Source organism: Uloborus diversus, chromosome 10, assembly GCF_026930045.1.
Source record: "Uloborus diversus isolate 005 chromosome 10, Udiv.v.3.1, whole genome shotgun sequence".
NCBI lineage: Eukaryota > Metazoa > Arthropoda > Arachnida > Araneae > Uloboridae > Uloborus > Uloborus diversus.
Window position 1 is genome coordinate 120,104,248 of NC_072740.1, and position 144,179 is coordinate 120,248,426.

The 144,179-nt window shown below is 33.4% G+C and overlaps 1 protein-coding gene across 1 annotated transcript; it reads right to left on the reverse strand.

Moving 5' to 3' along the window:
* Nucleotides 1-4,306: 4,306 nt before the first annotated feature.
* LOC129231151 (tyrosine-protein phosphatase 10D-like) lies at nucleotides 4,307-89,391 on the reverse strand. Its single transcript, XM_054865398.1, has 26 exons — nucleotides 89,338-89,391; nucleotides 80,877-81,123; nucleotides 76,578-76,850; nucleotides 74,659-74,943; nucleotides 72,927-73,202; nucleotides 67,386-67,486; nucleotides 64,367-64,535; nucleotides 63,051-63,311; nucleotides 56,480-56,623; nucleotides 55,959-56,084; nucleotides 53,411-53,553; nucleotides 47,571-47,712; nucleotides 41,676-41,954; nucleotides 41,239-41,520; nucleotides 39,171-39,298; nucleotides 36,194-36,286; nucleotides 31,907-31,973; nucleotides 30,091-30,308; nucleotides 21,007-21,199; nucleotides 17,182-17,362; nucleotides 13,590-13,842; nucleotides 11,868-12,125; nucleotides 9,678-9,826; nucleotides 8,520-8,655; nucleotides 6,072-6,177; nucleotides 4,307-4,438 (listed from the first exon to the last, which is right to left on the reverse strand). Exons 1-26 carry the CDS (start codon nucleotides 89,389-89,391, stop codon nucleotides 4,407-4,409), a joined length of 4,596 nt encoding a protein of 1,531 aa, XP_054721373.1. The 3' UTR covers nucleotides 4,307-4,406.
* Between the last annotated feature and the right edge of the window lie 54,788 nt (nucleotides 89,392-144,179).

The following is a 144,179-nucleotide window of genomic DNA, read 5'->3' on the forward strand; positions in this document are numbered from 1 at the left end:
CTCTTTGATTTAAGGATATCAATCGAGTTAACGATAACTTTTTCAAGTCCCGTGACAATCCTTAAATCTGTGTTGTACTGTATATGATACCTAGGTAATCAAAGCATTTTCTGCTATTTTATGCAGACAGTTGCTCCATAATTAGTGTCAAAGAATTAGAATCATAACTACATTAATTACATCATTTTACCTAAATACATATCAAACTAATAAATTTGTGAAGGAATAAAAGTCTCAAAGTAAGAAAGATGTCTTTAATATGAAATAAAGTTTTGTATAAGCTTCAGTACAAAAACTATATTTTGGCAATACATTAAGTACAATGATATGTAAGTAAAAATTAAAATATAAAAAATAATCTTTGAAGCAAGAAAACTTTGTTTTTTTTTAACCGGATGCACAGAAAGACATGATTTTGTTTGTAATTCTGATTGTAAAATCAATAAAAACAATTATAAGTTTTTAAAAAAATAAATCGATTACCTTTTCCCTCGATGAGAGAATAGAAATAAATATAAGATCTAGATTTTACATTATGTATGCATAATATTTCATAGAAATTACTCAAAACACTTCAAGTGTAAAATAACAAACATGTTTAAATGCAATGTACCAGACAGCCCAGATATCACATTCAGACACTGTAGATTCGTTCTTGTTAGAACTGAGTCTGTCCTGATTATCACTTTCAGAGACAGTAGTTTCTTTCTTGTTCGAACTCATCAGTCTGGACAGACTGATGAGTCATTCCACATCAAATGGATCAAAAAAGTTAAATTTTCAAGCTGACCCCTTCCGATCTTTCTAAAATTTTATGCAGAGATAGTGTTTGGTAATAAAAGTAAGAACCTAAATTTTTAGATTTTTAATACAAATATTCTTTAATTGGGAGTCATTACAAAAAATAGAATTTTGGTAGATGGAGTAGCTTTTGAACACACATAACTTTTGTTCTAATTGCACTTTATGAAAAAACGTGATATCATTTTAAAGCTCTTAAAATGCGCTTTAAGATGATATATTACATGATACAAAAATGCAATCTTAAATTTTGAAGATAATTCACAATTACCTTTGACCTTGAATATTTCCGAAAGTTATAATTTTAAAAATCTTTAAAAAAATATATATTATACACAATATTATGTTCTTTATTTGTGTGAAGTTTCATGTTGGGCCAAATAGGGGATTGGCTATAATTAAAGGTTTCATGCTACGGATGTCAGGGTTCATACTCTATTTGGATGAAAAAATTCCATGACTTTTCCAAGACTTTTTCATGACTTCAATGAAAATTTTCATGACCTCGTTACATGAAGAGAATAGCACTATTTAATCTCAAACTTGGTAATATTTTGAAATGAGCATTAGCAAAACGTCTAGTATATGAATGCCACAGCCTCATTGAAGCACTTACTCGTAATGGAAAAAATAGAAGTGCACACTTAAAAAACTAAACTATTCTTATTTGTCTTCATCATATAAATTTTCGTAAAGTAAAAATGCAGTGAAACAAATATGATGATGCTTAAATGTCTGATACTTTTTTTTTTTAAACAGGCAGAATGATATTGAATGGGACAAAGGTCATCACTAAGTTTCAATAAATTTGCTTCAAAAGTTACCTTTTAGTGTCAACAGTGTCTTTAATCATCCACGTAACTTGACAGTATTTTGGTTCTTTAAAGTAAAGCCACATAGTTTAGTTCTTTTTATGTTTTTAAACCAGATCTTTTTTGAAAAAAACATTCAGTAATGAATCAATCTTCTGATTCAAAAGTATATTTGTTTTGTTTACAAATTTGCACATTTTCAAATGCATATAAATTAATAGGTTCAGAAATTCCAGAACATGTTTAATTGACATTGAACGTAGTAGTGGGTCGCAAGGATTAGTTTTGCGTGCCGTATGTTGGGATTGGGAACTACTATTTTAGAGCATTAGAATTCCTCTATTTCTGTATTCTATCGCCTGACTTAAGATCTTTATTTTCTAAAACATTCAACAAATTAAGATAAACTCCGATAAATTTAATAATAAAGTCCTTACGAGTGAAGGAAGCGAACTTGCATGCAATTGACTTGCTTTTTTTTTTTTTTTTTGAGTGGGCATGGCAAAACTAAGAACGTGAAATTTTTCTACTACAGAATATGAAACATAAGAAGTGCTGAAAATAACAGAAAATTCAAAATAAGTAATGTCCAGGCAATAAAATCACATCGCAAAAAATGGCAAGCGGCTGCGACAGAAGTGGATGCAATGAGATTTCAAAATTCAGATTTGATTTTTGGAACGTTCAATTTTCCACTTTCAATAATATTTATGTACTATACTGTTAAATCACTCAAGATTTCTAATGCTCTTTTAGCTACTGTTCCTTTCTCTTTGTCCAAGACATTTTTCCATGACTTGAAATAAATTTCCATGACTTTCAATGAAAATTTCAATTTTCCATGACTTTTCCAGGTCTGAAATTCTGTTATTTTTTTTCCATGACTTTCCAGGATTTCCATGACCCGTACGAACCCTGGGATGTTTGACGATAAATTGAAAAATAGTGATATAGCAATGTTTGGAAGATGGTAAATTAGAAATGTATAACGATTTAAAAATTATATTTGCTCTTTTTTAAATATTGTCAGCAGATTGAGGATGCAGGCAGGGAAAATAGCTTACAGATGCTATTTTCCTTGCCTGCAATGGGGTGATCCCGGGTTCGAATTCCGGTTCGAGCATGGATGCACTTTCTCCTGTCCTTGCCATTCCTTTGATTGAATGTGTTGTTGTGCTGTGAATGGTTGCCTACTCTATAAATGGGTCCCCCTATGGCATGTGTGTATTGTGGAAATTGGACTTCACACCAAATTATGGTACAGTTGGAAAAGTGAAGCAGCACACCCGGAATTGCCAGCCTTGCTGGCACAAGGCAACAACAACAAAGTTCTCATCCCGATGAGTTGAATCAACTTTTTAGTTAATTCATTTCTTCAGGACATTGCCAAGCATTCGCTCTACACACAAGTAAATTTGTAAAGTTAACTTGGTTCAGTTTGAACAATGTTGTGGGGTATTTTTAGAAGAAAAATTGAATCTATGAAGTTGCCTCGTGTGAAGACAGTGGAATACTCCAGTCAACGAGTTAACAAGCAACTGTTTTGAAAAGTTGATACAACTTTCCGCCTCATGTTTATAAAGTCCTAATAGAATGCTACAAGTAATCAAGTGCTTTTAGAACTTTCTTTACCTAATCATGTGATTGCATTGCAGTTTTAGTCTGTTGTAAGCAAAGGTGACCCAAACTTTTAATTTTTAGGAGGTCAGAAATTATTTATTTGCTGAATGGAACTTTAAATTTCGCCAAATAATCATAATTTTGCCAAAAAGAACTCCAAATTTTGCCAAATGATGATAATTTTGCTGAATCATCAGACAAAATTTGTTGAATAAGGACATTTTCCGAAGCTCATACTGGCCACTTGTGACCTTCCATCGAGGCGCACTTGGTTGCAATCCTTTTCATCTGCCATAACATTGTGTGCACATAGACTTGAGACCAGTCTATACTCAAGTGCAGAAACTGGAAGGAGATATAAAATTGCAGAAGCAGAAAGCAACCTAGCAAAGCATTATCAAGAAGTATTTAATTGTTAAGTCAAGTTTGACGGCATGGACATCTTGTATAATTATTTTATGTAATTTAATCATTGTACATGACATTGAATGAATATTTCATTTTTCTAATGTCGTATTATCAGCACGATTATGACACATTTAGGCACACATATTTGACTTTCAATTGATGGCAATTGATTTTTTGCCACTTGGAGTAACATTCAAGTTTAAATCATGCATGATCCCAGAGTTGTCCCAACATGAAACTTGGCACAAATAAAGAAAATAACAATTTATACAAAATATATTTTTTTTCAGATTTTTGAAATTATAACTTTAAGAAATACTCAAGGTCAAAGGTCAATTCAAATGACCCTCAAAATGAAAAATTGTATTTTTGTATCATGTAACATATCATTTTAAAGCTCTTAATGGAAACTTTCAAAAGATATAAAGTTCAAGTTTCTAATTTTATTTGTTCCAGAGTTATGGTCAGACAAGTATGAGCAGGTAGGAGCAAAACATTAAAATTTCGACCCCTTATATCTAAAAAACTACAACAGCTAGAGGGTCAAAATTAGTTTTTTTTTTTTTTTAAATACCACTTAGTAAATGGGTATGAACCAGAAAAATATTGTTATAATCTGTGAGTTCTAATAAGATTAAATCTGCAGTCTCTGAATGAGATAACTGGGCTGTCTGGTATATTGCATGTAGTTCTGCCTCAGCCTTGGCTTAGGGGCGGTAACTTGCTGCTAAACATGTTTACATTTAAAACTATGATACAAAATATTCACATCCCTGACTCAGCAATGCCTTCATCATCTGTAAAGAAAAAGCTTGCAGTTAGGACAATTTATCATCACATTAACTTTCACATTGAATTCTGAAATATACAACACATTTTCACCCTGATAGTAGAGGTAAGCAGTGTCGTTCCTTTTAATATTTCATTCATTTTATCCGTACATTGCACTAGTTCATTTGAACGACTTCATTCATTTAAAGAAATTGCAGCTGATCTCTCTACACAAATTACTCACTTCCATTGAAAGTGTTTCACTAGATCAGTACTATCTAATTAAAGAAAAGCAACTGAAATTACTTAAAAGTATGAAAATATGCGAATAAAATTATTTATAAGAATTCAATTTTGATTCAGATGTGTAAAGCAATCATAGTTCATTTTGTTAGATATTTCTAGGAAAATAAAATACAAAGCGAAAATTTCACAAATAGGATTTAATATTTCAATATCTGCTTAGTGGGGTTCCCCCTTTCCATGGTGGGGGGAGATTTGAAAAAAATAAATAAAAAAGCCAGAGTCACAGTTGGACGTTTCAAAATCCAGGAGTCGGAGTCGGACGTTTCAAAATCCAGGAGTCGGTGTGGGCCATCTTTCTTCCGACTCCGCAGCCCTGCTTCCAACCACTTGGTAGGCTACTGGGTTTTAGGCAAAACGCTCGTTGTCCTTATAATTTTGTCAAGTTTTGACAATGATGTTTTTTTTTAAATTAATCACAGCAAAACATTTATATTTTGTATTTTCAAATGTTCTGCATTCCACAATGATTTCTAACATAAAAAAGGCATTTTGTGCATAAATTTCAGAAATAAAGTTTTTTCTGTGCCATTTCCTGCTGTCCTTATAATGCTGACCACCATTGTATAGCTAGGCACCATCCTTATTTATCAGGAAAGCTTGTTGAGCAATTTAGCAAATATTACCACAGCTTATACAAAATTGGTAGCAATTATCTAACACCTTATTTGCTCCCAGTTCTGGCAAAACTACAGAATTGAGAGACTGCTTTACACCATTAGGAGCTCATTCAACTGTATTTTATTCAATTCATTTAAGTTCTGTCTGCCACTAGCTAAGCAACAAACTTCTTTCCAGGTGGGGCAAAGGAAATTTCTAGCGGTGCTATTGGTAGATACAATTGATCAAATTCTGTTAGCGTTGAATGAGTCTCTTACTAATGGTTCAGTCAATTTTATTTGCAGGCCATAATTGAACTGAAGGCAAAATGCTTGATAAAAATGTAAGGCATATTTTGAGATTGGTAGCTATAAATGTTTTTCACACAGAAAAGCCTGTATTCATGCAACTTGAATCCATTATTTCAGAAAGGGCACAAGTCCCATTTTTTTTTTTTTGCAAAATTGAGTCAGCTGTAGTTTAATCATATTGGTATGTAGAGAAACTGTTTCGTTTTTCCATTTTTTATGCTGATGAGGAACCATGAACTAATTTAAATGTTTGTTTTGTCACAAAATGATAAAATAGACATTTACATAAAATACATACCAATCAGAATAATATGTTCAAGATTTACAAAAAAATAAAACTGTAGAAAAAAACTATTTTGTAGGATGAATTTAAAGAAATCAAGTAAAAACTTTAAAAATCAGATCTCCTTTTAAGCAGTACAAAAAACCTTAGAAAAAATATTACCTTCATAACCCTGATTATCGTGAACTTCTTGACGAAGGGCATCCATAATATCTTCATTGCCTTCTAAAACACACATTAAGCATTGATGGATGCATATATATTGTTGCTGAAAGTATAAAAATCAAAAAGGTTTTGTAGATGACCACAAATAATACATGTAGATGCATAAACTTTTGGTACCACTAACACAATATGTACATAACTTTAAAACTGATGAATGATTTTACAATGAAATTCTCTGGAATCATAAGATCCTTTAGGCAAGGAAGGCAAGGAAAATATATCTTGCATGAAGATAAGTTTTCACTTACATAGCAGCAGGCTTGGAGTAATCGCCAATTACGAAATCGTAATCTGAGTAAGCAATTATGTTTTTGTGTAATCATAATTATTATAATTTGTTGATGGGATACTCCCATAATCATAATCGAAATCATAATCAGGCTTTTCATGCGTAATTGTAACTGTTATTTTAGTAAAATAAATTTTAATCCGGTCTTGTATTCGCATAATCTTCACTTCCTAAAAGTGAAAAAATTTAAGCAGCCCTTTTACTATTGATGGAAAGATAACATAGTTCAATAGTAACACAGAAAATGATTTCAAACAACTCAGTGCTCATCCCTGTTTGCGAATAAGAGTCATAAATCAAGACTTATCTTAAGTCTTAAGTACAATCGGTACCCTTTGGGCGCCTTTGACGGAAACGTCTCAAGGCCTCTTGGTAACATCTTCCAAATCCTTACAATTGGTCATTCATCAATTTCCCTTTTCATTTATCAATGTTAGGTAAACAAGCGAAGCACATTGCCGCCTCAAAATTGTATTTTAGCAGAAAAAGTACAATGATATAAAAAGTACAACTATGTTTTGCGCAACAAAAAGCTTTTGGTTTTTTTATATATACTTTCATGAGAAAGTGGTGAATGACTGAAAATATTTTGTCAAAAGAAAACCGAATTTTCATTTCTGCTTCAGTGATTCTTTAAACACCCTAATGTATGTATTGCCTTTATTTTTTGCTATGTGACATCTAATCTAAACCCTGGTAAATACGATTTTTTTTTGCATATTTTTCAAAATTATTTCTCGTTTTGTTTCATCAATATAGTTTCATCTTAAATGTATGTTTTATATGTTTAAAACTGACTTAATAAGTCTAGTTAATAAGTAAGTTTGCATTGATAGATTTTATAATTGTTTACATTTTTATGTAATTGCATTTCACTGCTGCATTAAAACTGTGATGTATAAATATCATTATAAAATACTCATTTATGCAAAAAAAAAAAAAAAAGCTTTATGACTAAAAAGTGGAAAGTAGCAAAACGTGTTATGCCAAATCTTATTTTTTATGAGTGTTAAGTTGAAAACTTTACCATACGCAAATAGCTTATCAAATGATCATAAAATTGATCCTGTAGAGTTGTAGGCACCTAACTAATGCTCATATGTAATGCTCGTATGTCATCTGCTCCAGTTCAACGATTGTTTAGCATTGCTGGAAATTTTTTCATTTCTCAAAGAATGAGAAAAAAGACAGCCATCTTTGAAGTATTAATTAAACTTAAATGCATTTAATTCCTTTTTTTTTTCAAATTTTCAACTGTTTAGTTACATACCTTTTATTTACTTTCTGCATATTTTATTACATTGTAGTTTTTTTGCATAAAGAGCCATACAAGGTTCTTTTTTTAAAAAAGCAGCGCATTAAATTAACTGAGAGTTATACTAAATAGTTGAGAATACAATGCTGAAATAGTGTACCACACAATTTTCAGAAATTATAAGCTCTAAAATATTGAGCAGTTTAGCAATAAGTTATCGCCCTTAAGCCAGGGCAAAAGCAGAACTACTGCAACGGCAAAAAATGAACAGCTGAGTCAAAAGCAATACAATATGCACTGTGTATATATTTGAATAAGAGTGTGCCTATACCTGTATACAATGTACAGTCATTGTAGCGTTGTGTAATGTATTATCACGTTGTTGATGCAAATGAGTGATATATAAACATTATATTATAAGTCTGAAATCGTAATCAAAATCATAATCAGCATATTATAATCGTAATCTATTACATTTTCTACATAATCAAATCTTTGCTGTAATCGTAATTGCCTTTTGTCAGAGGATTATAATTGTAATCCCCCTTTTTTCAGGCTCATAATCATAATCGATTACATTTCCTAGCAGTTGACTTCAAGCCTGCATAGTAGTACCGTGCCTTAAATTAAACAGAAGATACACCATAAGTATAAAATATAGAACAATGTATATGAGAAAAGAATTTGACATTATATAAAAGCAAGTCCAGAAATTAAAAAAAAGAAGAAAAAAAAAACGTGATGAGTATGTTAATGACTTTCTGAACTATAGAATAGTTTTCTTATTCACAATTTGATGCTGTAGAATAGAAATATGTAACTAATCAGATTTATCACTAACCTCATTTTGAACCATCCATACCCTTTCTTTTCTCATTTCATATACAATTGCAAATATATCTACATAATCATGTTTCTGAATTTTTTGGAGGATATGATCCAATGCAATGAATGTACCCGACCTTCCAACACCAGCACTAAAAAAGAAGCAATGAAAGAGTGTTGAACTGTATACAGAATTAAACACTAATGATACTTCAAACAAAATAATACACAGTAGAACACTGATTATCCAAACCTATCAGGACCAATTCCAGTTAGGAAAAGCAAAAATTTCGATCATTGGACAGGAAACTCCTGGGATCCTCTTATAACCCAAAATAGATAATATATGCACAACCTTTTTATGCATAACATTTTTTCAATGTAGGTAGAAAAATTGTGTTAGCAAGAATAGCACCCAGGACAGATACTGATGGAGTGGTCCCATAAAAAAGGTTAAATGTTAAAAAAAAAAAAAAAAAAAAAAAAAAAAAAAAAAAAGAAAAAAATAATTTCAGTGAGAAGTGTGGTTTTTACTGTAACATAATTTAAATTAACGATTTAAAACTATCCTATATTATAAATTAAGCATCATCAAACTACCTTACTACATATTAAACATTATTAACACAAGAAGAAACTATCTATCTGTTGACTAATAAAGAGAAGTCAGAGTATGTTAAAAAAAAATTTGCTTTTTCTTTAGAAGCTTTAAAGCTAAAGCTCACCAATTTTGGTTTAAATACAATGCATTAAATAAAAATCAAACAATACTTCTCAGAATAAAATTTTAGGGGGGGGGGTGAATTTATTTTGGGAGTTTAAACACTCCCAGAGCATCCCAACTTCTAACAAGTCTGCAACTGCACATGTAAGAACTCAAAATTAGCTAGTTTCATTTTAAGGTTCTTGGAGGTTCTCCCCCCCCCCCCCACATCCCCACCAGATATGCCACCGATTGTTAGTGCCAAATTTAATGTTCTTCCCTACGTTAACCAAGCTTAGGACAGGCAGCTGTCCTTATCCTCTTGATACTAATGACAATGACCAGTTAAATGTTTTGTATGCTTAGTTAAAAAAAAATAAAGATGGAGTAAGATGTTCAGACAATTGAACAATTAGGTTAACTGGAGTTTGGATAATCTGTCTGGTCCTGTTCTGAAATATTTATTAGTACCTGCAATGAACAACAATAGGCTTGTTATCTGGAAGTATACGGTCGCGAAAGGTCCGTACAAATTTTACAAGAGTTTGCGGTGGATCAGGTACTCCAAAGTCTGGCCATGTTGTGAAATGAAAATGTCTGATGATACGTGATTGATCTCCCTAGAAAGAAAAGGAAAACTTAAAGATTAGTTGAATAAAAAACAAAAGTACTATGCTAAGCAGCAACATACAATGCTGAAATGAAATAATTATCACTATAAAGAACAACCACAGCAATCATACCATTTCTTTACCAATCAAACTCCAGCACATTTTCATTTTGGAAGATAATATTCCATAAGCCATTACATCATTTTTTACAACAATTAACTTACTACAAAATCGATAAAGGTGAAAGCTTGATTAATTTTGGATACGTTTCCTTCTTCCAAAATAGAATATTAAATGAATGATAACATTTTACTAGATAAACATAAAATAGGAAAAAAGCGGGTAAAGGATGAAATTTCATTTGGATTTTTTGCAAATAATAATAAAATAGGCAATGGTGTTATCTCTTTAAAATTATTACAAAAAGAAAACATTAAGGTCTAGTTCTGCACAACAAGGCACAAGAATGCAGTAGGATAGAAAAATGAATTTTCGCAAAAATTGAGTTGCTTTTTCAAATACTATTTAATACAACAAATAAAAATTTAGATTTTTTTTTTGGCAATTCATACAGAAATGAATCTACATTATTTTATTTCATACAACAAATTAAGAAACTTTAAATTTCTTAATGCTGAAAAATTAAGCTGAATAAAATTAAATTTTCAAAATCTGAAAACACAATACTTCAATTTAAAAAAAAACCCTTAAATGTTGAAACATAAGTATTTTGTTGTTTTTAAAGTTAAATTAGAGAAGAATTGTATTTTAAAAATGGAAACACATTTCTCTTTTAGTGACTTCAAGAAAAAGTGACAAAAAGAAATATAAATTTTTAAGTTTAATATAATTGGGTTAAAATAATTTTGGAAATAATAAATTAAAATAATAATAAATAAAATAAATGAAAAAAGAATACAGCTAAGTATCTTTATATAGTGCCTAGAAAGAGTAGTGTGCCATCCACTGTTGTTTTCCCAGCGATTTTTCAATTTGACAGGGCTGGGGAAATCCGCTAGAAGGCAGTGCGCTACTTTTGAGAGTTTACATTACTAAATGCTGGATTTGGTTATAATTCAGTTACTTGTTAATGTTGTTTCACAGTATTTCATGAAAAAAAAAAAAAAAAAACTCTTTTTTTTTTGATCGATGATAAGTCACCCAAATTAGTGTTATGAAATATCTGACAAAATGAAGTAAAATGTGAAAGTATTATTTCTAACGAATTAGCTCCCGAGTTTCAATAAATTATATATAAGAGAAAATCACTTCAAAAAAGCATAAAGTATACTATTTTCATTAAAGAGAAGTTGTGTAATGTTTGTGTGGCTTTGAAGAATAAATGAACACCTGTGTAACAGATAGAACTTTTTTGAGAATTCATCTTTTTCGCTGAAAAAAGTTCAATCTGAAAAACTTGCAAAATTAGGATGTAATCGCTGATTTTAAGCTAGTCTGAATAAGAAAGCATGGCATGCTTCCTAGGCTCAGTGCAGTTTGGATTTTCCATAGACTTGACCTCACACTTCTTCCTTCAAAAGGCATACTGCTCTGTCTAGGCACTATAGTTTCTTAATAATCTGTCTTTCAATTGTAAGTACTCTCCCACCAGTTATTGTATAAAACTATCTTCTAGCTAATACATCATGAATTCATTAAAAAGCAAACTGATCTTTCTGGAACATTAGTGGTATAGTTCTTACAAAATGCAGTATAAATTTAAGACTGTGTGAACTCTGGATGTTCGAAACTAATTTGGTACTGGTTTAAGGAGGGAAGTAGAAAATGTTTGCTAAGTAAATGTTGTTAACTGATAGCATAGCACACTGAAATCTCTAAAAAATATTCTAATAAAATCATAAAACCATCAATATCAATAATCAGTACAAAGTATTCAAATGAAGGAACTAATTCGGGACAGAGAAAGTATTTTTTAACTAAGATGCGAAAGAGAAAGGTAAGTAGCTTCAGCTTATTAAAGTTCTGCAGTTCTACACAAATCTGCAAAAGAATTTAGAAATGCACAAATCAGAAATAGTTTAAAACTTACCCTGGATACTTTAAACTCTGATATTGTCCATTTAGAATACTGTGATTCATTAAGAATTATTACTTGTATTTCACCATAATATGCTGGTTGAGTGTCATAAGGCCAATAATGATCACACTTTTCACGTCCTTTTTCTACACATCTAGTCAACATTACAACAGCTCGAGAGTTCTGTTCCCAGATCATACGCCAAAAATCATCTCTTGTACTGTGTAAAGGACCTTGAGTTACTATGAATTCCCTTGGAGAATTATATCCCTAAAATGTACAAGCAACAAAAAGTGATTTTTTTGGTTTAAGATAAAAAAATATAACTAAACAGTTTAAAACAAGTTTTTATATTTAAACAAGCTTTTAATAAAATGAGCAGCATTTTAAGACACAAGTTCAATAGTATTTAAATATTTTATAACCTGGTATAAATAAAGACATTTGAACTCCACTTGATATTTTCAAGTATTCAACTTTGAATTCCCAAGATTACTTTAAAATATGAGGCAAAACTATGCAATAGTACTTCAAACATTCTAAAATTTATGTTTCAGAAGATAAAAATTAAAGACAAAATTTAATTGCCATGAATTAATTTTAAACATCACGTATGCATGCAGATATAAATATTTATAGCCGTTGCTTATTTTATGTATGAAGCGGAATTTCTCTATATAAACCGTTTTTTAAAAGCTTTTATTATACTTCCTCTGTCCTGGTGTCAGTTTGGGTGGGACACGCTTTTCAATCGCTGTGCAATACAAAAAGATTGCTTGTATTTTTAAAGTTACTTGTTGATGAGGTTAACAAATTAATTTCGAGGCTGAACCTCAGCATGCATCAAATATAAATTCATTTAAGTAGTCTAAAATATTGAGTGTGTGAGGGCTTGCTTTTGAGAGGGTTAAAGAGCATGCAATCAGAAACCAAACATGAAATCAATCCTTGGTTGGAAAACACTCCAAACCCTTATATTTGCTTTACTTGTTTGGAAGGAAAGGAATGTATAAATATTACTTGTTAAAGCTGGCAAAAAATATTTCAATAATGAGTGCTCAATACATTTTTTGTTTTACAAATAATATGTCCTTACATGATGCTATTTAATATTTAAAAGCAAATACTTCATACTTAGAAATTATGTATTAGTTTTATATGAGTCTAACCTCCCACTCCTTTGTTGTACAAACAAATCATTATGTAAAGGGGAGAAAACACCAGAAAAACACTTAAGACAGGAATCTTTTTGTACAGCTTCTCAATTATTTTTAGGTAATTTAAATATTATTCTGATAGCCCACCAATCGAGTTATGTGTAACTATGTAAAACCAGGTCCCATTATATTCATAACATGCATCAACAACTATCTTTTGAGCTCCAATGATTAACGACCTGCACTTTACATGCTAATTTTCATAACCTGAATTCTAATTTTTAGTTAATTTTAACCAAGTTTAAGCATTAACTGAAAGATAACAGCAAATGATGTATAGAACTTTCTTCAGAAAGTGAGCCTAGGTTTAGATTTCTGAGATATATTTTTTACTGAATTCATCAGCATTTTTAATTCTAATTTATCTTTAAGCATTTTCAATGTTTTACCAAACAACAAAACTAAATTAAAAATTAAAAAAACTTTGTATCAAAAGAGTGATGACATTTTGGAATGTAAATAGTTATACTTTGTAACCTGCACTTACTATCATAAAAATGAAAATTGAAATACTTACTGGAATGTAGTTTGCATTAATATAATCAGAACCTTCATCATCATCAGATGGCAAGAGTTTAACACGTGAATGATCATAAGGCAATATGTTAGTGAATCTGTTTTTTGGCCGATTGGCAGGTAAATCAGCAGCATTGCAAGGCTTGTCTCGACCAACATGTTTTAGCAACTCAAATTCTTCAGAGAATCTGAAGTCCGAGTCTGCAGATAGGAACCGGTAATGATCAATAAAGTCTTTCAACTTCACAGGACGGCTGAAAATATTCAAAAAGCTATTTTATGAAAAATTCTCACATGCATGCACTAACAAAAAAGTGGAAGCTTTAGGGAAATGCCACAGAAACTGACATATCAGTTGTAGGCCCAATCCATAGTTATAGTTCTGACGTTCACACAATTTCCGTTGATCATATTTTATTTGAAGCTGCTACTTAAGTTTTGATGAAAACAAGAAATGATAAAGTACACATCCAACATAATTATCACCTAATATTAGTTTGAGATTATTAGTAGAAATTGCAGAAAAATCTACAAAATGTGTGGTTACTGCTTATTTTAAAACCAAAATGTCAAACTTTTACAACAAATTTATATTATTTAACAAATAGCTGTTTTAGGTTATAGGTATGACAAAGATTTGAGGTAATTTATTTTACCTGTAATTAAAAAAAAAACTGCTATCGACAAATGAAATATTGACAACTAGAAAATGCCTAAGCTGGTGCTTACTATAACACTATAAAAGGGTATCTTACAAATTGGATTAGGTGTTGCCAGATCCTACGCTTGAAACTTGATAGTTTTTAACCAAAAAATAAGTTAATTAGATTATATTTGCTTGTTGAAACTGTATTTACTGTAAAAACTATGATATTTCCCACTTTGGGTTAGGAAACTATACTTTTTTGCGAATAAAATAATATATAACATGATAGTACAGAGTGTGTTTTATAACTTGATGCTGACATCCTATTTTGTGTGGATTGGCTCTGTAGCACAAAATCAATCTACAAAGACTTTGAATAAGTTAAATCCCAGTTTAACAGCATGAACTTTATGTTTAACACGGGCTCTACTTCTATATACCGTAGATAAGCCGTGGCTTATACGTGTTTTAAAGTTGAAACTAAACATCTGAGGCGTATCTGAAGAAATTTTCCCCCCACCCTTCTTTCTAAGCATTTCCCATGTTCGCCCAATCAAGCGGCAATGTTAAAATTCATTAAAAAACACTAGTAGAGCTCTTGAATTGCAACATGAAACAGGTTTCTCGTTAAATTTAATTTCTCACTCCCTTAAACCTACATTAGTTTTCGTTGATCTTACCACTGTTCGCTGTTGTTGCTCTTTCCAGTGTTGCCAGATTTGTGACAGTACCATACGTTTCACGAGGCTGAAAAATGGAGGAATCGCTAGCTGGTCAGTGTTAGAGTCCCTATAGAGTAATGTTTTAAAATGTCTCAATGATGATAAATAAAAAAAAAAAATCAAATTGATAAAAGTTAAACAATTTTTCGATGAACTGCTAAGTACAACACAATGATTTGAAAACTTACTCATCTAACCAAATGTAGATGTTATCTGGCAACACTAGTTTTTTGCGTAACCATAGCATTTTCTGTTTTTTTAAAACGAAGTATAATCAATTTCTATCTATGAGTGCAGTCGCTTGTTGCAGTTTCGTTCTAACTATAATAAATGATCGCATCCATACATATGTATATATACACACACACATATATATATATATATATATATATATATATATATATATATATATATATATATATATATATATATATAAAGGGGGTGAGGCACCATGTTTTGATATGCTCTTCTGCGGCATATAGGCAGGTAGGCAGGGGCGGCTTATCGGATGAACTTTTGTTTTTAGTTAGTAAATTATTGCACATGCGGCGTATATGATAGGGGGGCTTATTTACCCGAAATTACAGTAACACAATTAAATTCCAAAAGCAATATTTAATAGAGTAAAAAACCCCATTAATGGCTATATCTCATAAAATACTTCCATGATTGAATTAAAAAAAAAGTTTTTAAACATTGTTTCTGCAAACATTCAAAATTTAATTGCACTACATAGAAATAGAGTTTATGTTTTTCCTAAAGCTCATGGACATTTTTTTATGTGGACCTGGATTTGATTCGTCCACTCAGAAAATTAGGTAAGATACTGTTTATTTTTTGCATGTGCTGGTATTGGGCTCAGTGGAGTACAATTATTGTTGCCATCTGGCTTCTAATGGTATTAAAGAAAAACCCAGCTTAATTTTAGACATAAGCTACAGTTTATTTGTATTGTAATAGGTGGTGTGTGTAACCCAGTGCTGTGATGATCTATAAATATTTGGAACTGATAAATTCCTGCCTTAGTTTATTTTAAAATATTTGGTATTTTTGTTACTTTTTAGTGTTCTGTTTTAACCTGCAAAACCTTCATTTTTGCAACCGTTAGTCCTAGATGTATACTTCCAATTGCAAAAATTGTTCAAAATCAGATGTAGGGTTAAGATATTGAAAGTTTGAAGTGAAAATAAAAATAAGTCAAAAAATACAAAATTTAACTTTTTATACTGGCCCCAATTCCCCTAACTTATATTTAGGGAAATAATCTCCATTGAAAAATAATTCTACCAAAAAAAGTTTGAAATTAGTAAGACCATTCACCAAGATATGAAATGCAGCATTTTGTGACTTAGACCACTTTTCACTTGCCGTCAATAACATCTACTGGGGGAAAATATAGCGGTTTACAAGTGTTTAAAATGATATGTGTGCATAGAGAGTGGTTTTTCAAATTGTTCGAGGTTTTGTAGTGTGTTTTTGCATATCACGGTATAACATTTGCATTTATTTTTGAATAGCAATGAAAAATATAAATACCTTGTTTTTCTTACTTTGACGACCTGTCATTCTTCTGAAAGGGCGATAAGTTCCAAACTCATCTTCTGTATGGTCTCTTAAAACATTGAAATGGAATATCTCCTTGAGTTTTGATCATAGAAATGTGAAGTTTTTTGTGTCAGTAATAGTTTTCAATGGAGATTATTTCTCTAAATATTAGTTAGGGGACCTAGGGCCGGTATAAAAAGTTACATTTTTTTATTTTCCGACTCATTTTTATTTTTAGTTCAAACTTTCAGTATCTTAACTCAGCATCTGATTTTAAACATTTTTGCAATTGGAAGTATACATCTAGGACTGACAGTTGCGAAAATAAAGGTCTTGCAGGTTAAAACGAAACAACCTGTATATATACACAGTAAAACCTCTCAAATGCGGACACTAACAGGACAAAATTTTTTGTCCACAATAGAGGGGTGTCCGTAGGACAGGGGTAAAATAATGTTATTTGCCTTGGAATCAGGGAATTGAAAATTGTCCGCATGAGAGGGGTGTCCATTAAGAGGGGTTTTACTGTATATATATATGCATATATACATATATATATATATATATATATATATATATATACACTTCATTCTTCATATAGGGTATCATATACTCCTTACAGTGCATACCATATCTTAATGTGGGTCAAAAAAATAGGTCAGACAATGAGCAAAACATACCTTGTAATTATTTCACTTTCTGGAATTGACATAGAATCATCTTTCATGTTACCATCAGTCACTTTTTTAGCGAATGGGCCATGTCTTTTTTTACGTTTGAAAACAACAATTAAAATGATCAGCAATATTATCAGAACTAATGGGACAGTTATGCCAGCCAACAAAGCTGTATTGTCAGTATCTAAAAGGAAAATAATGTTTGTAAAATACAATAAAACAGATAAAAGATATTTTATTGCATAATTGATAACAACAACAATCTTCAGTTTTTGTTATTTTTCAAGAGCATCAGCAAATTTACATACATAAATAATTAAAAAATGTTGATTACTGCTTTTTCACAGCATATTTTTCTTTCCTATTATTAAAGCAGAAAACTCATCACAGAAACGAATAAAAGTTATGAAAAAAGTCAAATGCAACAAAAAAAAGGGGCGGGGGGAATGTTTTCTGGTCAAAGCAGACAACATTGGTTAAAAAAAAAGTTTAAGGTCAAAAATGCTAAAATCAGCAAAATTATGCAAATAACCAGTGGCGCAGCCAGAAAAATTTTCTGGGAGGGGTTTTCAAAATGGAAAATTGTTGCTTTCTTTCCCATTCATTTACAATGCGTAATTATTCAATCTCAAAGAATTTCTACAGATTAGAAATTATTCATTCAAAGTAACTGCTTAAAAACAATTAATAATTCGCATTGATATCAGTGTAAAACAAAGAAAGTGGGCAAAACTACAGAATATTTATTATTAGTTTTACTTTAATCTTATATTAATTTTTTGCGTGTTTTTCACGAGATCATTAAAAACCTCCTCCTCAAATATATTCATGTCTTTATGAATGTCAAATGTTAGCTAATAATGGTTTCGCTATTTCGATGAGAATTGGTTAAGAGCCTTAGAAAATCCGGTGCAGTAGGCTTCCTCTCTCTAGATGTCCCTGAGAAAGATTTGTGCAGTGATGGAAGTGCTGAGGGATCATGATACCCTGTAGAGCTCTATTGACACTATTTTAGCTATCTTATACCAGTGGGACGTGGGGTGCTCATCATGAAATACAAATTTTATATTTAAGAATTGAAAAATAATTTCTGACTGCTTCCCGATCATTAAAAGCAGTAAGATATTTTGTTGAAACCTATTCCGCTTGGAAAATCTCAAATACTTTGCCTTTTTTCCTTGATTTTAACAGAGGAAATGAATGTGCTTGTGTTCTGGGAGGGGTTTTAACCCCAAAACCCCTCCCGTGGCTGCGCCACTGCAAGTAACAGCATGCACTAAATTTATATGGACTTCAGGCTAGATTCTCGTTTACTATTGCATAGGATTACATCTGAAAATTTTGCGGAAAATCTTGCTCTGAATTTTAGCTCTGAAAGATTCAGAAACATGACAAAACTTTTTCTCGTCATTACTGGTGGAATAATGAAAAGTATCTACAGGATGGAGGGATGGGAATAGCTTAAAACATTATTTTCATGTACAATGTTCAAAACAATTAGGGAAGCAAGCAAAAAAGTGAAGAAAGCCGAGTGCGACAGTCATGTATTGGCATACAATGGATAGTACACGCGTATCAATGCACAATACAGAAAAAAAAAGGTCAAAAAATTGGAATTAAGCTTTAATTCTTTGAAAATATGGAAAAAACATGAAAAGATGAATTAGGGCAAAAATTTGGTTACATGTAAACAATAAAAAAAGGTACTGTTTAGACATGATACATGAGTTTTAATAGGGTGTGTGGTCTCCTAGAACAGCTAAGACTGCTGCACACCTGTTTGCTATGGATGCGATGAGGTTATCGATTTGCTTTGGGGAATACTGTTCCACTCCTCAAGAAGTGCAATCTCCAAGTTTCGAACAGTAACAGACGGCCTTGGTCGCGCAGCAATGCATCGTCCGAGCACATCCCAAACATGCTTGATTGGATTCAGGTCAGGAGAGCACGCTGGCCATTCCATATGCTGTATCGTTTCAGCTTCAAGCATGTTTTCCACCAGACGAGCTCTATAATGTCAGGCAATATTATCTTGGAAAACAAAGGAATCTCCAATGGCTCCAGCATAAAGGAAAACGTGAGGTTGCAGCCTCTCGTCTGCATTGGTCCCTCAAAGTGCCATTCCGAATGATATGCAGGTCCATGCGTCCGCCTATGCTGATTCCACCCCGTACCATCCAGCCAACTCATTTGTATTGTGACCTTTTACAAATGAATGCGGGGTTATTTCGAGTGCCCCTGTCCCTCCATACCAGAACACATTCAATGTCACACTCCAGACTGATTTGGGACTCGTTGGTAAACAGCACTTGGCTCTAATCATGTTGCTCCCAATCTCGATGTTCAGCAGCCAATCTTCTTCGGACCGCACGGTGGCATGGGGTCAACCGAAGGCAGACCATTGGCCTATGCATATAGAGCCCTCTCTTATGAACGTACGTACTGTTTGGCCGGACACCCTTCGTCCTGTTGCCAAGAGCAACTGTCTTTGCAGCTGCGTAGCAATCTCTGTTCTGTTTCGATGGGCTGTTAACAGTATATACCGGTCATCAGTTGCTGTAGTGGCATGTGGCTACTACAGCAATTGACCCTGGTAGCATGAGACCCTGGTCGATGTCTAACATTTCCTGTCTCTTGGAATTGATTCAACAGCCTTGCAACAACACTTTTGGCGACTCCAACAGCATCCGCGACACTACATTATGTTTGCTTGGATTTTCTGCCTATAGCACCCCATGTCATGGATTCCGGTAAATCATGTCGTTGAGATGTTCTCAAGTAACCTTGTCTCAAAAAAAAAAAAAAAAAATACCGTGCAATCGAATTTTACAGTTACGGCAATAAAACAGACGTTTCTGAAACATCCCAATTTCTGGCGTTATCTCCTTTTTATAGTTTTTGACGTCATGAACACCGATTTGTATATAAAGTTTTCTTCCTCCATTTCCTGATAGGCATTAAATTGTAGATGATTCATTTTATGTTACTTATTAGTATACATCTTTGCACAATTTCGTTAAAACCAAGTGCTCCCCTAATTGTTTTGAGCAGCGTATATATTGTGGTGTGAGTACTACAAATAAATAACTACAAATTTGAAAAAATAGCATTTTACACTATTGCTGAAAATTTGTTTCAAAGACATAAATACTTTTAATCAAATAAAAAATAAATTGTTGAATGTTCCTTGAAGAAACTTAATTGTAGTTATCCGATTGCAGTATTCATCCCTTGATGTATTTTAACATATTAGGACAAGCAATGTACCTCAAAAACGACAGTTGGAAAGAAGGGGCTCAGTTTTTTCCTTCCTTCTTTTCTTTTTTTTTTTTTTTTTTTTTTTTTACACACAGAGAACAATACCCAGGAATCATATCTCTTCTCAAGAAAATAGACATTATTTCTGTCATTATTTAGTTGGTTTAACATTTTTGTTGGTTAACATTGATTCTTTGAATATCTCTCATATAAAAGATAAATAGTTGAAAGTGACCAAACAAATAACTTTATAAGTTTTTTGTGCTTCTTCTGATAAGTAGGAATAATTGCTTCTTCTGGTGATTTTCATGTCCCAAAATACATTTCAAAAATAAGTACATAAAATGCATAAAACTGCTGAAAAATCTCAATGTTTTGAAAACAGTAGTAATATTTGAAGGAGAATATATTGCTTCATTAACCTGCCAGTCCTAAATTTAACATTTTATGTTGGTTTAAAGTTTAAAACTTTTGGATACATTTTAATTTTCAAGAATGTTCTACTCTTTGGATAATTTTAGATATCCAAAACTGAAAAGTTTATACCAGAATAAATGAAAATTTACAAACCTGTTTGAAAAGAGTAGGAGTACACAGTATCAGTGAATTTTTCTGGTGCAGTAAAAGCACGCACTTTTACCTTGTAAGTAGTACCAGGCTTTAATGGACCATTGCAGTATCCTTTTACATTAGTACAGTCTTCAGTACCAATAATGAATTCATGAGTTGATGTTCCATTAAAAGGATAGAAAGGTTCTGACACCTGAAATGTAGGACTTCCATGAAAAGTTTGAATTTGGAAGAGATTTTCCCTGTCAAGCTTGAAATATACAAAATCTTTATCAAATAAAGGATAGAAAAACATAACGAAATGTAAATAATGTAATAATGTAACTAGAGAATTTGTTCTTTGTGAAACATATACATGAGAGCAAGGAAACCTGCTTTAATGAATAAGAAGCTGTGCTTCAGTCACAATAGTGATTTTTTTTAATCTTCTTCAATTGATACAAAACTGAATGAAAATTCTTGAAAATCCACAGTGAAAACACAAATGACATTGAAGAGACATACAACAAAGCAGAAAAGTTTGAAATTCTCAAATATTTTAAGCACCTGCAGTTGAGATACATATTTTCTGATAAGCTTTAATTTTAAAAATTTGTGAATATTTTTCATAGCAAAAGTCATTTTTATTATTCTTTAGACATTCATACATTTTGTTGAGTTTTACAAAATAAAATAACTGTCATTGAAAGATTCCTGAATATCCAAGATCTTAATTCCATACGTCACATATTTAAAAAAAAAAAGGCCCAAAAAGAAACCATCGACGAAGGTGGCTCTCTCTATATATATATGTTGAACTAAAATTACATACAATAATTGTAAAATGTTGACATTAGACTCAAAACAGTCAGAATACCAAAGCAATTTTTGACTTTTTTCATAGTATGAAGCAGCCCAATAAAATATTGATACCACTGGCTAATATCTATTGCATACTCCCCAATGATCTAATTTATTTGTCACATCAGTCATAATTATTTTTCTTATTAGTTATTATTCATTTTGGAACATAAAATGCCATTTTCTATACAACATAAGTCCCATAAATCTTATTAAAAATATTTTAATTTAAGCATATTTATGAAACTCTATCAATTTTTTCTAAAGTTTGGTTTTGATTTCTTGCTATTCTAAAGCATAGAACTAGGGGTTATTAAAAAAGTGAAGTATCAGTGTGAGTATTACAAACATGAATGAATAGAAAAATGATAGTAATTTTCTACTTTATTAACATAATCTCTATAAAAACACTATTGAAACTAAATGTTTTATGCAACTGTTTTTACAACAATGCATCAATCATAAAAAAAAAGATTATTTTCACTTCTGCAGAGTCGAAATTTTATACAAACATTTTGCAACATTGTCTAATTATTTAGACTTTTTAAGCATTCTTTCTGTTTCAGTTACTTTTTTAATGTGCATTGACGCACTGTATTCACCCATGGGCACATACACTTGTATAATATATATATATATATGTAAGAACCGCCGCTCGGTTCTTATTACGAATCTTGTTGCAGTATTGTGCCGTGATAATCCACCACGTAGGAAGAGGACAAAGCTACATTCACAAATCACATCTTTATTTTTACATGGAATATAACAGCAGGAACTTCTCTTAACTAACTTGTTTAGTTGTGCCACGATTTTTATATAGGGAATATCATTAAAAGATTACAGATAATTATCCCTCGATCATGTGATCGCACGTGATCTATATAGGAGGAGCAGATTGCAATAACGAAAAATTATTGGGCTTTGCACCGCAGACAGAGGCTGGCTTAAGTCTGGAGGGAAAAAAAGTGTCTGGTAGGTACTTTAAGGGGAATCTCATCTGAGCCTGGAACATAGCCATATATGGTGTGAGAAGCATTTAAGTGTGTAATAAATAATGTCAGTGACTCATACGCGCTGACATATAAGTGAACAGAACTTAATATGGAAAAGGCCTAGCAAAGGATTTTTCATATTACATATATATATATATATCCTGTTTATCAATAAGCAAATATCTTTCATTAATTTAAAAAAGCTAACATTCAACTTGATAAATAGCTACAATTATTCATTAAGCTCTCCTTAGGTCAAGGGCCCCAAAACTTTATCATGTTGTAACACAATTTACAGAATTGGGATTTTCTCATGGCACCCAGAATTGTGTAACTGAATGATATCTGTTCATTACCCAGTAAACACATACACACAACTGTATATCTGCATGATGCTGAAGAAAAGATCCCAGAAGCAAGCAGTAAAGACTTAAATTAAAAATATAACTTCTCCTTTACTTTCACAAAAGTATTTCAATTGTATTCATCAAAGATTTTTTCTTAGGAAAAAAATATGATGCCATGAGCTCCTCATGAAGACCCTCTCTCTGGCCATTACATCCCTAGGTGCCACAACATCCAAATTGAGAACCTCAGCTCTAGGCAATTTTTAGTCCAAGAGTTGACACCAATTTTCGGGTAGGTATTTGTGGCAAACTGAAAACTAGTCACATACCTCTCTCTTATTACCATATTTTCCTGCGTATAATCCATAGATTATCTGTTGAAAAGAGCAAAGTTTATGAAGTGCTGATTATACGCTGCCATGGATTATCTGTGATTTTTTTTTCTTAACCAACGCATTGAACCTCAATATTAACAGTAAGATTCACCGATCGAGACTGTATGCCGACTGAATGTTTATTTTACAAAGTTTGCATGTTTGTTCTCACTGCCTGCCTGTATGTTGGTTATTTTAAGTTGCTTGAATGTTCCTCTTATGCGATTCAGGCCATGTAAAATAAGCAAGAATACAGTGAAGTAGGAAGCCATTTGGACAAGATTAGACCATTTGCTCAGATGTCTTGACTCTTTGTTTTTCAAGTAATTAGCGTACTATAATCATAATTTCAAGAAGAAATCATTAAATTTTAGATTATATTTCAGATTAATTTTGATTATGCGTTCAAAGTATTTACCGTTTTTAGTTTAGTTGCTCAAATGGTATGTTAAATTCAAACTTTATTTTTTACATCATATTATCCGCAGATTATACAAAGCTTTTTTTCTTCAGGCCGAGTTTAGGACCTGCGGATTATAGGCCGCCCGGGGATAATATGCAGGAAAATATGGTATACCTCAACACCGAACTGCAGACCTGGCTGGGGAGTTTTTTTCTTGTTCCAAAAATATATTTGAGGCAATATGCAATTTTGATATGTTGTAGTATAATGTTTAAAAAACAAGAAAAAAAAAAGCCCGACGATATAGTCGGGGTTTTAACATTGCTAGACGTCTGCAAAAATATTTTGCAAAAAATATAAAAAATGTATTTGAGACAACTTGAAATTTTAATAGGACATTATTCATAGCTAAAAAATAATATTCTCAAAAAGACAGATCATTTTGCTGGGACTTTCTACCTGCCAGGTGGCCTAGTATGAGAGAGAGCATTTATTGGCAGCTGGCTTGCTGTATATTTATTGGCTCTGGCGAGGTCATGTGACTTGCAATAGCCATGAGATTTCTAGTCAGATTTTCGGAGTCATTATTCTCAGTCTTGTATTTCTAGTATTAGTGTTACAAGTTTTATAAGTTAAATAATTTTAAAATGTCAAGTAAAAAATTAGTTTGGGTCATTTTTAAAAGAAGATGGTGGTAAAGTGATTGCTTTTATAGAGAGATAAAAGTCTGAAAAAAAGTCATGAAGTGTTAGAAATCTGTAAACATCACAAATTAAAATACAATAATATTGTTTTACCAGTGATTCCTAACCGTACAAATGGTTATCACAACAAATTGTTATAAGAACTTTTCAGCGTTAGTGAAAAAATATTACAACACTATCGTGATTCGATCTAATGTTGCTACTCCTATAAAAGTGTTGTATTAATTTGATTATTTTTCAAGTAATATATGCTCACAAATAGAATCAAGCATTCACAGTATTGAGTTTTCCTATTTTCTTACTGACAATATATAATATTCAGTAACTTTTATTATTATTGTATCTTTTACCTGTATAACTATAATAGTATGAAACATTTTCAATTTATGGGACTAACTCTCGTAGAGATATCACTTGCAACTTTTTCAAATGAACAAATCTAACGAACGGGTTAAAAAAAAAAGGACTCTCCTCTGATGAACGCTCATCTCTGCTAAAAATAGCTCTGCACTTGGTGCAATACAAAAGCTGTTGTTTTATAGCGTGTACATAGAACTGGTCTTTGTGCTGTAATGTGCTACAGAGATATTCGTAAGTGAATATTTTCTTTAAATTTTTGATTTTTTCTATTATCCAGTTTGTCTTTGAAATACGATTGCAAACCATCTTTGGTAGTGTTATGGGGAGAAATAAGGTTTAGAGACTCTTCTGCAGTAATTTTTCGAAAATAAAATCCCAAAAACGCAATTTTAAGTAACATTTCATGATGTTAGGGGGGAGGAGTTCAGAGTTTCTTCAACTGAGATTTTAAAGAATTGAATTCCTAAAAAAGAAGTTTACGAAGCCCTTCAATGGTGTTGGTGGCAGGAGAATTTCAGGGGGTGCACCTCCCCAAAATTTTCTCCCAAAATCATCTTAAATATACGATTGCAAGTCCCCGCATTGATAGTAGGATTTCCAATCCTGTGCCAACCTCAGTCCTGCAGGATTTCGGGATTGTAAGGAGACAATCCCGCAGGATCCCGGGATCCCCCGGGATTGGCTTTATTTTACTAAAAGTTAAATTTTTCTGTCAAATAGAAAAATTGGTGCTTCTTAGGAATTACTGCTTTTGTTACATAAATTGGTAGTTATCTCGAATTCCATACACCAAATGTAGAGTACTACAAAGTCACATCTCAATTCGCGACTATCGTTTGGTATGTAAAATAGTGCTTTAAAAAAAGTTCAATGCATCTTAAGCAATGTATGGGATGGGAAAAGATTTTTGCACAAAAAAATAATGGGCTTGATGAAAACGAATGATGTGGCTCCTGTGCAGTTGGTTTTGTCGAGATGAAAAAATTGTGGACATTTAGCAAAAGTTTCCAATAAACTATAGCACCTTCTAAAATAGGATATAATTTTCTTATGGAGGTCATGTTAGGGGTTTTTGCTCAACAACTTCAAATTTTGGACAAAAACGATGTATGTATGATTTGTGTATTACTCTATCCATTTTAACTTGCCTTGTTGCTTCATTAGCTTTGGTCATTGCATCAGTGCATTGGATTCATTATAGCAGGGAATGAAAGCTGATTGGGTTGCAGTCTCAGTAAATGTTTTAAAATAACTCTGCTAATTTTACCTCTCACTTTAAAAAGACAATAAAAAAGTCGAGCAGCTTAATGTACTGCACTGTCATGCGAGTCATCTAATGCTTTATCCAAGTTTCTGTCACCTCTTAAAGAGTCATGCCAAATATTGAAGATTGCTCAGCTAATTCAACTAACATAATTTTTTTTCAAGGTACCACCCACATTTATAATATTAGCTTCACAGTGACAAAGACATCGGAAGGCAATTTCTACAGGTTAGAGAGAGAGAGAGAGAAAGAGAGAGTGGTCCGGAATTCATGTGGTATCTCAAACATGAACCAATTTCTACAGGTTACAGACATGATGTCAGGTTTTTCATTGCTTTCCTCCTTAAAAAAAATATTGTGCACCTTTAGTAAGTTAAAGGTTTTTTGCATATTCCTTAAGGTTACAAAAGCGTTCCAACATTATTCAGGGTACTCCATCGGATACAGTTTCTCAATTTCCTTCTAAAGCCCAATTTTCAGGGTTTCAATATTTAGTGATGGTTTTTGAAAAGGTTTATATTTTTTACGTGTTTTTGCAATTGCTGAACGTATGAACACTGAAACCTCAAATGAGAATATCAATTCATTTTCAAATAATATATTACACCAGCTGTGTTGTCCAGCTTTGCACGGTCTACCTCAAAAATAAAAGTTATGTCAAGTGACGCGTGTTCAACAATCAGACAAACAAAAAAAAAAAAAAAAAAAAACGAACATTTTGCTGCAGATTGCAGAAAAGTAAGCAAAAAAAAAAAAAACAATTTAACTCATGCATGGAAAATCTTTGCAGGAGTGGAAATCCTGTGGGACTTCACTCTAAATCCCGCAAAATATAATGCGGGATTCACGATCCGGATTGCGAGATGGGAAACCCTAATTGATAGTGAAAGCAGAGGAGTGGGTTTCGCGGACTTGTCCACAGCAATTCTCGGAAATTGAAACTTTATCAATGAAGTTTTAGAGGATCTTCGAAGATGTTAGTAGGGCATTTTCAAAATAGAAATGATAAAAACGGGATTGTAAGCAATTGTGGTAACATTAAAAGAAGTGATTGGGATCAATGAATCTCCGCAGCAATTTCTCAAAACGGAAGCTTTACTATTTTAGACAGTTTTCGGTGAGATAAGAGGAAGGGTATGGGGGGGGGGGGACTTTTCTGCAGCGATTTTCCAAAATTGAACTTTGAAAATAGTTTTAGAAGAACTTTAATGATGTTGGGAGGGTGAGTTTGGAGACGCTCCCGGGAATCATTTTGCAATGGAATGCCTATAATTGAGATTGTTGACCATCTTTTGGTAGCGCTGGGCGAAAAGATAGAATTTGGATGCTCTTCCATGTCAGTTTTTAGAAACTGAAGTTCCAAAAACGCAATTTTAGACTATATTTAGAAGTGTTACATAGAGAGCCCTATGGACTTTCTTCCGGACATTTTTCGAAATTATAGGCTTGAAAACATGATTGCAGCCCATCCTTTGTAACTTCAGAGATTTTCGAGAACTAAAGTTCTGAAAATACAAGTACTGGTCACGTTTGGTGCCCCTAAAAAAAGAAATGATTTCAAGTGCAGCTTCTTTTCATTCTCCTTGGCTTTTCTTCTCTAAAAACATTTAAAAGTATATTTTCCAAGAAGTATTTCAAATTTCTCCCTTTCTATTTTTAATTAATTGTTTTACTTCCAATTTTACCTTTGAATATTAAACTACTAGTGTACTAGTGTAACTTTTCATTACTCTTTAAATCCCTCTTTCTTTCTCTTATACCTTTTCTTCTGCTAGAAACATATTCTTATGGCCCATGGGTTTTTTTCTACTTTCCTGTGATTCTCGAAATAATATTTTCATATTACAAAAAAGGGGGACATAAATATGCCAGAAGCTCCTACTGTGTAGCCATCATAATCATTTATCTGTTCTTAAAAAAAAAAAAAAAAAAAAAAAAAAAAAAAAAAAAAAAAAAACATGACTTGCCATCGGTTTCTACATTGTACTGAATACCTAAAAAATGTTTGAAACCTACATTTCAGTAGTCTTTTTTAGTAAAGTGTTTCAATTGGTCATTTAAAACAAAAAATAATCGGCCATCGGCTGACTTTGAACAATCGCCATTGGCCAAAAATTGTCATTGGTTGAGCGCTACCGTTTATACATTTCTCTTTTATAATTTTTAACAATTATACATTTTTTTAAATTGGTCCCTGCAGAGTCTAATACACATCAACTAATACCTATATGTTTCATTTGTATGCTTTTTTCATACAGTCCCTTCAAAAATGTATAAATGGTGCTTCACTGTATATATATATATATATATATATATACAGATGGGGGACAAAATAATATGAACACCTATGAAAAAGTATGCCGTATTTCACACCTATAGTACAGCCACGCCACCTGCAACAGAAGTCTGCCACCTGGTGAGCGTGAAGAGGAACCTATCAGTGTCTCAACAGTAGTCACAAATGTTGCGTGCTTGGTTCTAAATTTCTGTAATAAGTTGAGATGTCAGACCTTACAGAGTTCCAAAGAGGAATGATTGTTGGGGCGCGTTTAAGTGGAGCATCGGTTACGGAAACAACAAAGCTTTTGGGGTGTGCAAGAGGTACGGTGTCAGAGGTTATGACAGTAGACACGAAAGAAGGTAAGACGACGTCTTCAAAGCACCACAGTGGTCGAAAGTCAAAGCTTGCTGATAGGGATAGAAGAGCTTTGAAGCGCATAGTAGCCCGAAAGCGCAAGCAATACCTATCCGAAATAACATCTGAAATGAACAGCCATCTCCAGGACCCCGTTTCAACAAAAACTGTCAAAAGGGAACTTCATGCTGCGAACATTTATGGCAGAGTGGCAATTCGAAAACCCTTGGTGACAGCAACTAATGCTTTCAAGCGACGCCAATGGTGCAGAAACTACAAAGTTTGGTCCCCACAGATGTGGCAACAGGTAATATGGTCAGATGAATCATCATTTACCCTATTTCAGACTACCAGGCGCGTTTATGTCTGGCGAACGCCCTCAGAAGCATTTAATCCTGAATTCCTTTTGCCGACTGTGAAGCATGGGGGTGGCTCAATTATGGTATGGGGTGCGATATCTTGGCGTGGTCTTGGGCCACTTGTTATTCTGCATGGGCGTGTCAAATCTAATCACTATCTGAGCATTCTAGAGGATCATGTCCATCCGTTTGTCCAGACTGTTCTCCCTGGAGAGCGACCGCTCTTTCAAGACGACAACCCCCCCATACACACTGCCAGATTTGTCCAAAAATGGTTTGAAGAGCATGACAGTGAAGTTGAACATCTCGCCTGGCCCACTCAGTCTCTGGACTTAAATATTATTCAGCATTTATGGGGATATTTAGAGTCCAAACTTCGTTCCCGATTTCCACCTCCATCCGGACTTTCGGAATCAGAGACCATTCTGCACGAGGAATGGCTTAATATTCCTTTAAATGTTGTCCATGACCTTTATGCATCCATCCCCCGTCGCATTCAATCTGTTCTTCAATCAAAGGATGGTCCAACCCCCTATTAATAAAGATTTTTCCTTATTTCACAGGTGTTCATATTATTTTGTCCCCCATCTGTATATATATATGTATACACACACACACACCCCATAAAAAGTGGCACATTAATGGTCTCTTTTTTTATGCGTCAATTCTTCAGAAAATAAGCTAAATTTTTTTACACCTGGTGTACTTTTTGAAGCAGGAGATTTATATCTAATTAATTTGGTCACAAAAAATATTTATAATACTGTTCCAAAAATAAAAATTTGGCATATATATTATTAAAATACCTGATATGGTGGCCATCTTGAAAATTTCTGAACATCTCGCCAGGATGGCATGTTAAGCTGCTTGGAATCTACACTGTCATCTTCTGCTACAATAACTGTATAACTAGTTACAGGTCCATGACTCTGAGAGAAAAAATTCTTCCTAAATTGAATTGTGGCTGATGTTGAAGACTTTCCAACACTTACAGGAAATATGGTACTTGCAGGATTTGGAGGCGCTGTAAACCAAAAATTATAACAATGGATCAAAACCCAATAGCAAAAAAAAATTTTTTGGATATAGAAATTACTTTCCAAAGCTGGAAAAGGATTAACAGCCTAAGATATTTTAAAGAACAACATTCCTCTGTTTTTGTCAGAACATTTAACTGATTTAAGAATAACACCCCGACTAATTTCATTTTTATCATGCGAGTACCACAAACTTGCATTATTTACTTACATCATGCAAAACATTTTCAGACAGCTAGCTAAAGGTCTGTCACAGAACATAGCCAGACAGTCTGTATTTGATGGGGTATTTAAGTTTCAGGTTTTGATAACATATTCTGTTGCTTACTTTTTAAAGCTGACTTTGAAAAGAGCTTTAATTTTAAATCCACAATATGTAACATCACTTATATTTGTATGCCATTATGCATGCAGTTATGTTTGATTGTACTGTTTAGTAAACAAAATTTGAAATGAACAAAAAGATTTCTGCACTAATTACTTCTGAGTAGTGAAAACCTAATTCCCTTTTCAAATAATTCATACCTTGGGGGGGGGGGGGGGAGACACTAAATATTAGCAGCTAGAAATTAATGAAGAAGGAATAAGAATAATTTTAACAACACTGGAACTTATATCGTTTATTTTACCATGTCTTCATTGTAGGAGTGTAACACCTCCTCACGAAATGTTTTGTGTATTTGGTAATAATTTGCAGAACATCAGAGGCGGAAAATCGTGATTGCCAATAGACAAATAAAATTAATCCTATAATGCATTATGTGTGAAACAGTACGTTTATTTTCTATTTTCTCCACAGGAAGAATGGTAATATCAAGAAAATAAGTTGCTAAAGCGACATGCAAATTTAGGCTAGTATTTTGGTAATTTTCAAGGTGTTACTAGATATTTCTTCAGAACCCTCATGTACTCAGATATTATAATGCATATCCTAAGAAAGAATAAAGAAATTAAATAAACATTTTAAGTCTCTTTTGTAGTAGCAATTCTTAGATTTAAAAAAAAAAAAAAACTTTTTATTCTTGAAAAATTTTGACATTATATAAAAATATAAAGTCCTTTTCAAAAACTACTAAAAAGATATATGAACTAATTTTTTTAAAGGTAAAAACACATGGCACAATCCAAATTTTGAAGGCTTGAGCAATCAGAAATTAAAGATGGCGCTCTCAGCAGACAAGCATATAATGGTTAATATTACCAACATCCCCTTCCCCCATACAATCACCTTGTCAACATATTTAAGCTTTATATTCGATAAACTAAATGTCTGTATTGAAAGAATGAACAGGTAAAGTTTGTTAAATTGTCCTGCTGACTGGTATTTACAGAATATGGGAAATATGCAGCAAGTGGTTAAAATGAAAATTAACATGGATTAATTTATGCAAACGTTATAGTTGTGTACTTTTAATTCTATTATTTACAATTCAAACTATATTAAATTTAATTAATACATTAGATGTTTATGACTAACTGGCATTAATGAGCTAAAAATGAAGGAATTTGAAGGAATTTAGCTCATTACGTTAAACACGAATTGAAATGTGTAAAAAAGATTTTTTTACAATATGAAAAATTTTACCTCCTAATGGAAGAGTTTTCTCTATCGTTGCTTTTCCACCAGGACCAACTTTTGTATGTGCTTGAATCTAAAAGGGGAAAAGGATTTTTGAAAAATAATTCACTATATTTTATTATTGTTATTTCCTACACATTTATTTAGAAAAGTAAACATACATCTCAGTTAACAATCAATTACAAATTGTCAACAACACAAATTGAACATGCATATTTGGAAGATCAATTTAGATATTAAGATTCTTTTGCTAGTAAGCTCTTTCAATACATAATTTTATTATGAACCAATAATATGAGTAACAAAAAATAATTGAAGACAGAAAGGGAAAAAAAAAGGAAATTTTCAACATTATTTTGAACCAAATTGATGCTAATGTTACAAGTTATCAATCAAAAACTGCAAATAAAGTTCTGGTAGCTAGGATGCATGCAGATAAAAAGAAAGAAAATAATACTGTGGAAATTTATTGTTAATGACCAAACACACAAGGAAAAGTACAATAAAGTAAAATGAAAGAGCAGATCTAAGAGAATCAGAATTTTCAATAACCTTGTTGCTCTGGATTCATTTTAATTACAGTTCAGTTTAGCAAAAGGATGATTAAAATGTAGGAAAAAATGCAGCATAAGTTATTTTAATCTCTCTACAAAAGCACTGAAAACCTTTTTGCATATGAGCTCAGAAAAGGTGGCAACATTTCTTTATCTGTGAAAACATTAATTTGTAATTATATATTTTCTTTGAGTTAAAAATTTAATTAACAAAAATCACACTTGAATTTTTGAAATTCATTTGGACCATACCTAATTTGCAAGCTTACTTGGTTTTTCAATGCCTTTTAATAAAGTGCTTTGCATCAATACATAAGTGAAGGACCACAACAATAAATAACTATCTCACAACTAATTTTTACTAGTTCACCAAAAGAGCAAGAGGGTCATTCTTCAAAAAGTGTAACTTTTCTGTCACATGCCTTTCACAAAAAAAAAAAAAAAAAAAAACTTTAAGGAAGAATTCATTTAACAATGCTTTTTAACTTTATCAAAACTATATCTATTTAAACCTGCCCACAATTTTTTAATAATAACTTTTATTTTAGTACATTTTTGGTTCACAACATGTGAATGCTCACCTCCTTTGCATGTCACACACCTTGTGTGACAGTTATTGTTGCTTACTTACTTGTTTAATTAAAAGTATATACTTATTTATTAATTATTCTCTTCACAAGTGTCTCAAATACTAATTGTTTAAATAGGGTAAGGAGTCATGTCACACAGTAAATTCTCACCTCTGTCACCTAAACACAAAATGCCATCCCTCATTAATGGCAGTAATGACATCAAATTTTATTTTCCATGATACAAGGAAGCCCTCTTGTTTATTTTCAGCCATAAAAAAAAAGTTGAGATTTTTGTCGAAAAACAAGAAGATGGATTTTGCTTTTAAAACTAAGTGTGGTTATTGTGACTTCTCACCTCTGAACTTGAATTTCAGGGATGTAAATTGATGTAAAAAAAGAAGAGAACATGTTTTCATATGCTTAACATGTGCAGATTGTAGCAACGAAGAAACAAAATATTTCGCTGAAAAATGTACCCATTAGGCCCTCATTAATAGAAAATTCCTCACTTCTGTGACAGACCTTATAAATGTCATTATTTCTGAGGTAAAAATTACTGATGGAGGGGAAATACATCAATCGTAGACCTTCTACCAAAATTATAAATTGCCAGTATATTTTCAAATTTACTAAAAACTATTTTTTTAGCACACATTTGAAGTAAAAGGATAACTGCTAACTAAGCAGTACTTTAATTAGGAGAGCTTGATATTATATTCTCACTAATAATTAAAATAGCTCATTGTCTGCACAATTAACAAAATTACTACTGCGATATTAAATTGGCCTCGATTTTTAAACATTGAAAGTTTTATTTAAAATTTTTTTTTTTTTATTTTTGCAAACAAGGCATTGTTTTATTTTTTTTATTTGTGAGTAAAATAATTGGAACTTAGCTGGGTCATTGTTTATGGTTACTTCTAGTACGTAACACTTTCATTTAAGAATGAAAAAAAAAGTTTCGACACTGAAAAATATTTGCGTTCAAAAGTTTTGTTCTCTGGAGAATGACCCAGGAATGATAATTTAGAATCAGTGAAGAAACAAAAAGAGTTTTAATGAGTGCATAAAAATAAATAATTCTATTTGTGACAATATAAAAATACTATTTTACTGATTTATGAACAAAATAAATCATACTAATAAATAATTTAAAGTCCTAACTACTAATTTGCAAAAAGACAGGAAATAAAATTAGTAAAAATTCAAAAGCATTTAATTTCAAAGAGACAATGCTGATATTATACATACTTTTCAAATGATACTTCAACTAGGCAGCTTGTAACAGACAAAAAAGATTAACATTTAAAGAAGAAAAAAATAGAGAGTTTCGAAAAATCAAGAACAAAAAAGATTAAGCACAAATAACGAAATACAGCAATACAGGCATTTTAGGATGTTTTTTGATGCAATAAATACCAACTCTTTTCTAGCATGCCAGTTTTAATTTATATATATGTTTTCTAATTTTGTAAGAGTTTTCTTAGGGAATCTGAACACTGTGAAGCGACTAAATGTACACCTAACCGTGTACCATAGATAATGATTGTATAACAAACAAGATTGAAAGAAGTAATGAGCTGCTCAATAATGTAAGAAATTCCACCACTTTTAAAGTGTCATTTGGTTTTTCAAATATCATTTCCTCATCATCTTTGTTTCAGAAAACATCCAGAGGATTTAAATTAATACTGTTCAATTATTTTTTTTCTGTAAGCCAAGTATAATTTTCTGCAACATTTTGTGGAGTTGCTGCAATGTTTTGATGCTTAGTCTTGCACTTTCTCAGCTTTGACGTGTTACTAACTGGTTTGTGTAACATTTCGAATCTAATGCTAACTGGACAGATTCAAGTTCACCATTTCCCTTGAATAATTTTATTCATTTTCTGTTATTGCTCTTTTAGCTTTTTTTGCTATTTAAAATTAGCTAACAAATGAAGCTCTTGAACAGGGGTCGGCAACCCATCAATCTCAATCGAATGGTCAATCTTAAGCCCATCGGGACAACATTTTGTTCCTTTTTTTCTGGTCACAGAACCATTAATGAACATCATTTTTAAGGGGAAAAAATTTGGCTTATTTTTTAAACTTATTTGAAAATTTGTTGCTACAATTTTTAACATTTTCAATATTTTCCCTTTTTGTTCTTGAAAAAAAAGTCTGCAAAATTTGTATTGAATTTTTAGAAAACTTTGATATGAATGTTTTGATTTTTTGGGGAGGTAAGAAAACATTGTTTTGAATAGGATTTGGCATTGTATTTTTCTTTTAATTGTAAAACACCTAAACACCCCACTTCAAGGTTTATCTCTAAATGTAAACCCATCCTAAGTTTAGTGGATTATTATTTAAAGAACATTAAAGAAAAGGATGCCTTAAAAATATTAAAATTTTGTACCTAGTATCAATTTTAAAAAGTTTGTTGAAACTTTATTTAAAAAAATCAAGAAAAAATCATAAGTTTGTATTAGGAGCATAAATTTTCTTTCTCCCGCCCCCAGAAATTGGGTATTAATTGTACTGTCTAGTAGAGCAAAACCAGCTCCTAACACTGCAATTATCATATTGAATTACAGGAAAAATTAATTTTTTTGCTGACCTAAGAAGCATTTTTAGAACCACTTTCAGTTTTAGGTTGGCTTGATTTCCGAGCAACTGATATATCTTTACAGAAAAAAATTCTGGCAGAGTTCGAGCTGAGCTCTAATCTACATTTTAGTCCTTGACTAACTGAATAATCTAAAATAAAGAGTACAGCATAAAAATCATGGGGTTTTTACTAATTACATGTCCCTGCAAACTTTGAAATATTATTCTTAGGTTTTAGGTAACAAAAATTGGTGTTATCAGTACAAACTTTTACTTTTTGAGAAAAAGATGTATTAAAAAATATATCAGATGTGCATGAGCTTGGAAGGTTAATATTATATTTTTTGTTAACGTAAAATAAAGTACAAAAACAAGGAATTTTTTTTCCTTTAATAATTGTACATGTTTCGAGATATATATGAGATGAAAGTAAAAACATCAAGTCCAAGCTATCACACAATGATTGAGCAGCTAAAAAATATCTAAACAATGAAGCACATTGCTAATAGAAATGACCAGAAACATATAGTTTTAATACCAAAGCACAGTAAGTACCAACACATTAATGAAATTCACCTCAAAAACATATGTTTTCCCAGGAGCAAGGTTCTTTATGACACCCTCTGTCACATCTGGACCAAACTTTTCATTTTGATGAAACAGAGAACCCTGAAAATGAGAAAAATAGTTAAATAATTTGCAATATTGGTTATACTAAAATGTTTTTAAGTAGCTTATATTCATGCTACAAAATAATATCCATTATATTTCACATAATGTCCCCCCTTTTTGAATAAAGTTCAAATTTATGGGAAAAGAAAAAATATTAACTAGATGCCTTTATCACAAGGACACACATATGTATTAGCACCTAAATTGTTCAAAACTCTCTAACCAGAACCTAGTTTAACTGGCATAGGTTCCTTTTTTTTTGCTTTCATAAGCTAAACGTATTACATAGATTCTTGGGAGCAATCATTCTTACTGCAGGCACATCATCATTTGTGCATTTCTATGATTTGGATCTTTTTCAAACCCACCAGTAAGTTTTTTAAATGCTAAATAACTTTAGCTGTAACTATAAAAACGCTACTAAATACAACAGCGATCAAATAGATCTATATACATTATTGTATATAGATATCTATATAGAGTAATAAATTTCTATGTATTTATATGTAACATTAAAGAACACAAGATAAAGTTAACTGCATTATCCATAACACAAAAACAATTACATTTTACTACCAGGTATTTTCAAGTTAATTTACATTGCATTCTGCATTTTCTGAACTCTGTTCCAGCTACTAGAACAACAACATCAGTTGGGTCTCATTTTGCAATTCAATAATCTCTTGAATAATGGCATATTTCATTTCAAGGTACATTGAAAAGAATTCCTTCATTTTTCAACTCTTGATAAATTTCCCGACATTTACTGTGTTAGAGTAAAATTTGATTTATAGATTGATTCTATTCATACAGCAGATAGTCACATTGGCAAGTTGAAGAATAGTTTGTTTTGAAAAATACAATTACTGAAAAGTATAGTATCAAACATTTTGGGGAATTAAAACATCCTGAAATATTTTTATTTATTTATTGAATGCTTTAGAAAAAAAAAAAAACATTTTCATTCACAAAAAATGAAAATTTATTTAATTTTAAATGAATACAGCTGAATTCACTTCAGCATTTTAAGTAGTTTAAGGTAGCAAACAGGGGCAATTTTGATTTTGCACATGGAAAATGCAAAACTATGTCCTTTCCTGGACTTACTAACAAATAGAATCTGCTTTGAATAATATTCAAATAAGGGTTGGGAATGCTGTTTTGACTTCAACATAGAAACATTATACAGAGTTTAAAAAAAAGTAAAGAACTGGTACAGATATGAGCTTTTCTTTGCAATAATTTCATATTTTTACTATATTGTTCAAATGGGCAATCAACTTATTGTGATGAACTAGTGTTTTCCTTCAAAATTACTGCTTTAGTGAAGCAAAAACTTGGAGATAGTCTATAATTTTTGGAATATGGCTTTTCCAAATGTAGCTGTGTGAAGCCCAGTGGCTCAGTGGAAGCACTTTGCGCTTCCACACAGCAGGCCCGGGTTGGGCATGTTCAACTCGGCCGTTCATCCCTTTAGTGGGTCAATAAAATAAGTATCAAGCGTGCTTGGGAACTAAACCCTAAGGGTTCCTCATTCGCTGACCATTGAACCAGAACATCTGAATTGCACGCCAGAGCCCTTGACCAGGAAAACTGAGATGGTCACAGTAGGTTTTGGGCATCATGGGCTGTTGTGCTACTTTTTTTTTTTTTCTAATGTAGCTGTAGTTTAATAAGATTTTATTTCAAGTTTTTCTAAACTATTGTAAATATTAAGCATACTTAACAAAACTTAACAGAATTGAAAATAATAATTATAATAATGCAGTGATTCAGCATTTGACTTCAAGAGCTTTAAATGTTTGCACCCTAGAGCAGGGTTCTCTGAGAATCTCACATTCCCAAGAAATTTAGGGCCTTGATTGTATTAGTTCTCTCCAAATAAAACCATTGGTAAATTTAATTGGGGTTGACAGTGTGGTGTCTTTTTTTATTAACTTTTATCATCTAAAGCATTTTACAGCTTTGGCAATTATTTGTGCACATTAAAGCAGTTTTCTATGAAGTGATAAAATCCTGCAGTAGGGAATCAACTCCAATATTTTTTTACATATTGTCCTCATAATCCGGCTTTCATACTGCATCATAAAAAGAGGTCATTTTCGTATTCATTTTAATATTAGAATCAACTATAAGTGGAATATTTTGATAAAATACTAGTACATGGGTATTGAGTTTCCTGCAGTTTGGACATTGTCAAAGTTACTATGAGAGTGAATATTTTTGTAAACCTTGCCTAAACTATTACAGAATATTGTTTAGCAATAATAAAATTAAAGTTTAATGAAAAATAAAATGAACTTTGATTAAACTTTTAATAAAGCTCAATATACATTGAAAAAAAATTTTTTCGCCTATTTTCGAAAACGCACGCATGAAAAACAGCAAATAAAAGATCTTTAAGTGAAATAATTGCAGAACTGCATTTCATGCAGGATAAAAAAAAATAATAAAAAAAAATAAAATAAAATAAAGTAAAATAAAAATAAGAAATAAATAAAAAACCATAATAATAATAATTATCAACATGATCATTAGATCTTTGGAAAAGTTAAATATGCTGAAAAACATGAATATATTTTCCTGCTTCTTTTAACTTTCTGAGTAAATTTAGGTACATTAACTTTCTGAATAGCTAATGCATGTGTAATAAAAAATGAAAGTAGATAGATAAATGAAAGTAGATTTTAAAGAAATATAAGACAAATACCCCTTCTTATAATAAGACATTTTTTCAAGAAAAGGCTAACACATGAATTATAGGAGAGCTGTCATCACTGCAATGTGCTTAAATTTGAAAAAAAAAAAAAAAAAAAAAGCATTTATATGGTATCAACCAGTTTTTAGTTTCAAATTATCACCGAGAAAAAAAGAAACTTACTTTAACAAAATAAGTAATAACAAAGCCAGTAAGTATTCCATTTTGTTCACTACTTGGTAGAGACCATCGTAAAGTGATAACATTTGGTTTGACAGAGACAGCTTGGAAATTGTTTACTTTACCAGGAACTGAAATAATAACAGACAAACATAAGTACAATAGCAGAAAATTATTGAAGTTATATGTTAACTGTAATAAACTAAGCATCAACTTAATAAAAGTCGGAAAGAAAAAATATTACTTAATTTAACTTCTGAGAGTAAAATATCTTTACTCAAACATGCAGTTATATTGAATTTCAAAAAGGGTGGAAATATTGGATTCCATGACATTTATACAGGTGTAAGAAAGAAAAAAAATCATCAAAAATAAAGTTTTGCTTTAAAAAGACTGAAATAACTGCTTGTGAAATTCTTTTGTTCAAAAATTCTAAAAGTATATTGTTACTACTAGTTCTACAAAATATTACATTCTAAATCTGGAGATATTCAAAAATATGTGTATGTATTGGGATAATTCTTCTTTACAAAATATTACATTCTAAATCTGAAGATATTAAAAAATATGTGTATATATTAGGTTGATTCTTCTTTGTTGACTGGGGCTCTTTGAGGGAGTTTTCTATCAGTGCTTGCTGGACTTCGCTTCAGCTACTAGTCTCTTTTTGGGATTTTTCTTGGGGATTCCTACAATAGATCTCTGGTAACAAGCAGTACTTGGTTTTATTGAGTGCCCTTCCCTAACTCTCATTTTGAAATTCTCCCTTAACCATTTTCAACAATAAAGCACACCAAAGATTTGATATGCACAAGTGATAACCAGAAAGTAAGTTCCATTTTTAAATGAAAAAAAAAAAAAAAAACAAGCACAGGTACAGCAACGAAATTTATTGCACAAAAATCTACCACCCTACAGTATTCCGTGATTTTTTAGGCATTTCAAATAACGTGGTAAAAGTTTTTGTATGCCCTCTTAGTAGAATGAGTTGCCACCTGTGTAGTGCGTCAACCTTCAACCATTGGGAAACATGTTCTTTGAGCTCACCATCGCTGTTGTACCCCCAACCGCCAGGGAAAGACTTTAGATGCCAAAACAAATGAAAGTTGCTGGGAGTGGGGTGGGGGCTGTGTGGAGGATTGTCAAAAGCGTCCCAGGTAAAGTTATGTAAATGTCTTCATGGATGATTACACAGACAGCAACATTTTTTTGAATAGGTATAGAAAAATTTGTACTCCACTATGACAAATGCTTGGAAAGTTATGGGAGCAATTTTGAAAAATTGTGTAAGAGTGGTATATTTTTGTGCAATAAATTTCTTTGCTCTAACTATTCTTTTAATTTCAAAAGGAAACTTAATTGCTGAGCCTGCCTTATTTCTATCATAAGTTATTTTCTTAATGCCTATAAAATCATTCTTTTAGTCTTAAACAAGGAACACCAGCAATTAGACATCCTGAAAGTTAATGTTACTTTAACTTTAGTATCATATGCAGCAGAAACTTTCATGCATATTTTATACTTTTCATCCAGTGTAGCTACTAGTTCTCATATTATGGATTGGATTAGACCAAGTAAACTAAGCATTCAAAGATTTTCTTTTTCTTTTTTTTTTGTTTTTGTTTTTGAGAATGTAGAGCTTTAATGCATAATTTACAAATCATATAAATTTTGACATTGTTATATCAACTTTTTCTGCATTATATCCTTATCATTTTCATTATTTCAGTGACTTCTTTTGCTAGCATTAAACTGCACTTGAAAAATAGTATTTAATTATTTTCAATATTTTCCTTTGTTTTTGCTATAGAAAGTTTCGCTAATTTGGAGGATCATGTTTAGCTTTACATGCAGTCACAGCAAAATATTGCACAGACATCAGAGTTTACAAAAGAAAAATCACAATAAAGCAACTGAGAGAAGAAAAACATAACAAAAATATTAACATTCAATTTCTAGCATATGCTCCTAATTTTTGTTTGAGTTCACTTGTAAGTTTGTTAACTTCACATGAAAGTCACTAGTATTGCATGCAAGTCTCAAATTAGAACTTTAATTTGAAAAGACTAACCAGATTCCAAGGTATGAAAGGTTCGTGAAACAGGGTGTCCACGTATTGTAGTTGATGTATCATAACCACTCAAAACAGAAACTAAAAATGTGTAGTTATGATGTGGTCTTAGTCCATTATAGCTTATTCTGTTTATTATGGAAACATTCCTGATAAGATTTCCTTCATGATCTTGATATTGGACTTCATATCCATCTTTATCACCATCAGGTACATTCCATGTAAGAGTTATTTCTGTATCAGTTATCTTTGGAGCCATGATTTCTCCCACAGATTCTGGATCTGAGAATTTAAAGAAACATAAATATATATATATATATATATATATATATATATATATATATATATATATATATATATATATATATATATATAAGATATAAAAAAAAAGAATAGCTAAATTTGATGTGATTTAAAATAGTTAAAAAAAAGCTTACAAAGTCTAGCTTGTCTATCAATAGGAACGCTGTAAACACCACCACTGACAGTCCAGATGCTAATGTTATATAAACGTCCAGGAATCAGGTTATCAAAAATGACTAAACGGTTTGTATCATTCTGGAGCTTTTCCTGAGCAGGAATATTTGTACCACTTAACTGAAATCTGTATCTATCAAAAACAACATTTCGAATTGGAGTAGGAGTATATTTTATTCCCAGCGTTTTTGTCTCTTGTTCATCAGTTACAATATGAATAACTGAATCAATCACAGGTTCTGAAAGAAAAAAAAAAGATGAATATAAAAGGAAATTGTTTTTTAAAAATATGCTCAAAAACAAATTAAAACATTTTAGACTAATAATGACTAGGAACAATTACAGATCACAAAATATATACTGAATCATTATAATGTTTTTTTTTTTATCAGCATTGGTTTTGCTTTACAATTGAAATTAATAATGTGCTTAGAAATCAATTGCATCAACAAAACTTATGACTATTAATAACAACTACGGCACTGTAAATATCTCGAAGCAACATTCACTAAATTAAGAGTAATACAAGGTCTGAAACTCAGAATCTTTTATTGCAAGAACAAATTTTAAAAAACGTTTGGATATAATTTTGATTTCTAGGTAGGAAAATAATCACATTAAATTGCATTTTTATACTTAAACAAATCTTTTGAAAAAAAAAAATCATTTGGGTTTTTAACTATGCATTGCATATTGATGAAAAATAAATTGCCAATGTCACAACTCAATTCAAACTAAAAATCAGTTAAATGAACTGGCAATGACAGCGTCAGTGCATTAATACTGTTTCTATCATTTACATAAGCATTATAATGAAAATAACAAATATAATGCAAGAAAATCTTCCTCATTCATAAAAAAATCATAAAAAAGAAGTTTTAATGCACTGGAAAGCCCACCAACAAGAGCTACTTTTACCCTCACAAAATATTAATATTTTATTCATTATGATTAATACATTAGAACATTTTTATTTGAAAGCATTAACATATATTCATAAAAAGAGCAAGTTTTGTTAAAAAAGGAATTTTCTTTAGGCCACAATAAATGACTTAATACAATGGTTGTGAAAATTATAAGGTCAAAAGGAAAAACCACCACATATTTGCTGCATTTGGTCGGAAAGTTATGCAAATTTTATGACTAGTAACTAATAGTAAATGAAACTTTTTTTATAACTTTTATTGGAAATACAAAGGAATTAAATTATGAGGACAATTAAATTTGTGTGTTCTAAAAAGCAAAATTTGCATACTTTTTGTTCTACAAACTGTGCTACATAATGATATAAATGCTTAATAAACAATGGGGGGGAGGAGTCATTCTATTTTTACAATCATCCCCCTAGGTACGAAACATGGGCGTCCATATGTAAAATTGTAAGGGGGGGGGGCTCAGATTTTTAAACCAGTTTAGCATAATATTCTCCCCGTGGAAGCTGATTTCAGGGCATAATAGAGTCATTAAAAATTTACATTTTTAATAACTTATTCATTAATGGCTGGAGAAGAAATGTTTTTACATTTATGCAATGAAAAAAGAACTAAAAGCAAGGAAGTTCTAATTTCTAAGGGGGGGGGGACTCGAGCTCCCCTTGCCCCCCTATATGGGCACCCTTGGTACAAAACCTAAAGAATTTGAGAAAAGGAGTAGCTTGAAAAAATTCCTGACATACTGTACATCAAATTGCAACAAATTTGAATAGATAGAGATTGGTCGTTTAGAGCTTTCTCAAATATTCCAGCAAATAAGGTGGACAAAACGAAAAGGTAGGAAATCTTCTGTCTGTGTGTAAGAAATTAATGATAAGACGAGCTTGCTCCAAAAAACAAACATCAAGAGATATTAGATGGGAGTCAAGTTATGATACAGTGCTCAAACAGTTCAACATCTTTTACAAAAAGAGAAAAAGTTTCATTATGTGAAACTAATGTCATTACAGACCCTTTAAAAAGTTCATAAGAGATCAAGGGTTGACAAGGGTTGAGTGCACCAAAAATGTGTTGTTATGGATAAAAAGTGGGAAAATGTAAGGTTTTCTGATGAAAAAAAGTTTGATTAGGATGGGCTAGATGGTTTCTGCTACTTCTGGTACGATCTCTGTAAAGGAAAAAAAAATCTGAAAGCAACATTTTGAGACGTCTCAGTAATGGTCTGAGAAAGTTTGGCAATGAGTGGAAACTATACCAATATTTTTTGTGTACGGCAGATTGAATTCTGAGAGTAATGTTGATGAACTGAGCAATTTTTTTTAAAACCAAAATCACCATAAATTACGAGTCTAAACTAGTTGTTCCAGCAGAAGGCAGAAGAATGCCTAATTACATGTTTCCAAAACCTCAAAACTATTGCTTGATGCTTATTTCATGAAATTACTGTAGAGGCAGGACAAAAGTCTTGATCTAAGTTCAATGGAAACTTTGGGAAGCATTCTGGCTCCCGAAGTATGAAAAAATGTTATTCTATATTGAAACAAGCAAAAACTCATTTTCTCCATCAAAAAAGCCAGGATAAGAGTTCTTCAACTCCCATGACATCAAGACTGATATAATTGCTTTAAAAAAAGGGATATTATTGATTACAAGGGGTTTTTCAGGGAAAACGCTTGTTGTCCTTTTCATTTTGTCCAGTTTTAACAATGAAACTTTTTTCATAATCATGGAAAAAAAAATTAATATTTTGTATTTTCAAATGTTCTGCATTCCATAATGATTTCTAGCATAAAAAGGCATTTTCTGTATAAATTTCAAGGAATAATTTCAGAATTTTTTTTTCTGATCAATTTTACTGCTGTCCATATAATTCTGACCACCACGGTATAATATTAATTAGAGTGGGGTTAAACGAGTGGGTTACAGTGTGCTTAACCTTCATACATTTTGCATTTGCATAAATTAAAACATGTGTTTTAAAATGCTTGCTTTATCTTACAGTAGAGAGGCAAAAAGAAGAAAAACCAAATTAAGGTAAATGAAGGATTTTCATCCAATTGTTTTTAAAACAATTATGTAAGGATAAAGTTCTGGATATCAAACTCTTTGTTAGATTATCATTAGACATGTTTTATGCCCTAAGAACTTAAGATGTTAAATTAGCTTCTATCAGTAGATATTGGGCAATCCATTGGCAAGTTTAAAAAGTTATATTAAGGGGAGGAGGTATTGCAGTTTCAAAAAACTGATTTTTTTCTTTTTTGTATTGTCTTGTAGTTAAACATTTCAAAAATCTTCTTTCAAAATTTCAAATCATTTCGAGCAAAATTCTCAAAGTTATCAAGTATTCAGTCTCTGCTCCTTCAAACTGTAGCTATAACAGCTGACGAAGAATGGTGCAGCAGTTCTAACAGCTGCAGATGCTCAGGATGTCAGTGCTGCTAGCTTGAGGTTAGTTAAATATGCTATAAATAAATAATGAAAAAAGAAGAAGCTTAGGATATCGAAGCTGCAACAGGGACTGTACTCTATGTAGCTGGAATTGATGCTTTTTAGCTTCTAAAACTTTAAACGCATTTTTCGCAAAACCCCTTTTTTGAAGTTCGTGTTCACTTCCATTTTAATACCAATTCACCAATTCATTTCAAATTTACTTCACACATTTTGCAAATAAACAATCTCCACCAGCCTCCCTCCACATTGAGTTTGAGTTTTTTACTAACAAAATAGTGGATTTTTTCATGAAAAATAGAACTTTTAAACTCAAATGGCTGGCAAAAATTGTAAAGTCTATCAAAAAAAGATCCGAGAATGTAGAGGGGAGGATAAATTAGTACTTTGACTAAATTCAGATAGAATTTATTTCAGATAAATTTCAGCTTAGATACAGTGAATGCCGCAAATCATCTTTCTCGAAAGGTGCTCTGCGAAAAGCTCTGCCATCAGCTTGTCTGTGGATATTTTTTGATCAAAATTTAGAGAATATTCTTAAAACTATACATAATAATGCACAAAAGGTTTTAATAAATTTAATCAAACCATTTTCTGAAAAAAAGATTCTTAAAAAAGAGATTCTTTTTGTCGCTGCAAAGCCTACCCCCCCCCCCCCTTAAAAAACAAGTCTAAAAATTTGAAGCAACATCAAACACTAATAAAAACTTTATGTACTATTCACTGTAGACAACTTTTAGACCACACAAAATTGCTTGAAAAACTAAAAGTTTCAAATACAACCACTTTTCCACTTTTTGGAAAAAAGTTTATTCTAACAAAATATAAGTGCAAATTAGGTATTTAAGTGAACGTACTACCTTTGTTAGACCTTAAAGTGTGCATTTCATTTCAAATATACTCAGTTAAAAATCTTAACAGAATAACCCTAAAGTTTATAGTGATGAAGATTTACATTGAGTCAAAAAATTAGAATATTCAAATTAAAAGGGGAAAAACACTTTTAAAAGAAACAACATCAATATTAGAATGCATCATTTATTGCTGGATTCAATGCTTTGATCCTTTCTCACACTGATTCTACCACTTGTTTACATTAATCTTTTCTGACAGTTTCCATATCCTCTTCATTGTGACAACGAGCTCAATTTCATTGGCGTGCACCAGGTCTTGGAACCACTTTAGTGTAGATGGCGTGGATAAGATAACTATACATTCTGTCCAACACTTAGGGACGTAAGAAGCATTTTTCAAAGGTTATTTTGGACAATTTACTTCAATTTGTGTTCATCTTTGCCAGGTGTTACAACTTTTCTACCTTGTTTACTTCGGTTACTCTTTAGTTAGTCAGTCCTTTTATATTCCTTTAAAATCTTACATACCATAGATTGTAAACTGTTCATTTGAATTGAGTTGGATAGTTTTTTTCTAACTTTAAGAAATGATACAGCATATAACTTCATTTTTATCACATTGATGTCCCATTTTGAGCAATAAAAGGCTTTTAAAAGAGCGTAAAATTATCCGGGCCCGAAGCTCCATGCTTGTGACGAACTATAGGGTAACAGGTATGCAAATATTTTTGCTACTTTTTAAAATTCACATTGAATGAATCGATTATTCTAATTTTTTGACCCATATAAATAATCTATCTATTTTTTTAATGTGTTAATGATCCATAAACTGTTAAAATAATGTCTGAAAAGCTGTTTAAATTGATTTACCCATTCATGAATAACAAGTTTTAGTCTTTTAAATTTGCATGAGTTCATTTTTCCCGACTCAGGAACAAGTTTTTCTGATATTCAAACAGTTCTGATATTCTATTATTTTGAATTTGAGTTGTACATATAAGTCAAGGCTGATTCCTTAACAGAAATTTCAAGCCTTTCATGAAACAAATAAACTTTTCTGGTCAGTCAATAAAAAAATAAGGAACTGGTAAGAGAAGAATTTGTATAGTTAAATCAATCTACATTTATTGCTCATTCCTAAGAAAAAGATTGAAATCCATAGGTCATACTTGAATATGTAACAAAATGCAACAGAGTGTTTCAAGTTGAAGTTTATGTTTTAAAGAAACATAATCTTTAGAATGTCATCATGATAAATGTTTGAATCTTAGTTTCATCTTAAAAGATCGAGCCACTTCGAAGAATTTTATTCAACAAATGGTTGAACAGTTGGGAAAAAAAAAGAAAAACAATAATTAGAGACAATTTTTCAAAGATTGAAAAAGCTGAACACGCAAGCCCTTTGTTAGTCACACATTTTTTAGTTCTCATTGTTCTACTTATTTACAAAATGATATTGCAAAGAACATTTCTAGAACAAGAACAACTCCTTTTTTCATAATGCAAAGAACATTTGAATAAATAAGACTAGTAGATGTTGCTTTGTGCTACATTTTTTTTTTGTGTGAAAATTAACACAAGAAACATTTTTTTTTTGCATAAAGATTTAATTACTTACTGGTTCGAGTTTGTAGTCCAATGCCTTCACTCCTTAAACTATTACTAACAACATAAAATAAAAAGGAATATAGCTCTCCTGGTTTCAAATCACCAATCATGCAGCTCATAACTTCACTAGAGTTAGAGTCATTTGCAGGTATCTAAAATATACAATTTAATATTATAACAAAGAGATTAATGTGGGGGAAAACGTCACACAAGACATATTGAACAATTTGGAATATTTCTTAACATTCAAATCATGTTTTGCAATGATAACTTTGGAGATCTAAACATCAAATATATAAGTAAAATTAAACAAAAATAAGTTTAGCTTTTAATATAAAAAAGAAACAGTTACTGAAAACTGAAGCAATCACAGCCCCATAGACTGAACTTTAAAATACTTTTGGTGTTCTGAACTGTCAATTAAAGAATGAAATGAGTTTTCTTTTGATTTAACCCTTCGAGGATTTACATAAAGGATGGCTTTGCTTGAGGCCACCATTTTCTCAAAGCCAGATGACACAGTGGCTTCAACTATAGGATGAATTAAGACAAAAAATAGAGGCCTCAAATGAAGGCAAAGTGCCTTGAAAGATTAACACATGTCCCAACTAGAGTTTCGAGTAATGAGTAAAGTAAAAGCGAAGCTTTTTATGCAAAATTAAAAAGGTAGATGAAATTTGACTGAAGTCAGGCTGAAGGCTTTACAGTTTAGCTCAGCTGCTCCAATAAAATAGCACACAACTGTGATTTAAGTAAGGGAAAAGGCTGCACATAAAACTGACAATAAAAAAAAGTTTCACATAAGATTTGATATAATTATTTAAAAAGATTAAAGATAAACAAGATGAAAAGTTGAGAATACTATTAGTGTTAAGCAAGAAAGTAGCTAATGAAAGACTAAAATAGCAAATAATAAAAAATCATTTGAATTTTGATGTCCTGAATTCAAATTTTGTTTCTCACAATCACAAATTGTAATAGGACCCTACTCATTATGTTTCTTGTTTCTCCCACTGGAGTAGGAAATGGACAAGAAATTCACACCAGTCATGTTATGACAGGTGATTTTCTAGATTTGATGATATGATGCATGTCCATAAAAAAAAGAAATGGTTATTAGGATGCAGTAACAAAGATATGGTTATTAAGGCCAATTTTGCACCCGTACACTTCTCATAAAGAGTATACTTAACAGCCAGCGCCATTATATTTTTATTTGCTATCAACATTAAATGAAAGAAATTACTAATCTAGAATATTGAGACTTAGATGAAGTTTGGCCATTAAAGTTCATTATTTTAGGTGTTTCTCCTAAACACGATTTTGCACAAGATCCCCCCTCCCTTTTTTAATTTAAAATTTGCTTGAGTTAAGGCTTGAGAAAAAATGAATGAATGGAAAAGTGAATGATTTGTAACCATAGTGAGGAAAGTTAGTCCTCTTAACAAGCTAGACTTATTCTCGTCATCATGGCAATCTGAAAAAGTTAGTCCAACATTAACTGCAGTCAAGTGAGAGTAATAAGCAATTTGTGACTGCTCAATAACATGAAGAAAATCAATTTAAACCTTTTTTGAATTTCATAAGTAAATATAATTTTTAAAAAAATATTAATGTTCTATTTTTAATGCAGAAGTAACAAATATATTGACTGGAAAAAAACTTTAACCAAAGTCAGAAATGCTTCAAAAAACCAAAATTATTGGGTTGTTTGGAAAGAAAGCTCATTTTTTTTTCTGACACGGTTTCATTGTATTTTTTCACACCAAGCTTCACACTTAAGCTGCATAATTGTTACATATTTTGAAAGCCTATGTCGCAAGGCTTACTTGCGAAAAAGTCTATTTCAATCAAAGCAGTACTTTTTGGTTGAGTGATTTTTCATACATAAAGAGAGAGAGAGAGCAGAATTTCACTTTTGGCTATCGAAAAGGTAAAACTTCTATTCAAGAAATAAAAAATAGCCAATGTACACAGAGAAGATATATTGACAATATGCCACTGCCAAAGCTGGTTTGCAAAATTTTGATTTGGCATTTTTGATGTTGAAAAGACACCTTGTTCTGGAAAGTCAGTTGAAGCTAATAAAGAAACAATAAAGAAAATTATTGTTGCAAAACAGTGAATAACAACACCAATGATGATTAAAGATTAAATTTTCCAAATTGAACTTTTTACGACCATTTGAAAAGCCTAGGTTTAAAAAAACTCTGTCGGGAAAAAATGAAAATACTTTCCGAACAATGCAATAGAATGGGAAAGCAATGATTTTGATAAAAAATAAAAACTTTTCAACTGAGCTTTAAAAAATGCTTCAAAGAATAATCTTTGAATTGTATCGCAGAGACCTTTTAGAGGAAGAAATATTATATGACCACATGACAATATTATGCATTAACAAGATGCTTAACACATGATAACATTAAAATAAACTGAACATCTTATTTTTTTAAGGTTTTTAATATGCCTTAACTAACATTGGAGAAAATACTTTATGTTCAATTGAACAGAATACCAATGTTAATTATTTCTGTCAATTTAAAGAGCTATAGCCTAATGCACCGTAATTTTGGGTAGATAAGCCGCCCTATCATATATGCCGCACATGCAATAATTTACTAACTAAAAACAAAAGTTCATCAGATAAGATGCCCTATCATATACACTGCAGAAGGGTGTATCAAAACATAGTGCTCCACCCCCTCTCTATATATAGCTCTCTATATATACAGGGTGTTCCGTTTTAACCTGCAAGACCTTTATTTTTGCAACTGTTAGTCCTAGATATATACTTCCAATTGCAAAAATGTTCAAAATCAGATGCAGGGTTAAGATATTGAAAGTTTAAAGTGAAATTAAAAATAAGTCAAAAAACACAAAAAGTAACTTTTTATATGGCCCCTATGTCCCCTAATTTATATTTAGGGAAATAATCTCCATTGAAAAATAATTCCAACAAAAAAAGTTTGAAATAAGTACGAATATTCACCAAGATATGAAATGCAGTGTTTTGTGACTTAGACCACTTTTCACTTGCCGTCAGTAACACCTTTTGGGGGAAATATAGCGGTTAACAAGTGTTTAAAATGATATGTGTGCATCGAGCGTGGTTTTTAAAATTGTCCGAGGTTTTATTGTGTGCTTTTGCGTATCACGGCATAAAATTCGCATTTATTTTTGAATTGCAATGAAAAATATAAATACCTTATTTTTCTTACTATGACGACCTGTCATTCTCTTGAAAGGGTAATAAGTTCTAATATCATCTTCTACATGATCCCTTAAGACTTTGAAATAGAATATCTTCTTGAGTTTTGGTCACACAAATGTCAAGTTTTTTTGTATCAGTAATAGTTTTCATTGGAGATTATTTCTCTAAATATTAATTAGGGGACCTGGGGCCCGTATAAAAAGTTAAATTATGTATTTTTTGATGCATTTTATTTTTTACTTCAAACTCTCAACATAACTCTGCATTTGATTCTGAACATTTTTCCAATTTGAAGTTTACATCTAGGACTAACGGTTGTGAAAATAAAGGCCTTGCAGGTTAAAACGAAACACCCTGTATATACACATACATATGTATGGATGTAATCATTTATTATAGTTAGAACGAAACTGTAACAAGTGACTCGACTTGTTGATAGATAAAAATGGAATAAACTTTCTGGTAAATAATAAAAAAAAAAGATCGGAAAAGCTGCGGTTACGCAAAAACTGGTGTTGCCAGATGACATCTGCATTTGGTTGGATGAGAAGTTGTCAGATCAGTGTGTTATACTTAGCAATTCATTGAAAAATTGTTTAACTTTTATCAATTGATTTTTTTTTTAAATTTATCATTGAGACATTTTAAAACATTATTCAGACTACAGGGACTCTAACTCAGACAAGCCAGCGATTCCTCCATTTTTCAGCCTTGTGAAATGTATGGTATCATCACGAATCTGGCAACACCAGAAAGAACAACAGCGAATAGCGGTAAAATCGGCACAAACAAATGCAGGTTTAAGGTAGTGAGAAATTAAATTTAATGAGAAACCTATTTCATGGTGCAATTTGAGAGCTCTACTGGTGTTTTGTTAATGAATTTAAACATTGGCCCTCGATTTGGTGAACATGAGAAACACTAAGAAAGAAGGGCGGGCGGGGGAAAGTTCTTCAGATATGCCGCAGATGTTAAATTTCAACTTTAAAATACATATAAGCTGTGGCTTATCTACCCAAAATTACGGTTAATTGAGATATTTAAGAATAATCAACAATAGTTACCCCTCATTTGTTCAGATTTTCAGCTCGGTTGCAATACACTGCCTAGCAAAAAGATGGATGCACCAAGAAGGAGTAGTCCAAATGAAATGGAAATTTACAAACGCTGGACTACATTCGTACAAGTAATTACAAAATGAAAGCAAATTTTCAGTTATAATAGGAAAACCTAAAAGAAAGGGTGTTTTGTACCTTGTAGAACCACATCTAGTGTGGATACATAAGGGGATACAGGCAAGCTGTGAGGCATTAAGATCTCTGACAATCTTCTAAGTCATCCTGCAACGGTTACTGTAAATAAGCCAGCAATTCGATTAAACTCGTTTGCTGCCAGACTTATAGTTGGCAGGGGGAAAAGAATCTTCCTCTTTTATATTATATGTCATTAGAAAGAGTCTGCACAAGAAGAAGTTTGTTCCATTTCTCTTTAATAATTAGAACAGGAGATAAAAGCACTTCTAATTTAGCCAACATTCAAGATTCAACTTGATTTGTTTAAGTTTGGACACAGCTAATTTGATTTACCAAGATCATGTTCAGAAACAGTTACAGGTAACTCGGGTTGACTTTCTGAAAATTTTTGAACAATTCGCATGATTTTTTTTTTCTATTTTCTCAAACGATAGCTTTTTGCATATTTTCTTTAGGTTTTTTTAATATTTAGGAAAGTTGTCATTGTTACAGTATTTATTTTCAGTTAATCTAATTGTGTGTATTTTAATTGATTTTATTTTTTGTTTCTCTGTTTCTGCAATGCAAATTTTCATTTAAAACTTTTTTCTTCAAGAGGGTGCAGACTGCAGAGTGATTATTTTATATAACTTACATTGTGTATTTGAATTAATTACTTCTTTTCTATTGGAGATGGGGAAGCAGGATTTTTCTTTTGTTCCAGATATGTGTTTTTTAATTATGTTCTTCTGCAAGGGAGGGCAAGAGAACGGTATAATCTTTTGAATATTTTTGTCAGAAAGATCAGATCTTTAATTAGCAGAGTTCGTTTTGTTCGCTAATCGACTGAGTTACAGTAGCCTTGTCCCTTGGGGAGTGAAGACACCGCCAGCTCAGTCATTTCCTATGCCGGGTTTCCTCAGTCACTTTCCTATGCCGGGGTGATGAGTGCTAATAAGCACGAAACTGCAGCCCTCGGCTGGAAATGACTGAGCTGGCGGTGTATTTCACGTATTTCTGCTTTAGCCCTGGCTAATGGGCGGTAATTTACTGAATATAACTTGCCTCGCGTTCAATCTTCGAGTTGAACCGAACCATTACTTTGGTCACTCGTCTGGTCTGCTAATTCTATATTAGCTACCAGTTTGTTTGGCACTCTTGGCTTCCTTAAGAGGTTTTCCATCTCCAGCTCAATCACTTTCCTATGCCGGGCTGATGAGTGCTAATAAGCATGAAACTGCAGTCCTCGGCTGGAAAGCTGGCGGTGTATTTCACGTATTTCTGCTTTAGCCCTGGCTAATGGGCGGTAATTTACTGAATATACTTCATTTGTTAAAGCATTGGTGACATACACAAAAATCTAAACATTTAACAAAACTAATTGAAAAGCTATCATGTAAAATATACCTGATGAGAAAGCTGAGGAAGAGATGATTTGACAGGATAATAATTGATTATGTAATAGTCTTTCTTTCCAGGGGGAATGTTCCATTCAAATGTGATATTATAAGAATCAAGGATGTGGCGGACATGCTTGATTGAATTGGGATCTGAAATTAAAAGTTTTGCTTTCTTTAGAACAGTTGCTTATAGAATTATAATTCTGAAATTAAAATAAATATCTCAAAAAATTCTCATAGAAATTGAACAAACAATCTACAACAAAAAACCATAAAGGAAATATAAAATAATTTTTCATTGAACTAAACAACTGGAATTTGATAAAATTTGATTTTATTTAAACCACTCAATGCCACTTACAACTATCTTTATTTAAGAAGAATAGGGCACAGTAGAATTACAAGTCTATGTTAAAAGTTACTGGAAAAAAGTACTTGAAAATATCAAGGTTAAATTCGTAACAGGATTTCGGGAAACATTTATCATATCATAGTTTCTTTACAGGGCATCTGCTACATTTCATGTTTTGAAAGCCATGACTTTCCCTGACTTTCCATGATTTTTGCTCGTAACTTTCCATGACTCACGGGATGCAATTTTTAAAGAAGAAACATTGATTTTTCACACAAGAATATCTAAATTTGTGTTTTGTAAAAATTAAATTGCAACCATCTGATCTATGCTTTGGACATATGTTTATGAAAATACAAATTAAAGTGAAATGTAACTAGCTCTCAGCTATATTATAACTAAAAAACAATTTATGCAACAATGACTAGTGATACACATGAAATAATTCGAGTTTCAATTTAACTATTTTGCTACTAAGTATATACATTTACAAACCTAAAATTTCTGGAAATATTTTTCAGATTCCAATAAGTCATACAAAATATTTATATAGGTAAGAATTTAGGTGAAAACAAATTTATTATTTTTTCTTAGAAAAATCTGATGTGACACACAATAATTTTTCAATCACTAAAAATACTGAAAAAAAGTTTTAGATGCAAAATGGTTTTCCAAAATAAAAGAAACTTCAAACATGCAGCAAGAATGATGTAAAACTAGTGGTGAACAGCAAAGCATTTAAGCTGGATTTTTTTCTTTTGCATTTTTGAAAATAAATATTTTATATTATAAACAAATAATGAATCTAAAATTTATTATTATTTTTTAACACTAGTAGTTTTCTAAAAAAATCTGTGACTAGCAATAATTTAATAAAAACTAAAATTATGTTTACAAGAAATAAAAGAAACAAATAATCTGAAAAAATAAAATATTAAATTAAAGTACTTAATAATTAACTTACCAGACATTACCAGATATACTACTGCCAAAGCTTTAGAATAGGCTACAAATATTGAAAAAATAAATTTACCTATTTAAAAAGTCCCTGATTTCTGTATTTTATCGATGTCCTGTATTTTATCGATCGAACATCCTTAATTCTTTAGACCAATTCAAGGGCACACATGCAGGGGGCAAGTGGGGGCTCAAGTCCCCCCTCCCCATAGAAATTGCAACTTCCTTGCTTTTAGTACTTTTTTCTTTGCAAAAATGTAAAAACATTTCTTCTCCAGCCATTAATGAATAATTTATTAAAAATGTCAAACTTTAATAACTCTAATCTGTACTGGAATCAGTTTTTATGGGGAAAATATCCTGCTAAACCAAGGGGAAATTACCTGAGCCACCCCCCCCCCCCCCCCCCACATTTTGCATATGGGCACCCATTAACCAATTTTATTTTCTAAAATGTTCTTAAGACACACTGCTGAAAATTAATGATAATTTTTATTAGCCTCTTGAATCAACTTGGATGCAAATGACTTAAAATTTTTGAGTCGTATGAGAGAGGAAAAATTAGAAATATCCCCCCCCAAATAAGTCCCCAACTACACAATTATACAAATAAGGAGGTTAAACATGATGCTACACACAAAATTATAAATGTCCAAACGGTAGAATAACATTGCAAAGAAAAACGAGTGAGTATTATAGCAAGCGGATGCAATCAATTTTTGAAATGTGTGAAAATTCAGGACTGAAGTGTAAAAGCGTAAGAAATGGCTCAGATGCATAAATTTTTCACCTAATTTGTAGAATTTGATAAATATGCATGTTTTTGAACCCAAAATTCATAACCAGATGTGAGTTTTCATGACTTTTGTGCATTTTTTGCTGAAAAGTACGATTTTCCATGACCAGATCATTGTCAACATCCATGACTTTCCCTAACTTTCCATATGCAAGGACACCCTGTCTTCATGGCATAATGATTCATATTAAGTAATTCTTGTCATCTAACTTGTATGAAAATATAAAGCAAGAAGCCAAAACTGCCCAGAAAATTTGCTGTTTTAGATTTTTAAGATCTTATCAATGAACTAGAAGTTAAAAATGCTACAGTGCTATTTTTAGTTGAAATAATTTTCTTCAATTATTTTTTTGTTCTTTTTAAATTTTAAGAATTGTTTGCTTGAATATATTATCTGTTTTAGGTACTCAAACATGCATTGCATGAAAAAAAAGTGTGATTTTTACTTACACATTGTTTGTTCGATAATTTTAGCATCAGGGCTTTCAACTTTATTACTCATGGACACCACTTGGATTTCATATTTCTCTCCTGAGTCTAGATTCTTAATTTCACATGAGGTAGCATTGGCTATAACTGGGAGTTAAAATAAAATTAGTATACTAGAAGTAAATATTAGCAAAAAAGGAGCAATTCAAATAATTAACATTAGTACTAGTCTCATTTTTGAGTGTTTAAAGAAATTTCCTTCATAAACTAAACGAAAAACAAATGATTGAATTTGTTCTGATGAAGTTGGCTTCAATACCACTTCATTATCTGATGGAAAAATATACATTGAAAGCAGCATACATAGAAATTTTATATATATTTATACATTTAATTACTGAACAGTGCAGCATAAAATTTTCAAATTATAATAAGGCATATATTATAAGGGAGGGTGGAGAAGAATTTATTGATTTTTCCCTGAACTTTTTATGTAATTTTCCATATTAGTTAAGAATAGAAGGAAAAAAATGAATACTAACCAACTTCTTTCCATACAATGCTTTTAGTAGGACGATAGCGAACAATATAATGATCAATAACAGATTCATTTGGAGAAATCCACGTTAAAATCATAGTAGAATTACTAGCTTTCACAATTTGAACATTGCCAGGTGGTCTTGGAGCTTAGAAGAAAAGAAAAAGCATAGTTCAGTCACTCACATCAACTGACCTAATTTTTCAAATCAGTCCCACTCAACACTCTTTGAATTATATGAAATTTTATAGAGGTGTAGAGATGCCTTTGAAACTAACCTATGCAAATTTTCAACTTCCAAGATCCAAATCTCGAGGATCTAGGATTTTCGAAAAAAGTAATCTAAAATGGCAGATCACCTTTTGGGCCAAATTGCCATCCTTAGCTTAAGTTTGAAGAAAATTTTATTACACTGGAAGTCTGAAATTTTGGGAGATTAAAGTATTTGGCTGTTAATAAATTCAAGTATTTTTGTGAATTTGAGCTCATTAGATAATTTGTAGCATGCATGTAAACTCGTAAAAAAGCAAGGAGGGGAAATTTTTTCCTGTATTTTAAGTCGTCAGAAAATAGAAACAAATATAATTCAAAGGTTTGTATTTCGTAATTCTATTGTCAAAATACTTGTTTTTCATGGGTTACAGTTGCAGAGCTTAAATATCCATTTTCTAGAAGATATTGTCACTCAAATTGGTTATCAATGGTTCAAGTGAAAATGTAGCCTATTTTCAAAGCACTGTAGCTCAAGTTCATCACCTCGCATCTTCTTTTCGTTAATACCATTAAAAAGAACAAACTTTTCCCTATCAAATTAGGTTTTTTTTTATAGTGTTGTTTCAGATAAGGAGGAAAAAATGAGCACGAAGATCTATGTTGTAACGAATTGCATTGCTTGAGCAAAGGTTGTTAAAAATTCTATCACACTGGAAGTCTGAAATTTTAGGAGCTTAAAGTACTTTTGGTTATTAATATATTTTAGTACTTTTGTGAATTTAAGTTCATTAATTTTTGTGAAGCATGTATGCAAAGTCTTGACAAAATGCAGCAAAGAAATTTTTTTACTGAATTTAGAATGACATAACTTCTGAACAAAAGTAATTTAAAAGCTCTTATTTTATTCTTTTGTCAATATATACATGTTTTTAATGGGTTACTGCTGCAGAGTGTAAATATTGATTTTCTAAAAGATATTGTAATCTAAAGTGGCTATCAAACTCACTCAAGTGAAAAGTAGCATATATTCAAAGTGCTGTTGCTCAAGTTTGTCACCTTACATCTTGTTTTTGTTAACACTAGAAAGAACTATTTTTTCCTTTAAAGAAGGTTTATTATTTAAATGGTGTTATTTGATATAAGGAAGAAAATAATTAGCTTGGAATACTGCCTGTCGTTCATGAGAAAAGCTTGTTTTACTATGTATAATGGGAGTTGATTGCGATGGAAAGTAGTTTATAGTAATTTTACTACTACTATTAGTAAGAAATAGTTTTTGTTCATTAAAAAAAATATTAATTATGAGAGAAACAGAAAAACATTTTGTTCTGTCTGATGTATCTATTTCCAGAACAAGATGTTTTTCTGTTTCTATTATATTTAATTTGCAAAATAACTTTTTAAAGGAGCAATAAAAAACTTTTTCTGACTAATAACAGTAGCAAAATCACTAAAAACTGGTTTCCATGGCAATCACCATTCGTTACTCATTGTAGAATAAGATTTTTTCGTGAGCAACAGATGGTACTTCAAGCTCATTTTTTCATGCTTATCTGAAGAACAGAAAAACTATTTTTATTGGAAAAATATGTTCTTTCTAATTGTACCAATGAAAAGAAGATGCAAGGTGAGAAATTTGATTGATGAAAATAGGCTATTTTTTACTTGAACGATTTTGATGGCCACTTTGGATGACAGTATCTTTTAGAAAATCAATATTTACGGTTTGCAACTTTAACCCATTAAAAACATGTATATTGATAATACAATTACAAAGTATGAGCTTTTGAATTAGTTTTGTTCAGAATTTGTATTCTAAAATCAAGTAAAAAGAATTGTTTGCTGTGTTTTGTCAAGACTTTGGATGCATTCTACACAAAAGTTAATGGACTAAAACTTACAAAAACACTAGAATGTATTAATAACCTAAAGTACTTAAAGCTCTTAAAATTTTAGGCTTCCAGTGTGATAAAATTTTTAGCAACTTTAGCCTAAACATCGCAAGTTTATTAGGACAGACACAATTTTACGCTCATTTTTTTCATATTTATCCGAAAAAACACCATAGAAAACAAAACTTATTTTAATAGGAAAAAAATTTGCTCTTTCAAATGGTACTGATGAAAAGAAGATGCAATGTGACAAACTTGAGCAACAGCGCTTTAAAAATAGGGTATTTTTCAATTGAACGATTTTGTTAGTCACTTTGGATGAAAATATCTTATAGAAAATAAACATTTAAGCTCTGAAATAATAACCCATTCAAAACAAGTATTTTAACAATAGAATCATGAAGTACAAACCTTTTTATTATTTTGTTTTCCTGATTTTATGACAACCTAAAATGCATCCCATTACGCTTTATCACCAGTTTACATGCTTGCTAGCCAAAATCTAATAAGCTCAAACCCACAAAAATACTTAAATGTATTTACACCCAAACATACTTTAAGCTCCCGAAATTTCAGGTTTCAAGTGTGATAATTTTTTCTGCAAACTAAGCCTAAAAATGGCAATTTGGCACAAAAAGCTGATCTGCCATTTTGGATAACTTTTTTGAAAGATCCTAGATCCTCAGAATTTGGATATTGGATGCTGAAAATTTGAGGATAGTTTCAAAGGCACATCTCTACACCTCAATAAAATTTCATCCAAATTGGAAATACTTAAGTGGGGACCACTAGGCCACTTGACATGGAATGAATCAGTTAAGAACTGAAACATTAGTGAGTAAAAGACTAAACATGTCAAAACAAAAATGGTAAATAGAGGAAAATTTGATACTATGCTTAATTATGATGACACAAAAATTTCAGCAATCACTCAATGTTTAGAAAGGTACCAACCTTCAAACTGGGTTAAATTTAATTTCACCCAAAAAAAGTATGCCTGAAGCACATATACAGCAAAAGAATTAAACTTTTTTTTTTTTGCATTAGAAAATAAAATGAACAAATAAAAGCAATAAAATTCAAATTAGCAAATGACTGTTTTAAAATTATAATGGCAATTCATCAGAAAGATAAAACATTCAAGAAAGATACAGCCCCAAAATCATGACTGAACATGACAAAATTTAGTCAGACTAAAAAATTTATAGACACTTTAGTTAAAAACCCCCACAGGAAAATAAATACAAAACTAAGGAATCTTTATTTTTGATTATGATGTCAGGCTGTAAAAATAACCAGAAATAGTATGCAATGAGCATTATTTCCCTGAATTACTCTTGTTACTATTATCAGATATTTTTTCAACTTATTTGTTATGCACCAGTCAATATGTACTATCAGGGCTGCCACTGAGTTCTGTTACTAAAAACAGTTGCTATAGTGGCCTGAAATATAAAAAATACTCCAAAATACTCGCCAGATGCCGAAAATATTTTCCAAAATACTTGGTTGCATGGTATGAAGTGAGACTACTCAAAGCATGGAGCTAGACCTATACCAATTTTCCAAAAAAAAATTTCTAAACAACTCTTGGGGGGGGGGGGATGATAAATAAAAATGCAAGGTCAGAATTTAGACCAATCCTTTTAAAATGAACATAAGGGAGCTAGAGGAGATCTGTTCTGGTACAATACTCATTGTCTGATTCTTAATTAAAGGATAGTAGTAAAAAAATGACTGCAAAAGAGGTGCTAAGAAACGCCAAATTTGTGCCTATTCTGTTTCATGCCTTTTGAAAAACCAATGTTACAAGGCTGTGTGAAATTAAACAGGAAAACCTTTTTTTACATTCATTCAGAACAAAAACAGCAGACAACAAAATTATAGAAGCAGAAACAAACTCTTTGAAGAAAGCATGATTACAAACATCAACCCTTTACAAAAATCTCGACTGTGAAACTGAGCCTTTTATGAAATTGCAATCCCAAAAACAAAGCTTAAGATACAAAAATACGAACATCACACATTTCTGATTGATACTATGTTAATGAAATTTCAATTTCCCACATTTTAGAACACTTATTTTTAAAACAATAGACACTGCGAAACATTTCCAATTTTTTTTTCTAGAGTGAAGGGCATAAATTGACAAGCAAATTTTCTGTTTTTTCACTTTAAGAAAAATTAAATAAATAAACGGGAGTATTTATGGTTTTTAGTCTCTTTTTATGGAAATTGTTGCTTTTTTTATACAATTGAGAGAAAAATAGTAGTTTTTTGCCCACATGATGCCTAATATAGCCTACATGGCCACCCTTTGCTTCAAAATAGTCGCTGTATGTGCCTTTTTAGTCACCAGTGGCAGCCCTGCACTATCCAACATATCTCTTTGCTACTGAAAGGTAATAGTTATGTCGAAGACAAGGAATAAACATTGAAAATAATATTTGAGGCAGAAAAGAATTAATATTTAATTTAAAGCTTAAAAATCCTCAGACTCAAAGGAATTATAGTGCATAAACTCTCAAAAGTTACCTTAAATAAAAAAAATCAGTATCAGTTCATCCATTCAAGAGCTACTATGCAAAAAAACACATACAAATATGCTGGTTAAACTTATAACCTCTCTCTATTTGTTTCAGGGGACAAAAGTAAATTAAACCATATAAAATCTGTAATAAAGCACAACTAGTAGTCAAGGTTTTAAAATACATAACAGAATTTAAGGAAGAAAAAGGTTTTAATAGTTTTTTCTTGATTGAAATTTTCAAAATTTTGTAAGTAATTGATAGTTAAAAGTTATTACACATCAGTCTAATTCAAGACAAATTATATGTTTTTTTATTTAAGCTTGCTTTAACATATACAAGAAGTGTCTGTTAAGTAAGTTCCGCTTTGAAATAAAAAGAGAACAACTACAGATGCAGCAAAGAAATTTATTGCACAAAAATCTACCACCCTTAATCTATTTTTCAAGGTAGCTCCCATGATTTTCCAAGCATTTGTCATAACTAAGGTACAAATTTTTGTACTCTTCAATAGAATGTTGAACAACCTCCCAGCCAAATGACTTCTACTGAGCTTGGACTGGGACATTTTTGACCATCTCCTATATGGCCCAACCCTGCCACTAGAGACTTTCATTTGTTTTGTTCTGAAGTCTTTCCTTTGCGGGCAGCAGTACAACAGGGATGATGAGATAACAGGTTATCTTATTGTTAACTACACACACATGGCAACATGCTATTGAAAATTTTGGGTGGTAGAGTTTGGTGCAATAAATTTCTTTGATGTATCTATACTTGTTCTTTATATTCCAAAACAGAACTTACTTCCCAAATTTCAATCATAGTTCAATAAAAAATGAAATTACAGAAAGTTCCTTAAGCTTCATAGGTAAAGTGACTAGAACTTTCAAAATAAAAATCAAAACATATCACGTAGGGGGGGGGGGGATTGAATGTCTTCTCTTTGAAAATTAAATCATAGCAATTATTTAGAAATTTTGAAATAAGAGCAAAGCTAAAATATGAGAAATAATTCAGATGCAGCTATAAAGAACTACAGTTTAAAAGTAACGCAGTAGGGTATCTTACAGCACATTTACACCTAAAAAGGTCAATCATATTTACTGTTGGAAGAAATGTGCATTTTCATCCTCTCAAAAATTTAAATATTCCTTGAATCAATATGAAAAATTTATCTTTGTTAAAGGAAGATATTTTAAAGTTAAAAATGGAATGTCCATGTAAGTGTTGAAAAATATGGTAAATTTATATTGTCTCCCATTTGGTGGAACTTTAAAAGAAAAGTGGGACATTTGGTCAGCAGGAGGGACAACATAGCACATTTAGGAGACAAAAAGCGGAACTGTTCCACAAATCAGGATGTCTGGTCACTTGATTCAAAACTCGAAAAGGTCATAAGACCTAATAATACTATTTTGATAAAGAAATTTGTGAAATGAAAAATTTTAAATTTATATTTTGAGTTCATCTCAGATTTTTAATTCATTATCTTAGTGGTAAAAAAGATACAACTTTTAAATGCAAGAAAAGTATTTAAATTTTTCATATTTGGAGTGCTGTTTTTAAAGTAGAAAAGAGAAAATGAAAATTCTTGCAAGAATTCAAAAATTTAGTAAATATTTAAAGAAGTAATAGAAGCAATCCTATGCAAGGGTGATACCAAACAGATTAGGATGTAAACACTTTTTTTAATGTGGTATAAATAATGTTACATTATGAAACACTTATATATGAATAGCTCAGATAGGAGGAAATGAACTTTGTTTCTGAAACTCAACATTACTGATCATTACTGAGAGTGTTGAAAAGATTAATATTTTGATATTATCAACCAATTCCTAGTACATGCATAAAAGACACTATGAAAAATATTATATATATATATATATATATTTAATCACAACATAAAATATAATAGAGTGAAAGAAAATACAATACATACCAACAGTTTGGAAATAGGAGTGAGGATCACTTTCTAAGCCATAACTGACAGCATAAACTTTGATTTCATAACTTGCTCCATGGAACAAATTATTTATACATAACCAGTTATTTTTTGTTGTATTAGTCAAAACCTTTCCTGTGTCATTCCTCACCCAAACAACTGAATATGAGTCCTGCCTGCTTGTAACATCAGATTTCCAAGATATATTCCATCCAAGTTCAATAGGCTCAAGCATTTCAATTACTGGAGAAGATGGCCCTAAGATAAAAAGAAAAGTTACAAGACATTATAATTTGAAACACATTCATTTTGGAGTGATTGTTCCAAAATATAGCAGCAAATGGCAGAATTTGCATTACAAGGTTTTGAAATTTCTTAGGAATTTAAATTGGAAATACATACTAAATATGCATGGAAAATGTCGCTTCCGGATGTATAGCATTAAAACTTATGTATACAGTGGGCATACAGATTTAATAGTCAAACATGTTTACACATGATGCAAACAAAGTTGTATAATTCAAATTTTCCACAAGAAATTAGTAATGAAAATCATAATACAAATTAATTTTATTCTAAAAAGTTTCGGCTCATTTAAGCAAAAATTGAAATTGTTTTTTCTCGAAATTGAGGAATCCTACCTACAATTTAAGAAACTTCAATTTAATCTCAGTCAAATAAGATGAAACATTGTTAAAAGTATATGTTCATTCAAAATATTCATTCTTTGATTAATTAAAAAGATATTGTAAAACAGTATGAAAAATCAGTCACAAAATTCAAATATGAACTTTTTTGGGATTTGAAAAAAAAAAAAAAAACTTATCTATTGTTTATTAATTAGAAGAGGCAGTAATCAATTTAAATCACCCTATTTTAATGTCTTTAAAAAAATCTATATTCCTCATAATTCGAACCACATTGCATCAATGATGAAACTATCCGTGATAAAGCCTAGAGCACAGAATCCTTATAAATATGATCTCTCTCTCTATGTGTCTTTCCTTGTTTGACTTTTCCCAAAAACACTCGCTACAAGTGTGCAGCACCCTGCCTTCCCCTCCTTTCACTTTCAGTAAAAAATTTTAAAAAATAAAAAATAACATAATTTCACGAAAAGAAGGCAAAGATAAGAAAAAGACTCAAATGATGCACCAAGGGTTTGTGGGAAATGTTTATACATTTGATTCATTTTAACAGCTTGCTTGATTCAAATATCCAGTAGGTTTTAACGTTAATGCTAGATTTTGTTATGGGGGTATTTGTTCTGGATATGTAAGGGTAGAAAAGAAGAAAATAGAGAAAAAACTCACTGGTAGCTTGATACACAGTAGAGGGTTCACTTTGTATCCCTCGACTTAGAGCTACAACACTAATGGAATAGTTCCTTCCAGGAAGAAGATCACTGAGTTGATAGTACGTTTCATGGACAACTTGAGGAATTCCATCACCATTATAGGCTTCCAGTTCATGATTGCTCACCTGTAAGAGTAATAATATTGTAGATATAAGCACATTATAATTTTCATTCATAGATTTTTGTATTTGAAGGTCTCACACTTTTTCCAATTATTTGCACCAAAAAATAAAGTTCACATTTATTCAGTAAGCGGGGGGGGGGGGGGAGTGCAGGTTTCAAGATTTTATTGCTTACTTATCTATTTTTCAATTTATTAAAAAAAATTGATGATCTGATGCAGAAATAATTTTTCACACATATTCTAAATAAAATTCACTTTTGATAAAACTAGTTCTAAATAAATAAATTATTTTCAAATAAAAAAAAAGAACAGACTTCAAAAAACAAAGAGGAACTAAAAAGTAAAAAAAAAAAAAAAATTGGTCATACTTACATACGATTTCCTACCCAAACACTTAAATTACATTTATTTTACAATTCCAGTACAAAAATCAACTAAATTAAACACCCAATTATAAAATAAACACTGATCTTAATTACTATACCATGAATTATTTTAATACCTAAATAATTACATACGATCCCTTAATTTTTAATAACCATTTAAAGTCGGGGCCTCCTATAAACTACTACCTAACGTAACTGAGTAGGTTTAGTTTTAAAGACTTTCGCGTTTTGGTAAATTAGTGTTTAACTCAGGATTTGGTGGGTTGTCAGTTATGTTAGGTAGTAGTTTATTGGAGGCCCCGATTTCAAATGGTAATCAAAAATTAAGAGATCGTATATAGTTAGTTAGGTATTCAAATAATTTATCGTATAGTAGTTAAAATCAGTGTTTATTTTATAATTGGGTGTTTAGTTTAGTTGATTTTTGTACTGGAATTGTAAAATAAATTTTATTTATACATTTGGGTAGGAAATCGTATGTAAGTATGACCAATTATTTTTTACCTTTAAGTTCCTCTTTGTTTTTTGAAGTTTGTTCTTTTTTTATTTGAAAATAATTTAATTTTTGCTTTTTAGTGGTGTAAATATAAAATAAGTATATAGGGTAGAGTATGTGGTACACTCCTTAAGTACATCTCGAGTGAGAAAGCGTCTAGCACAGGGGCCTGAAAACAGCTAAGATGAGCAAAATAGAGAAAGAAATAGAGCACAGGGTCTCGGAGACTTCCGAAGACTGAAGAAAGGCTTTTTCAAATGTGCAATTATTTACAAAGAAAATTGTCTTCATCATCAGTTTGACTTGATCAAAATATGCTTTCCGAAATAAATTCACGAGTCACTAAAAAACAACAGAAATTGCTTTAACTTTGCCCATATAATTTGAAGAATTTTCTTGATTTTTCAAGGACCCCATCTTCAGATACGTAGTATATAGCTTTTCAAACGAGAGAAAAAAAAGTTTTCCAAATTGGTCTATGCATGGTTAAGTTAATGGGGGACATACATAAAAAGATTAAGACAAATTGAGAACGTCCCTACAATGAAATCCCCCACAACGAAAAGAAAACTGTTTCTTTCTGCATCATGTAAACATTTCAAATATGTTTTTTTAATTCAAACTTATTCTTACTTGTAACTACTTTGGATAAACTTTTTTTTCATTATGTTAGTTACACTGTATAATTTTTTAATAACTTGATTTAACACAACATTTTATACTTCCCCTGGACATGTCATTGAAGATTTTCAGAACTTGTCAAAAAAAACCAAGGAAAAAAAAACATGAACACTTTCAGGCATACAAAATGATATTTTCAGTTTTTTTATTTTTACATTGTGAGTACTATTATCATTTTGTTACAGACAAAGTTTCTGATTTTTCTAATTTTTTTTCTTAGTTATTCTCTATCGTCAATACTTTTGAGCGAATATTTATGCTTTGTATTTACAAAGAAAAAAGAAAGAATGCTGATAATTTTTCAACACGTTAAATCTAGCCCTGTTAAAAAAAATAATAATAAATAAATAAAAATAATATTAAAAATATGATTGAACAACATAAAATGATGTTCAAAAAATACATCATCTAGCTCTTTACTTCCCAATTTTAAGCTTCATTATTTTGATTAAAAAAAAATCTTTTAAGATTACATAGAGTTTACACTGAAAGATATTTTGAAAATTCCTTAAAATTTTTAGTTTGCTACATCTAGCCCTATCATATTCATGTTCAAAATTGTAAAGAAGTCTTTTAAAAAAGTATATAGACAATTTTGGTAAAAGTCAGTTAAAACTGATAATCCTTTTCTGTTTTTCGATTTCTTAACAAATTGCTTTTGGTGACCATTTAGTTACTTTTTTGTCACCTTTGTTTTCAAATTTGTCACTTTCCTCACTTTTTTTCAAAGGCCATCAGCACTCCTCTACTTGCATCTGTTATTAATTGATAGGATTTTTAAATCCAGCAGCATTTGATTTCGAAAAGTTTGTAAGATATATAAGCATCCTTTTCACTAACTTAACAAAAATAGTTAGGTACTCTGAATAAAGTGCTGAAAAAGAAAAAAAGGGGGAGTGGGAGTAAGAAATTAAAACTCATATACATTAAAAAGGTAGTAAGTAATACAAACAAGCAGTTCTACATGGTAAGAGATAAAAAAAAGAACCAGGACAGAAAACACATTTATTCATACTGCTCACTGCAATTTATATCTCAAGAGTTTATTTTCCCTCTCGGAAACTAACTGTACAAGTAAGTTGACATTGTTTTAACTCTGAAAATCTCAGAGTTAAAATTATGTCAACTCAGCGTCAATTGTGGACAACTCAACTGTGCCTTCATTCCATATTTTAATTGAAGCAGCTTTTTGTATTTAACTGTACATTAATTAAAAATTTAAACTTCAATAAATGTTGCTGAAAAATGTATATTTTAACATATGAAAACTACATATTGTTGTGCTCACAAAATAAGAATCTTGTAAGCTACTGTTATGTGGTTGCCAATGTACAAGAATTTCTCCAGCTTCAACAGCAGTCGAGTTGAGATCAACAACAGGAAGTGGCCCTAAAGTATGAATTAAAAACGTAATTAAGTTACAATTCAGTAAGTGAATGTTGATATTTAAAAGATAACTATAGTTGGGACAAATCTAATCTGGCAGTGTTGTGAAGGCTATGCAGATCCTAATCACAACATTACAATGCTGCTAGGATAGGTTTGTCCCAACTATGACTAATTGCATAAACAAAACTTCAATATACCAATGATAAATTTAATGTTTCAACTATATAACCCCAACTCTTGCACTGTGCAGATAGGTGAAAAGACCCAAATTATATCTTAATAATATAGAGATTACTCAGTCCTTTATTTTTCAGAACGTATATGACAATACAGTTGTAGATAATTTAAGGGATACCTCCTAATAAATGATTTTTTCCTGGTTCCAGTCTATTTGAATAGGGCCCCATGCATTTGACTCAGATAAGAGGACTCTCGGTTTAAGGGACAGTCACAGAGAGAAAAAAAAAAGTTGCAAAAAAAAAAAGGATAAATTAATAAGATATAGTGAATTTACTGGAGTTCAAGATTAAGTTTTGGTCTTAAAATTAACTTATTAAAGTTTGACTTTTACATGAAAAATAAAGTTATGAAATGTATTGTAAAAACCTAGCTGAAATTTATATGCATGTTTTTCTTCTTGGCAATTTATTCAAGTAGATTGGGTGTCTACAGGCACGGCATGACCCATGTCAGACTTTGTATACAAAACTTGAAACGTAAGCACTAATTCTAATTCACATTGTATTGTGAACTAGATGATATCAAACAAATTTATGCAACCAATTAGTTCAAAACAATTTCTGTTGCTATAAAACTATGCCACTGCTAAATTTTTGATAAAATTTTAATAATCAAAACAAATTTTGAAATTTGAACAATTCTGAATTTGATTTAGTATAAACAGAATATAGAGTCTTGAAATACCAAGGTAATAGGGGCTCACCACACCTCAGATTACCAAAAACTCGGATTACCCCAAAAAAAAAAATTCTTCCAGATAAAAATTTACAGTATTTGGATAACCTAAGAATGAGTACAATTTACTTCGTTGTATAAAGAAAAGGAACAATTGCCTTCACGAAATTTATCACTGAAAATTCAACATAAGTTTCCCTTTTCCTTGCATTTAAACAAGTTTTGACTTTAGTTTTTCTCGATATCCATACATATTTATGTGTGCAAGGTTACCAAAGCATCCATTTTGACTGCGCCCAAATCTATTCTGACTAATTTTGCCACGATATATGTATCAATATATGTGCGTAAGTATGCATATATCTTGTTCACGCAAATGCTGAATGTCCACAGGGTGGTGTTCTCCCACCTATCCTTTGGTGTCTAGTTGTCGATTCACTGCTTGAAAGAATTACTTCTTCTGGCCTTTTTTGCAGTGGCTATGCTGATGATGTCATTGTGGCCAGAGGCAAGTTCTTGGACACTGTCTTCTCAATTTTATCGCAAGGTTTAAAGTGTGTGGAAAGATGGTGTCATTTTGAGGGTCTTGCTGCAAATCCTCTTAAAACCACTATGGTTGCTTTTACATGTAAAACAGCAATTTAGGTGAGTAATATCAAATTCTTCGGACAGACTCTCAGTTGCTCTGATGGACAGTATCTTGGAATCTATTTTGACTCCAAGATGAATTGGAAAAAACGCTTCACCTATTGTCTGAGGAAAGCTAGTTAAGTCTTTTGGTCCTGCAAGAGGGCTATTGGCAGAACCTGGGGGCTTAGTCCCAGGATTGTCCATTGGATCTACAAGATGGTCATTTGTCCCATCATTACATTTGGCTCTACTGTCTGGTGGTCAAGAACAAACTTGACATTGCTAGAAATGAGTTCAACAAGCTGCAGAGGATGGTCTGCATAGCCATGACTGGTTGTATTAGGAAAACGCCTACTGCTGCGCTGGAACTACTTTTAGATTTATGTCCTCTCTATATGCGGATTGAAGCTGAAGCTTTTTTTGTGTATGGAGAGACTTAAACATTCAAATCAATAGAAAGCTTACTCTTGTTACCTTTTGTGGAAAAATTTGTATGAGGATGTTCTTGGTCATCCGCTTACTGACCTGCCAAGTGACTACATGCTTAGCGAGTATGCTTCTGATAGGTCACATCAAGTTTTCTCCGAGTGACAGGAAGGATGTTTCTTTTTTTCACAGAAAAGATTGCACTCTCTGGTGCACTGATAGTATTGAATACTCTAGTCCTTTGGGCAAGTTCACTTCTGCGTTTCAGGCTGAAATTTATGCCATTTTGGCGTGTTGCGATATTTGCTTGAGTCGTGGTTATAGAGACAAATGTGCTCTTATCTGCTCCAAAAGTCAGGTTGCCTTAAAGGCACTTAATAAGGTTGTTGTGACATCCCACATTGTTTGGGATTGCTATAATTTGCTCTGCACTCTTGCAAAGCTGTACAAGGTTACCCTTTCTTGGCTACCTGGACACTCTGGAGTGAATGGAAATGAAAAAGCTGACTACCTTGCTCGGAAAGGCTCCCTTTTATTGGCCCTGAGCCAGCAATTGAGATTTCAAAAAATCTTATTAGGACTGCTGTTTTTGATATTTTTGGTAGAAAACAGAACCATAACTGGCACCTGGATGGACAGTGGCAGGCAAAGAAACTTATTGGAGGTCGCCCCAGTATTAGGGCAAAGGAGCTCTTAAGTCTGAACCGAAATAGTGTCAGGAGGGCTATCGGCCTCATTACTGGACATTGTACCTTGAAGCGGCATCTTACTACAATGGGTGTCACTGATGACCCAATTTGTAGAGGTTGTCGCTTTCAAGAGGAAGCTGCTGCACACATCTTGTGTGATTGCGACATCTTTTCTGCCTACAGGTTTGAACACCTTGCCCGCCATTTACTTGAACCTCGGGAGATTTATGATATTCCCATTAAATGCCTGTTGATCTTTGCTTCGGCAACTGGTCTGTTTTAGGACTTCTGTTTGGGGTTTAGTACAATAGACCTCTGGTTGCAGTGCTTGGCACTTTTGAACCCCCTTCTCCATCATTTCATTTCATCCACTATAATATTAAAATCTGTTCGCGTCTGTCTGTCTGTCTGTCTGAAGATCTATCTTCTCGAGAACCACTGCGAATCGAGAGTCGAATGAGATACCGATCAATTCAAAATTTTCCAAAGAAAACAATAGGACCAATCTCGTAATTGTACGACTTTAATTAGCGGATATATTAATTAAAACGTTAATTAACATTACGTTATTCAGGAATATTTATTTCTTTCCTGTTGCCATTTTGAATCTGGGTGAGCAAATAAAATTCTAATAATTGTTTTAAAAGAGATTTTTTGGCTGCTGTCCAAATCTTAAAACAACGTCTCCATTTAGAATTTTATTTTAATTAATTTAAAATTGGTTGCTCCTATTCGGACGTAGCCTTTATTTTATCGTCTGTCCTTCTATTTTTTACAGCCAACGTCATATGCTCTTTTCAGAATATGAAAGTTGTTTCTTTAATTATGTTTATTTATTGTAGTGTAAGTTTATCATTGACCGGCTTCATATTTTGGTAAATTTAGGATGTGCGACTAATTATGTTTATTTTGCTGGACTTTTTTCCGTCACATGGGTGAGTTTTCGAATTGTAATAACTCTCTTTTTCCTTCCTGTTTTTACTTTTGAAATATACTTTGTACCGTTAAAAGAACACGTTAAATCAAGATTGTTTGGATTTTTTAAGTGAAACAGAGTTGAACAAAAAATGTTGTTTTTAAGGATTTTAACTAAAGCTTAATTGGAATCTGATGACTTTTTTGGTATTAAATTAATGCTTATTGGTATTTATTAAGTCTTGGTGCTTTAGTTTCACGTATTCAACGAAACAGTATGTATCATTCTATGTAAAAAGCTGATTGTAACTGTACATAAATATTTCAGATATAGTCTATCAGGTGTAATTCAGTTTAGCACGGATTATAGTTGCATTGATTATAGTTGATTATAGTTGCATAATGCATATATTTTCATCGTTTGTGCAAATTGAAAATACTCATAACTTGTATCATTGATAACTATGATTAACGTTAATGAGATTTTTGCCAAAAATATGCTCTACTGGTGTTTTGCAAATCTTGCATTACGCGGATTTATTTATTCCTTAACGCTTTGGAAACTGATGTCAGAGTAATACAAAAAAATCAACTGGACATCTCTTTATATTTTAGGTAGCCCGTGCAACGCCGGGCACGCAGCTAGTTTTATGCATATATCTTGAATTACATGAAAACGGTTAGTTGTAGGAAGGATTAAATTTTGTCTATGCAACTCAAGTTTTGCACCTACTTTTTTGATTACAATCAGATATTCCAAAAAGGATGTTAACACAATCTTTATGGCACATCAAGGTCAATTTTTTACGTATCCAGTTTTTTCTTCAAGGAATCTCGTAATCCATATCTTGCAGTAGATCTAGATTTCGTGCCACTTAAGGAGTGTTGTCGAAACCTTAGACCATTGAGAGAGAGACAAGCTATTCCATTCATTCACTACTGTATGAGCTGAAGCAGGATTAAAGGCGACAAGCTTTATGATCCAAGGAAAAGATCAAATAATTTCCCCGCCATGTATAACATGGGTTGGTCACCGGTCCTTCGAATTTCAGTGTTTTTTTTCCTCTGTCGCTATTCTACGAGAGCGCAACTTTTAGAACCATTTTTAAATTGGCATAACTCAACAAATTATTGTAGAAATTGAAAAAAAAAACTTATCGATGAATCAGTAAACTTTGTGCTTGCGGGTGACAGAAAGAAAATGTGCCAAAACATTTTAGGCAGAAGGTAAAAAAATTAAAATTGATGACTACTCAAATCCCTACCAGATTTAGTGCAGACATGGAAAAGTGCTTCTGAGGAAGGACGCAGTCAGTTGGTCTCCCCTCACTTTCCCCCGCAAAGATTCCTGCGTCAAAAACCACATCCACGTACCAGATCTGTATGTTAATAATCTAAGGTTGAAATCAACCTCTCAAAAAATTCTTATTATTTACTGTATGTAGTTAGTTTTATAGTAGTAAAATATTTCTTTTTACAAATTTAAAAGAAAATCAGTTTTTCAGCGACTAAAAATTTTCACTTAAAATGTATATGAAGCACCTCAGATAAAGCGAAGTCTCGAACTTTCGAGACTTGATTTTCAAGACTCTACAGCAAAACATTTTTAACATTCTATCTTAAATGAAAACAGTTTATGTTCATTATAAAATTACACAGAGTTCATATACTGCATAAATCAACTCAAATACCTCTAAAGAAGAAACACCTCTACTTTTGGTACAAAATGCCCAGCCCATTTAATGAGGCAAACTTGATTAAATAGCCTTTAAATTGAGACTACATTTAGACAACTAATCTATGATTTCATACAAAACATCCTATCTTAAAAAGTAAACAAGTTAAATAGTTAAATGAAAACATACTGGTGGTGATATTAACTCCAGAAGGCCAACTTGCAACATTTCCACTAACTGTTTTGACAATCACTTCATAAGTTTTTCCAGGATCCAGATTTTCATCAAAGTGAGCAACATGAGCTTCTGTACGGCCAATGGTTTGTCTAACACTGTTCCGAATTCCTAATGCTACTTGATACCTATCAAATTCAGAAAGTGTTTTTGGAGGAGCCCAAACAGCATCAAAGGAATATGCTGTTAAAGTATTTTTATTATATGTGACATTGGTTGGCGGCAAAGGAACTGGAAAAAAAAAGAAATAAATGCATAGTTACTATTTCTGGGAGTGATGGTAACAAGCAATATAAATTACAAAAACTGTCAAGTAAATACTTTAAACTGTTTTACAATAATCAAATAACTTAAAAATTAAGAAAAAAAATCTTAACACGAAACAAGAATGTCTTAAAATTGGAAAATGTCTAAGTGAATATTTTTCTCCCCTCAAAACATTGATATATAACCTAATTTAAATGTTACAGAAATGGCCAAATATGCGATATCAATGATGCTGAACCTTTGACCAATTGCAGGCAGAAGAGCTTGTATGAATGCTCTTCATGAAATGAAATCTTCCTTTAAAAAGCCTTTTCTCTTTCTAGTTACTAGGATGCTGCATAGATGAGCTTTTACTGTGCATGTGTACATATATACAGTAAAACTCCTCTAATGGGGACACTAACAGGACAAAATTTTTTGTCTGCAATAGAGAGGTGTCTGCATTTGAGGGGTATCCATTAGGAGGGGTTCCACTGCATATATATATATATATATATATATATATATATATATATATATTGAAAACATATTAAAGAGGAAAAATGCGCAAAGCATCTAAACAAATAAGCCAGGTAAATGTAAACATCAGTAAAACAACAAACAGACAAGGTTACAACATGGATAAATGACAGAGATGAAGCCAGTACTCTTCAGCAGTGGAAACTTCATCCTATGGTCCGAACACAGGGGGTAAAACCATAGGATGAAGTTTCCACTGCTGAAGAGTACTCGCTTAATTTCTGTCACCATGTTGTAAACTTGTCTGTTTGTTGTTTTATTGATATTCATATATATATATATATATATATATATATATATATATATATACACCTACACAAACATAAAAATGTCTTTCAATCATAAAGTGATCCAATATTTCATTTCAGAGATTCAAAATTTAGGAAATTTGCATAGGAGTTTATGTAAAAACGATGCTACTTTGGATAATACAATTCAACATTCATATTCTTAAAGTAAGTAGTTTTTTCCCATAATGCACTAGAATACTTTTGTACGAGAAAAAAAAAAAACAACAACAAAAAACTCTAGTCAATATGATGAAGTTCCATAACTTTTTCAAGTGAAAACAAGCAGTATAGCTTGACTGCAAAGAGAAGGTGGATGATCTTGAAGTGAAACCTCATTTTGCATCATTTGTAATAGATAGAATCAACCAGAAAGCACCTAAAAGTAAGAGTCCTCACTGATCCTATCTATTACAAAATAATAACAAATAACCTATTACAAACAGTAAAAATAATGTGTTTTCTTCAAGGTTAGCCGCCTTCTCTTCGGGGTCAAACTTTACCAGGAGTACAGGGGAAAAAAGGCATTATGGTATTAAAAATCAAAGACAGAATATTATTACATTTCAAACTATCACACTATAGTATAAGTTACATAGAAAATCCCATATTACCTGTTCTGTATTGAGCTTCTGTAGGCTCACTAATTTGGTTATTGCTAACTGTTTGTACTGATATGTTATAAGCTCTACCAGGCACAAGTCCATAGAAAGCGGCTTGAGCTGGACCAGGGGGTTCTCCTTCCTTTTCCACAAATAATACAGACTGTACAGCATCCTCAGGCGAAATACTAACACGATATTGATCAAAGATTCCAGATGGATAAGGAGGCTGCCACAGCACAAGAAGTGTAGTTTCATTTCGAAACCAAACAATAAAGCGGCCAGGTGTATTGGGCTCTGTGGCAGAAATTGAATTATGAAATGAACATAAGAGAAACATGAAAAAATAACATAAGTGCTACAAAATCCAATTGCTTAGTAAGAAAATTTTAATTACAAACCAAATTAAACAAAAAACATTGAGCGGCATTTAAATGTTAACTGGTATAAGATAATAAGCTACACAGAACTCTCAATTGTTGTTTGTTAAAATATTATACATGATTTACCTGGCTAAAAGTGTTTTTATTTTCAAGGACTTGAAACGATTTTGGGGAACATTCTCAGGTACAAAATAAAAAATCATTCTAAACTCAAGAAATTGCATCACCATCCCCCATTACCGGGAGGGGGGGGGATTTATGTTAGGTTTTCTTCTTTCAATAAAAGAAAAATTAGAAGCAATTCTTAAGTTTGTTTTGCCATAACATATTTGTATATTGCCAAGTTCCTTCTTTCCTCTTTCCACTAAAAAGAAAAAAAAATGTGTCACATATTAAGATAAAAGTCTAGCTGTGTCATATAGAAATTCTTGGGTGTAAATTAAAACTAACAACCACTAGTTTTGACCTCTAGCTGCCATGCTCAAACCTGCCCCCTCCATCTACATCCTCTGATCAAATTAAATTTTATGAAGTAATGTCACACAAATGAAGTTTGAAAAGTTTAATGCCTCAAAAAAAAAAAAAAAAAAAAAATTAAAAAATGGAAACAAGTGAAAAAATATAAATATATGAATCAAACAACTTTTTCAATAAAAAATCAAAACTAAAATTTTTTTAAGCAGGTGATTATGGAGTAGAGACACGTGTTTGTTACCCCTTCCCTCCAATAATTTTTAAGGGGACACTCTGAAAAAAGCAATATGTCGATATAACACGAAACATATTGACATGATTTATGATATTTACATGATTAATTAGTTTTAAAATTAAGTAAAAAAAATACTATTTATAAAAGTCTCGTAAAACATGGTTTCGATACTACATCGAAAAAATTAACCGTGTCATACAAGGGATACCTGTACATGTTTTATTTTATTATTAGTTTTTTTACAAAAATCTATGGTTTAAAATTTGCTTTTTCAGTTTAATAGTATGCATAGGGTCAGACACGCTTTATTTTTTACACACCATATATTTTGGTTTAACGACTGAAGATTGCCTTATTGTTTTCATAAAGATGACTAAGTCCTGTTTAAAGTTGCTGCTTATAATTTTTAAAAAAAAAGGGCTTAAAAGTTAATTGGGCACTGGCTACTAACTAAAACTTTGAATTATCAAGTCTAGCAATTGCCATTTCATACACTTAGAATGCATTGACAAATACACTGGCGGGCATCACAGCATGTGCAGTTCCATCACACACAAATGTGCATGCACTTCAAACAGAATGTTAGAATGCAAACAACAAGAAAACAAGACCAGTAGAAAATGTTTTAACTGATTTAAGAGGAAATAATGATGAGTTTTCAAATATTTTGAACAAAGTTCAAACTATTACGAATTTCGGTATAATTTTTTAACAATTAGAATTTAAGAAAAATTAGGACGATTCTGACCTTTGAATTTCCGTTTAAAGAAAAGATTTAATTTACAATTAATAATAAGATTTTCATTTCAAATACATTCTTGACAAAAAAAATTACATACTAGTGGTAAAATTAGAAGATATAAAAACTGAAGATTCTTTATCTTGATATAAAGTAGATAGCTGAACTTCATATGATGCTCCAGGCGTTAAGTCTTGAAGTGTAAAAGATAAAGTGTCCTCAGCAAGTTCAAAGGTTCTTGGACTGAGATCATCTTGAGAAAAAATGGACAATCTGAAGCCTGTATAGCCGCCAGTAACAGGAGGTTCCCATAGAAGCTCTACTATTTTTCCTGTCTGAACACCAACTGACAGATTGCTTGGAGGATCTGGTTCTGAAACATATATTTAAAATTAATGCAACAGCACATTTTCAAGGATAAATATTCATAAATGAGTAAAATATGATATTGTGTCATACAATAAAGAGCATTGATTAAAACTAAATAAATAAACAGATAGCAATTTAAAGTTTATTATTCTACAATTGCAGAATGAGATTATTATTTAATAAATTTAATTGTTGGAATTGATAGGCTACGGTAAAATGGCACAACTTTGTGCCAAGGGGGCAACAATGGGCCACTATTGTCATGGTGATGATTTTGCTCTCTAGTGGCCTTTTTTTTCGAACGTACGAGCTCCAAAAAACTCACCAGGTGGTGTAACCATTTCGGCAGTTAAAGACGCTTTATCAGAGAATGCCATTGCTGTTGTATACCTTAGATAACTTAGTCGTTCTTAGTGTGTGATTCGACTCACTCGTGGAAGAGCCAAAAGTCTCCTTTGGGCAGACCATTTACACTGTTTTCCAAGATCTGGTAAGTTCATATTTGCTTTACAATTTTTTCAGTGATGAATTAAGCCACTTGTTGACTTAAATGTTTCAGTTTTCACAAGCTCTTAACATTTATTGAAAATGGGAATGTCGGGGTACAACAATGGGTCACCTATTTTTCACGGTTTTTAGTGTCTTGGAGCTTCATTTTATTCTCTTTAGAGATGCTTTTGTCATATTTTGTGTTATTTATTGTCAATAATGGCAAGAAAAGACAGAAGAAAGCTTGGGGGTCGCCCTATCATCCATATTCATAGGAGGTTTTGCAGGTGTTGACTGAAATCCGGACCAAATATAAACTGAGATAATTTTTAAAAAATATTTTGATGAGATTTGGAATGTGAAATGTGATTTCACGTTTCAGTTTTTAAAATTTTTGTTGATCTCGTTTAAAACGTGTCAGACCTACGTATTTTTTGAGAACTAAGTATAGGTACCTAGCCTTTAGTTGGTGAGACTTTTCTAGTTTTCAAATGTTTCTATGTCAAAACTTAGGCAGATAATAACCTACATTTACCATGTTACCACTTTTGGCCTCAGACAACAATAGGCCAGATCAAGTTTTCAATTTGTTTTCTAGTTTAAAATGAGGTGGCCCATAGTTGTACTCGGTAGGGGTACAACTAAGGGCCACAGGGAAAAAATTCCCCTTCCTCTTCTTTCCAACTGAATTTTTTTTTTTAACATTTCATTTGAAAGAGGAGATTTATAGCTACCATTGTTAAAGTCCTCAAACTTTTAAATCAAAGATGTGCACCGAATTTTCATTAAAAACATCGAAAAGTCGCCCTTAGTTAGACCATTTTACGGTACTAAATTACAAAAAGAATGTATAGTCGTTTTCTTATTGCACCTTGATGAGATAGAAAGAAAATATAATTTTCAAATTCATCAGTGTTGTTGAAGAACACACTGTTAAAACTAAGGGTTGCATAAAGCACCTTTTAGGGTCAAGGTTGCACAATCAGTGCCCCCCCCCCCCAAGGGCATTTGGCTCTCCATTTATGGTCCAAGGGTGCCACAGGGAGTCCAAATAGCACCCCAAGAGATACCAAAGGGCGCCATAGAGAATCAAATGGCACCCCTTAAGGTTGGCATAGCGGTGTCATAGGGAGCCAAATGACACCCTAAGGAGTTGCTGTTGGTACTGCAACCTTTTACCTAAAAGGTGCCTCATACAACCTGCAGTTTTGACAATGCAGGAACTAGGTAATAGAAAGTGCAAGAATGTTAAATACAGCTCAGGATGGATGTAAAGCATATCTGGCAAGGCATCAAATGATTATGAGGACAATACCTGACATGGTCAATTAAATGTCAAAGAAGCAAGGTTGATAAGGTTTTCGACACTATTTTAAAAACCAAGGTTTTTACGGTCCTGACCAAAACTCTTGCACCCAAAACAGTTTACAAATTCTTTGTAAAATATTTTGAGAGAAAGTATCAAAACAAAATAAAATATATTAAAGTAATATTTTACCTGAAAAATTTGTTAAACATTCAAGTATATATCTTTTAAAAACATATTTATACAGCTGATTCTAATCCAGTAGTGTAGAAATTACAATTGAATCGATCAGCCAGAAAACCAGTAATCTCCTTTGTCAAAACCCATGAGATGACTGTTTTTAGGACTCATTGACTCAATTCTTCACTTTGAATTTAAATTAGCATGGATGAATTTAATATTAAAAAAATAATAATAAATAATAGTAATCATTTTTCTACACATATACATATGCATGCATCTAAATTCACAAGATTATTGAATATTTTATAGACAAAAATAGATAAACATTTGGAAAACTAAAAATTACTTGAAATCCGCCTTTAACATTATTATTACTGTTATTTTTATTGTTTCCAAAAACAATAAAAATAACAGTAATAATAATGTTAATTTTGGTAATAAAATTAACCCTTCAAGCGGCCATGACGTAAAATTCCTTCGCCCAGCGATGCATCGAAGAGCGGCCGTGTCGAAAAATTTCGCCATGAATATTCTTCCATAAAATTTTATGCTGCAGCCGTTCTCGAAGCAGAATATTCAAGGCCAAATTTTTCGACACGGCCGCTCTTCAATACATCGCTGGGTGAAGGAATTTTACGTCACGGCCGCTTGAAGGGTTAACACACTAAATTCAAGGCAAAACCTTAGCAATGTGAATTACGGACTTAAACTGATGACTTGACATGAATCAAAGAAATCCTTGAAAACCTGCATTATTTGAAACGTTTCAAGTGACCAAAATCCAGAAATATATGTTTACTTAAGTTTAGCCTTGAAATTAAATTGAGAATTTTACTAACAAAAGTTTATACATACTATCACTATTCATTATTTTTGGCAGCAATTAAAAAACAACTACGTCACTTCCATGTTTCCGTCACACAAAAAGGTTGTAGATAAGAAATTCAAAGCTCTTGCACAAAAAGTTTTACTTCAACAGAAAAGAAACAAAAAATAAATTTTGCACAAAGCCAATAAAAAATCGTTTATTTCATCCATGGTGAAAATTTGTTGATAGAAGTGTTAATTTTAAGACAAAGTATCAGAGAGTGCTATCTTATTAATATTTAGACATGTAACAGTCGAAAAAATTAAACAAGTCTATTTATAAAACAGACTTCAGTAACCTTGACGAACGTAACTTCAGAGTTCTTCACTGCTATGCTGATGTTCATTACCCACATCATATTTTGAAGAAATATTCATTTCTGTCCCATTATAAGAAAACTGAGTATTATTCTGCATGAAAAATAAAGTTAAGGAATGAAAATAATGCATTGCACTATTTTTACAATAATATCTACCTAAACTTTAGAGAAAATGAGAGCTGAATTCCATGTTGCAAATTCAAGGTTGCAAAAAAGTTACGTTTGTCACACTGTAGTAATTTTGTTTCAAAAACCAATTTATGTGGTTTATACTGTGTTTTATTGCATGAATATTACACAGTAGTTTTATTCTTTCAAAAAATTCCACAAAACCACAAGTAAATTATTATGCTTACGTTTAAAACTCATGTTATGCAACAAAACAGAGCCTCTGAATGTTACGTTCGTCACTATGGAATGACCCTATACCTTTATTTGACATTTCAGTGTCATGTTGTACCCGGAAGATTATTATTCCTCCTTCCCTCTACATTTCGTGACGTTACAAGAATGTAAATTAGGATGTTTATACGAAATCACAAAAACCAAATGCATGTTTTAACCATTCTGTTTTTCACATCCATGTCAATTAGGCGTTTTTCCGTACTAATTTTCTTCGAGGGGGGGGGGGGGGAGATTTTTTAAGAAATTGTTACGGGTCAATTCAACAGGCTCTGCAAGCTATAGGTCACAGGCATCACTGCTCCAAAATGTTTAGTAACTAGATGCCACTTTTATTGGGTTTTTCTGATAGCAGCCAATGGTTTTGTTCAAGAAACTATTTTGTTCACCAAAACTAGAGTACAATAGGTAAAATAACATTTAATGACTAATTTAGTTACTTTCTGTAGTAATGACAATTTACCTGTAGCTATTACAGTAGTCCATGTTAAAACTTCATTCATAGATCGATTTGAGTAGTATAATTGAAATGCATATTCTGTTCCAGGAATGACATCATCGACAACTATTCCTTCTTTCACATCTAAAGGGTGAAATGTTACATTTGGCGGCGGAACGCCCACGGGGGGATGATAATCTAAGCGAAGTTCTCCATCTTTGGATACAGCAACTTCTAGAGGCAGGGGAAGATCCACTTCTGTCCCAAAGATCTGCAAATTAACAAATAATGAACACTGCTTACATGCAACAGGTATCATACAGGATAGTTTTCAAAACAATAATGTAAAATAACACATTTCAATTTCAACTTTCGCAGGAACACAATAAGATAAAAATGCACCCGAAGTTAAAAAATGTAAACGAAAAATTAAAAGTAAAGAAAACTGGAATGCAATTTAAACAGATGAAATGTTCTACAGATTTTTAAAGAATAATATAATGACATACTATAGTTTAGCAACTTAAATCCGCGAACCATAGACTTTCAACGTAGCGGCAAAACTCGAAAATTTCAACATGGCGGCTCTAAAAACTTCGCACGATCCAGTTAATGGAGCTTTAAAAAATTGTATTAACTTTCATTAAAATAATTACCCTGTAAATTATCGCTTAAATTTCAGCAATTTAGTCTGTAAACGATGTTTATAGCAGGAGAATGGGATTTAATAGCGAGATAAAAGTACCGAAATGTTTTTCCCGAACAACACTCGAAAATACAGACATTTTCCAGATTGTAGTTGAACTCTATAACTTTCCCTTAAAGAAATAAATTATAACTTATTTCAGCAAAAATTCTATATAGTCTGCCCGTTAATATACTTTAATTACAGCAAAAGCTCTACTCTGCAAAAAAAAAAAAAAAAAGCGAAAAACGCCGAGTTCTGGATTCGTCAATATTTTGCAAGTTGATCGCTTCGAAATTAGTTCGTCAAAAAAATGCACTTAAGACAAAGTATCAGTGCTTTCTTATTAATATTTAGACACGTAACAGTCGAAAAAATTAAACAAGTCTATTTATAAAATAGACTTCAGTAACCTTGACGAACGTAACTCTGAAGTTATGCAATTTCCCCGCAATTAATTGTTCAAATGATTCGCGAAACCAGAATACTTTGCTTTCCGCAAATCTCATGCAGTCGGGAATTAGGGGTAATAAACGCATTTAATTAACTGGCAGACAATTTAGAATTACATCACCATATTGAATATGATCGGGAAAACGATCCAGTTTTTGATCGTTGCTCGGATAAGAAAAAAAAAAAAAAATCGGAAATTATTTGGCACGTATATAAGTCAATCCCGCAATCTTGAACCTTGGGTTTTCAGCTAAATTTCTCGGACCTACAAGCGAATTATACGTAAAATATATTTAAATGAAAGTTTAATAACTTTCTAAATCGCTCGGTGAGGCAATCTTTTGTTCAGTTTTTATTTCTTCCAAGTTGAAATTTTCGGTACCGATCCTAAAATCGGCTCATTCCGATGTCTGTAATAAAACAGGTTCTGCCGAATTAAAAGCTCCATACTGAAAAATAACTAATTGTCAGAAAATTTAAACAAAACATAAGAAACAAAATGGAAGTATTTCACTGTTGGCTATTGCTAAATTCCGATTTTGGAATTAAAATTAAGTTGAAATATACTTTTAGTTGAAAAATGGAAATCCATCTGTCGATGTTTTTTAAAGACAAAATTCCGTCTTCGGAAAAATAGTATTTTTTCATGACTAAAAGCGGAATAAGCTGAAGAAAAACTACTTTACTCAGGTCAAAAAGAATGAACATTTTCTATAGGAGAGAAAAATTGTTTTTTCTTTCACAAGAGTATTTTCATGTTGTTTTAAAAAACACCCCCCCCCCCCCCCCCCCCACACACAGAAGAAACTTTGTCAATAATAAATGATAGTTAACCCAAATAGAAATTTACACACAACAATTTGTAGCAAAAAATAAACCCCGCAGAAGTAACCTTGACAAAAATTTCTGATAGTTTATGTTAATTCAACTGGACACGCTTCGCTCTAAGAGCTACTGGTGAAAACTAGTAGCACACATTTTCATGATGCCTATTTTAGAAAGGAAATGGAAGATTTCTAAAGAAGCGTCCTCAAAAGGAGGAGAGTGAAAAGCAGTCGCATTGTTCTACTAAAGAAGAGACCAACCGGCAGCGAGTATATGCTTTCCAGTCACGCTTTTCAAACCTAGATTCTTCTTTGCTTTTATTTTTGAAATACATAGTTGGAATTAGAAGCACGTAGGTATCTTTAAAGGTAAAACACGTACAGAAATGTTAAAGGCGATCTCCTCAGTTAGCAGTTGTTTTAAGGAAAAAGAAAAAAAACTGCTATTTCACATGAATTCGTTTCTGAAAATTGAAATCACATTTTTCGCAATCAAGACTGACATATATGGACCTCGGAAGGCTTTATCTCTTTCGCTTTCTATTTTGTTTTGTATTTCTTTTTTTGTTCTGTTTTTTTTTTCTTTCTTTTGTCTTTTTTAAAAGGCTACTATTTTGATTTGAATAGTAAACGTGAGAAACGATATCAAGTTTTTATTATTTTAGCTTTTTTTCTTTTCTTTCGTTTCCATGAACCTTTAATTTTTCAGCCTTTTCTACTATTTTTTATATTTAGCTCTTCACTAGTACTTTTTGTTTTCTTCATTTTTTTCTGCAGATCCTACAAATATTCAATATGCTTAAAAAAAGAAAATTTATATATATATATATATATATATATATATATATATATATATATATATATATATATATATATGTATATGGCCCGTAAATAAAGTTCGCGAGGGGGGAAGCAGTAAGGTAAGAAAAAGGTTACTCTGTGAAAAAAAAAAAAAAAAAAAAAAAAAAAAAAAACGTAGCAATAGTCTACATCTATTTATTTTCTTTAATTTTCTCTTTTTACAAAATAAAACTAATTTCATTTTTTAAAAAAGTAATTAAAAAAAATACATACTTTTATTTCACAGACGATGTTTTTCACAATGTATTACTTGGCTGCTCCAAACTATAAGTCTTTTAATTATGAAAAAAGAATCGGAACGTCAAAGTCAGAGCAAGAAGCAATCTTGAATGCTTAAAAAAAAGGTTGTGAGGGGGAAAAAAACAGCTTATACTAGAAGTACGAACCTTGTTATATCATGCTTGTGGAGAGACAACAATTAAGCACGATACATCGGGATATAATTAACCGAAGTCATTTTAAAATATTGGTTCATCTAACGCAGAGGTTCTTAACCTTACAGGCCCAACGCCCTCCCTCCCCCCTTTGAACACTTACATGAGATCATGTTTCTTCCACACGAGAGAGGGGGGCCTCATATCGTTAATACAAGTATTGTTCGTTTTTCACAAGGAGTTACTTGACTCCTCCCTCGTCACGTGGTATCCGATAATTCTATTTCGCTGTTTTCGGCAGAAGGTATATTCGGACCATAGCATTTTGTTGCGAAAGCAGCAGTTTTTAAAATGTAAGAATAACTAAAATGACAACAGACAAGTGAAGCAAGGGATGTAAAGGAAACTAAGACTTCTTTTTTCACATTAAAGTGCAATCCCAAGTCAGGGCTGACTGGTTGTCTACTTTAGAAGCGCGTGGATGGCGTACCGATCACCCCCGCTTAAAATGGAACTTTGCGTTCAAGGGGGCGTGGCGAAGTGCCTTCTCCTGAAAAACGGACAATAAGTACCATAAGAAATTGAATCTGAGGGAACTGAAGGTAGTTATTAAGTATAGGTCTGGATAATTTCAAACAGAACGTTTAGGAAAACTAATCAAGTTCAAACACGGAAATATAAATAAATATATATATATACCTCCTGTTTGAAAATTGCAACACCACGAAGGACTTACGCGAGTGAGCTGAAAATTGCAGGAAATGTAAAGTAGGGCATAATATGCAAATGATTAGAATTGCACACAGGTAGCGCATGCGTATGCTGAGCAGCGCCCTCTGAACGGCGGATCGAACCGAATATAAATAGACGGCTGTAGCGAGGCGTGTATGATTATCGGTGGTTATACGCTAGAGTAAACGTTAACTGAATCTTTACTATGCCTCTTCGACGAAAGAAAGCGAAATTTGAGCAAATTTCGGAGTTTGAACGGGGCAGAATCGTCGGCCTTCGTGAAGCTGGATTGTCTTATCGTGCAGTAGCCGCTCGTGTGCAGCGTAACAGCAGCACAATCATGCGTGTTTGGAAGCAGTGGACGGATGAGGGTCGGACATCTCGGAAATCCGGGAGTGGACCCCGAAATGTGATGTCAGCTCGCGATGACAGAGACCTGGTGCGTATGGCGCTGACGTACCGCACAGCTTCTTCTAGACAATTGGCAGCACAGTGGTTAACAGCTACAGGTGTTTCATTGTGTGCTTCATCAATTCGGAGACGTCTGCTGCAACGTGGGCTACGCGCAAGGATTCCTTTATACAAGATTCCTCTCACGCAAAACCATCGCCGCCTGCGGCTACAATGGGCCAATGTGCATGGGAACTGGCGTGCTGATTGGCAGCAGGTCGTCTTTTCTGACGAATCCCGCTTTAATTTGTGGCACCATGATGGTTGAATTCGTGTCAGGCGCTATGCCGGTGAACGGCACATTCCGGAGTCATTGCGAATGCAATACTTCCTTTTTGGTAAAAGGAAGTAATAAAAACAAGCTGATGTGTGCATCACATGACTTCCTCTTACACCAATTTAATGTTATTTTCCCATTATTGCAATTTTAATGTGATTCAATAGTTAACTCTCTAAATATCACTAACAATGGACAAATTAAAACCAGATTTTTTAAAAAAAATCGCCAAATTTGGCGCCAAGTTGGCGACAACACTTGACGACCAAAAGACTGGCGATATATCGCCAAGTGTCCGCCCAAACTATAACACCACTTGAGTTTGCATCGAAATTAACAATGATTTCCCCCAAAAAAGGTGCAAAAGACCCCTTTAGAAACACCCAAATGCAACCAAAAGGGGAAATGCACAACTAGGCCCCACTAGGAGTCTACGCACAAAATTTCAACTTTCTATGACATACCGTTCTTGAGTTATTCGACGCACATACATACATACAGACGTCACGAGAAAACTCGTTGTAATTAATTCGGGAAACGTCAAAATGTATATTTCGGGCGTCTATACGTTCTTAGGTACATATGTACGTGTGGTCGGGTCGAAAAAACTCAACATTCATTTGGAGGTGAGCAAAATCGAAATTAAGGCCGATTTTTGAGTGAAATTTTTTTCGCAAATACAATACACTTCCTTTTTTGTAAAAGGAAGTAAAAAGTGGCTGACAACAGCGAACTCCCGATTATGCACTGGATGAAATTTTTTCCTCCCTAATTTTGATCATAAACGAGCTCATGTGTGCATCACATGACTTCCTTTTGCCAGGGACGGATTTACAGTCTGTTTAACGGGGTAACGGTTGAAAACCGTATTCATCTCCTCAAACCCCGTGCCTCATTTGTCCTGTATTTCAAATACTAATCGCCCCCCTATCACCCCTCACGAACTTATCGCCCCCTTGAAGTGTTAAATCTCCCCTTTGGGGCCATCACCCCCAGGGTTGGAAACCACTGTTCTAAGACATAGCAAAATGTATTATCATACCAGTATAATGCAGTCCAGAGTTTCCCAAACTGTGGTCCACAGACCCCCAGGGTCCGCGAGTCAATGCCAGGGGGTCCGCGGTGCTATCCCGCTAAAACGTGAAATATAATTGAGATTGAAGCACGAGTTTTATACGTTAATTCAAAAAGAACGCACATTTATGAGGAATAAAAAAATTCTTTCTGAAGTACATGCAGGACACAGCAGTCCCTCCCCCCCCTCCGGAAGTAAACACACTACACAATAATTAATATTGTATACATGACGAAGTTCATATTGTTACAAAACTATATTAAGTAAAATGCAAACATTGAGGCATAGTTTTACAGCTGGGATTTTATACTTCAAATAAAATTGTTGCTCCAAAATTTTTAAGACTAAATTTAATAGACAACACTCACAATTTCAAGCAAAGGCTGAGATAGATCGAATGCATTCGATTTTAATAAATATGGAGCACCACTATTTTATAAATTTTTTGCATAATATACTTGCGCTTATTCAGCAAATTCATTTGAATTGAAAGTAAAGGTTTACCGCTTGAGATTTTCATAGTCACCAAATTTTGGGCAATCATCCTTTCATTCTGGTCAAATCGTCAAGGCCTTAAATATTTAGTGCTCATAATATATTGATGTTATTAGCATATTTCGAACCATGAACCCGCACCTGATGGACTCTGTTGATGTAGTTAGTATGTGATGATTTGATGAACAAGAGCGGTTAGCAAGGTTGTATCTCAGAGTGAAGATGGGTAGAGAGAGTATGTGGCAACCCTTTCTCACGCCAGCATGAAAGTGGTTTTCATCATGTGACAAGCGTCCACCGCGGAGTAGCGTAGCATGTGTTTCTACGAGGGAGAGCTGTTGTTTTAAAACACAATGGTCTCTTATTGTTCTGCATTTGGATGTAAGGAAAAATCGGTAAGATAAGTTAGGTTAATTACAAGCAAAAGACAGTACATTTAAAACATCTGACGATTTGAGCGTAACGCAAGAGTGTTAGAGGGTTACAAAGTTACAAAAAAAAAAAAAAGTTTTCCCCCCTAGCTGTCAGATTAAGAATACCACTCAAAATAATCGTCAGATTTTAGGCTACCATGACTGGACCATCAAACTGAACCTTCTGTATAAAAATCTGACGCGCTCGATATCCATATGACGTTTTTTTTTTTTTTTCATTTTCAAAAATTCACTACGAGCTTGCGTCACTTCCAAAACGTCAGTCTTTTAAATGGTGACATTTTTAAAGGTCACTTAAAATCCCCTCTGAATATCTGACGCGCACGAGAATTTTTTTTTTATTTTCATTTTCTATCCTTCTGGATGGCCACACCCACCACGCAAGTCGGCAACTAAACATACCTTGAGAATTAGAGACACGTCAGAATTTATCAATATCTGACACGCTCAAATATGTCCATATAACTGTTTTTTTTTTTTTGTTAAATATTTTCACCCCTAGTTTGTTGCGAACTAAACAAAAAAAAAAAAAAAAAAGTTTCACACAGATTAATTTTCCCAATATTGGCAATTTTAATGTGCTTCAATGGTTATTCTAAATATGACTAATAGTGGCCAAATTGAAACCAAATTCAAAAAAACGCCAATTGTATCGCCAAGTTGGCGACAAAACTTGCCCACTAAAAGTTTGGCCATATATAGCCAAGTGTTCGCCAAATTATTACACCATTTGAGTTTGCTTAGCAATTAACATTGATTTCTCCCCAAAAGGTGTAAAAGACCCCTTTTGGAACATCAGAATGCAACCAAAAGGGGAGATAACACAACTAGACCACACTAGGAGTCTAATTACCAAATTTCAACTTTTTACGGCATACCGTTTTTGAGTTATGCGAGATACATACACACATACATACGGACGTCACGAGAAAACTTGTTGTAATTAAATTGGGGATTGTCAAAATGGATATTTCGGGCGTCCATACATTCTTAGGTACATATGCACATGCGGTTGGGTCGATAAAAAAAAACTCAACACTCATTTAGAGGCGAGTAAAATGGAAATTAAGGCCGATTTTTGAGTAAAAATTTTTTCGCGAATACAATACTTTCTTTACTATGTAAAAGGAAGTAAAAACTGACTACAGATCGTGAATTTTCAATAATCTCCGATTATGCGCTGAATAAAAAATTCCGCGTTTTTTCTTTTTATCTTTTTTAGTTTTTGCCATAATATGTGGCATTGCAGACTTTTGACGATCAGCGATTCGGCGCTGGATGAGCTTCATTTTTCCCGGGGTTTTGGAGCAGGCGGGCGCAATTTGGCAAAAAAAAAAAAAAAAAAGATACTTCTGGGGGTAGGATGGCAAAAGATTCTAGTTTGGTGCAGTTGCGCTAATTGGCACAGCTGTCCAACCCCTGCATCTACGGAAATTTTGACCAGAAATCAGCTGTGAAATATTATCATTCAAAATCTTATGTTTTCTGGCCTATATGAGGATCAATCCCATGCCCTTCGAGTTATTAGCATAACATGCTTACCAATTCAGCTAATGGACCACCATCTCAGGATGCTATACACTAAAGCAATGCGTAATAAAGCAATAAAATGAATTGAAATTAATGCATATTTTTGCTAAAAATACTTTGAAAAGGTATACTGCGTTTTTCCTAATTTAAAACTGATGAATTGTTTCCCTACTTTAAACAACAAAAATCGCTCAGAATCCTGCAATGAATTCAGATTAATGCAATTTGAATCACAATTCTGTTGAAGATAATCAGTGGTTAAAATATTTTTCGGCAGTCTAGGAATCAAACTCACAACCATTGCATTATTAGCACGATGTTCTAACCTAACTAAGCACAGGGTCTCCATTTCGAGATACCATGAATTGAGGCAATGCATAATAAAAAACAGAATAAATTGGTATTTTCGATCAAACAACTAAATTGTGAATCGTCTCCTTATTTTTCACTGAAAGCGGTAGGAAAAATCGTTAAAACAGAGCATACTTATGAAATTTGATAAAGTATTGAAGAAGTTATGGCGTTCTCACAAAAAAAAAAAAAAAAAAAAAAAACCTTTGAGAAATGATACATTAATGAGAATTTGGACCAGAATCAGGGCCGGCTCTAGCAGTTTTGTCATCCTGGACAAATCTGCGAAGTGACGCGCCCCTACCCACGGTAAATAAAAAAAAATTAAAAAAAAAAACGTTCAAACATTACATGTTTTCATTTTTGCATTTCAAATATAGTTTATTTCCCTTCCTTTTAGTAATTCTATCTCTTTAATATGAAACGTTCTTCCAAAAATAGACCCGCAGCCCTCCCCCTGCACCCACTAAAATGGTCATAATTAGGCTTGCCAGACATCCCGGTTTTCAGACAAAATCCCGGTGTCCCGGCCGGTTTACTCCACGTCCCGGAAAAAGATAAATTTGATTACAAACGACCAAAAAAGTATAAAAATAATTGATTGTGAAGGATTATTTAGAATAATTACTTTATAATTAGTAGCATTTACTTGTAAAATTAATACCAGATAAGCTTGTAATTATTTTTACAACAAGGTTAAAACCAAAAGAGACTACCAAAAAAGTCCTATAAAATGAAAAGCATATATAAATATTGTTCAATTTTTTATATATTCCTTATTCAAAGTGTTTTTTCTAATTAAAATAAACTGTAATTATTTGCAGCTAAGAAGTGAAATGTTATTAATTTTATCTGCTTATGTCATTTTTTATTACCCCTGTTTTAGGTTCATATTTAGTAACCATTTATTCATAGCATTGAGAATAAACTGCCCTATAAAACACTCCAAAAATCAGTCACAGTTATGTAACTTTTTGACTACTAGCTATGCTGGGGGGGGGGGAGGGCATTCTGGTGTCTCGGTTGAACACTTCAGAAATCTGAGAAGTCGAGTTATGATTGAAAGCAGTTGTATCGCCGTTGTCTTCACCTATTCATCAATTTATCGGTCCTAAGTACGGCCACAGCTTCCTACACTGTCCGACAGTGGCACAACCAAAAAATATTTTTAGGGGGGGGGGGGGGCGCATAAAATTTCCTATACTAGGGGGTTCCGAGAGTTCTCCCCCGCAGAAAATTCTGAAATTGTAGTCCTAAGAACGCAATTTTAAACAGTTTCCGGTGGTTTAGATGGAGGAAAGTTTCAGGGCGACTTCTGAGGAACTTTTAAGAAATTGAAGTCTTAAAAAAAGTCGATTATAGGCGATATGTGTTGACACTAGAGTAAGGGATGAAACTTGGGTGCTGTCTTCAATCCTTTTTTAAAAAAAATAGAGTGAAATCTAAAACCTCTTATCCCAATTTTTCCACACTGAAGTTCCGAAATGCAGTTACCGACAAACGTTGATGATTACAAGAAGGGGGCCTCTTTGGTTCTCCCCCAAAAAAATTTCGAAATAAAAGTCCTAAAAAGCAAATTTTTAAGCGATATTCAGGGACTAGATCAGGTTTAAAGGTCTAACCTTAAGTTTCTTGAAATTATATTTTTTTCATTTTTAGATTTTATAGGGGTGCATCTTGTCACTCTATTAAAAGAGGACTGCGTGCTAAGCATCACAATAAATTGCAGTTTTAAAAAATCCATTTTTTGACGATTTGGATTAGAAAGAGGGGTGTGAGGGGCGAGGCCTTTGTCCAAAAGTTTTCCACAATGGAATATTTAAAAATGCAACTGTACACCATATTTGGTAAAGTTTGGGGCTCTGCAATTTTTCAAAATTGTAGCTCCAAAAAAAATCTTAAAACGATTTTCCATGTTGTTAGAAGTCGAGGTGTTTAGTAGTTCTTCCCCTGGAAATGCGGCAAAACTGTACCCTTGGAAACAAGATTTGAGATGTGGTTCAATGATCTTGTTTGAGGGAGGAGGCTTCCAAATTGTAGCATTTTAAGCATTTTCTTATTTTTGAATTGTCTAGGAAAAAGAAAAAAAAAAGGAGAGGTGGGGATGAACGAAATATGAGGTGTGGGATGTGATTAACTGAGCAATAATCTGAAACTATCAAAAAAATTAATTTTAAGGTTCTTTTTAAAAGAAATTAAGATTTTTCATTCTATATTTTTTTCCTATTAAAATTACTTTGTTTTCTCAACGAGCGTTAGTTCCTTCTCCTTAATAATATGGAATATTTTTGAAAAAATCTTGTACTCAACCTTCTGAGGGGAGAATGGGGCGAGCAGAATGTCAAAAACTGGACCACCAAAAATGTATAATTATTTAAAACCTCGTAAATAATAGTTACTTGCTATGCTCTTGCCTGGGGTGCCCAATTGGGGGGGGGGGGGGTGCAGAGTGGTTTATTGAAATTTTTAGGGGGGTTTTGAAGGGTATTTTTCTCTTTTTGGGGGGTTCTTGCTTTTGGGCGGAGAGCCTTTGCAATGTTTAGTGGGTATGCGTCCTTTCTTTTAAAGGGGGGGGGGAGGCACCTCTGCTACTGCAATTTCCCACGCCGCACCTGTAGATGAAATATGGCTTTCTGGGCAGGCACACATTTTGGGAGATATTGCTTGTGGAATCACTAAATCAATTTAATATTTGACAAAATTGTTTGGAGACGAAGTTCTAACTTCAAAATCCGGACTTTATGCCCGGACTGTTCAGACGACAACTTGACCTCATGTCCTAGCTGTACAAAATCGGGACCTTCTATCCAAAGAACTTATATATGCCGGATCATATGTCCGCTGGACCTTCTGAACAAACACGGGGGGGGGGGGGGGGGGGGGGGGGGGACATTTGTTGGCCCAGGTCCGAGCCTGAAGGTGGCCCATTGTTTTTAAAACTAGGGGTGAAATATAGGGGTAAACAATATGGAGGGGCCCGGAAAAGTCATTTGTGACAAGCCCCAAAATTTCTGTGGACACCCCTGAACATACGTGGATAATAATTATAATCTTCTTCAACCTCATGAATACAACATGAGAAAGCAGAAAGGAATAATTATTTTAAAAAATATTAAAAAAATACTTCAGAAACATTCTTTTCCTGTAAAATATATATTTATCTTCTTTAAATTTTTCCTTTGCTCAATGGTACTGATGGCAACGATATTTGAGTTAAATTGCAACAGTAACAAATCATATTCAGTTTTTCGAATACAATGAAACAGAGCGGGCTTTCAAAAATCAACTTATTGGTTGAAAATTCTCTGCTTAAGTGTCTAGTTAATTTGTCAGGGAACACAATCAACTCAAAGAAAAAATACCATTTTATGGAAGGAATGGCGGTGACAGTGGCACATGTTTCTTTTTTTTCTTCTTTTTTACTGGTATGACAGAGAAATACAACCTTTCCAAAACAATGCCAAATGATTGCTCATAAAGGCTTTAAACTCCCCTTGTTTACTCATCAGAAGACCCTGATCAGTACACGAAACAATTGACAAGAAGAGAGTGGCATGGACAATAGGGCAGTAAATCATATGGCCTAGGGCCCAGAATCTCGCAGAGGATTCTGATGCGAATCGGACCCCACCTATTCTACATTAGTGGACAATTGCTAAGGACGGATGGCAATAGCAGCGTTAGCAATCACAAAATGGAAGGCAAGGAAATATGGAAATTAGCATAAGTTCGGAACACAGTAAGATGTGTTGTTAGTATGTAAATTTTAGACTCACGACATTGCTGGTCACGTGAAAGTGCTGATAAGCGATGTTAAGGATTAGGCACGGGATGACCATTGTTGTTTAAAAGCAAAGTCTGACGGTAAAGAATCAATTGACGAACTTACATTTTTCAGTATGTTTTCTTAACATCCCTTAGATGATTTTATGGATGACCGTGTGGTTGGCAACATGGAAAAAGGGCAGAAAAATTTAAATGTTGCTAGGGAGTTTGACGTCAGTTCCAGGTTGTTTCTAGAGTTTGGAAATCATTTCAAACAAATGGAATGTGTAGCAAATGTCACGAGGGAGGTCATGTAAGCAATACGACTTCAGCAGAAGACTGATACTTAGTGCTAGCAACGAAAAGGAACCAACGTAACACAGCTACTGAGGTAGCAAAGCAGTTTTCTGCTGCTACTAGCAAGCAAATATCCCGAAAAACTGTAGCCAGATGGTTGAATGCCGTAAGACTATACGCCCGTCCACTTGTTTTGTGCAATCCATTGTCTACAAGTCAGTGTTTTTGCTCATTTCTAATGTCTTCAGCATCGCATTTGGAGAAAAGTAGACTGGGTTTGTATACTATTCTTAGATGAAAGCAGGTTCAGTCTGTCGTCAAATTCTGGGCGACAACTAACCAGGCATGAGAATGGTACAGCATACAAGCCGGCAAACATAAAGGAAAAGGACTAGTATCCTACAAGTTGTGTCATGGTATGGGTAGGATTATGATCAATGGCCGCACGCCGCTTGTGTGCTTCCAAACAAAACTATGATGGCTAGTGATACATTAATTATGTTCTACTGCCTCATGTTCGTGTGTTCTGTGGGCGACAAATTTGTTTTCATGGATGGCAACGTAACATGTCATTATCAATCGCCACCCTGGAGTGTCTAGTTCACTCAAAATATTAACCCATCGGACAGCCAGCGTGTTCTATAGATCTGAATCATATTGAAAATGTTTTGGATGCTTTGGGGAGCAGTCTTGCTGGTTGACAACGCCCTCCAATAAGCAAGGACACCCTTATTCGTGACTGACAGAAGAACGGGATAAACTACCCCAACAGCTGCTGGATAATGGTATGTAAAGCATTACTTGACATGTGGAAGCTTGCATCGCTCTCCATGGTAGCCATATCCCATATTGACATCTTACGAAGGAATGACTGAGGGCGGTAATTAAATTTATTTATTTTTACGCATTTAGCGGTTTGTCCTTTGAACACTTTTCAACGCCTTCTTGATTTCAGAGCACAATAAATTATCGTCACTGCAATGTTCTAGAGTTCTGGCATTAGTTTATTTCACTTGGCATCGAATTACACTTACTTTTTTACGCACTACATAGCCCATTGGAATCCGTCCTTAGCAATTGTCCACCAGAGTATTTATGTTACAACCAAATCCCAAAGTTCGGCCGGTTCTTGGATTGGCCGATACGATTTTTTCTATGAACATACCCAATTATTTTAGACAGTAACAAATACTGCTAAAACTGCTTTAAGCTATCTCTTCACTTCATACACAGTTTTTTATATAAAAAGCTGAATTTTTACTGTTTTTCAAACAAAAAAAAGTTGTGTCATTCAACATATACTGTTACAATGCACAAAACCTGGAAGAGAGAGGCATAAAATGAAACAGAATGGTATGAAAAATAAAATGCAGCACCATAATACTACTGTACAGTACATACAGTTATTGTATTTGATGCATTTTTTAGTTGTTCAAGCATATCCTTTTTTTGAAAATTTCAGAAAATTTCTTTTTCTCTCCATTTACACAAACTTGAGGTAAACAGCAAGCTTAGGTAAAATCATGTTTCATCAACTTCATATTTAGAATGAAAAAAAATAAATGAAAAATGCAGAGTTACATTTTGTTTATACTAGTAAAGAGATGTTTGGAATAGTACAGTGTTAGGCCCTTCATCTTTTTGTGATGCTTAAGAGAAAGTCCATTCACGAAACCCATATTTAGCAGCCAATAACGGAGAGGGGATTCCTAAGCCTCTCCGATTCCTTCCAAAAATTACCATGTTTTGGGGGAGGAATTTGAGTTAACTCTAAAATTCTTGTTAAAGCCATTTCGTGTAAGTCGAATCGCGTTGCAGCGGAAGTCCACTGTATATACTCGTCCCCCCCCCCCCCCGGTTTTTAATGCTCCCATGTCTTTTTTGAATTTAAGTATTTAAGTTTTTGGGGAGGGAAAGGAGTGTCAGGAGAGTGATACAAGGACTCCCTTCAAGTGAGGTCGAGAACATCCATGTCTTTTGGGGGTTCAGAGGAAAATTTTGAAAAGTAGGTATCGAGTTCTGCCTTTTGAAGCCTCTTAGTCCTTTGAGGCAAAAAATACGCAAACAGCAACTTTTTATAAAATTTCTACTTTTTTGCAAATTAAGATTGATTAAAATAAAAATTGGTTTTTATTTGACAAATCGATGAGAATGACAAAAAGGAAAAGCAAGGGAGGAGAATAGATAATGCATCGTCACTTGTGCCCAATGGCTTTTGGTAGATAGTTTTAGATCACCCCCCCCCCCCTATCGGCAAACACACCATTGAATTTAAGGCAAAATAATCAGCAGTTTAAAAAAATGCATAAAATTGTTTAGAAGAAATTGTGTAGATATGTAGTAAATAGGTAATAAGATAATAACATACAGGTCATTTTGACCATGGTTAAAACGCTTGATAGAAAATAAAGTTTAAGAAATTTTCAAGGAACACCTATTTTAAGTTAAAAAAAAAAAAAACTATAGATTTTACATTACAGCTTTTTTTAAATTACAAGTTGTGTAGACATCAAAGAAGAATAGAGGTTATGCTTTTTTATTTTTCTAATTGTTTTCATGCTTAACAGAGTGACAGTATACAAAGGAAGTACAGTAAAAGCAAGCAATAACAAAAGAATTTTCAAAATACAAAACTTGGAATTGAGTAAATAGCAAGATCTACTTACTTACTCACAAAAATTTATCTCAAGCAAGACAAGTGAGAATCATGATTTTTACAATTTTGATGCAATATGTAGCAAAGAGCCGAATTTGGCCGGCTCCCCCCACCTTCTATTTGTTATAAATTTTAAAATCCAACATTTACAATCTTTTTTAAACTTTCAAGGTTTTCAACCACTTGAAATGAAAATTATTTTTTTGAGGTTCTCTTCATCTTTTAGGAACAAATCCTGCAATTTTTCTAACAAATAATTTTGATAAATACATTTGATAAATTATCTTTAAAATGATTGTTTCACACAATATATGCATTATACCGATGCAATTCCTCCAGTTATTTACTATTTCGATTCAATGTGTGGGGTCGATCTAGAAATTCTTTCCCAGACCACACTCATCGTGAGAAGAACATGTTACGCTGGTGTTTTATATCTGTCACCAGAATGGGAGCTGGATAAGTATAGGACCACACGTAAATACGGCTTTTGCTCCCCTTTTCTGAGAAATGTTCGAAATGAGATCTTCAAAATAGCTGAATTTTATCCGGAGCTGGACATTTGCTGTGAACATAAACTTTCTCCGTTTGGTGTGATATGTCTGTGACACTATAGGGAACATTTTTCAACCACCGAGTCAACGCAGTTGAAACCTCAGACAGCAGAAGGAAAATATCTTTACGCATTTTGTCAACATCGTCTGACTGTTGTAAACAGGGGTGCATTCCCCGCCGAATGAATCCCCGTACATAAAAGAAAATAAATAGGTCAAAAAGGGGAGACACTCGGAGAGCAGAGAGCTGTTAGTCACGGACTATGGCTCTCGTAGTTCAAAATATCTTTGTAACATTAAATAATCTGTAATTTGTAATATAGTTGTAAATATTGATTGCATTAAACATCTCTAAAAGACCATGTGTTCTCTTGTTATCTTTACACAAGAGGTGGAAACGGTACAGCATTGGTAGATAAAAAAATCATGTCCAGATTGACATTTACATGGAATTACCCTACAGTGTTTTCCCCCCTACCATTAGAAAAGGGTCATTCATTATTCTCTTCACTTCTGAATTATTCAAAAGTGAATAAAAGAAAGAAAATCATGATTTTTTATTTTAAGATTTTGGAAGATGTTTTGTTACTATTTAAAGTACTCCCAAAATTGGGGGGGGGGGGGGGGGCATTGCCCCTTGTGTCCCTCTTAAATCCACCCATGTCCACATTAGTGTGTAAGGAAGTGGAACAAACATGCATGAGGGACAACACATACACTGAATTGTTTTCTCTGCATATTTGTGCAAATTTGAATGGAGCTTAAGATCCCTCAAGAGCAGAAAGTAGATTTTTAGAGTAGAATAAATGTCTTTAGAAGATTTTAGAATAAAGAAGAAAAAACTTAATATTAATAAGCTTGTATTGCAATTGCCATATAGTTTGGGATTATTGGGTTCTACTCACCGGTAGGTATAGGTTTAGGAGAAGAAATGTAACCAAGAGTGCTGCATCATAGTGTCCCATCTGGTTGAAAAAGACTAGAATCTTTATAGTCAGCTGTAGTTGGACGCAAGGGCCACCTTTTCTTTGAAATGATCAACAACAATCATTGCGTCTCAAGTACACGTACAAAAATCCTTAAAAGAAAAAAGTTCATCAGTGTTGAGTGGAGTTAAATGAAATAAAACAACAGAACATTAAAACAAACTTCTCTCACTAATTAAAATAACTCATTTCAGTTTTTAAAAACGAACAATTACTATGAATGACAAATTTGTTCATTTTCCATCCTAACATCCTGTTCATTTGTCATCCTAAGAAATTATAAAACTACATTGGAAGAAATTAACATACATCATTGGCATACAAAGATCATTTAAAAGACAACTCTGCTTGCTTTCTGCTGCTTCAAAAAATATAAAATTTAACTTTTTATACGAGCCCCAGGTCCCCTAGCTTATATTTAGGGAAATAATTTCCATTGAAAAATAATTCCAACACAAAAAGTTTGAAATTAGTATGAAACGCAGCGTTTTGTGACTTACACCACTTTTTACTAGCCGTCAATAATATCTTTTAGGGGGAAATATAGCAGTTAACAAGTGTTTAAAATCATATGTGTGTATAGAATGTGCTTTTTCAAATTGCTCAGGTTTTGTAGTGTGTTTTTGCGTATCACGGCATAATATTAGTATTTATTTTTGAATAGCAATAAAAAAAGATAAATACTTTGATTTTCTACTTTGACAACTTGTCATTTTTCTGAAAGGGTGATTAAGTTCCAATCTAACCTTCCGCATGGTCCCTTAAAATTTTGAAATGGAATATTCCCATAAGTTTTGGTCGCACAAATGTCAAGTTTTTTGTGTCAGTAATAGTTTTCAATGTAGATTATTTCTCTAAATATTAGTTAGAGGACCTAGGGCCCGTATAAAAAGTTAAATTTTGTATTTTTTGACTTATTTTTATTGTTACTTCAAACTGTCAATATCTCAACACTGCATCTGATTTTGAAAATTTTTGCAATTGGAAGTATACATCTAGGACTAACGGTTGCAAAAATAAAGGTCTTGCAGGTTAAAACGGAGCACCTTGTATGTAAAAAATATTAATTTGTCAAACCAGAGAGGATGGTAATTCAGCTCTCTAAATGACAGAACCAGTTAAAAGTCCTCTAAGAGAGACCAGAAGAACCTCTCTTAACGACCAGATTTATCTTTTATCTGAAAACTTTCTTGCCTTTTTGCAAAAAAACCAAAGGATTTTTAATTTTTTGAACAGTGGACTAATTTTCTGGAATGGTGAGGGAAACTTCTGAAAAGTTTCAGTCTAAAAAACAGTTAGTTTCAGTTTTAAAAAAAGGTTTCCTATACATATATATATATATATATATATATATATATATATTAAATTCGTTATTAAATTGGCAAAGAAAGAAGTTATTTCACTAAATGGGTGACAAATTATTCAAATAAGTTAGATTAAAACATTGTTCATGTTCATTTTTGTAGTGTGCACAGGGGCGGACTGGCCATGTGGGAGATGTGGAAATTCCACATGGGCCGCACCTAAATTGGGTTGTTTTCTTTTCCTCAACGTGTACGTACTGTTTTCCTCAATTTTATTTCGAAAAAATATATATATTTTAGCTGGGCCGGTGGTTCTAAGACCCTGGGCCGTTCTCATGTTTCTAGAGTCAGTCAGAACTGCAATTGGGGGAAGAGGATGTTGATAGATGGTTTTCCTCTTCAATGGTCACTCTTTTCTTGCCCAACAACTGCCGTATCTTGTTGCGAAGGGAGGAAATAATGACTTTGTGGCGTGGTCCTTCGTGACAAACTTTGACCAAAGTAAATAATAACCTGGAATTCTGTTATAAGAAGTGGTATATTGGGGGTGGAGATGTTTTTTACGGCCATTTAAAGCTATCTGGGAGAGATTTCCTTTATAAGAGAACTTCTCCATCCGAAGAATAGGATGCATACCGGCTGGTAACATGTAAAACGCCTGCTAAGAAAGCTTTTTTTTTTCTCTTTCCTTCGTGTCTATTGTTAAGTTTTCCGCCACTTTGTGTGTAATAGACGGACCCACGTCTTTTTCAACCAATTAGGTAATCTCTCTCTTTGCAATTTCATCTCAGAGAAAAATAACGAACTATTTGTCATGCAGCGTAGAATTACATCTGTTTTGAATCAAAAAGGACAAGAGCTGTTTCGTGGTAAGTTTACTATTTTTAATCATCACTGTTTGCTAAAATTTTGTTATTTTCAGCACTTTAAATATTATGAACTTGAAATAACGATTACTTCAAATTAATTTGTTTTTGTTTAGTAAAGTTCAAATACACAAAGGTTTAAATGGTATAAAGCCTTCCCAAACGTTTTTGGTTAATTGCATGCCTCTAGAGGATGAGGGGATGGACAAATTGCTCTCAAAAACATCAAAAATTGGTGTAACAGAAAATCGATATTACGGATAATTTGAAAGCTAAATAATGTAGCAATGTTAGCCAGTAATTTTTAAACTTAAAGAACATGGGAAAAAGGGTAGTTTTTATGTTTTTGTTTTCCAAGAATAACTGATTTTTGAAGGGAGGTAATTAACTAGGATTGTTGATGTACTTTTCAAAGATAGCAGTTCATTTTTTGTTATTTTTTAAAATTAGGATTTGGAAGAATAAAAATGTTGACAATTTAAATGTGAAAAAAAAAGATAGATGTAATATGTTAAGCGGAGCTTATTCTGTTCTTGGTCAAGCGTACAAATATTTACTATCTATGGCTGTGACACAAGTATCCTGTGAACGGAGATTTTCTACTTTAATATACATCAAAAGATGATGCATTTCCCAAAACATTTAGAGGCCTTCATGTTGCTGTCAGTAAAGGACATTTTAAATCAAATAGAGTGTGTCACTGATGTTATTGCTCAACAAAGTAGACAACAGCATGAAAAATTAATGTTGTAGACAAGTGTTTTTGTTGGGGATTAATTTTTTCCAATTTCTGATTTTGAATATATTTTAACCTACGCAGTGAGAGAGATAGAAAAAGAAGTTGAATGAAGTGATTTTGATCAAGGTACGTTAATAGAGCCAAAGAAAAGAAATATGATACTGAGGATAGTAAAATTTGTTTTACGTAACGTTACGTTAGTTTTAATGTAAAATTCGCATCGTCTGAAACTGAACACCTCGGGTATCCCACGAAAAAAATCCATCCAAATGGACTTTATGGGTTATTTTCGAGTTTAAAAAAAGTTTACGGCATTCATTTTTATCTGTGGTACCAAGTAGTCTATAATGAATATTCATAATTTATTATATTTACAAAAAAGATTTTAATTAAATGTTTTGAAGGAAATATTGTGATTAAATAAAAAAGGAATCTGAAATAATTTAAGTAATTATCTCTTAAATATTGTAAAATTTTGTTTCTCTTTCTTTGAAAGGAATGCACTAAATTTTAGAAGAAAAAGAAAGAACTGTTTAGTTTTTTCAAAACCATATTTTAAGCCAGCATTTAATTAAATTCCATCAAATGTTCTTTTTTTTTTAAGTTTTTTCTTGTTAACTTATTTCTAATGGTTGTTTATAAAGGTTTCCATCTATGAAAATGTTTTAATTTTTGTGCAAACAGTATTTAATGTAAATTTAAACTATAGCAAAATTACTTGGTTATTTATATTCATAATTATGAGTTTTTGAAAATATCTAAAAATATATACAATATTTTAATGATTTTTGAATCGCTGCAAAGAAATGAATATGGATTGCCAGCTTAAAAAAATCAGAATACAGATGTTTACTTTTTGAGATGGTTGTGATTTTTCTTTTGATTTTTCTTTCTATGAAAATGTTTTAATTCTAGTGCAAACGATGTTTAATGTAAATCTAAGCTAAAGCAGAATTACTTGATTAATTATATTTATAACCATGATTTTTTGAAAATATCTAAAAATATATAAATTATTTTAATGTTTTTTAAATCGATGCAAGAAATTAATATGGATAGTCAATAATAAAAATTAAAAAAATCAGAATACACGTTTACATTTTTGAGCTAAAAATAAATTTTGCTTTTTCTGACCTAAAAAGTTAGCACAAAATAATGCTATCGAGACCGTTTTACAAAATTTTGACAGTAAGTTTCAACAAGTAATATTTTGATATTAGGAACTGCAAAATTTGATAAGAGATTCAACTTTAAAATCGATTTGGGATTTAATTTTCTAGCGACTGTACAAGCAAATTTTAATTAAGAATTTAAATAATTGATGCATTACTGAACATGATTTTCTTTTTTTATGAATCATTTATTACATTTTATTTGCATTAAGCTGGGGTTTGGTTAGAAATAATTTAAATTTATTCATGAATCTTTCACAAAATGTTTTATAATCAAAACAGAAATCTGCAGCGAAGAATATTATTGAAATCACTAATTGTTTTCCCTGCAAAATATTTTATTATAAGCAAACTTTTCACAGTATTTTTCATTTTAAAATTGGACGTTTTATGAAATTCTCCAAAATTAACTGGTCTCAAAATTTCTTAATTAGTTTCAAAAGAAGCATTGTCAATGCATTGCTTTTGACAACTATTAGTTTAGAAAGTATCTAGAAAGTTTTGATGTGTTCATATCTACAGGAAATACACATATTAGGCTATTCATTTTAGTGAGAAATAGGTTATCAAGTTTTACTGACATATGTAATGTTACAAATTTAAAAATAAATTTAAAATTTCTGAGCCTAAAATGCTTAGCACAAAAAAAAAAAAAAAAAAAAAAAAATCCCACTACCTCTATTGTTTTTCGTTTTATGCACTACTTGTAATGGGAAAAAAAGTTGAACTGAGAAATCTATAGTTTATTTTTTCTTTTAACTTAAAATAGCTGTTTCTTACAAAGTTAGAACAATACTGTAAAGCTATACGATTGAGTACTAAAATGTCAGAGACTTTAAAATGCAAATGAAATGCTTTAAATAATTTTAAATGCTCTAGAGTTCTTGAAAATAACTAGATTAGTCTTCGAAACTCCGAAGTAAAGTGTGCTTCATTATATTTTATCATCACGTGTTTGAATTATGAATAGCAAAAATGGGTAATATATTACTCTCTCGTTCCCCATTTTTGAAATCTGTACACCATTTTTTTACAGCATTTTTCACTATTGACCGGTTTGTATTTAATTCATTGTTGTATTTGTTGGTGGATTTGAGGGGTGACCCAAAAACTTATTGTACCGAAACCCGTTGAGCAAGTAACAGTGCATTATCTTTTCTCCTCCCTAACTCTTTCTGTCTGTCGACTGCTGTTATTGATTTGTCGAACAAAAAGCAAGTTTTGTTATCTTAATTTGTAAAAGAAACTTTAAAAAAAGTTTTGTTTGCCTCTTTGTATCCTGATATTTTTTCGTCCCAATCGCCCTCTTATAAGGCTTAAAATTGCAGAATTTTACACCTTTTTTTGAAAATTTCTTCCGTGCATGAAACCCCCGGACCCCCTAAAATTGGGGATATTCTATACCAAGGGGCAACACAAATTAAAAACCAACAAAAAAGTAAAAGCATGACTTTAAACAAAACTAAATACGGCCTCTTTTGCCAGCCAGAGAAAAGTTGTTCATGCTACCAAACGGAGAGGGGGGGGGGATTTTTTTATTTTTTTTAAAAAGACATGTAGTCTTCAAAAACACTTCTTCTTTTCTTTTTAATGTAAAACCCAACTAGAGACTTTTTGGGTTCGGAAAAATTCAGCCACAATTTTTGGGTAGGGCTGGCAAAAATATTTTTCCACATGAAAATTTTAGGGCCAGTCAGCCTCTGAGTGTGCATTCAGAAAATCCTATAAAAATTATCAACTGTGCAGTATTTTTTAAAAACAGAAAAATAGACAGCTGAGGCATAAATTCAAACATAATCTGCTAAAAAGTTTTATATTTCTAAATAGTTTACTATGAAATCAAAACTGTTTGAAAACACAAACTTCATACATAACTTTATACTGCTTAATTCTAGTTATACTCTTCTGCAACGTAAAGTCATTCATATCCTCCGAAAAGGAAACACTAGTATTTTTACCACAAATGCTCGGCTTAGGGTAATAGCACCTAGTAACAGACAAAGAGCAGGGCCCGATCAAGCCAAACTGGTGCCCAGGTCCTGAGTAGAATTTGGTGCTCCTCCCCCCCATGAGAAAATCCGTACAATTTTAAAGTCAATGTTTCATACTAGAAGCCTAATATACTAGAAACTACATTTTAAAGGAACATTACTACATTTAAAAGGAAACCTCAGATTTGAATACCAAACACTTGATAGTTACCAAACTAATCACAGTTAAAATTGCCTCTTAAGGCGAAAAAGAGTTAAAAAACAATTAAAAACTGAAAAAAAAAATCTTACTAATTCTGACATCAAGCTTTAAAAAGGCTTCTTTCTGGCTTTAACAGAGGCAAATGTGTCCATCAAATAATCGAAATCTATGTTTGATGTCACAGAATTTTCAATGGTCAATAAGGAAAACACCTGTATAAATTATCTTGAAAAACGCAGCTTCTCAAATGATTTTTGATTCTTTTCAAAAATGAAAAGAAACATTCACTGGAACAGCTGCTGATAGGCAAGGTAAGAAGAAGCTGCAGGAGTGAATCCACATTCGGAAATGTAGGTGTAATGTTTAGTGATCTTATCCTTTTAAAACATTCTCCAGTAGAAGGGTTACCTTTTGCAAAAATTTGAAAGTGTGTTAATTCTTCTGGAAAATGTTCATCTATGTCATCCGAGTTTTTTTTTTTGAAATTCCAGAGCTAAGGGAGAACGACTTCTTTACGCGAATTTTTTTAACTTTATGAGTTTTTGAGATGATTTTTAAAAAATTTTGAGCCCCCCCCTCCCTTAAAGTTGAGAAAAAGTAAAATGAGCTTTAAAAAAAAAAGGAAGTAAGTAAGTGAATTTAGGCTAGGTTATTTTGGTGCCCCTAAATTTGTGGTGCCCAGGTCCGTGGACCCGCCGGACCGTGCGTTAATCAGGCCCTGACAAAGAGTCCAGTAACAGACAGTCATAGGTTTAGATTTAAATAATAAGAACTTTAGGCCAGTTAAACTGATGTTGATGTGGCCCATGAATACGGTACAACCATGTCGTGTAATCAGAGTGAATTTTATGAGCCAGTTGGTATTTACATGGCAGTGGTGGAAGGTTATGAACAGCTACCATGAGATCAGCTTGTGTTTCATGTTCATTTAAATTTAATAAGGCTTTAGTTCTAACAATAAAAAACTTTTGTACATTTTAGAGAGAAAAAGAGAATTTTGTCTACTTTTTAATCATCCTTTTCTCTTCCTATCTGTTATTGGATATCATCAGATATTTCGGTGTGTTACTGGGGATTGCTCCTTTTTCCGAAATAGAGCAAATAAAAATAGAATTAACTAATTCAGATGATCCAGATGCAGCCAAACGTTAAATGAAATGTTGTAGCACGAGAGAAAAATAGTTTAAAAAGTCTAAATATATTAAAAAGCTCAGAAACTGGAGTTAACCTGAGAGCGATATCTTAAGCGGGTCTATGACTGATGCCGCTACCCTAATCCCTTTTTGACTTGCATCAAACTTTTCAAACATGGCTTTTGCTTCCAAAGAAGCATGAAAAATCAAATTATGGATAAACAATAAAAAAACAAAATGTTAAAAGAGTGATCATTGCAAACTCAATTATTCTTTTTTCATTTAGTTTCCTAGTCGAACTAGAGGATCAACTAATAAAATCCCCTCCCATAACAATCTAGAAAACAACAAAGGCTTATCTTAAATAATGTTGTTTCCAGAACTGTTGCATAAATACTCCCTTGAATGCAGTAGCGCAGCCAGAAATTATCTTCGGGATGGGGTTTTTTGTCATAGATGTTCACACATGTAAATAAACTACCGTATTAGGATTGGCAGTCAGAGATGCTCCAATGGGAGGTCACTGTGACCTCCTGAGGATTTCTTTATTTAGGAAATTTCATCTAACGATGCAGCAACTTTGGAAACGTAACTGCAATATTACAACTTTTGAATGCCGGAATGTCCCTTTTCATTAGATTACCTATGTTTGAATACCCACATATTTCACAAATCGGCAAAATTTGGAGTTTTAATTCGGCAAATTGAGAATTACCCCTCCCCAAAAATTTTAAGTTTCGCACGCTCCTGTTAGCAGAAAACGTTAAAACTAAAAGTTCTGGTGTTTAACTCCAAAACATACTATCCGGCTGCGGCACTAATAGATGCATGACCACTAATGGAAGAGATACTATATGGAGACATTAAAAATATACATTTTAAGAACACACATCTTTCGACTGACATTAACAGAGGTCACTTAGATGGTGGGCATAATACTGAAATTAATTATCAGTAAAATCCAGTATGAAGGACTGTTGAAAATGAATGGAAACACAAACGATAATGAATTAAAACACAATATTTATGCAACTGAATATGAGATGAAACTAAACGAAAACACAAGAAATCTATATTATGAATATGAAAATGGATGAAAACACAAGAATTCTCGCAGAAATCACAAGCCAGGTCAATTAATATGGAGCGCACGCATCGGTGAACTTCTAAAAGAAACGAGATCACATTCCGATATATTTGTCACATTGAATTTTGAGTGCACAAAATATTAGTAAAGACTACATTGCGTACACATGAGGAGTACACAAGAGCTATAATCGACGAGAAATACACTTCTTCGTGTAATCAACATCGCCGAACAAAATTTAGGAAAACATGATGTTAAAAGTTCCGGAGGAACACGTAAACAAGTTCATGAAGTTTCACAAACAGAAATATAACGAGTTAACCTGAGATCAGTCACACAGAATTTTTTTTGGAAAGTAAAAACAACTCATGGTCACTTACTTGAAGGGGTTCGCCAGCATTGAAAGAAGTTTCTTTCATTTGAAGGGATGACAAAAGGGAAGATTAAACGTCAACAAGTTGCGATCCGGAACTGTTGTGCCCCAGAAAGCAATGGCCTGTGGTCGACTCTTCCAAAACCAGTTTCTGATTCCGGACCTTGCATCAAATGCATTGCATTCATACACTCCACTCCACTCCCGCCTAAAGTACACGAGCCACTCAGTCCCCCCAAGCACTACAGCGCAAGCGCCGCTCTCGATTTCTTACGCGCCAATTTTCTTTCAGTTTCCCTTCCATAATGTTTATTGTTCGTGGTTTTAACGAAAGTAAAAAGTGGTGCGCTCGCTTTTTAAAAGGGAAGGTACATAGGAGAAAAAAGGAAGGAAATGAAGAAAGCACATTCAAGAATAGTCATTCTTTCACTGGGTGCAAATAATCAAATGATAGTCAATATCCGAATAATCAAATAAAATCAAATGATTTAAATATCATCGGGGGGGGGGGGGATCCAAGGGGAGGGCTTTAGGGGTTAAACCCCTCCCATTAGGGAAAAAATAATAAAAAAACAAATGAAGAAAAGTGCACATTTGACTTAAAATAAACTTTAATGTTAAAGTTTGTGTAGAGATATATATATATATTTTTTTAACATTCCCTTTGAAGGTTCCCGGAAACGGAACAAACACCCGCAAAAACTCCTCACTCCCCTAAAAATTCCAATGACTCCTTCCCTCCTCCCTGGGAGCACCCTTGACTAAAATGAAGTTTGCTTTCGTCGAGTATCCTCTTCATTCACATTACGGGGCAAAACTTTCTTTTCAGTTTTCATTAAATGTTGTACTAATATACATTCAAAAAAAAAAAAAAAAAAAAATAGGCGAAATAAATAATTAGCTTAAGCCGAAAATTTGAAAAGAAGAAACTTTTTTCTTTTCAATAACCTCTCTTCATAATTGAGTGTTTTTACAAATTATTAAATATTAAAGACTAGCCTTTCTTCATTTAATCACTTAAAAATCTCTGCTTTATTTGCAGCATTCTATTTTTTAACCGACTTCAAAGGAGGTTATGTATTCGTCTGTGGCTTTTATGCATGTTCCCTGATTTCTCCAAAACGCATGGACCGATTTGAAAAATTCTTTTTTGGTTTGAAAAAGTATACTCTTTCCAGATGGTCCCATGGTAATTTTATCTGATCTGATGAGGGGTCCCGGAGAAATCTAAGAAACTTTATTTTTCATACGTAGTGGCTACGTAATCCAACTTGCGTCAGCAGAGCGATACGCAGGGACGTAACTAGAGGGGGCAGACGGGGCTCGTGCCCCGGGCGCCAGATTTTAGGGCGCTAAACTGACTAAGAAAATGCCAAAATTTATTTTTGTAAAAAAGGACAAATTCTTAAACGTCCAAAAAAAAAAACCTCTCAGTGCAGGCGCATGCAGAAAGCTTGCATGGTTAATGTGGATAAAAAGTGGTAAAGATAGACGGAGAGAGAGTGAGGAGGGCGCAGTAAATAGCATGAAAGTATTTTTTTAGAGTGACTAGTACTTGTTATATGTTAAAGAACCTCCCTCTCGAAGGAGGAATAGGAGCAATATGGAAAGTTCACACCCCTTCAAAAAACAACAGAAATGCTAGAATGTCATTTTTTTACAATTAAACGTCATAAAGCTGCTAACATGATGTCTTCCTCTCATTTACAATGACGAGAGCTTCTCTACTCCACAGGCCGAAGGGAAAATCGTTATACTGTTCCCTTGGCCTATAGTTTAGTTTACAACTTTTCTCATTCCTGGAGAAAAATCTCGCATTTAAATAATGGAGATTCATTTTAAAGTAAGAAAGACTGCCCATTTTTCTTTAGAAAATACTAAGGCTTTTTAGAGATAAATTGAGCTAAAATGAGAAATTTTAGACTTAGTTTCGAAATATTTTTGCCATCCACACAATATTTTAAATATGCTTAAACCATCTACTTCAATTAAAGTGTCAGAAATCAACTATTTTTTACACCTCACAAACTTCAATTTTGTTTTGGTACTTTTGGTTTTGATGCATATTTATATTTACAGTAGAACCTCGTTTACCTGACTCCCGTTCATCCAGATCTCCGGCTTATCCGGATCAAATTTGTAGAGTTAAAAAATATTCACAAAAATAAAAATTCTAAATTATAGTAAGAACGAAACTATAAATGTGCTAAAAATTCGCTTGTTTTTATCAAATACACAAGTGCTATATATAAAAGTCGTGCAATATATTATAATCATCTAATAAACAACGTAACGTATTTGGAAAGTCAGGCTGACACCACTACAGTTGAAATATAAATTATAAAAGTATTTGCGAGTAACAATAACAATCCTACGTAATTTTGTTTCAAAGCATCGTTTTTCGCTGCTAATAAAAGTTAAGTCTTCTTATTTGCGATTTAATTACTGCTTATTATCCGCATTATCCGGATTTTTGTTTATTCGAATTTGCTTTTGGTCCGAGTTAGTCCGGATAAATGAGGTTGTACTGTAAATGGAAATGACCTGGAATGAAGCTCACTAAAAACATGTAATGTTAATATGCTTAAGATTTGTGGTTTTGAAAAAAGGTTAATAGAAAGAGTTTTGATATCAAGCACATTAGGTATTTGTTTTTCTATTAACTGTTTTTCAGATGTATACTATTGACTCGAGGTTGGGAACGTGCGTCCTTTATAAAAATTAACTCTTGTAATAATTAATATTTAACTATACAGATTGCGACAGTTTAATACATATAAAATTATCAAGGTAAAATAAGATAATCTGTCCGTTTCGAGCTATTGTAAGTTGTCGGCTTAAAGTCAATATATTAAGTGCTACATAATATTCAATTGATTTCAAGTGAGAAACAAAAACAAATAGACCACTTAATTTTTCATCGGAGTTAAAATTATTTCACATTATTGCGACATCTTGTTGAATACTATTATTTTTCTTACGAATTTCTTCATAATAGTATAGTAAAAATACTTAAAAATACATAATGGATACCATTTCTGCTTTATTGTTTTCGTTTGAAGTGGTAATTTTTAATTCATATCTCGATACATAAAAAAAAAAAAAAGTAACGTCACAGAAATTGTGAAAGGATGCCTGTGGCGAGCCTGTAGCCGTCCAGGAGACCCCAGAGGACCTACAGCATTGAAGTTTTGTACAAAATTATTTCGAGGCCCGAGGATTTGCACTTGGGGTTGTTTATTTTAAATTTCGAAGTAGGTTTTTTTTTTTTTTTGTAATTAATTTTTTAAGCTAAAATTTCACATAAATTGCCTATTAAAGGGATGCAAGATTTCTCACGTCCCTTAATATATTATGTTGTTCCAAAAAGATTTTTTTTTTTCATCAAATAAAACTAACAATTTTATTAATAAATTAGAACAGCAGGTATAAGGGTTTCAATTTTTTGCGAAAAGTTCTAGGCTCAATCCAGAGCTAAAAAGCAAAATATATTACTAGAGACCACGAACTTAAAAGCAGTTTTTCCAACGTATAAAACTGCCGTTTTGCAATGCTCGGGAGCCCCTTTAGCACCTATAGTTGTGCATGTTGGTACAAAGTTAGTTTGAAACGCAGGAAAATGCTCTTCATAACTACTTCTTTCCTTCAAAATATCTCGGTTATGCATATTTCTATCAAATTATTTTTATATTTTCGGGTAGGAGTGGGATTGTGTTCAAAAAATGAGCTCCGCACTTAAATTATATTTTTTATGGGAGGGAGAGGTAGGGGAAACCCGGGCAACGTGAATACCTTAAGATTTTCTTGATTATTGTTGTTTAATTATAACTTTAGAAATTGAAATAAATGTTTATAATCAGTCTTCATTTAATGAACTTGCGTAATGCAATAACAGTTGTCCTTAATATTAATTACACTATTAGATATAAGTCCAGTTCTCAAAAATGGCATAAATATTCACTTTGTCCAACACCCCGGGTAAAGTGGATTCGTTACTTGGGCAAAGCGAACAGCAACATTATCTGTCATGAAACTAAGCATTAAAAATAAAATGACCATCGAAAATTAAAGGAACATATCCAAAAAACATTTTTTTGCTACAATGTTAATTATTGTAGTTATTGCAAACAAAGAAATTAAACTTAAAAATAAAATAAATTTCGAAAATAAAAGGAACATATTTAAAAGCATTTTTTTGCTGCAGTGCTAATTATTGTTGTTATTACAAACAAAGAAACTGAACTTAAGAATAAAATAAGCATCGAAAATTAAAGGCTCATATTAAAAAGCATTTTTCTTCAATGCTAATTATTGCAGTAATTATTATAACAAGCAAAGAAATTTTTCAAAAAAAGTCAACAACTAAAATTTAGGAGCATATTAAAAAACACATTTTTCTTCTACAGTAATAATCATTGCACACAGTTATCACAAACAAAATCATTACCATTTTCGAATGCTGAACACTCTTTATAACACCACTGAGTACAAATACGACATTGTATCCTGTTTTTCATTGGCTGATCATCTTCTTCAATGAAAATTTCATCATAGAAAATGCACCTTACATCATCAAATTTCTTTACTTCCTTCTTCTTATCATTCTCTTATGCAGTCCTATGTTTTGTAGCAGATATTTTTGATTAGTCTTTTTGGTACTTGGTCTTTTTAATAGTCTTCTGAGAAGCTTTAGTCGAACAGTGGCGTAGCGTAGGGGGGGGGGGGGGGGCAAAGGGGGCACTAGCCCCGGGCGGCACTTTGCTAGGGGCGGCAAAATCTGTAACACTATATTATTATTATTTTTTTTTTAAGGATGGCTTTTTGCAAGGTATGACGAATTTTTTTTCTCTCTAAATCAACATTAGAATCTTTTCTTTTACTCTTCAGTTTAAATTGTCTCAGTAAAATTTTCTCATTGAGCCACGAGCACGAAATACTGGATACTAACATGCATGCGGACCATTTGTCACGGGAGCTGACATAGTAAGACGAGAAAGAGAGAGTTCAACCTTGGAGAGGATTTTAAATCACAAAGATCTACAAGCAGTTAGGGCCGGACTGAGTCCCCCAAGAGAGCGCCAACTTTGACTACCAAAGGGCGCAAAAAAAAAAAAAAAAAAAAAAAAAAAAAAAAAAATCGAAAGTGCACAGGTGGTTAGAGCAGAACCTCATTACTGAATAGGCCAACCAGGCCCGGGTCTAGTGCCCCCGATATTTAGGGGCCCCTAAATGACTGAAATTAACTTTAGTCAATAGTTAAATTTATTTTAGCCAATGGATAAAGTTATAAAGTTTGAATACAGGGACCCCAAAAAAGTATTTGGCCTAGGGCCCCTTGATATATTAATCCGGCCCTGGGTTAGAGGGCGTAAAAAAAAAGAAAAAACGAAGGCGCACACGTTTAAACACGTTTGAAGACACAAATAAATTCAAATAATTTTTTTTGAAAAAATTTAATTTTTTTACGTCTTGAATTCAAACTATGTTTTCCGCAATCAAGATTCGCGAGTGTGTGTGTGTGTAGGCGCTTGTGTGTGTCGGCATGTGTGTGTATAGGTGGGCGCGTGTGTGTGTGTGTGTTATATGTAGGGGATAGACGTCACCACCACTGCCCACCACTCAGGTTTTGTCTCGTCAGGGACGGATCCAGACAGAATTTCTGTAGGAGGCCATTTGAAAAAATATGATGCTTTGGAAATTTTAGAATTTTACAAATATTAATATAGAGCCCACCTTTAAAGCATTGTTTAGGAATTTTCATTAGGTGACACAAGTTGAACATAAAGGCTGTAACCTTTCCAATAATATTCCTCTTTTCTTAACAAACGTGTGCATATACCGTCGCCTCAAAGTGGTATTCCTGTAATCAGTACCAGGGCCGTAGACAGGGCGGGGACCGTCGGGACAAATCCTCCCCCGAAATTTTAAATTCTCTCTAAAAAAAAAAAAAAGAAACGAAGACAATCTAATCAAAACTCTTCCTTCGATTCCTCCTTCACTATCACTTGGCCTTGTTATACAAATCTTTCATTCAGACCTCTTCTTCTTTTCTCTCCTCCCTCCACACCACCGTACATATTTTTTTTTTTAATTTCAAAAAGTGCTCATTTTTTCACACTTTGGTCCATTACTGATTGCTAATGACTCTTGTTTATGGATAACATTTTAAAAACATTCTTTGATATACACTTCAACAAGAGATGTAACAGATTTAAATGATCAAAACTATCATTTTTAATCCTATCATACTTTGATTACATGCTTAATTTTGTAGATTTCAGTAAAGTAAAGAGAAGAAGAGAAGAGTATTAATTTAAGAATATTAATTTATTTTTTGAGTCGGTGAGTGTAGATTCCTTTTCAGCTGTGACTATTTTCACTTATTTGTCTGAAAGTTATTCTAAAAGCCCCCGACGCATGCATTTGTAATTGCAAACATGTAATAAACACCGTATCAAGTATTATAGACCGTAAAAGCGTACGCAGTCCTCTTATTTTGTGAATTCCCTAATAAATAATTCCGATGGAATATAAATTAGTTATCAAATACTAATGAAGTAATTAATTAAAATAATTATTTGATACGAATTTTTCAAATACATTGTTGTTTTATTTTTGCAAACAACATAATAAACATAATTTTTAAATGCTATTTTCCCACTTGATTCCTGGAACCACCTTTGCCTCGACCGTGTCCCTCCCCGAAAAAATATCCTGGCTACGGCCTTGATCAGTACTGTTAGTTTCTGAGGCGACTGTATAGGACTTCTGTTTTAAGAGGGGAATTTGTATTCTTAAAAACGCATTTTAGACGATCTCTGGTAATGTTAAGAGAGAAGAGGTTCGGTGGCGCTCCCCTGCATATTTTTCGGAATTGTAGCTCTAAAAATGCAGTTTTAGACGATCTTTGATGATGTTGGAGAGAGGAGAGATTTGAGGGCCCATCAAAGGAAATTTTTCCGATTTGTAATCTTAGAAATGCATTTTAACTGTCTTTCGTAACAATAAGGGCTCGGGTGCGAGACCCCACTCCCCCGACCATTTTTCGAAATTGAAACCTTGAAAACGCAAACATTATCTCCAATAATGTTAAGAAGAGGGAGGTGCATGTGGGGGTTCTTTTTTTGCAATTGTAAAGCTAAAAACGCAGTTTAATACGATCTTTTCTTGATGATAGGTGGAGGAGAGATTCGAGGGCCCACACAAAGAAATTTTTCTAGTCTTAAAGATGCATTCTAATTATCTTTGGTAATGGTAAGGGAGAAGAGGTTTGGAGCGCTCCCCCATAAATTGTTTTGAAATTGTAGCTCTAAAAAGACTGTTTTAGACGATTTTTAGTGATGTTAAAGGGAGGAGAGATTAAAAGGCCCATCCCAGGATTTTTTTTTTTAATTTATAGACTTAAAAACGCATTCTAGACTATCTTTGGTAAGGTTAGGGGTTGAAGAGATTCTGAGGTCCTCTCGCAATTTTTTTTTCAAAATTGAACTCTAAATTGCAAATGTAGGCAATCCATGATTCATGAGTAACTTTTAGAGGATCAGCAATTTTTCGAAATTGAAGCTCCAAAAACGTAATTCTTGAAAACTTTCAATGATGTTAGGAGGTAAGGAGTTCTCTCCCGGAAACATTTTGAAACTCAGGCGCCTAAAACAAAATTTAGGCCGATCTTGAACAATGTTGGCGAAAAGGAGAGGTGGGGAACCCTCCCCTGGAAACTTTTACAAGTTACTTTTTTAAACGCAGTTTGTAGACGATCTTTGGTAATATTAAAAGAGGAGTGGTTTGGAGGGTCCCATATTAAAAAGGGAATGAAGAATATTATCACATCATAAAGCCAGGTTAAAACTTAAATCTAACTTTAACTTAATGCTCAATCATTAAATGTATTTTATTATTAACTTTTTATTAAAAAATTTTCGTTCGTCTGTTCGGATGGAATATTGAAACAGGTAGTATATCTATTGACAGTCTAGTAAAAAATATTTTTAAAATTTTATATATATGAAAAGTGTTTCTTTTTAAAAATTTCTGTACAAATTTGTTTGAAGCTTAAGCTAGGAATAATATTGCATATGATATAGTTAATCTGTGTAGGTGTTAATTACTAAATTAACTTACCATTTCTTAAATCAGGGACTGAAAAAATAGTTTTCGTCTTATCCAGCAGCGAGATATTGGCTTGTTGGGGATGTGAATCTATCTATTTCTCAAAATACTATGTTTTTATATCGAACTACATATGAAACTAGACAGAAATTTTCTCTCGATTTTAAAATCGTGGTTATTTTTTTATCTGCCATTAACAGCAAAAAATATGCGTACCTTCCAAAGAGACGGGAAACCATCCAGCTATTCTTGCTGGCTTTGTGGGAGACACCACCGCGGTCATAAGTGCTAAATGAACTCAAATATTTGGTATACACTTGATATTTTAAAAATTTCCGTGAGGTGGCCATGCCCTGGCATTGTTTACATTCATGTTAGACTTCACATGATTACAATGATTTTTTTTTTTCAATTTAAGAGAAGAAAGAGGCTTAAAAACTATACTTGAAACTTCCTCAGTGTGGTTTTATGGCTCCTCGGCGTTGTTTTTAATATTCAGGTTAGACTTTGAGGAATAACAAGGATTTTTTTTAATATTCAACTCTGAAAAAGATTTTTAACTATTTTTGAAATTTTCTTAGGGTAGCAAAGGCCCTTCTCTCATTGTTTCCTTATTGTTTGACTTTGTATGCATCATAAGGAAAGTTTTTCACATTTTTGCTCAAAAAAGGGGGGGGGGGGGGTAAACTATTTTTTAAATTTTCTCGGGGGGATGGCCCCCATGCCCCCCCTCTGGATCTGCCCATGGGTCTCGCGCGCGGAGGTCAGTGGAAGATGGAGTTCGCAGAGTTAAGTTTTATGCTGAAGCTAAGTCTTGAATGAACGCAAACGATTTCTAACTATGGCTTTCGAAAATTTGTCCTCTTAAAAAGGCGCAAAATAAAAAAGGAGGAGCATAGGTTTGAGGGAGCAAACAAAAAAAAAAAAAAAAGAAAGAAACTAAATGAAATAAATAAATAAATAAATAAATAAATAAATAAATAAAATAAAATAAGAAAACGAGGGTGCACAGGTTTGAGGGCGCAAAAGGGGGGGGGGGAACGAAGGTACACGCGTTCGAGGGAGCAAAAAATATATATAACAGTAGTGCGCCTCCACGTGTTTCCAAAAACCTTATGCGCATGTGTTTTTTTAGCACCCTTAATCCTAAGCGTCTTGGTTTTTTTTTTTTTTAATCTGACCGCCCTCGTTTCCCTCCCCCCTTTTTTTTTCTTTGCCCTTCGAACCTGTGCGGCTGTTTCTTTTTGCGCTCTCAAATCTGTACAGCTTCTTTTGTTTTGTTTTTTTTGCTCCCTTCGGGTTTGGGAGTCAAGGTTGGCCCCCTCTTAGGGGACCCAGTCCGCCCCTGGTAGAAAGATCCGTTTTTGGTTGCAAAACGTTAATTTTGAATAAAAAAAGAATTATTCATCGACTTTTTTTTGAAAAAGTCTAATAATCTTCCCAGCACTAATCTAGGCAAAATAAAAATTTTAATCCGTCCGGTATTTTCCGAGTTTACCCCGAACATATAAATTTGGAGTTTGTGTTTTATTTATATAAAGAAGATACTAATGTTAAATTATAGGCATGCTTAGTTTTATTCAAAATCTTAATTATATATGTGATCGTAACTTCAATAAATATTAATAATGCGGGAAGGTTTGCGACTTAAGGTCTGTGATGCGACTCATATGCAACATACGATGCTTCAAGATTTATTATTATTTTTTTTATTTGTATTTATTTTGTTTTATTTTATTTATTTATTTATTTATTTTCAACGTGCACATTTTTTCGAACATGGATTTTATAGAAGTGAAGCCGATACTTTGCTTTTGCATCGAGAAGTACACTTGAAAACAAATTGTGGAAAAAAAGAAAAAAGATCGTTTTGATGATTTTTTATATATTTTATGGAGGAGTACCACCTTGAAGGCCCCTCTTTGCGACAAATGTTCATGTGTTTTAACTTTTCTTTTCTTTATGCCCTCTCCCGCTCCAAATAAAAATAACGGTTTTAAAACAGCCAAAAACTGAAAAAATTGGGAGAGAGAGAGGAAGTGGCACGTTCTCCAAAACGCCAAAATGGGATGGGTATAGGGAAACGGTGGTCATATTTGGATTCAAGGAGTCATTTTATATAACCGTTTACAGAACAGACTGATCGACATTGATAGTGTTGTTAAAGATTTTCCATTGATGAAAAATAGAAAATTAATATAACTATCTATCAGGTAATTTATAATCTTAGTTTTGTTCCTCTTTCTTTCCAATAAGAGGATTAAGAATTACTATCAGTGTATACAGTTTTTGATCACATTTAAAACGTTTCGATTTAAGGAAAACATTATCACTCATAATGTAATAATTTTTGAAAAATATTTCGATCAACGATATTTTGTGTTGACGTAAGATTATATTAAAATATAAAACATGTTTTGGATGACAAAATTCTGTTTCCGTTCTGTAAAATATTAAAAATGTCATTTTTTGGGGGGGGGGGGGGGGGGGGGGGGCATTTAGCAGGAGAATGTAAGAAGGGCGGAAAATTTGGTGCCTGCCCCGGGCGGCAAAAACCTACGCTACGCCGCTGAGTCGAAACATCATCTAGTTACTTCATGACAGTCTTTTTTGATTTTTCAAATTTTTGTCTCTGATTGTCCTTTACTGCAGTACTTGTCTGGAGTATAGATCTCTGTAGTTTTTGTTTACGTGTTCTTATTGGTTTAACAGGCTGAGAAATAGGTAGTAAAACTTAAGAACTGTAGTAGTTCGTATAGAACATTCAGGTTTGGGTGAAGCGGCGGGAACACCATTAACTTGGATTTAATCTGTTGTTTCAGATCCCATGGGAGTGTAAGGACAGTCTTCAATGGTAGTATTCTCTTGAGATCTTAATATTGAAGGATTTCCAGGTTCGGATGAAGTGACGTGTCATGACCGGGCAAAGTGTATATGGTATTCACTTTGCCCAATCCGCTTTGCCCTTCAGATACATTTTTGATGTTACTACAAATAACTAAAAAATCAGAGCATCTAAAATCGTTGTCTACGGAGAGTTGAAAGCTATATAATCGTGCATCAAATCCTACTCATAACAAAGAACATGTCACAAATAGTATTAAAGTTATAAATGAAACACTAACCTCTGTAAACTAATATTGTTTCCCCAAAAACATACTTAGTTCGCTCACTGGCGTCGGGTGATGCGAACTCGTCCCGACGTGCTTGCCGCACACGAAGCGACAACAGGCGACCGTTGCTATGGCAACGCGGATGCCGACCAACTAATTATTTGGGAGTTATAGGCGAATGTGTTAAAATCTGTTCTGCGTCTCTTTCAATGCGAGTTTATTGCGAATGTTTACAGTGAGCAGAATTTTCAAACATAACAACAATACAGACGTAAATTAAGATTCAGAAGAAACCCTACAAAACCGGAAATATTTCACAACACAAAAAACAGTAAATCATGAAATTAAAACGAACTAAAACTTAAACAGCAATATTTCGCATTGCAATTTCTACCTCACAATTTAAAGGGGCGGCTCTGTTTACATTTTACTCGGAGTTGCTTTAATGTATCCAGGTTACCATGCTGTTTAATAGAACGCGCTCGTTTTTATTTCTCGTTTCGCCAATGTACTGTAATTGGTTTTGTTCGACGATCCTAACCGGTCGACCACTGAGTAACCGGTTGCTAACCGCTGCGTTCTATCATCTACCGGTTATCGCATTAATCTGTTGATTAGTTGATTGAAGCACGTGATCACTAGATGTCACGTTATCGGTTAACCGGTAGCTACCGGTTGAACTCGTCAAACGCAAGCATTGAGAACGTTTCAAAATTCGCCGCCGGGAACATTGCGCGCCGAGCATTTTGGACGCCGGAAACATTGGGCGCCGAGCATTTTGACCCCGGGAATATTTGGCACAATATGCTCCGCGCCCAAAGTGCTCGGCGCCCAAAATGCTCGGCGCCCAAAGTTCCCGGCGCCCAAAATGCTCGGCGCCCAAAGTTCCCGGCGCCCAAAATACTCGGCGTCCAAAGTTCCCGGCGCCCAAAATTCACGGCGCCCAAAATGCTCGGCGCCCAAAGTTCCCGGCGCCCAAAATACTCGGCGCTCTAAGTTCCTGGCGCCCAATATGCGGCGCCCAATCGACGGCGCCCAATCTTCCCATTTCGCGCTGCTAAACCGATCAAATTCTTTAGCACTGTCATTCCATTCCGTCAAGCTGCACATCACACAAGCAACTAATGGAAAGAAATTATAAATCCCTACTTCAGGAAAGGAACATGCTTAAACGCTGGTAGTGCTGAAGATCTTTTAGTAATCCCTAGCAGTCCACGTCGGCAAGCTGTTGCACAGATCCTGGTCCTGCTGACTGGAGATGATTTTCTGGCGGAGCATCTCAAACCCATTGGAATTTTTTCAAGCCCTAGCTCCCCACTTAGTGATTCGGCAGATCCAATGAACCGTCTACACCTCCTTCGTCGATGTTTATCTCTTTTCGGCAACTCTGAAACAACTCTCTACTGGCAAGCTTGAAAACTTTTGAGGCGCAATGACTGCGGTCGAATTCTACCTTTTGTTCTAGTTACTTGTTTGTACCTTTAACCTTTTTGTTCTTCTGTATCTGCTTTGCCATTGCAAATTTAAAAAAAAAGAGAGAAAAAAAATATTTTTCGGAATGAAATGAAAATTACTACCCTGGCAGATTTTAGCCGTACAAACTTATTTATGAAATAAAAAAAATATGGTATACCATGCGAAGTTTTAAAATAAATGCCTAAATTATGACTACGAAAGATAAATAATTATTCTACCTGAACAAAAGCGGAATGTAATACCTAGTTAATTATATGCACAAGAATGCCATCAGCAGAACCTTACACATGCAACGTCAGGACCGGGCGTGGTTTCCCGCTTGTTGAAACAGATACATAATTCAAACAAGGTTATGCTTCCAAAACATTTTTATACACGAGCAACACCATGAGCCAGAAACTTATCATATTGAGCATACAAAGTTACGTAGAAGTAGCTTTACTACACATTCGCAATATGAAGTTCATCGTTGTTTCACAGGTTGATTTCTGAATAAGTAAATGTGTATATGCATCGCAAAATTAAAAAAAAAAAAATACTGCCAGCTAAAAAAAAAAAAAAAATCCGTTTCGATTCCATGTTATTATGCTACAACACTAAAAAAAAAGTCCGGAAAATCACAGATTATTTCCAGCGATGTACCGGGATTTTACGGGTTTCCTGCGATAAGCAAATATAGTATTTGTGAATGGTTTCCATAATTCAGTAATTGCAGTTTTCCCGTGTATTAAAACCTCTACTCTTCGATTGATAACCCATTTTGCTCTTTTTTTGAGAATTTCAACTATAGAATTGCTATAACAGAGGTAAGGCAAACACATTATGAAGAAGATTAACATACATTTATACCAATAGTTAAAACTGATTTAGCACCTCAGCGAGAGGTGCTAAATCAGCTTCTTCACCACGGCGAATGAAGATAATAGCTGCAGAAGGGTAATTGCACTTCGTAAGGACTTAGGAGCAAGTCTTGGAGAAACGGAACTGCAGTTCGTTTTCTTTAACAAAATGACGTAGAAAAAATCACTAGGAGTTAGATGAGGCTAGACTAGTGACTGCCACTGTAATGGCATGTTGTTTAACCCAGAATAAATAGTTGCTACTGCTAAAATTTCAATTTTCGTTTGAAAACTTAATTTTTGCAAAAATTTCTGCCCTTCATAGTAGGGAATTTTTGGAACAATTTGACTAAATTTTTATAAAAAAACGACCAATTTACACTGCTCGACATCGAAAATGCAACATCAAGAAGGAGTGGTCAGAAAGTAATGAAATTTGGAAAAAAGACAGAGACAGCAAGGAATAATAAATGATCTTAATTTCAAAATGATAGGCAGAATACAGAGCGGCGTCGGCTCTAGGATGTAGGCGCACCGCGGACAACGATACACGAAGAAACACGTCTAGGCATAGAGTCAATAAGGGTGAGGATGGTGTTTAGAGGGATGGCTCTCCATTCCCTTTCAACTATTTGCCACAGTTTCTGAACGAGGCAGGGACAGAGTCTGCAAACGGCGTCCAATCACATCCCACACATGTTCGATTGGTGACAGGTCAAGAGAGTATGGTGGCCAGGGAAGCATCTGTGTGCCTTGGAGAGCATGTTGGCAGATGCGAGCACTGTGTGCTCGGGCGTTATCCTGCTGAAAAATTGCATTAGGTAGTCCTTGAAGGTAAGGGATTGCCACCGGCAGCAGCACATTATCTAAGTACCGTTGAGCCGTCATAGTGCCCTGAAAACGAAATAGAGGTGATATGGAATTGTACGCAATTGCTCCCCAAACCATTATACCACGTTGTCGTGTGGTGGGACGTTCCACAGTTACTGCCGGATTAGATTTGTCTCCACGTCGACGCCACACGTATGCGGCGACAATCACTGGATAAACAGAAGCGGAATTTATCTGAGAATACGACGTTTAGCCATTCTGTCATCCACGTCGCTCTAGTCCGGCACCATACTAAACGTTGCTGTCTATGTTGTGGGGTCAATGGCAGTCTTCTTAGAGGACGCCGTGATTGCAGACCACGTGCGACCAAGCGACGGGAAATGGTTCTGGTTGACACGGGAACATTCAGAGTATCTTGCACCTGCTGCAGAATCGAGGAACGAGTGACTTGTGGGTCTGCTACAGCTTGTCGGTGGATGCGTCGATCCACGCGTTCTGACGTCACTCTGGCTGCCCCTGCACCCCTCAATCTTGCCACATTTCGTTGTTCCAACCATCTTCGGCACAGCCGATGCACCGTGCTTGCACCCATGTGGGTATCAGCTGCGATTTGACTTACGGACCAACCTTCCCTTCTCAGTCCGATCACCATACCCCTCGTAAAATCGTCTATCTGCTGGAACTGTCTTCGTTGACGGCAGCCTGGTATTCTCTCGTGTTACACGTATCCTCCAAGACAAAAACAAAATTTCTTCGATAATTCTCCAGTCAGAAATAACGACACGAATATTGCCCATTCTGCAAGTTCCTTCCCTTATATTTTACTTCACGTGCGTCGGAGAGCTGCCCATTTCACATCATTTACATAAGTCAGTGATGTACATCTACTCTAAAATTTGCATAAAATTCTGAACACTCCTTCTTGGTGTTGCATTTCCAATGTCGAGCAGTGTAATTTTGAAAAACTTGTTAAAGATAAAACGTATGGAAGCGCGTAGCTTAACGTCAGCTCGTTTGTTTTTTTTTTGCACAATGTAAAATCACGAAAAAATGCATCTTTTCTGTTTATCACTCATCCAAGCATCTAATAGCCGATCATCGATAGGAAACGGCTCAACACCCTTATTGCGTCCTTTTTTTTACCAGTCAGAGTATTCCAGCTTTTATACCCTCGCGAAGTCTACTTTTCCCATTTATTTTAAATGTATTTGTGCCAGGAAGTTTAAAGGGTAGACCATTTCCAGTGGTTTAGTTTTTGCCTGTTCTTTATAGATTTTCTTTATCATTTTTTTTCTGCCAATTTTATTGACTTTAAGGATTTCCAAAATATATTTCTCACTTTCTAAGGTACTGGCTTTGTACTATTCGGTACTGGCTTCAGATTTGCAGATTTCCCTATTCTTCTTAAAGCAAACTTGTGATGGCCTATGCTTAGATGGATGAATGAATGAATGAGGTGCAATCTGTGTAGCATACGAACGATTAGCCTATGCCTGATCACCCAAAAGGCTCGGGAAGCTTGAGCTTCCCTTCAAAATTTCAAGGGGGCCTCAAATATGACTGTTAAACTGTGCTTAACAATTCTAGTTTCTGCTTTTGACTGCGTTTTTTCCCGAGATTGCAGACATTAGAACTTGCTGCACAAAAATGTTTGAAAGAATTAAATAATTATAGAAAGTGAGGACTCATTTGATAAAATGTAGCCACAAGCTAGATTTTAAAATATGGGATTTGATTCAACTCAAATACAATGTTCTTGCATGACATTTAATTTTTTTTGTGAAGTGTCGACTATGATTCAACTTGTTACTACCCATTTTGCTGAGAATTCAAGTGCAACATACGTAATAAACAAAATTTCTGTCAGTCGGTAAGGTGGAATAAACTTAAATCTGAGTTCTTCTAAGCCACTTTGCAATAATCAGTGTTGTGTCAATGTGCATAGAGTATTTAAAAAAAATTCCAATAAAAAAAAGTGTAGGGCCCTAAAATGAGACCGAGCTTCCCCAAATTTCACAGGTTAATCGGGCCCTGCGATTAGCGAACATCGGACAATAAAATGTAGCGAGTAATTCGGTAGAGTACGAGCGGTGACAGTACCGTGCACGAAACACTTTCGATTGCACGAGGCAGTTATTGATCCGCGAGCCACAGGTGACATTTCTCTCTCCGTCAAGAGCAGAATCACAAAGAATCAGTATTTCCCTCCTGCGGTCTAGAGTAGAAACTCAAAGAGTTGGTATGTCGTCCATGAATGAGACAGAATCTTTGCACGTAACAGTTTTTCTCGTCTCAAGCGGGGGCGATGATCCAATTTCTAGAACAACCGAAATTGTTCTGCTGGCCATCCTCTTCATTATAACTTTCTTAACAAACAGCTTGTTGATAGTGACTCTCCTATCCAGCAACACACTGAGAAGAATTCCCTTCAGTAGTCTTCTCGTTCTCTTTGCGTGCATGTTCGTTTCAGAAAGCTTGTTCAACATGACATTTGCCCTGCATTTCGTCACTGCTAATGAATGGTTCCTAGGAGAGCAAGGGTGTGCCATAAGTTCTTTCTCCGTACAGTTGATGACGATTGAGTTGACTTTAGGACTGTGCACGATGTGCTTCGAAGGAACAGCAGCAATAAGCCATCCGCTCCGATTTCAAACTGTTATGACTCGTGAAAGGCAAGAAGGTGTCGTGCTGCTTCTGTTTATCGTGGGTTTCGCAGCCGCTTCTCCTCTACTGCTGAAAGCGATAAAATTTCACGTATTTCCTTCTAGACATACTTGCGCAGCTCCAGGTAATAACGATAAATATATAAAAAATGGCTGGATGTGTATGTGCGTGTTCTTTATACAAATCCACAATTTACGTCGGATCTTTGCGAAATTTGACACATTGGTTCTTTGATTCTCAGTCATTCACAATAGAGGGTTTTAGGAATTGAAAAAAAAGATCCAGAGAGGTCTAAATTTAAATTTTGAATTCACCGTATGTACTGCTATCTATACTAGTTTTGGAGGATTATACAGTTGTAAAAATCAATAATAAGTTTAGTATATCAGATCTTTGCCAAATTTGGCACAGAGGTTTTTAATACTCATATATTTACATAATAACATACCCTCCAACTGCTCCGACATTCTCGTAGTTACTACGGAAATCAGTCAAACTGTAATATTCAAACTAAATTTTTGTTTGAAATAATTTGGAAATACCGATTCTAAAGGGATTTAAAATTTCATGAAGTCCATTCTTGTAAAAGGTTTTTTTAAGACGTCGGTCGTGTTTTTGTTATGTCGATCACAGTGCGGTAAGTGTTACTGATGACTGCACGTGCATATGTTGGGGGGTAAGTAATTCACTCAAGAGCGTAGATGTGAGGTGAGATACACTTTGGCAGGTCTAGGTAATTAATACTACAATGTTTCATAATAGCCACTGATAGCACATCATGTCACGTCAAAGTTACACTACGCATCACAAAGGTCACAGTCGCAAGGCAGTCAGCATTGGGTCATCTCAAAATAATCACGCTGTGAGTCTTTGAAACATTTGTGAAATGTTTCATTTGACATCGCAGCAACATTTATTTTTGACTAGTCGCTTTGTGCCGTTGTGAAGCTTTCAGTATGACGTCACCCCGTGACGTTACTGACACTCGTAAGTGGCTGCAACCTGTTGATGACTCCTTGACCGCCTTGTGATGGGGACCCTTGACCGTCCTATGACTTTCACGCAAAGTTAACATTTTAGTCACCGTGCTAGTCTAGAGAGTTAAGAAGTATGGTAAGGTACACTTGCCCAACTTCAGATAATTACGGCTACTAAGTTTTCATAATTGACTCGAGAACGCACATATGTGGTGAAGCGCACTTGTTCAGCAATAGATAAATATGTTTAATACGTTTCATAATAGACTCAATGCACAAATAAGGCGAATAAACTCGAGAGGTCCAAAAAGACATTAAGAAAGAAAAAACTTAAAAAGATTTGAATGAGGAATAACATTTGGATTTACACCCTTATTAATCTTATGGGGAAAATGCAGAACAGTTATTTATTATGAACAATTATAACTTCAACTGATATCACTGAAACTGCTAAAGTGATTACAACTGAAATCATCTTCCAGGTTGATTCACATTCTTTTGCTACTACATTGAATAACGTAACTCCTTTCTTGCGTTTAGATACATACATATATTTACAAGAATATACGTTCTCTTGGTTCTTTAGCATAGTTTCTGAATGAATATTATTTGTTTGAAGCGCATATAGTTGATTTATGAAATACGAACACGTGTTTTCCAATGTTATTTTTAGGTTGCCCCGGTTAAAAAACCTTTCACGGATTTTCTTAAAGTTAAAATATATAGCTAACATTCTTGTTTTCAGCTTTTAAACTATTGATCCTTTTTTTTGATCCTTTGAGAGGGGAAAAAAAACATATTAGGTATTTTTACCCTTCTTCTGTGAACTGATTTAGGAGGACGTCATTTACATGAAAATTAATGTGTGAAGGAGCCCCATTTGGGGAAGGTGATGGATAGGACAATGAAATCTAAATAATGAACGAACAGTAAATGTGTATTTCACTGAAAACGCCCTCCAGAATAAAAATGTTTTTTTTTTTTTTTTTTTTTTTACTGGACTAGCTAACTTTACTGGACTAAACTTTTTTTTTATTTATTTACTCAAATTACCATCCTCAACAAATAATTCTTCAATATCATTTGCTAATGTGTCAAAGTAAACACGTATATGCTTAGTCTTGAATAAATATTTTTTATTTGAATTTCTCATATTCTTTCGCGAACACTGAGCGTATCGTTAAGTTTAATAAAAAAAAAAAAAAAAAAAAACTTTTTTTCAGAACAGCAGCAGGCACTTCCGCACTTGCGCTTTTCTCATGGGCTATAGACTACGGCCCTTTATTTATCGTAATCAATGTTTTCCGAAGGTTAGAACCTTACAATAGCAACTATTTATCCTTATATATTATTTCTGTAGCCTATTTTTGGTTTCTACGCCAAATTTCCCTCAATTCTTGATCGATTTCTTTGATTTACGGCTAATTTTATAGCTTATGGTGCTGGCTACTGACGAAAAATAGACCCAAGGTCTAAAAGTTGTTTCTTTTAGCCGAAAAACCTGTTTTAAAGAACCAGAATAAGGTTTTCGGTCAAACTTATAACTTTAATTTGCGCTATGACCGACAGAGCTGAGTAGCTTGATCGGCAGAGCGTTCTCTTCGTAACCAGGAGATTACGTGTTCGGGCCCTCGTCCGGACAATCTGCAACAAAAAAATTAGAGAAATATCGCGCAATACATGAACACTGAATTAAATGAATAACAGCTATGAGGGAATAGAGTAAATGAGAAGGAAATGCTCCTTGCTGATATGAAACCATTCAGTGATTTTGTGCTAAATTACTTCGAAATTGCACGTGTTTTTTTTTTTTTTTTGAAGCTTTGGCTCTGGAAAGAAAATTAAAGCATAATGTAAGCGAAAATATAAGTAACAGGTTAAAGATTTCAGACTACAATAGAATTGTTTTTTGTTCACAAAAAAAATAATAAATCGTATATTGAAATATATATTCTTCTAATGAGTTTTTGACTCTTTGTACAAATAAATAAAATACTACCTCAATTTGAAGGGTAAAATATATATTTTTTCTTCTGTTTGCTAAAAAACAAATAGCTTATCACATTTTTACTACATTCGAAAAGCTACGCTTAAAAAAGAGCATAGTTCAATTTATTTTGTATTTTAACCGTGCTGTTAAATGATGAACACGTGCTGCCATCTAAGTTATAACGGTTTAAGCAGCCTGCGATAACAAATTGTAAAAATTTTCAAAAATAAAAACATTTTTCTTCAATATCTTATCTTATATATTAATCCCCTCTCATTTTAAAACTTATCAGGCTGTCCAATGACGAAAAAAAGACTTACGGTCGAAAATTTAAGTTTTCGAAATCGCCTCTTTCTGTTTCAAAACCTTGATGCTGCCTGTAGTTCTTATGCATTTTTTAAAGCAAAGTTCTAATGCAGTTTTCCATTTTTTACGTCGCTTTCGGCAAAAAAAAAAAGCCTTTGTGTGTGTTCATATTTTAATAAAGCTTAACAGCACTGGACTTAGTTGTTCGGTTTAATTGATAAGTTTTTTTCGGTAGAGCGTTCGGCTATAAACTATCTGAACTTCGGGCAAGCTTGGGCTGTCCGACATAATATCAAATTTATATTAGTATTACGCATTACATGTGCTCATAACATACACACCTAATAAAATAAATGCAGTGGGAATGCTACTTGGTGTTTCGACTCCTTTATGCAAGCTACAGTTATCATTCGGATAAGTTGATTGTTAATCGAACTGTGTTCTTTGACTACATCCAGACCACTCAACATAATGTAAGCATAAAAAAGTATTAGATTTACCTAAAGAAATCCTTTTTGTGCAGAAAAACATTTTTGTTGTATGCTAAAATGTAGATGTTTCTAATAGCAGTGTTCGACCTTTCGACCTTTTGTACAAATGAAAAAATACTACGCCCGATTAAAACTACGAGTTTCACTCAGTAAACCTTTAATTTTTTATTCGCGCGAATACGATATAAAGCATTAAAAGTATTATCAACTTCATTAGCAAGAAATAATTTTCTACTCCTCTGCTTTCTGCTGAAAAAAAAAATACATTTTGTCCACGTTCGAAAAATTACACTTAAGAACGGACTCAGTTCAACTGGTTTTGGTTTTGAATTTTAAGTGTTCGATTAAAAGAGAAACATGTGAGGGCATTTAAGCCGTAACGGTTAAAGCAACCTTCTATGTGAAATAGTTCAATATTCAAAGATAAAAACACTTATTTTCAATCAAATTTATTACTTCTCTAGAATGTTTGTTTCAATCGCTACGTGAGATCTTCGTCATTCTTTAATCAAATTCCATGCTTTGCGAATAATTTTAAATCGTATCATGCTGGTTAATGACAAAACACAGATGCATGATCTTATTATTATTATTATTTTTTTTTTGGCAAAAAGCTTTTTTGCTGTTTTTTACTACGCATTCCTTCAATGAATAGTTTTCGAAACGGAAGGCGCAATTGCTAGGTTTGTTGGGGTGTCGGGCTGTTAGTCAGAATGGCGCCAATTCGAATACGTGCCAATAAATATCTCTTTAATGTTTCTTTTTTTCCCGTCAGATGCTGACATGTGCAGGACTGTATTTGCCACAACCTGTTTTTTCACATGCACAATTATTGCTTTTTCACTAGTCACCTCTCAGCCACACTTTTAATGACATTTATGTTTGCATTGAAAATATGTACGATTAAAAGGGGAGCTATGATCAAATTATCCCAACGTTGTATTTAACGAGGTTTTGTTACTGATGTCTTTAAATTACATGCCTTCTCTTCTGCGCTTACTTTTTTTTCGGTTCTTCTTCATAATGTTCTTCCTTTGAAATTCTTAAAGAGCGAAATGCCTTATGAAACGATTTGAAGCACAGTGCGGAGTTCCGCACGGGTCGACTAGTTTATACCTAATACAAAAGTGATACCCCCCCCCCCATGCTACCAAAGTTTACTGTTATTCAATATAGTCAGCAGCGTTGTGCATGTGTATATTCCATTTCCAACGATTTGGAAGTCGTAGGACACCTGTAGCAGCACCTGGTCTGTCGATAGTTCGAACGGAGTGCTCTACTGTCGTTGAAATCTCTGTAACAGTTCTAAATCGAATTCCAGAATGTGATTCATTAGGATTCAGTCAAAGACACTTAGAGCTTTATGTCTTTGTAAGTTTGACTTAATTTCTAAGATGAAGGAATCAAATCGTAGAATTCGCTTGAGAACTGCTCTAGAGATTTTTGTGGCAGAAGATAGTTCCACTTGAATTATCGACTGAACAGTAGCCAGTGGCTTAGCAAAAAAATCTCCAAGAAGGCTGTCCTGCCAAAAAAAAAAAAAAAAAAACTCTGATCCTCGAAAATGTAAGTAAAAGCACCAATGAGGTAATTTTAGTTCTACCTAGGCAGTAATATACACATAAATCTAGTTAGATGCTGAATAAAGTATTTTAAACACAAAGGAATACAGTTTTTATTATTGAAGTTTAATTTTGAGCTTTAAGGGTGAGGTCCTGCCCCTTGTGTGAAACAATCCTCTTTTCTACGCCAATGATATACACTACTACAGGTGTCCAACGACTACGACATTTTTGGAAACGGGTTGTACTCAATGCTAGTGGCCATATTGAAGGACAGTAAACCTTGGTGATGGCATGTATCCATTCAATATCAGTTGTAAATAAATAGAAGTTACACTATTAAAGTTTCAACCCTCGCACATTTTAGAGTTAGTAGAATATTTTTGGGCAACATTATGTTCAGCATCCTATTCCTTCATCTTCATCTAACGTTAAACTTTCTTAAGACTTATTATAACATTCTCCCAAACAAAAATTTGAATATTCGCTGAATATTTTAAACTGGTAAATGTTTTCGTTATACTTTTTTATTGTTGTTCGTAATAATAGGAGAGAAGGGCTCACGGTGGAACTTACTTTCTGTATTTCAACTTTTTTTTTACATTGATACATATTTCCTATATTATTAAACAGATTTCTTTTGCTTATAGATTATTTCAATCCTATAATAGAAAAAAAAATTTGGTCAACTTTTACTTGGACCAAAAGTGTACTTCCTGGACTTTGGTAGGGCACTTTAGGGACAATTGAAAAAAAAAAAAAAAAAGGCGACAGTAAAAAAAAACACAATAATTGAATTACAATTACACATGGATCTCTTTCTTCAAGAAAATATGTATGTTCTGACGTGTTTCATAGAGCGCTTTAGATTACTTTGTAGGGGAACGTGGGGCAAAGTGAAATGGAAAAATATTTTCAGTTTGCAGCATTACCTATCCATACTTTAACTTTATTCTCAAACGTAAACTTTATTCCGCTTAAAAATAAACTGCTCTAAATATCCAGGTATGTAGTTATGCAAGTCATTTTCAAAATTTGATATCCATATTGTAGTTCTACGCGGTTTGTCCAAAATAAATTTTTTTGTTATAAAATAATAATTTTTTTTGAGTTTAGCATTTGAAATATTAATTGAGGTCTACTGATATCCAGTGCAGTACTTATTCAGTTAACGCTATAGGAAGTTTTGATTTTAAATATTTAAAGCAATTTTTCATGTGCATGCGGGGCAAAGTAAATGGTGCAAAGTGAAGTAGTTCATTTTGCTTAAATACAGTATAAGCACTTATTTTCGCGAGCCGTGGTACTTTTATTTTCGCGAAAATAAAAATATGGATGATTTCAAAGGCTGAAAATTTTGTTAAGTTTGTTTGAACACAACCGAAAGCGGAGAAATCTGCTGCGAAAAAATATTTCACGCGGCTTACATTTTCGTGATTACGACAGACTCTCTACAATCGCGAAAAAAAAAAAGCACTTTTACTGTATTCAATCATTTATTAAATCGCTTACGTATTCATTCAAAAATTAATTTATTTAAATTCTTTCATTTAATAATTCACTTACTTATCTAACCGTTTACTCTTTTTTTATTCATTCACTTATTTGATTCACACATTTATTTTTATCATATATTAATAAATTAATCAATTAATTTGTTTATTGTTTCATTATCTATTCATTTATTCATTCAATCTAAGATTTACTAATTTATATGAACAAAAATATTTTTAATAACTAAATAGAAAATATATTATTGGAGAAATAATTTGATTTTTCACTTTGCCGCATGAAAAAAACAAAGTGAAACTTTTCCACGTTTTTATTTGAAGGGTCAAATATATTGCCAAAAATAACAAATAATTTTTCAATACAGGTTTTTTTGTATAAAATACCTGTATCTACTGTAGTTTTCAATACAAGATTTAATCTGTTCATTTTGAAAAAGGTAATTTATCTTAACCATTTGCCCCACTTAAAATTGTCAAACTCTTTTTTTAAAATTATTCTTATTATTATACAAATTTAATCCTTAAATGAAGCATAAAGCTATCGTAAAAATACTCATTTATTTATCTTGATTAAAAAATCTAAGAGTAGCAGTCATTTCAACCATCATAGCAGAAAAATAGGCTCGTTGCTATGTTGCTAAATTGTACAATGCTGATCGATTCCATGCCGCAGTCACGACATAACAAACTCAAAAACATTGGGCACTTTGAAGGTAAACACGCATTAAAAACAAAAATCTTTTCTAGGGGATAACCTTTTCCTGAAAATTGCATTTTCTTAGAAAAAATAACTGATGTCAGCTAAACTAAGTTGAAATCACATTTGCTGTGGAATTCTTATTTTGGTGCATTTGGATACTTTGGTTAAGTTAATTTTTATATTAATGTTGATTGCATATGTCACTAGATATTGTTTTGAATAGCGATTTAGTTTAGTAGTTCTTATAAAAATGTGAACTGAACGAAATAAAATCTACTTAAATACAGTAGACCCTCATTTTATACGCGGGTTTATTTTACGTGGTTTCGATTATACACGGTTTGAGATTTGACACCTTTATTTTATTTTACGCGGATGAGTTTCGGTTTAACGCGGATGCGGCATGTAATCAGATAACATTTCTCTCTCTCTTAAAATCCAAACTTCTAAAGATTGCAGATTACTCGTAATAAACTGCATTTTGGCGTGCTAATAACCGAACTTGGGCCACTGGAGACATTTTATCGATTGGTTAAAGAGCTCTTTCCAGAAGTAAAATTATTAAACTCACATAGTTCAGAACTCACTGGAAGAAGAGTTTTTAGGTGTGACAAAGGAGGCCAAAACCAACGAGGATACCAACTTCGGTGACACACAACCAAAAACGTTCACATTGAAAATCTTGAGCCATTCCAAGACAATAGAAATGATCTTTCTGATTTGTTAGGGAAGGAAGACTATCATGGAAATGACGCAAGTGATCATGGATGCGTTAATGCTCTGCAAAGAATTACAGAGGAAAATTCTTAATGACTGCCAAAAGACTATCATAGCCAGCTCTTCTTTATAAACAGACCACGAAATTAGTTTTTGTTTTCTTTATACAAGTTGTGCGTAAAAATCGACATACACTGTTCGACATTGAAAATGCAACACCAAGAAGGAGTATTCAGAAATTTATGCAAATTTTAGAGTAGACGTACATCACTGAGTTATGAAAATGATAAGAAATTCGCAGCTCTCCGACGCACGTGAAGTAAGATATAAGGGTAGGAACTTGCAGAATGGGCAATATTCGTGTCGTTATTTCTGACTGGAGAATTATCGAAGAAATTTTGTTTTTGTCTTGGAGGATACGTGTAACACGAGAGAATGCAAGGCCGCCATCAACGAAGGTACTTCCAGCAGATAGACGATTTTACGAGGGGTATGGTGAACGGACTGAGAAGGGGAGGTTGGTGCGTACGTCAAAACGCAGCTGATACCCACATGGATGAGAGCACGGTGCATCGGCTGTGCCGAAGATGGTTGGAACAACGAAATGTGGCAAGATTGAGGGGTGCAGGGGCAGCCAGAGTGCTGCGAGAACGCGTGGATCGACGCATCCACCGACAAGCTGTAGCAGACCCACATGTCACTTGTTCCTCGATTCTGCAGCAGGTGCAAGATACCCTGAATATTCCCGTGTCAACCAGAACCATTTCCCGTCGTTTGGTAGCACGTGGACTGCAATCACGGCGTACGCTAAGAAGACTGCCATTGACCCCACAACATAGAGAGCAACGTTTAGTATGGTTCCGGACTAGAGCGACGTGGATGACAGCATGGAGAAATGTCGTGTTCTCAGATGAATCCCGCTTCTGTTTATCCAGTAATAGTCGCCGCATACGTGTGTGGCGTCGACGTGGAGACAGATCTAATCCAGCAGTAACTGTGGAACGTCCCACCGCACGACAACGTGGCATAATGGTTTGGGGCGCAATTGCCTACAATTTCATATCAAATCTAGTTAGTATTCAGGGCACTATGACGACCCAACGATACTTGGATAATGTGCTGCGGCCGGTGGCAATCCCTTACCTTTAAGGGCTACCTAATGCAATTTTCAGCAGGATAACGCCCGACCACACAGTGCTCGCATCTGCTAACATGCTCTCCAAGGCTCACAGATGCTTCCCTGGCCACCATACTCTCCTGACCTGTCACCAATCGAACATGTGTGGGATGTGATTGGACGCCGTTTGCAGACTCTGTCCCTGCCTCGTTCAGAAGACGAACTGTGGCAAATGGTTAAAAGGGAATGGAGAGCCAGGACACGACACGCACCCTTATTGACTCTATGCCTAGACGTGTTTCTTCGTGTATCGCTGTCCGCGGTGGCCCTACATGCTAGTGAGCCGACGCCGTTCTCGCTCTGTATTCTGCCTATCATTTTGAAACTAAGATCATTTATTATTCCTTGCCGTCTCTGTCTTTTTTCCAAATTTCATCACTTTCTGACCACTCCTTCTTGGTGTTGCATTTTCAACGTCGAGCAGTGTAAGTACACATTAAACTTATTATACAATTAGTCATCACTAAAATGAAGTATTTTGTTATCTACGGAACCTAACCTCTATTTTAACACTACTATTAGGTCTCAATTTACGCGGTTTCGATTTACGCGGCATTTCCGTGGAACGTAACCCCCGCATAAAACGAGGTCTACTGTACTGAATAAAATTTAAGTGAACTAATTTATTCAGCCTTTTACTTGCATTTTAGCAATTTATGGTTATGAGAGTAAGGATGAAACTGAACTGAAATTGAACTACTTGAATTGAAGGAAAATTGAAATTACATTAAATATCAACATTACTGGATGCGTTTAGTATCAAAATAAGCCAAATTTAAGATTTTTCAAAGGTTTTTTTCTTTCATAATTTGATACTCCTTCGTCGATACTTTCACGCCACAAAATTATTTAGAGTTAATCATTCTCAATCAGGCATAAAAACCCGTTTCATTTCAAAAGCAACTCAATCCTTATGAGGCAGTGAGAAGTAAAGGGATTTAAGTGGCCTTTTTTTAAGTTTCGAGTGAAACATCTGAAATGTTGAAACCATAGGCATAGGTTTCATTTAAAGATTTTCTAAATTATGCTGCAGAGCATCACCTACCAGGACTACTAGGACAATTTCTGGCCCCAAAACAGAATAGAGGTGCTCCTATCATTTGTACTGGTTATCTTCAAATTTTTAATTTTGGCGCTTACATCCCTTTGCTTCTCACTGCCTCATATTAACACAAAAAATGTCACATCAACAGCATTTTAATTTTTTTTTCTTAATCAAGTCACATTTTTAACTGTACAGGCTACTAGCATTAAATTAAGATACATGAGTTTAATTGGAAATTGAATTTAAAGTTTAAATTATAATAATAATAAAGTTCTTTTAAAACCCAAATTTTTAATGTATTGCATCACATAAATCTTTTCGAAGTTATTGATTTTACTAAAAGTGAAAGAATGAACCACGCTTTTTATGAGCCACGAAAGCCTACAGAAGCCGGAGAAGGGTGAAAATTCCAACTAAGCAGGGGAGCAAACACCTGACCTAAGCATAAAACTCAGCAGTCTTTATTTAAACTTGTTGTTTTTCAAATCATACCTCCATTTTATGGCGTCCTTTGTACGTTAATATGTATAAAAATGTGTTTTTACGAAACATTTCTGTACTTATTTGTGGATAGTTCTCTGTAATCTCCTTTTTAAAAGTCTTTTTAGATTTTATGTTTTTAAGTTTCTGTAATTTTACATCAGTCTCTTGATAAATGATTTTCAAAAGATTATCATATGTATTACCCAAGCAATTTTTTCTAACAGTAAGAGGCAAAAGTGAGTTCGCTCCATTGTTGGTTCTTGCAGTTTCAATACAAAATAAAACTAACTTAGTTTTTTTAATTTTGTTTCAGATAATTTCACCTACGCCCTGTGCCTTACAATCGGATGTTATGCCGTACCACTCATAATAGGAGTGATTTGCTTGGTGCATCTTGGAGTCAAACAATACAGTGAATACAAGATGCGTTCCAAGAAAAATGGAAATATGTCACCAATTTTTGTTCATGGAGATTTGTGGATTGAGTGGCTGAATCTCAAAATCATCGTGTGGCTCTTCTTCTTTTATCTTTTTCTTGAGTTCCCTTACGTGATCATTCATCAGACGGCTTCTCTAAAATATGACTCTTACGATGACAGACGCAATTACAGCAACAACACTTCGTTGATTTACGAGCCCAAATACGGTTATGAGGCTCTCTTCACTTATTTTAGATATCTAAACGCTTGTATTTTTGCGAGTTTCGTATTTTATATGCGGAAAGACATAAGACAAAAATTTTGGTCTTTGTTCGACTGTTGTCGTACAAGTAGTAATCGCATTCACACTCCTTTACCACCGGCGAGAATTACCAAGGTAAAAGATGAGAAACCACATAGGAAAGTATCTCATCTCCCACTGAGTTTAAGTACCCCAATTCTTTATATATCACCAGAAGGCTTGTGTTTGCGGCAACTTGATCCAAATAACAAATACTTAAACTTTGATAAATTTTCCAACCCGGCATTTATTAGCTACTTATGTGATGTTACATTTTTGGATAATAACAATGAATCATTTACCAAAGAGAGTTCTAGATCCGATAGTAGTGAAGTGTTATCGCTCTCCGAAAAGTCGGATTTGTTGACGTCCGATGCTTTAAGTTCAAGCCCTCAGGAGGATGTTCGCTCACCTAGCCTTAAAGAACCGATATCGGATAAAATCATTCAGCTAAGAAAAAACGTAAGATTTGCAGAAACGATTACCATTTATCGAACTTTGGTTCCAAACTCTGTTTCCAAGACTCCCGATTGGGTGCCGAGTGGTAAGCAAGTGTCAACGGGTCCGAAACGAAGATCAAGAATTCCCACCAGAGTGCAACGAACAGAGAGCTTCGTTCCTTGGAAACTTGGTCGATTTTAGTTCTACAAACCTCAGTTCTACATGCTCCAGTTCAACATGCTCCAGAGCTACATGCTCCAGAGCTACATGCTCCAGCGACAATTCAGGGAAGTCATAAAAATGGCACAGTATGTATTTCCACTTCCAGAACACAATGCCAAATGTTAAAAGACCATTTTCATTTACAGGGTGTCCAGCGAAGGACTCCTTGATTTAAAAATTAAATATCTCGAAAAAAAAAAAAAAAAAAAAAAGAAGAACAATATTGGAAAAAAATAAACGGCTTTTTTATTGTGAAACCATAAAAATCACGTAGAGAATCTTTTAAATTAGTAACGAAAATTGCCAGCAGGTGGCGATACAGACTGTAATTGCAATGAAAGTCCCCTTAAATAGTGCTGGAAATGGTTTTTCTAGCATAAATGTAAGTGCCTCTGAGGGGGTTAGTGGCACTAAACCACTGCAGAGTGCACCGCTACCTGTTGGCAATTTTTGTTACTAATTTCCAAGTTTCTGAACATTATTTTTATGGGTTTCACAAAAAACATACCGTTTATTTTATTCCAATATCGTCCTTTGTTTTCGAGATATTTAATTTTGAAATCAGAAAGTCCTTCGCTGGACACCCTGTATGTATCCAAGCCCAGGGCACAAAAGAAAGAAATAGATTAATTGTTCTGTTCAATCTATAAATTCGTAAAATTTGACTATCGGCACTTTAAATATAAAAAAAAGTAATTACGAATTTCATTTGTAATTAAAAGCTTATTATTTGACATCGAAAACTGTATCGAAAGAAGTATCATTTAAGAAAAAATGGGTCTATAAATGTGTATAAGCTGCTGCAACTGCTAAGTAGTTATGCTGATGCACAGTGACTTGAAAAAAAAATCAGTACTTATGAGTTTATTCTAATATTCCACTTTTGTAATTTATTACTTTTGCAACTAATATGGAACTATCCATGTATAACGATATAACGTTAATTTTTATAAAGCACATATATTATCTACATATTAAACTGATTTTTCAAAACCTCATTGGTGCTTTTCATAGAATATGTGAATAAAATTTTGAGTGTTAAGTAAAAGTGAAATTTGAGTGTGTATAAAATTTTTGAAATGTGCGTAATGATCCTGCACATAGTATAATGTTCATGAACGAGGTGATTGAGCGCAGTGAGTTCATATGTTTGAATGCTGATTTTCTACTTTTATAAAATTGCATTTTGCAAAACTAATTTGTACTTAGAAATGTTTTCATATGTAATATTGATATAAAAATAAACTTCTTAATTCACGCTTAATTGATTCTTCAAGTCTTAGTGACTTTTTTTAGATTCCGCGGATAAAATTTTGAGTTTTTTCTGTAATGTGTTTAATGTTCATGCCTTGATCGCGAACCGATTGATTGCAGGGACTAAAAACGTCCCCATTCAGACATTTTGACAGGTGTAGCCCCCAGTTATTTTGAAGTTTCTTAACATTTTCGCCGACTCATATAATGAGAAAATTTTCAAATTCCTCTTCACATTCGAATTACAGGTTAACAGTTGGTCATGGGGGCGCGCTGGTCCTCAGTCGCTATATTTTTATAAATATGTATCTATTAATTGTAGAGCTGCCTGATGATCAAAGATCCTTCTGCATTCCAACTGGATCATTATTCCCTATTATTTTCTTTAGCTCCTTTTGAACAAAAGAGAGAAAGAGGGAATATGAGGCAGTGAGAAGCAAAAGGATGCAAGTGGGGTTTTTTTTTTCCAAGATTTGAATAAAACGCGTTTAAAGTTCAGATCCTAGGTAGAGTTTCATTGGTTTTTGATCTAAATCATGCTGTATAGCAGCACCTACGACGGATATCAGATCCACCCAACGCCCTAATGCGGAGGACATTTTCTTCTACTACACTGGTGAAATAAATTAAGAGAATTTGGATATATTGTCGAATTGCATGTAAGGAACGGAAGTGAAGGAAAAACCACTGCTTCTAACTAAAAATGCAAATATTGTACTGCAAATGCGTAAGCGTACACATATGTGTAGCGAAGTCAGCAGAAAAACAAGCTTTAAAACCGCTAGGAGGGTAAGACGAATTTCGTTCGTTAGCACACATCGGCTAATTTCTTGGTGCTATCTTGCAGCAATCGGTTAAATTCACATCGGAACAGTAAAAATGAGTGACCTCTAACCTTTAGATGATGGAATGAGGAGGCGAATTGTAGGGAGGTTATAAAGGCAGGTTAATTGCAAGTCCAGATATGCAGAGAGTTTAATTTAACGCCCAGCGTCGTGTGTAAGCTATGGAAACAGCTGCAGGATTCTGGATCCATCGAGAGAAAGCCTAGTCAAGGTCGTCGAAGAGCTACGATGGTCAGAGAAGATTTCAATTCATCCATTTTAGCGAGGCGTAACAGAGTACAGCTTATCAGCTTTCTCCGGACCTGTATGTAGCCATGGAAACATGAGTATAACAAGGGTGGACTGTTTCCAAAAGACTGAATGAGAGAGGGTTGTTTGCGTCCCGCTTACGTCTACAAACAGGAGAGTCCGATTAGCATGGTTCAAGCAGCATAGTGATTGGAGTATGGAGCAATGGGCGACCGATCTGTTCACCGACAAATCCCATTTTAGCCTAAACACCGATTCTCGCCGTACTTTCAGATGGAGAGAGCCAGGGACCCACTACCTACCCTCCAATGTCCTCGAAATTGACAATTATGGCGGTGGTGGTGTAGGGGTCTGGGCAAGCATCTTGTTGGGTGGCCATGCACCTCTCCATGTCTTTGACAGAGGATCTGTGACAGGTGTAAGGTATAGAGATGAGGTCTTGGAACCCTATATTTGCCTTTCCCGGGGTGCAGTGGGCCCGAGTTCATCTTACTGGACAATAACGCTAGTCCATATAGAGCTCTTCTGGTCGACAAATTTCTCGAGAGTGAGGATATTCACCGGAAGCATTCTCCAGCCAAGTTTCTAGACCTCAACTCTGCATGTCTGGGACGTTCTGGGGAGGGCAATTGCAACTCGCAACCCCCTCTGAGAACCATCCAGGAGCTGAAAACAGCGTTGGTGAATGAGTGGGACCGATTGCCACAGCCACTGATAAACTGCATTATTTCCAGTATGGCATTACGCTACGAGGTCTGTACAGCTGTAGGAGGGCTCGCAGTAAGATAGCTGTTTAATAGAGGGTTCATACCCTCTCTTAAACCATTTCGTTTGTGCATTCTGCAACCACTGTTTCAGACTTTCAGACTCCCATGAGTATTAAACACGAAAATGTGTGTTTATAATAAGAGTTGAATGCTTATTTTGTTTGTACTATATTAAACTAAGTTCACACCAAATTTAATTAAATTATATCCAGTAGTATTGAAGATCGTAGATCAAATATGAAAATTCCCATTATTTGTTTTACACTAGTGTATTTGTAGTGTATTTTATCTCAATTTTTTAAAATTTTGGCACTTACATTTCTCTGCTTCTCACTGAATCATATGATGCAGTTATTAAAGGTTATTAAAGCGGGGGACGTTTATGCGTTACATTTCTGCACGAAGGGTAAAAATGAGAGACGCCATACCTTCGGGAATTCATTAAAAAAGAGATGGCTATATTTCTCACTGTTTTCACTTACTCCTAGACGCTTCCTTCTTAACATGTCAGTTCTTGTTCGACCGCTCGAGTGTGACGCGAGTGTGACGAAAATATTATTTTAATACGAGCATTTTTGGTCGAAAATTTTGAGTCGCTGCGCCTTCAATAAGTGTTAAATGTAAAACAAAGACACCGTAGAGTAAGAACTGATTTTAATATTTGATTTTCTTTGTTATTAACTTATTTCAACTACATTTTACAAGATGTGAGAATACTTACATACTTTATACCTATATAGCATCTCTCCCACATAATGAGGAGAGACGCCAAACTTTTCAGTGAAAATGAATAGATGTTTGTTTATTATTTTTGTTTGTTTTTAGAATGCCGAGAATATACGTGAGGAAGAATACGGAAATCAGGGGGTAGTGGAGTAAAGAGAACTTAATTCTGGTTATTGAAAAAGTAAGAAAAAAAAGGATAAATATCGAAAAATGAAGCTCAAAAACTTTATGGAAAGCCGTGGGAAATGACGTCAGGTTTTAAATTCATGAACATTGCATATACATTGCATATGCAATGAACATTGCATTGCATTGCATAGGAATGAGCATTCCCACTCAATCCTAATGCTATTCCAGATTATCTGATTTAATTGAATTAGCTACTCCTGACATTCCTCTTGGAAGTGCTGCAGTTCTGTCTCCACAAAAAGCATCAACTTCCAGACAAACATCCACTGGAGAGTCTTATCTTGAGAGATCTTTATCTAAGATCTTGAGAAGTCTTATACAATCCCAAAACTACTTAGCTCAACAGGGAAGCGAAAACAAGTTGTTTGTGTGTGCGGAATGTTTTAAAATTTATTAATTAAAACAAAAAAAAAAGAAAAAAAAAAAACTGACTGGATTAAATGTTCCTTATGCCAAAGATGGTTGCATGAGTCATATGTACAATGTAAGTTTCGCATTGTTATTATTGTGGTAGGGAAGTAATGCGCAAAAAGATCCAAAACAAGAAATAATAACAAACATTGCATCTCTCCCACACTATATGGCGTCTCTCTCCCACACGTAATGGGAGAGATGGCCTGCTGTCAACTTACAATATTTATTATTTTTTTCTTTTTTATTTAAGTCTAATGCTCGTTAGTGATTATTTTAATACTTAATAATAGTGTGACTTTTAAATAAAACACAAAGGGTTCATTTACATTGCATTTTTAATTTTTTACCTAATTTCTACAAAACATATAGCGCCTCTCTCACTTTTACCCTATGGCGAAATCAAGGGTCACTGTTTTAAGCTTTGCAAATTCCAAGTTAATCTTTAAAATAGGAAATAGGAATAATAATCATTCCAACAGGGTTGTAGCTCTAGAAAAAATTAATTAATTAATTAAAAAAAAGCGATTTTGACAGATTATATTCAGAAAGATAATTGCTCCTAAATATTTTTAGGTCTATCTCCTCATTGAAATGCTCTCAGAATAAGTTCTTATGTTCATGGACATGAGAAAAAAATAGTGATATGAGGCCCAGGAAGGCAGCTAATTCAATTTCTAATCTAATATTATTTAATGAGTGTAGTTTTAGACTTTTTTGGATCTTTATTCAAATGGTTTTACATTTTTATAATACGTCATCATGAAAGAATACTGTACCGTAAACGTGGGCTACTTTGAGCCTAAGGTCCTTCTTTGGCTCAAATTGAGAAATATATCTATCATTGTCTGTCAACCTTCAGGAAGCAAATGTAAAACATATTTTGTCAGAATCCGCCAGAGAGCATTCCCAAGCACTCAGTAATGTATACTAAGTAATTCGATAGCTCTGCTGAAGAAGTAACTCTATGGGTCTGCGTTCCTCTTGCTAACATATGTCTTCATAACCTCTCAAACTTTTAAATGCAGACGTAGTTCTACATCAGTTAAGAGTTTTTTAAGTACCTATTTATGAACACTATTTAATATTTTATATAATAGTATAGTTATACTTCTCATTTATGTTAACGTTTTTATTTAAAAATTTCGCAATAACAACATATCTCCTAACCTGAAAATTATGACCTAGTTTGGTCTAGGCATCAAAAATTAAAAAAAAAACCCCTCAGAGAGATTTGAAAAGATAAGAAAAGCTAAAAGTAAAACTCTAATTAGGAAAAACACATGAAACAACCTGGAGTTCTCAGCAACGGATAAAGAAAGCGATTAAAGACTAAATTCAGTCGAGCTCAGTTATACATGGCTTTTACTATGGAAGATGAAGAGGAACTAAAAGCTATATCAGGCTCGGAAAAAGTTGATCCAGTTGCATCTACTTCTTTTCAAATTTTGTTATCTTTGTTGGACAGTTGTTAGAAATTTGCTTTTGTAGAATAGAATGGGTTCAGGTTTCTAGGGATAGCTGTTGATGTGAGAGAAGATGGAGCTAATGTTGAGAGCATCGAACGAACCAGCAAGTTTTGGAAGTGGCTCACAATTTAAGATTCTTTGTTTTCCGAATTGTGCTCTGTTAATAAAATTATTCAACCTCCAAAAGTTATGAAAAGATGACCGCTTACTGCAGGCAATTTCCGAGACAATAACTAAATATGCGCTCACAATTTCAATTTTTTAAAAACATTTCTTAAATCAACAATGTGTGGCTCGAACTTCTTTTAAAATGTATTTTAATCAATAGATCTTTTAGATCAATAGTTTTTCGTTCGAACACACGTCCTTCTCTGACTCTAGTTATTTTACAGTGATTTTAAACAGGAAAAATCACTTAGGGCCGAAATAACCCAAACGCAAGGGTGATATTAGCCCAAATAAAAAACAATTATAAAGGTTAATAATACTTGGAAATAAAATGATTACTATTCAAAAATTAAATTAACAGAGCTCTAGATGCGTAAAAAAAGTTTCCACAGCTTATAAATTCGAATAGTTACAAAATTATTGAGAAAAGTTTCAAAATGTGGGCCTAAGTAGCCCGTGTTTGCGGTATAAACAGAGACCAAAAATAGTTACAGAATCTTAAACTCTGCAAGAAAACATGATTTCTGAAAATTCTTGTTAGAATAAACTAGTCGCCAAGGTATTTTTTAGTCGCCCAGGATTTGTTGAACCTTTTGTATGAAGGATACTTTCATTTACGATGTGATATTTTAGATTTGACCACAATGAAATATAAGATTTGTTCAAGGTTCTTCCATTTCTTCAATTTCTACCTCATCAAAATATTTAAAAAATGAGGCGAGCCAACTTATCTCGCAATCAGGTCAAGTTGGCCTAAGTGACTAGGTATAATTCTTTAATTCTTAATTAATACTTGCAAGTAATATTTTGAAAGTTTACTGTGAAAACTTTATCGTGAAGTTTTGCTGATAGTTTTAGCTTAAAAGTGTATTCTAAAGGCTTAATTTTAATTTCTTAAAATATCAGGAAAGAAAAAAGGAGTGAACTAGTCCCGATCCACTCTACTACAATTAGAAGTATACTGAAAGAAATATTTAATTAGACAAAAATAATCTCCGTTTTGGACGCTAGACTTACTAACGAAAAGCAGGAGCTATAAGTCTACTAGTGCGTGCGAGTAATAGCTGAACGCTGAACCAATCGTTACAAACAGGCAGTGGGGGGGGGGGGGGGGGGGGGGGGGGGGGAGTGTAGCGCTAGTGCGTACGCAATACTTATCAAAACAAATCGGTTCTAGTAAATGGGAGAAAAGCTTGTTTTTTCCTGTCTAGTTTTCGCCAAAGAGTACGTTAAAAATATAGATCACGATTGGGAAATGTTTCTAGTCATCAGTGGCGAGAAAAAGCAAATTTATTGGTCGCCACTTCTTTTTTTGAATAGCCACATTTTTTGTAAAACATTAAAAAAAAAAAAAAAAAAACCTAAACAACAAAGCTTTTAAAGTGCTGCTAAAACATAAAAAATATCAGTTTAAATAAAGGTTTATTTAACGAATTGGTGATAATTAACGTTAATTGTATAATTAAGTGTTAATCATGCAAATAGGATATTATTTCAAGTTAAAGAAATATGTTGTGATGTTGTAGAAATATCTTTTGACAGCTTAAAATTGCTGATAGTACAGATGCGGTTGAGGAGAGTGGCGACCGGGTGGCGAATAATACTAATAGTATTGAGTTTTGTCCTTTCGACAGAACTTAAAACGGTAGACCCTCATTAATCTGAACCCTACTAAACCGGACTTAATCCGCTTAATCCGAACAGTCATTAAGATGCACATACTGTAAAAATAAAAGACGTGTTAGCCCAATAATGTATTTTTGTAAGCTTTCGTTATGCAAAAGAAACTATCGCCGCGCGGGTGACGTCAAATGTCGTCAATAGCAGCAACTGTAATGTTGTTTCAAATTTTTACTGCGCACAGTAGTATGTAATGTATATTGCTATGTAATTTATAGATTCTTTTGTTCAATCCGTACTTTATAAATTCAGAAGACCAGGATCACTATTAGTCCGGATTAATGAGGTTTTACTGCATTAATATTATCCTGACTATTCTGACTTGGTTAACTGTGCCAAGTCAGAATAGTCCCCTCAAACAAGATTACGAAGCAACTTATTTCTCCTTCACTTCTTCCAATGCTTGACAATTTTTCTTCCCCCTTAATCGGAAATGCATGAAACTAAGCATCAACAGGTGAGTCTCGAGTAAAAACCTCAACTCCCCCACTTTTCTGTATATTACGAAAATGTTCCGAACCATGGTGAA

Coding starts and splice junctions, on each gene's coding strand:
- LOC129231151 (XM_054865398.1), bottom strand. CDS start 89,391: ATGGAGACCCTGTGCTTAGTTAGGTTAGAACATCGTGCTAATAATGCA. Junction 56,085..56,479: donor CATTGTATGGAAAGAAGTTG/GTTAGTATTCAT, acceptor TTTAACTCCCAG/TTATAGCCAATGCTACCTCA. Junction 30,309..31,906: donor GAAAACTCTTCCATTAGGAG/GTAAAATTTTTC, acceptor TTTGGTTTACAG/CGCCTCCAAATCCTGCAAGT.